This window comes from Oncorhynchus tshawytscha, linkage group LG06 (genome assembly GCF_018296145.1).
Source record: "Oncorhynchus tshawytscha isolate Ot180627B linkage group LG06, Otsh_v2.0, whole genome shotgun sequence".
NCBI lineage: Eukaryota > Metazoa > Chordata > Actinopteri > Salmoniformes > Salmonidae > Oncorhynchus > Oncorhynchus tshawytscha.
This window is the reverse complement of record NC_056434.1, coordinates 58,893,667-59,037,845: the sequence shown is the minus strand read 5'-3', so window position 1 is coordinate 59,037,845 and position 144,179 is coordinate 58,893,667. Positions and strand designations below refer to the sequence as shown.

Below are 144,179 nucleotides of genomic sequence, written 5' to 3'. Positions count from 1 at the left end.
TGGAGAGCCGTGAAAATATCTGTCCAGCGACACTTCCCATCCAACTTTACAGAAATTGAGAGAATCTGCAGAGAATGGGAGAATCTCCCCAAATACAGGTGTGCCAAGCTTGTAGCGTCATGCCCAATAAGACTCGAGGCTGTAATCACAACCAAAGGTGCTTTAAAAAAGTACTGAGTAAAGGGTCTGAATACATATGCTAATGTGATATCTTCACTTCTTCACTCTTCTCTCTTAACTCCTCTTTTTTATTCACTCTCTTATTCCTCCTCTTCCTCCCCAGCTAACAATGTTTTTGTAATGTTATGTTACCCAAATGTTTGAGTTTCCAGTTTTCCATTAGTTAGGGGAACATTCCATCTTTGTTAACAAAAACCTTCAGAGAATTTATTTTGCATTATTTGGTGTTAAAGTTAGGAGAACATTCCCTTAAGGTCAAGCAGAACTTATATATATATATATATATATATATATATATATATATATATATATATATATATATATATCTACATAGTTACAATGTTCTCAGAATATTTAGTGCCTTAAGAAAGTATTCACACCCCTTGACTTTTTCCACATTTTGCTTTGATACAAGATGGGATTCAAATTGATTTAATTCCATTTTTGTCCACAATCTACACAAAATCCTCTGTAATGTGAAAGTGGAAGATAAATTAAAAAATGTGCAAAACATTCCTACAAATACAGTATATCTTGATTACATAAGTTTTCAACACCCTGAGTCAATACATGTTAGAATCACCTTTGGCAGCGATTACAGCTGTGAGTCTTTCTGGGTAAGTCTCTAAGAGCTTCGCACACCTGGATTGTACAATATTTGCACATTATTCTTTTCAAAATTATTAAAGCTCTGTCAAATTGGTTGTTGAAAATTGCTAGAGATCCATTTTCAAGTCAGGCCATAGACGATTTAAGACGATTTAAGTCAAAAGTGTAACTAGGTCCACTCAGGAACAATCAACATCTTCAACTCCAGTGTGTAGTTGGCCTTATGTTTTAGGTTATTGTCCGGCTGAAAGGTGAATTTGTCTCCCGGTTAAAATCTAACCTGTCTGGTAAAAATAGTTATAAATTGCTGAGGTGTAGTCACTTTTGAGGACACAAGCTCAAGTACACAGTACAAATATTATCAAAAAATATGAAAATATGAAATATTTAATTATGTATTTCCTATTCAATTAAACTGTATGAATGAGGCTTAAAAGGATTTATATGCTTTCTAAATATGGTTTCCGGTGTTTCTTCTGACACATTGGTGTGGCTGGCTTCCAGGTTAAGCGGGCATTGTGTCAAGAAACAGTGCGGCATGGTGGGGGTCATGTGTCAGAGGACTCAGGGCTCTCGACCTTGTTTCCTCCGACACAATGGTGCAGCTGGCTTCTGGGTTAAGCGAGCAGTGTGGCAAGAAGCAGAGCGGCTTGGGGGGATCATGTTTTCAGGGGACGCACCGTTCTCGAACTTTGCCTCTCACGAGTCCGTACGGGAGTTGCAGCGATGGGACAAGACTGTAACTACCAATTGGATACCATGAAATTAGGGGGAAAAGGTCTATCGCTTAATGCAAGCTATTTGGTACCAGAACCACGCACGTCCCCTAAACATTAGACTTTACATCTAAGATGTTTAGAGTCTTTATGCAACGTGGATGTGAAGGGTTAGACGTGTTAGACAGCAGCCGGCTTTCTTCAGCTTCAGATCTGAATATCAAACAGAAGTTGTCATACCTACTGGAAGAGTCATATGCTTTACCTTCTTCATATATAGTACCTTATGTCATGTGGTATCTTGGTTGGCACTGATGAGAATAGCCAGTAGAATGTTCAGTATTGAACATTTTGTTCAAGGGTATCTGTCTGCTGGTTCCACACACTCTGTTTCTGCTTCTGACCTTGTGACACTTTCAAGCCACTGGCTTTATATCTTATCCCCCCTCACTTATCTTACTCCTTTATGTTGCAATGCTGGTGGCCTCTTGATCCATATCTACTCATCTCTTTTTCTCCAGGCTTTTTTTTAATCAAGCCTGACGTACTTATCCATCCATCTTTCCTTCCTACTGCAGCTTCCTTTCTGTTGCAATTCTAGCCTCTGACAATTTAAACTTCTTCCACATAAAAAATGCTACTTCTTCCAGCATAAAAAATGCAACTTTTAGATAGCTGCATGAGTCAAACACACAAGGAACTTTATACATTTTGTAGTTAGAGGTTCAAGCATTAAAGTTACAAGAAACTATGGCTTTTTCATTTTGTGACAAAACTTAAATTACCTCAAAATCAAATTTGGTGTTGATTGGTCAAGCTGATCCGGTGAAAAATATGTTTAAAGACCTGTATTGATTGACAGTTTGCTGTTCCAATCAGAGGGCAGAGTGTTTGTTTCACTAGTCGATGTTGCATGTTTTTTGCGAGGGCAATACTGCAGCTACTCTCTTTGGCTGTGTGGAGAGTTTAGTTTAGAAGGATCCCCATTAGCTACTGCACATGCAGCAGCTACTCTTCCTGGGGTCCACATAAAACGTACAAATGCATGACAAAGTACAGAACAGTTACTGTATATGGATGAACAATGACTGAGCGGCATAGGCAAGACGAAATAGATGGTATAAAATAGAGTATATACATATGGGATGAGTAATGCAAGACATGTAAACATCATTATTAAAGAGGCATTCATAAAGTGACTAGTGATCCATTTGTTAGAGTGGCCAATGATTTCAACACAGAGGCAGCAGTGATGGCTGTTTAACAGTCTGATGGCCTTGAGATAGAAGCTATTTTCCTGTGACATAGGGTGCTGTAGGTGTCCTGGAGTGCAGGTACTTTGCCCCCGGTGACGCATTGTGCAGACCACACCACCCTCTGGAGAGCCCTGTGGTTGTGGGTGGTGCAGTTGTCATACCAGGCGGTGATACAGCCCGACAGGATGCTCTCAATTGTGCAACTGTAAAAGCTTTTGAGGGTTTTAGATGACAAGCCAAATTTCCTCAGCCTCCTGAGTTCGAAGCGGCGCTGTTGCACCTTCTTCACCACACCTTCTTCACCAAACCTTCCACCTTCTCCTCTGCGGTCCCGTCGATGTGGATATGTGCGTGCTCCCTCTGCTGTCCACGATCAGCTCCTTTGTTTTGTCGACATTTGTCGACATTGACTAAGAGATTATTTTCCTGGCACCACACTCGTCATTGTTGGTGATCAAGCCTACTACTGTTGTGTCGTCTGTCAAATTGATGATCAAGTTGGAAGCGTACATGGCCACGCAGTCATGGGTGAACAGGGAGTACAGAAGGGGGCTGAACACGCACCCTTGTGGGGCCCCACTGTTGAAGATCTACCTTCACCACCTGGGGCGGCCGTCAGGAAGTCCAGGGCCCAATTGCACAGCGCGAAGTTGAGACCCAGGGCCTCAAGGTTAATGATGAGCTTGGATGGTACTATGGTGTTGAATGCTGAGCTGTAGTCAATGAACAGCATTCTTACATAGGTATTCCTCTTGTCCAGATGGGATAGGGCAGTGTGTAATGTGATGGCGATTGCATTGTCTGTGGACCTATTGGTACGGTATGCAAATTGCAGTGGCTCTAGGGTGACAGTTAAGGTGGAGGTGATATGATCCTTGACTAGTCTCTCAAAGCACTTCATGATGAGTGAAGTGCAGAAATGAGTGCTATGTGGCGATAGTCATTTAGATCAGTTACTTTCTTCTTGGGGACAGGAACAATAGTTGCCATCTTGAAGCATGTGGGGACAGCAGACTGGGATAGGGAGAGATTGAATATGTCCGTAAACACACCAGCCAGCTGGTCTGCGCATGCTCTGAGGACGCGGCTAGGGATGCCGTCTGGCCCGGCAGCCTTGCAAGGGTTAACACGTTTAAATGTCTTATTGTATTATCCTCAAAGCGGGCAAAGAAGGTGTTATGTTTGTCTGGAAGCAAGACGTCGGTGTCCGTGGCTGGTTTTCTCTTTGTAGTCTGGGATTGTCTGTAGACCCTGCCACATACGCCTCGTGTCTGAGCTGTTGAATTGCGACTCCACTTTGTACCTATACTGACATTTCGATTGTTTACTTGCCTTGCGGAGGGAATAACTACACTGTTTGTATTCGGCCATATTCCCAGTCTCCTTTGCATGGTTAAATGCAGTGGTTCATGCTTTCAGTTTTGTGTGAAATCTGCCATCTATCCACAGTTTCTGGTTAGGGTAGATTTTAATAGTCGCAGTGGGTACAACATCTCCTATACACTTCTTGATAAACTCAGTCACCGTATCAGTGTTTTCCTCTATGTTATTCTCAGATGCTACCCGGAACATATCCCAGTCCGCGTGATCAAAACAATCTTGAAGCGTGGATTCCGATTGGTCAGACTAGCGTTGAATAGTCCTTGTCATGGGTACATCCTGTTTGAGTTTCTGCCTATAGGAGGGGAGAAGCAAAATGGTGTCATGGTCAGATTTGCTGAAAGGAGGGTGGGGGAGGGCCTTGTATGCATCGCAGAAGTTAGAGTAGCAGGGATCCAGTGTTTTGCCAGCCCGGGTACTACAATCAATATGCTGATAGAATTTAGGTAGCCTTGTTCTCAAATTTTCTTTGTTAAAGTCCCCAGCTACAATAAATGCAGCCTCAGGACTTATGGTTTCCAGTTTGCATTAGAGTCCAGTGAAGTTCCTTGAGGACTGTTGTGGTATCGGCTTGAGGGGGGATATACACGGCTGTGACAATAACCGACGAGAATTATCTTGGGAGATAATACGTAGGCATTTGATTGTGAGGAATTCTAGGTCAGGTGAACAAAAGGACTTGAGTCATGAAACATACACCCCCGCCCTTCTTCTTCCCGAAGAGATGTTTATTTCTGTCAGCGCGACGCACAAAGAATCCCGGTGACTGTAACAACTCCGACAGCATATCCCCAGAGAGCCATGTTTCCATGAAACAGAGTATGTTACAATCCCTGATGCCTCTTTGGAAAGCAACGCTTGCCCTAATTTCGTCTAAATTGTTATCTAGAGACTGGACATTAGCGAGTAATATACTCGGAAGTGGTGGGTGGTGTGCACGCCTCCGAAGTCTGACCAGAATGCCGCTCAGTCTATCTATTCTGCGGCAACGTTGTTTTGGGTCAGCGTCTGGAATCAGTTTGAATGCCTTGGATGGTTCAAACAAAGGATCTGCTTCGGGAAAATCGTATTCCTGGTCGTAATGCTGGTAAGTTGACGTCGCTCTGATATCCAATAGTTCTTGCCGGCTAACACTTAAGATTTTCTGGGCTAACAATATAAGAAATTATATATAATAAAACAAAACACTGCCGTTTCCTAAGGACTAGAAGCGAGGCGACCCTCTCTACCTCTACCCATCTTCACAACAACTTTGTCAATATGAGTTGACCATGATAACTGACTATCCAATTTTACTCCTAGGAATTTAGCTTCTTCAACTTGTTCAGTGGTCACACCCTTTATACACAACTCCAGTTGAGGTTTAGGTCTAAGAGAATGCGTTGAATCAAATACAATGCTTAAGGTTTTAGATGTATTTAAGACCAGTTTATTGTTAATTACCCATTCTGACACTGACTGTAACTCCTTGCTAAGAGTCTCAGTGAGCTCACTGTCTCTGCACACTCTACACATCAGCACCTACAATCATCAGCATACATAGTCATTTTAGCTTCTTGTAATACAATTGTCAAACCATTTGTAAAAAATACAGAAGAATAACAACCCAAGGCAAATGCCCTGAGGGATACTGCACTGTACATATCTGATGTTAGAGAAGCTTCCATTGAAGAATACTCTCTGAGTTCTATTGGATAAGTAACTGAAACCATGTAATGACAGGTGATGTAAAGCCATGACAAGTTTTTAAAATAACAAATGATGATCAGTAACATCAAAGGCTGCACTGAAATATAACAATACAGCTCCAACTATCATCTTATTATCAATGTATTTTTCCAATCATCAGTCAACTGAATCAGTGCAGTACAAGTTGAGGTCTCTTCCCTATATGCATGCTGAAAGTCAGTCGTGAGCTTGTTCTTTGAAGAATGGCATTGTATTTGTTCAAAAAACATTTTCCCCATCAGTTTACTAAGAACAGACAGCAAACTGATTGGTCGGCTGTTACAGACAGGAAATGGTGCGTTACTATTTTTAGGTTGTGGAATTGCTTTAGCTTCCTTCCACTCCTGTGGACACACACACTCCTTTAGGCTTAGATTAAAGACATGGCAAATAGGGATGGCAATACGGTCTGCTACCATACTCAATAGTTTCCCATCTAGGTTGTCTATACCTGGTGGCTTTTTATTATTGATGGATAAAAATAGTTTTCCCACCTCTTCCGCACAAACTTGACCAACTTCAAAAGATCAATCCTTCTCTTTCATTATTAGATCTACAATACACAGATATGTTGGTTCACTGTTCAATGTTTTCATTTCACATCTCGGTTTGTCATTGAAATGATTGGCTATATCAATCATATCAACTTCAATGAACGATGAAGATTAATTGTATTTTCAGCCCATCATATAATTTAAGGTGCTCCAAGTTTTTTCCATGGTAATATGTAATTTCTCTTGTTTTGGTAATATAATTTCTTAAGCCACCAAATTTCAATATGTACAGTATGTCAACCAATCAGCTGAGCAGCCTGACTTGTTTGACACCTTTTTTGCATAATTTCTATGAACAAAACAATTTTCAATTCATCATCAATCCAGGGGGCTCACAGTAGTTCTCACGGTTAGTTTCTTAGCAAGTGCATGCTTGTCAAGAATAATTTTACAAATAGTCCCAAGTGCTGGAACTGAATTCCCCTCAAACACATCAGACCAACATATACATGTTTTACATCGTCAACAAAAGAGTCCTGAGAAAACATTTTGTATGATATCTGATAAATAATTGTAGGCCCTGCCTTTGCTACTTTGGCTGTCATTGTTATTGCCACAATGATATGGTCACTAGAGCCAATGGGAACTGATATTGCTTTGTAGCAAAGTTCTGCAGCATTAGTGAAGATATGATCAATACAAGTGGATGTCACAGATACAACACTGTTGGTATACATTCTAGTTCGGGGGTAGGCAACCCTGGTCCTGGAGTGCCGCAGCCACTTCATGTTTTTGATTTAACCGACCTGGAAGACCAGGTGTGTTGAATTTAGGCAATCACTGAACTGATCAATTAGCTCAATTGGTCAGGTGTGGTGCCAAGTGTGAACAGAATTCTGCAGTACCTGCGGCACTCCAGGAACAGTGTTTCCTACCCCTGCTTTAGTTGGTTGAGTGATAACCTGGGTCATGGTACATCATTAGTAACAGTAAGACGCTTCCTCTTGAGAGGACAACTAGATTATAAAACTCCAATGTTCAGGTCACCAAGAAAACACATTTCTTTGTTGGCATCAGAGACCTTATCTAACATTTACACACATTCTCCAGATACGGACCGTTTGCACTTGGTGACCTATAAGCAGCACTAAAAGGCTTGTGAAGCTGCAACCACAGAACTTGAATTTCATTTGTCATGAGATTCTCTTTGAGCTTTACAAGAATATAATCCACAGAGACTCTGTGCCACAAAATGAGTGACAAAACAGTCCAAAACCTGGCCAGATCATTCAAGTCCTGAGTCTAGGGTCCAAGTCAAGTCTCAAGTTATTTTATTTGATATCAAATTGGTGACTCGAGTCCAATTCATGTGACTCGAGTCCATAACTCTGGCTTGAACCCCCGGCATGGCTGCTTGAAACTATATTTGTCATTATCAGTCCTGACATTATACAACAACTGTTTATTAGCTCGATGCAATAGCCTTCTATGGTAGAATGTTCCGCTGTGAATAAGGACTATAGTATTCACCAAGATAAATAAAGAATTAATAGAGCACCATAGAAAAGCTTCTTTTTTTACCCCCAGCTTTTAATATGATCCCCTGATGGAACCTTCTTCTTCCACTCCCCTTTCTCTATCCGCAGGGGAAGTTGGATGCTCTGCGGGCTCTGTGTCGTCGAGGATATGATCAGGTGTCCCTGATGAGACCTCAGCCTGGAGACAAGGTGAGACTGTTACTATTCACACACAGGCACACACACACAGGAATCCCCCTATAGAGTCTGGTTCCTCTAAAGCGCTCTTCTGGGTCATTTGTGTGTGTTCCAGTGATCCTTTTCAATGAAGCATCTGCACTCTCTGTACCATAGAAATGGCAGGTGCTAGTGAAACAATCACAGTACTATACTATTAGTCACTTGTAGCTCCCATAGTACAGCTATCGGCCTCACACACACACACACTCACACACACACACACACTCACACACACACACAGATGGATGTTTCTATATAAACGATGTGAATAAGCTGCTGAAATCTGTCTCTTACTGACACACACATGTGCACACATACTTTCTGAATGAACCGCCAATAACACTCTTTCTGTCCTACACACACAAAGCTACTATTGTTCAAACACAGGGAGAGTTATGTACTGATACTGACTGGGAGTTGATGGAGTTTCCAGCTTTGTGTAGGAGTCCTCTGCTACTCTCCTGAGAGAAACTGCGAGCTCAGATACAGTAGTTTGCCTAAAAAGAGGTTTAAAAAAGGATCAGGCAGAGATGATGTCATTTAACATGACAGTGAGTACAGATAGTAGCCACCTTTCCAGTAGTCTCTGTTTCATTCACTGGGAAGAAAATATGTTTTGGGATGTGACAGGGTCAGGTTTACTTCATGACTGCTATTGTTTGTGTTATGTTGGTGTTATTGTTGTGCAAAGAAGGGGAGGGGAGAGACAGAGAGAGACCACCCGCCCTCTCTATCTCTCTTCCTTTTCAATGAGAATCTTCTTCACATTACTCCTCTCTTTCATCCTCTTTCGCTTCTTCTCCCTCTGTCTCTCTCTTTGTCTCTCTCCTTCTCTGTCCTCTCTCACTATCTCTATTTCCATCTTTCTCTCATTCTCCCTCTCAGTGCTCTTTGTTTTTATATCTCTGTACCCTTATCCTGTCTTTCACACCTTCTTGACTGGGTGAATGGGTTATGGTTAGAGGGGAGAGAGGTTAGAGGTGCCTTTAACAGAACCTTGGTGGTCTGATTTAACACCTTATTAAACAGTGAGGCCCTAGATTCGCACACTCACACATGCATACATGTGCACACATGCACAAACACACATCGATAGGTCCTAAAGTCACACACACAAAAACACAGAGCGAGAGGCCCTAAAGTCACACAGGGGACATTACACAGCCCATTGAGAAGGAGTCCCATTGTTGAGTTGAGAGGGGAAAAGAGAGTGTAGCAACAGTAGATTGATGTGGGCAGCCTGGTTGGTTCTGACTGCGGTGGTCTGGTCGTGAAAAGGGAAGCAGCAGAGCAGCAGACCTACACCAGAGACAGCATATGGACACAATGAGAACACAAGCTCATGAATATCAGAGAGAGAGAGGGAGGAGGGAATCCCCTCCATATGCTGCTGTAAACCAGCGTGGCGAGCCGGGTGTATTGTAACCAATGTGGTTTGGGGTAGGGGAGAGTTGTGTCTCAGGTGCTTATTGCCAACATTCTCTCACTGTAGAATTATATAGGTTTTTGCACTTTTCTCCAAACATCAAATTTCAAATTGTTTTTGACATCCGGGGTTGACTCCTGCTCAGCATTGTTCAGTTTCTCCAAACTTCAAATATCGAAGTTGCTCCAAACGTCAAATTTCTAAGTTAAAGGGGAAGTTCACCCAAAACCACTTCTGGCCACTTTATAACATTTGCCTGGCAGTACCCCAGACAGTTTTCAGGTCCATTGTTTAATATAAAAATGCACAATTTCCAAAAGTACTTCAAATGCATTCAAAACTATGTGTATTTATTGTTACATGAACAGCGATTGATGTATCGCCACTGAATTGCCAAATAAATGTTGTTATTTTTATGTAAAAAGTGTAAAAAAAACATAGTCCTACTTCATGCTAGTGCAAAGGCCTTCCATTTCATCTGTAATCTGGTAGATACTCTTCTTTGTGGTTCCTAGATTGATAATTACAGGAGGCAGGACGAAGGTGGGACAAAGGAGCATCTTACTATTGGTCTTCAAGCAAGGAAGTCAGAACGAAAGTTAAAGTAAACAATGAGATGGTAACGTGTCAAAAGTATATTTGCCGTTGCATATGTCAGACTCCACTCTGTGGTCTTGGAGTTACGGTCTAGCGGAAAGATAACAGAAGTGGATGCTGAGTTAGAATGAAGAAGCGCGCCAAGTAAATTTGGTGAAGACGAATGTTCTGGCTGGACAACAGTAGCATTTAAAAACTGGAACAAAAAGGAAATTGTCTAAAATTGGAGTGGAGGATACGTGTGTAAATGATAATGAATCGCTTCTTATTGGGATGCGTTGGTTGAATAATGATGCATATGTGGGAAACTCGTTTGAGTTATCGAAAATTGGGAAGTATGCGCTTGGAAAAGTGGAGTCTGTCAGCGTGACCCGGATTGGTTTTATTTGGATTAATTGTATTTCTGAAGAGCAGAGGAAGATTGCAGCGGGCCTCAAAAGAATCCGGACAACAGAAGTTTTGTGTTTTGAAATTCGGAGTAGAGCACCTGTCAAAGGAGTCATCTCAGGGGTGACGACGTATGTTCAGGTTGAATACCTGAAGAGAATACCTGGTGTGGTTGGTGCCCGGCCTCTGACCCGCTGGGTGAATGGAGAAAAAGAAGAAAGTCTGTCGGTCCTGTTGTTTTTTGATAAAGAGCAAATACCTACACATGTGAAGCTTGGTTATGTAAAATATGCTGTAAGAGCTTTCGTTCCCAAACCATTACAGTGTAAGAATTGTAAAGGATCTGGCCATGTTTCAAGTGTGTGCAGATGGACAGAGTGTATTGAAGAACGGTGTGTAGAAGGACGACAGTGTTGCAATTGTGGTGGGAATCATGATCCTGAGTTCCTGGAGGGCCCTTTAAGGGTGAAGGAAATTGTGGTGGGAATCATGATCCTGAGTTCCTGGAGGGCCCTTTAAGGGTGAAGGAAATTGTGGTGGGAATCATGATCCTGAGTTCCTGGAGGGCCCTTTAAGGGTGAAGGAAATTGTGGTGGGAATCATGATCCTGAGTTCCTGGAGGGCCCTTTAAGGGTGAAGGAAATTGTGGTGGGAATCATGATCCTGAAGGGCCCTTTAAGGGTGAAGGAAATTGTGGTGGGAATCATGATCCTGAGTTCCTGGAGGGCCCTTTAAGGGTGAAGGAAATTGTGGTGGGAATCATGATCCTGAGTTCCTGGAGGGCCCTTTAAGGGTGAAGGAAATTGTGGTGGGAATCATGATCCTGAGTTCCTGGAGGGCCCTTTAAGGGTGAAGGAAATTGTGGTGGGAATCATGATCCTGAGTTCCTGGAGGGCCCTTTAAGGGTGAAGGAAATTGTGGTGGGAATCATGATCCTGAGTTCCTGGAGGGCCCTTTAAGGGTGAAGGAAATTGTGGTGGCAAAAGTTATAGAGCGGTCAATCGAATCTCCTATGTGGAGGCGATTAAAAGAATTGAGAAAACAAGTGATGCTAGTGAAGATATGGTTGTGGATACACAACAGCCTGTAGTAAATGTTTGCTGCTAGACAAAATATATCCAGTGTGTTGAAAAAGTGGATTTTTTTTTTTGCGTTTTTTGCCACAGTTATAAACTGTACAGCACAAGTCTCAAAGAAGTCGAAGAAACTGGACATTATTGTGGCTGCGGCAGAATTATTTTTGAGACTCAAGGATTTTACATCTGAAGACTTGCAAAGGGGTACTGGCGACGGAAGACCAGCCCTCCCAGGTTCCCCTTGAGCCTGTGTAGGGATCAGATTTGTTTTAATTTTTAACAGAAAAGTTTATTTAGTTTATTATATATTTTTGGGTCGTTTTTTGGTAGTTCAGTTTTTGGGGGAATCCTGTTTCCATAGAAGAAGAAAAAGAAGAAGCGATGGTAACGTTAGCTAGTAGCTAGGCTAGCGGTTAGTCATCTCTGAAGTAAAGTAAGGTGAACAATGTTAGTAGTTGAGTAGCTAAGTCAAGTTGGACAATATTAAGTCCATTGTACCAGGGTGCGATAATGTTCTGGTCAGATACAAATATAGTACACTGCACATTTCCACTCTTTTCCTGTCCGCAATGGAGCTGTTTGTCAGGCATGGCTGCAGGGCCATCCGACATATTTCTCACATGCGCCGAATACAACGGGTGTACAGTGAAATGCTTACAGCGGTGTGTTGTAATAATTTCCTGCTTATGGTGTCGATATGACACCTGAAGTCATTCACCAGCTGCGGTTAATCATGTGATCACTTTGTGGCCACTAACTACAATGATGACCTGTTGAAACCGGATTCTGTTTCCACCGTCTTTCCACCATGGACAGGAAAGATCCAACCATTCAAGGTATGTTGCTAGCTAGCTAAGTTGCTAACACCTGTAGCTAGTCACCATAATGTCATTTATAACGTTATTTGTTTGCCATTCCCTGAAATAGTCTGTGATATTTTTAGCTTAGCTACTAACTTACTCTAACGTTATACTGTCCTTTTTTTTCTCTTACTCTCAAACCAGACCCTATTCCCACTTTATGTAGAAGTTTGATTTGGTTCAAAATAATAGCAGATTGACGACATCATGCTTGTGCACTCCATTTTATACCTGCCTCGGAGGGAATGGAAAGAGAGGGGTTGTTGGAACAGACATGAGGATAGGGCAATGAACTATACTGTCTCAGATTGCATCTTTGCTCAATATCTCACATCTTTGTATCCTTCGTACCATTTTCACACCCAAGGTTTCTCCACACATGCCTTCTCCAATACTTTTTCAGGAGAATGCAAGGAAAGAGTAATTAAGACTCATTTAAATGTTTTGTTAATTGTCACACATCCTTCAGGAGATCCGAGAAGCCGTGTCGAGTATTCCAAACAGGCCAAGAACTGGGTAGAGAAGCGAGTGTCTGGAGAGAAGAAATTCAACTTTAGAACCAGATTGGTCCTGCAGGCTGTCAAGCGGGAAGATAGACAAGTCATAAACAAAGACTTCAAAGTTAACACACCAGACTGACCTCCAAACATCTCCCTGGTTGAAAAACAACAACATGTCATGTAATCATTGGTGGCTGCGTGTAGTGTTACCACTATGTAGACCACCTAGAACATCACCATTCTCTACCTCAGGTTTATTCCTTCCGGTAAACCCATGGGCATGGAAATCAGAATGAATAGACTTGGAACCTCTAACCATGGCAATTTGACTGGTAATTAGGGGATAATGCCCGAAAAGCCGGTGTTTTGGAGGATATTTTGGGATGGGTGTTGTTAGGCCCGAGACCAAGCCAGTATATCCTCAAAACACCGGCTTCAAGGGTGTTATCACTTTTATACAACGGGTTAACAACATACTCAAATAATGATTGACATATTTGAATTAAAAACTTTATTTTGATTAATTTACTCATACCATTTCATCCTTCCATAAGATATAGTCCCGACACAAATCTAGGGATGCTACCCAAGCCGGCTGGTCCTTCGTTCTATCAAATCGGTTGCCAGAGACGCGACCCAGTCATTCAGTCTTTTTGTTCTGTATCTATGGATGCGACCCTGTCGTTCGTTCTCAATGTTCAATTGCCATACTGGCTGGCAACGATCTTATCCCTTGCTTGCTAGCTAGCCAATTACGGCTAACTTACACTTACATCAAAAACTGCAGCCAGAATAACAGCAAAGTAGCTGCATTTGCATTTGTTTAAGCTGTTTTCTAGTGACATTTATTTGGATACATCCATAACAATGAGCTAATGAGGCGCGATTACACCTGGCATAGAAAATATGCTCATTCATGAGGACACTGTTGTTCAGAGGAGCTAGACAACGACACAGCTAACACAATCACTTCAAACTGAATCTGGAAAGACTGCAAACTAGCTGCACTTGTTTAGTTTACCTGTTTTCAATGGACATTTCTTTGTATATATCCATAAAAATGATACCAACTGATTCATGATTTCGACTAGCTGAAAAACGTTGCCTGCCTGTCTGTCTGTCTCGTCCCTACACATTCATTACTATAGGACAGCTGGAGATCGAATTTGATTATTGAAACAATGTTGCAAATGTCGGAGAGAAAGAAGGCAAGATTTATACAAATCTCCACTGTTGAAAACTAAATATTAGTCTAAAAGAAATGTGAGATAATGTCTAGATACTTTTTATAGTGGAGATCAAGTTCATAAATTGCTTAGCTGGGCTGATGAGACAGTGGATTGCACAGTCAGATGGAACAGAGTAAATAGGCATTTTAAAGTCATAGATTTAGCCAGTGTTAACTTGTGGAATAGACACATCGGGAATGCCGTTTTAACCAATCAGGATTAGACCCACCCGTTGTATAAACTCGCAATGGCTGCCTGGTATTGTGATGCAATAATTTCCATGGTAACATTCAAATTATGCTAATTACATCAGCTTTGGCTCATACAATGGAATGTCTGTTGAGTGGTCTCAACAAATCACAGCACAGATTGATGGGTACACTTCCTGCTTTTACTTTATACTTTAACTTCCTGCTTTGCTCTTATGGGTACACTCCCCAGTCCACCCATTATGCCACCATTGTCTTGAATGGGAACAACCGTTATATTCAATAAGGGGATTCGATGCATCTGGCCTGGGCACCCAGGTAGTAGGATGACCACGTCCCAGATTGTGCGGGACAGTCCCGCATTTTAGGCCTTTGTAATTTCCTCAAACGTGTGATGCTCTCCATGATCATTAGTTGCTCATTCAACATATTTGCTGCTTCTTCATGCAAAACTGTTTAAAAGTCTCCCTTCCTTACTGTTTTACATTCTCTGAGGCAAACCAGAAATGTTTCATTGGCCAAATATTCCCAGATCTTCATAAAAGCCACACATGGTCTCTTGTTTCGCCATCACCAAATGTTGCGGGAGGTAGGCTATAGCCTACTTGTTGCGCTTCGTTCGCTGTAGTGGAAGCATTGGTGTCGTGTCAAGCTACCACTTCTCACAATGGTGCTTGTTTAATCAAGTTAGATCAAAGCTGAATCAATGTCTTGGAAGATCACATAATGATTCATTTGTATTTTACATAACAGAACCAAATATATTTGCATAGTATGACTTTACTGTTAATCCAAAAACATCACCTTTCTTATGAGATTTTAGGATGGTTAGCTGAATAGTCACATTTTTCTTCTCATGCGACCAAAACTGTGCCACTAGGCAGAATGTGCTTAGATTGAAACAAAATCCCAGAAGGCTATATAGTATTAACATCATCTGCTCTAATTTGCTCACAAAACAGTGACACAGAGAGAAAGAACAACTTGTCAGATAGTGCATTGAAGAATGATTCATTCCTGTCCTGACTTTTCCTAATACCATTGCAGATCTACATTAAAGCCCAAAAAAGACAGCCGTGGTGTCGCTCTTCATTTCTTGGTTCTTCCGTGGTACATATAACGACCGCTACAGATTTGGGCCGTGACCCGGATCAACATAGCCCTAGCAGAGTTAGTCAAACAACTGGGCCGTGAAATAGGAAATCAAGTTGCCACGAGTCTAGCAGGGGCTGATCCAAGCACTCCCCAGCCCATAGTACTAATACCTGATTGGTCAATGGTCAATCTAATTCTGAAGTCAGACATCAGAGAACCACCCCACTTCAGGGGTTATAGCACATACCGGTGCACAGTGACTGAATGGCAAGAACTTATGCAGGCTTACTTGAAAAAAAGGGATGCAGTATATAAGAACAGGGGCAAGAGATACAGGACTGACTAATGGGGCGGGCTAAAGACATATTCAGGATTGGGCTCCGTGGAAATCCTCTCGTTCACTTAAGCAGAGACCCTGAAGCTAAATACAATATCCTGAGGCAGCACTTTGGAGAGACAATCTAATCCTCAATTCCATTAGGATACTTCTATGAAACCTTACCAAGACAGTCAGAGAGCTGCTTGGATTATTTGGTCAGACTGAACAAAGCAGTTGACCTTTCCAGTGAGTGCTTGCAAAGACAGGGGGAAAGAGTCGATGATGCCCTCTAAATACAACTCTGCTGTTTTCAACCAGGATCTCAGCGATCACTGCCTCATTGCCTGCGTACGTTATGGGTCCGCGGTCAAACGACCACCCCTCATCTCTGTCAAACGCTCCCTTAAACACTTATGCGAGCATGCCTTTCTACCCAACCTGGCCCGGGTATCCTGGAAGGATATTGACCTCATCCAGTCAGTAGAGGATGCTTGGTTGTTCTTTAAAAGTGCTTTCCTTACCATCTTAAATAAGCATGCCCCTTTCAAAAAATGTATAACTAAGAACAGAAATAGCCCTTGGTTCACTCCAGACTTGACTGCCCTTGACCAGCACAAAAACACCCTGTGGCGTACTGCACTTGCATCGAATAGTCCCCGCGATATGCAACTTTTCAGGGAAGTCAGGAACCAATACACACAGTCAGTTAGGAAAGCAAAGGCTAGCTTTTTCAAACAGAAATTTCAATAAGCATTTCTCTACGGATGGCCATGCTTTCTACCTGGCTATCCCAACACCAGCTAACTGATCTGCACACCCCGCAGCAACTGGCCCAAGCCTCCCCCCACTTCTCCTTTACCCAAATCCAGACAGCTGATGTTCTGAAAGAGCTGCAAAATCTAGATCCCTACAAATCAACTGGGTTAGACAATCTGGACCCTCTCTTCCTAAAAATTATCCGCCATCATTGCAACCCCTATTACTAGTCTGTTCAACCTCTCTTTCATATCGTCTGAGATTCCTAAAGTTTGGAAAGCGATAGCGGTCATCCCCCTCTTCAAAGGGGGAGACACTCTTGACCCAAACTGTTACAGACCTATATCTATTCTACCCTGCCTTTATAAAGTCTTTGAAAGCCAAGTGAACAAACAGATCACCAACCATTTCGAATCCCACCGTACCTTCTCCGCTATGCAATCTAGTTTCCGAGCTGGTCACGGGTGCACCTCAGCCACGCTCAAGGTCCTAAACGATATCATAATCGCCATCTTCATCGACCTGGCCAAGTTTTTCGACTCTGTCAATCACCGTATTCTTATCGGCAGACTCAGCAACCTTGGTTTCTCTAATGACTGCCTCGCCTGGTTCACTAACTACTTCTCAGATAGAGTTCCGTGTGCCAAATCGGAGGGCCTGTTGTCCGGACCTCTGGCACAGGGTTAAATTCTCAGGCTGACTCTTTTCTCTGTATATATCAATTATGTCATTCTTCTGCGGGTGATTCTTTGATCCACCTCTACGCAGATGACAACATTCTGTATACAGTACATCTGGCCCTTCTTTGGACACTGTGTTAACAAACCTCCAAACGAGCTTCAACGCCATACAACACTCCTTCCGTGGCCTCCAACTGCTCTTAAACGCTAGTAAAACTAAATGTATGCTCTTCAAGACTGTAGACTGTAGACTGTAAACTCTCCTTCCAGACTCACATTAAGCATCTCCAATCCAAAGTTAAATCAAAAATGGCTTTCTATTTCGCAACAAAGCCTCCTTCACTCATGCTGCGTAAAACAAAACTGACTATCCTCGTAAATCTGACTATCCTACCGATCCTTGACTTCGGCGATGTAATTTGCAAAATAGCAAATAGACTGCATCCAATTGGCTATCACAGTGTCATCCGTTTTGTCACCAAAGCCCCATATACTACCTACCACTGCGAACAATATGCTCTCGTTGGCTGGTCCTCGCTACATATTCGACGCCAAACCCACTGGCTCCAGGTCATCTATAAGTCTTTGCTAGGTAAAGCTCCGCCTTATCTCAGCTCACTGGTCACCATAGGAACACCCCCCGTAGCACGCGCTCCAGCAGTTATATTTCACTGGTCATCCCCAAAGCCAACATCTCCTTTGGCCGCCTTTCTTTCCAGTTCTCTGCTGCCAATGACTGGAACGAATTGCAAAAATCGCTGAAGTTGGAGACTTATATCTCCCTCACTAACTTTAAGCGTCAGCTGTCAGAGCAGCTTACCGATCGCTGCAGCTGTACATAGCCCATCTATAAATAGCCCATCCAACCAACTACCTACCTAATCCCCATATTTGTTTTTGTTTTTCTGCTCTTTTACACACCTGTATTTCTACTTGCACATCCTCATCTGCACATCTATCACTCCAGTGTAAATTGATCAATTGTAATTAATTCGCCACTATTGGCCTATTTATTGCCTTACCTCCTTACTTCACTGCACACACTGTATACAGATATTTCTATTATGTTATTGACTGTATGTTTGTTTATCCCATGTGTAACTCTGTGTTGTTGTTTTTGTCGCACTGCTTTGCTTTAGCTTGGCCAGGTTGCAGTTGTAAACAAGAACTTGTTCTCAACTGGCCTACCTGGTTAAATAAAGGTGAAAGATAAAGATAAAAGGTGCAAGCCTTTTGAAAATTGGACCGTTGGAGATTTACAGGAAATGATTGACAGCCATCACAGAGACGAACAGTCAGCCAGACACAAGGCGCAGAGTACTTCCAAGGTAGAAGACGCGATGACCCCCAACGCTTGGTGTATGACTCAACAACAAGCTGTCGGTCATCATAATTCAGCCACACCCACTAACTAACAGTGATCAGGCTTCATTAAACAAAGTGATTTCTCTCTTGGAAAAGCATATAAAGACATTTTTTTAGTGTTGTTTGTAACTTATTTTTTTACTTATTTTGTACATAATGTTGCTGCTACCGAAAATAACTTCTGGACATCAGAACAGCGATTATTCACCTCGAATTGGAACAAAAGCTTTCATCGCCGGAACAATGAATTTAAGACATTTTGCAGGAGAATGTAAGGCTATCTGTCCACCAATTGAAGCTCAATCGAAGATGGGTGATGCAACAGGACAACGACCCAAAACACAAAAGTAAATCAACAACAGAAGATCAGATTTTATGACCAATTTATGCAGAAGTCCATGTAATTCACATACTTTTTCTTGCTACTGTTATTTACAATGACGGTCTACACCGGCCAAACCTTACCCGGACGACGCTGGGCAAATTGCGCACTGCCCAATGGGACTCCCAATCACAGCCGGTTGTGATACAGCCCGGGAATTTAACCAGGGTCTGTAATGACACCTCTAGCACTGAGATGCAGTGCCTTAGACCGCTGCACCACTCAGGAGCCCAAAGGACATCAATAAGAAAGACATTTGCTTGGGCCAAGAAACACGAGCAATGGACATTAGCCAGGTGGAAATCTGTCCTTTGGTCTGATGAATCCAAATTTGAGATTTTTGATTCCAACCGCCGTGTCTTTGTGAGATGCAGAATAGGTGAATGGATGATCTCCGCATGTGGTTCCCACTGTGAAGCATGGAGGAGGTGGTGTGATGGTGCTTTGCTAGTGACACTGTGATTTATTTAAAATTCAAGGCATACTTAACCAGCATGCCTACCACAGCATTCTGCAGCGATATGCCATCCCATCTGGTTTGAGCTTAGTGGGACTATCATTTGTTTTTCAACAGGACAATTACCCAACACACCTCCAGGCTGTGTATGGGCTATTTGACCAAGAAGGAGAGTGATGGAGTGATGCATCAGATTACCTGGCCTCCACAATCACCCGACCTCAACCCAATTGAGATGGTTTGGGATGAGTTGGACAACAAAGTGAAGGAAAAGCAGCCAACAAGTGCTCAGCATGTGTGGGAACTACTCCAAGACTGTTGGAAAAGCATTCCAGGTGAAGCTGGTTGAGAGAATACCAAGATTGTGCAAAGGGTGTCTACTTTGAAGAATCTAAAATTTCAAATATATTTTGATTTGTATAACACTTTTTGGTTACTACGTGATTCCATATGTATTATTTCAAAGTTTTGATGTCTTCACTATTATTCTACAATGTAGAAAATAATAAAAATAAAGAAAAACCCTTGAACGAGTAGGTCTTTTCAAACTTTTGACTGGTATTGTATATAAACATGTCTAGTTAGGCTACTTCAAAGTAGCCTTATCCATTTGATCCCCGATTAATTTAATTGGGGAATGATTTTATATAAAGACAACAAAGTATTTGGTTGTAATTAAACAATATTTTATATCAAGGGTAGCAACCATCCTCCAGGATAGCTACTGCGTGTGCAGGCATTTCGTCGAGCCTTGGACTAACCTCGTTGTAGCCTAAACATCAATTGCCCAACAGGACCTTGATAAGCAGACTTGGGTGTTTCAGGGCTGGATCAAAAGCCAGGCCTGCACACCCACCTCTCATTAATGGGATGCAACTGAAGCAAACACTGCTCGATTAAATCTTGTAGGCTGATATTTTCCAAATATAGTTTTTTCTCTCAATATGGAGTCCTCTCTCTCGCCACTTGACTTTGAACAACGTGATCTTGCAGTGACACTGCCTTCTTACAAGGGAATGACCGCAGCAGGTCTTCAAGGTATTGTTTGTTCTTAAAAAATTCTACATTTGCGCCAAATTTGCTCGCACCCTGTGTTCCATAACGTCATAGAAAATATTCATGTTGTTTCCAACTACCAATCAACAACTGCATATTGAAAGTTGAGATCATAGTTAAGATTGCCGAAAGCAGTGGTAAAGGAGTGAAATGTTAACTGAAGATACTGGTACTCACTACTCAGGCAAGTCATAACCTGCCTCTAGTGGGAAACAAACACAGCTCCATTACAACTCTCGGCATACCCAGCCTCTCAGTCCCTCTCTCACACACACCCACACACTTGTTTTTCTATCTTCATGGGGACCTAAAATGTATTTCCATTCAAAATCCTATTTTCCCTAACCCCAATTGTAACCCTAAACCTAGCCCCTAAACTAACCTTTGTCCTCGTGTGGATGTGGGAAATGTCCCCACGAAGGAGAATTTTCCTGAAACCTAACCCTAGCTTTAGGGTTAACTCCTAATTCTAATCGTAATCCTAGGCCCCTAAGGCCAAAATAGCCTTTGTCCTCGTGGGAAATGTCCCCACAAGGGAGAATTTTCCTTGTTTTACTATCCTTGTGGGGACTTTTAGGTCCCTGCGAGGATAGAACAAAACCCCACGCATCGCAGCGTTTCATGAGAGTGAGCTCTGAACTGACAGCTCTGCATGTCACCTCACATGACCTTAAAAGTATCCACTCACACACACACTTCACAGGCAACTGTATAAGATCCCTCCATCACACAACCAAGGATCCACTTACACACGCTATGCATATAGCGGAACAAGACCCTTATTCTGCAGATGTGATATCTCTATTTGGCCAGAGGTTCCTGTGAGTTTGGTGGAGAGAGAAGATGGGAGGTCCTGATTTGCGTTGCCTATTTAATAAACAAGGCCCTCTCCTCCCTCTTTCCTACTTTTCCCTATTTCCTCTCCTCTCCGCTGTGTGACAGGGCCATCAGGGGACAATGAAAGGGAATCTCTTCTGTCACAATTTGGCTTGTGGCCTTTCAACTTCCCATCTGGTTGGGTGACGCGCTTTCACAGAGGATGACATACACACACACACACACACACACACATTGTGGCAGAAACTGGTAACCTGCTGATGGCCATTCATGAGCCCATTAGAGTGAGAGTAATGTGGAGAGATGGGAGAGTGAGATGTGTGTGTTTGTCAGAGATGGGAGATTTTCATAATTGATCTGGATGCTTAGTGCTTTGTGTTATATTGTTGAGCTCGTTATCCCTGTGCCTTTTCTTGTTGTGCTTTTCGTAGTTGATGTGCTTTTTAACCGTGTGCTTTTGTCGTTTTTGTTGCACTTTTTGTCGTTGTGCCTTTTGTTGTTTTGATTTGTCATTAAGTTGTATGTCAATTTTTAAAAACATCCAATACCTATGTATGAATAAAACCCTGGAAGATGACTCAAAAACATACAGAGATGAGAAAATGCTTTGTCTTTTCACAGAAATGTGTGTTTGCATCTGAAATTGGCTCCCTAAATAACAATACAGAAATAAAAAAGTCATTGTCTTTTGATTTCTCCCCTCATTTCACCTCGAGATTTGAAGATGTATTCTGCCCAGTTAATGACGTGTGAAGGACTTGTAAAGGGGCTTTGTTGAGAGGGGGTGTGTGTGTGTGTGTGTGGCTCAGAGACGATGTGTTGCAGACTCTGGAAAGTTGTTTCCAGTTAAACGGCCCAGTTCTAAATTCTCTGCAACACTCGGACCACTTAGAGGAGTGGATTCTTTAACACTTGTTTTTATTAGCACCCTAATACCATTATTCTTAGTTTGCATTGATCCCCCCAATTTTCACCTATCTTGATGCAAACAGGACATATAGACATGCACATGTGTGTATGTGCGTGCTGGTTTACTTTGTCACCTTTTAATCAGAGGACTCTGCAGCCAAACAGTGATGTAACTAACTGTGGAAAAGGCGTCTGTGTTCTGAACCCCTGGTCTAACTTGGTTCCGTCTGTCTGTGTTGCAGGGTCGCTGTATCAACTTCACACGCGTAAAAAACAAGGAGTCCATTCGACCCCCTTCTGCCCGTCGCTCTCAAACCCTTCCCCCTCCTCCAGTTCAGAGACCTCTAGTCCAACCGTCCTCTCCTCCCCCACACTCCACTCCTCCCTCCGTCTGCATCCCTCCCTCCCGTGCCCCCCCGTCCAGCCGACTTCCCCCAGGTCCCCCTCCAGCCCGTGCACCCCCAGGCCCCCCTCCCTCTCGCCCGCCACCCAGGCCCTGAGGACAAGACAAACCCTTATTACGCCCTCACAGTAGTAACACCCCCCAAAAACACTCTCCTCACACCACCAAGAGCAAAGGTATTTATTTAATACACGGGTTCAGGCTTTGATCTCAAAGGTTTGTTGCTGGACAGCAAATATCATATTTTGGTGAATACCAAATCAACTACTGAGTTCACAGTAAATGCCTCTGGTCTTTAGGAGGTGCAGACAAATTCTGTTTCCTCAAAGTGTGTTGTCTTACGAACAGAAATCCAATTGTAATGGTATTGAATCGTACATGGATTGAATCGTAAATAGGTCAACTCGGCCACAGAAGGGATATTGTGAACCTTGACATTGGAGGTTTACAATATCCCTCTGCTGGCCGAGTTGACATATTTAAAGAAATGCCATTTGTTGGAGGAGAAAAAGTTTAATATCTTTGATAGGCTGATGAGGAATTAAATGTAACCTCAAACTTAAACTTTATAATGTTTGTCTGGAGGCCAGGCTAAAGGTCCCTCACTAGAGACTAAAATGATAATCTGCTTTGTGTTCATCTGTTAACAGTGAAAAACATTTTTGTCCATCATTAAAGCATTTTCTTTCCAATATTTGCGTCCAGCATTATTATTCTGTGTACCAAGTAAAAGAATTGTCCATATTTGTCTTTAAAAAAAAAAGTAAAATACACTACATTACCAAAGGTATGTGGACACCTGCTCATCTAACATCTCATTTCAATATCATGGGCATTAATATAGAGTTGGTTCCCCCTTTGCTGCTACAACAGCCTCCACTATTCTGGGAAGGCTATCCACTAGATGTTGGAACATTGCTGCGGGGACTTGCTTCCACTCAGCCACGAGCATTAGGCACTGATGTTGGGTGATAAGGCCTGGCTCGCAGTCGGCGTTCCAATCCAAAGGTGTTTGATGCGGTTGAGGTCAGGGCTCTGTGCAGACCATTCAAGTTCTTCCACACCGATCTCATCAAACCATTTCTGTATGGACCTCGCTTTGTGCACTGGGGCATTGTCATGCCGAAACAGGAAATGGCCTTCCCCAAACTGTTGCCACAAAGTTGGAAGCATAGAATCGTCTAGAATGTAATTTTATGCTGTAGCATTTCACTAGCCCGAACTACGAAAAACAGCCCCAGACCATTATTCCTCCTCCACCAAACTTTACAGTTAGCACAGTGCATTGGGTCAGGTAGCATTCTCCTGGCATCCACCAAACCCACTGCCAGATGGAGAAACGTGATTCATCACTCCAGAGAACGCCGGTGAGCTTTACACCACTACAGCCAACATTTGGCATTGCGCATGGTGATCTTTGGCTTGTGCCGGGCTGCTTGGCCATGGAAACCCATTTCATGAAGCTCCCGACTAACAGTTCTTGTGCTGACGTTGCTTCCAGAGGCAGTTTGGAAGTCAGTAGTGAGTGTTCTAACCGAGGACAGACCATTTTTACACGCTTCGCACTTCAGCGGTCCCGTTCTGTGAGCTTGTGTGGCCTACCACTTCGCAGCTGAGCCGTTGTTGCTCCTAGACGTTTCCACTTCACAATAACAGCACTTAGTTGACCAGGGCAGCTCTAGCAGGGCAGACATTTGACAAACTGACTTGTTGGGAAGGTGGCATCCTATGAAAGGATGCCACATTGAAAGTCACTTAGGTCTTCAGTATTCTATGGTCAATGTTTGTCTTTGGAGATTGCATGGCTGTGTGATCGATTTTATACACCTGTCAGCAACAGGTGTGGCTGAAATACCTGAATTCGCTCATTTGAAGGGGTGTATCTTTATACACCAGCCCTATATGCAAGTGACTTTCCCAGTCATGTTAACCAGTTGAGCTGATATGACGAGTATAATAAATAAGTTATGGTGCTGAAACCTAGACATATTTATTATTTTATGTTAATAAAATGTCATGTTTTTATCTTCGGTAAATGTGCTTTTAATTAAAAAGATTACACTTTCGGTTACGGCCCTCATTGGTAAATGTAGTTAATTTATCGTACTGTAAGGAAACTCTTGATGGATTATCAGAATGAGTTCATAATTACTCAGTGCTCCCAAATATCAAAAAGGCAATAAACAGTTTGTCTATTTATTCCCAGAATGGGCCAGAACATCTGCCTACCCCCTCAGAGAGGCCTGAGAACAGAGAGGCATGGGAAAGTCTCCTCTGAGAACCTCTGGTTTAGATAGATAATTACTCAAATGGTCATCAGTTCCGTGTGCAGCCCTACGACTAATTATGTAACAAGTGACGGCTTCACATGACTCGCGTGTCTGGTGACTCTTGGTCTGTACAAAACCCACTTCTTTCCCTAGCCCCCCCTCCCCTTACCCCCTGCTCTTTTCCTCCCTAGACCCTACCCCTAAAATATTTGAATTTACATGAATAATTTGCTGACCACAAGCCCAAAGACAAGAACTCAGGCTTCAAGTGATGACAGATCTCACACTCACCAACCCTTGTGCACACTCTTCATTATCTTGAAATCTGCTCAGGTTACAGAGGGCATTCTCTCATGAGACTTACATAGCACAGCTACTTGGGTCTGGGTGACGAGATTAGAAAGAGTGTGAGGGAAGGAAGGAGAGAGCGAGCAGGCCAGACTTCCTTTGCTCTGCTGTGTCAGAGGGGTTGGTCAGAACAATGAACAGTAGGAGTGTTGTAGTACTCTAGTCATCTCATGAATGGAGCCATTCTGTTGCTCTCCTGTTCACTGTTGCTTTAGTACGGCGTGAACAGGGCTCCCCCACAGCAATGACGGACTGCTTCATTCAAACACTACAGCCAAAGCCTCCCAAGGATAAACTCCCAGCCTCCCCAACCCTATAGCCAATTTCGTATGCCGCCTTGTAGAAGAAGCCATATTGCTGATGTTAATCAAATCTAAATGGAGAAGTGTCTGGGGCTAGTTGTTGATTTTGAATTTGGCAAAAACCCACTTCTGTTAACTACTTCCTTCATGCCAATCTTAAACAAAGAAAACTGTTTTAAGTCTGATGAATCAATAGTTTAATACATTCAAACAGTAATCCTAATTTCATGCGCTGGAATATGAATTTTAAAACCAACTCTTGATTATATTCGACCGCAATCTTGACCACCATCTAGCGGTCAAACAGAGCAATAACAAGTCATTCTTAATTTTCACACCATCAACAGTTTTTTACCATCCTTTAAAGTAGGGAACATAAATACATTTAAAAACAAGATGTTTATCCATCTTTACACATTTTAATTGAACACACCTATAAAGCTAAAGTTTCATGTGTATGCCTGATTGTATCTATTGATAAAAATGGGAATTAGGCAAGACCCCCCCAAAAGAGAAATCTACAGATCCATTTGAAGACCTTATCAAATCCTCTTCTCGTTCCTTCTCCCATTCTGTTTCTCGCAGACATACATGCCTGAGCAATAAAATGCACAGACTCATAGAATTAGCTTTAATTAGATTTCTATGCACAGACCCTCTTGGACAACAGGCAGAAGGACACACATTCAACCGTTGGGATGTAAACTTTTCAGGCCCTCCTCTTGTTCCTTTGCATCCTCTTCCCAGACTGCGCTCCCTTCTGGGCCCCTCTCACCATGCCTTTAAACTGGCCCTGCATCTTTGCTTTCTTCCTACACACACACAACAAAGGGTTATTAAGCTTTCGCCATTACAACTCTACTACAATGTTTATTAGTAGTTCATTGCTATGCGTTTACCTGTGGTTGAGCTGTGCTTTCCTCAGAGGGATGTAGGCATATGGATCAACCTTTCCTTTCCTCTTCACATCTCCTTTACCCTTCTGGAGAAAAAACAAGCACAAAAAACACACTTCAGCCTTGCGGAGATTCAACAAAGAGCTGACCAATAGTCCCCGCTTGAAATCAACCTAAACACACTGCCTGTGTGCATGTGTCACCTTGGCCTTGTAGTCTCCCCCTAGGTCTCTGCTCCCACCCAGAGGTCTGTGGATCCCCGAGCCTCCAGCTGAAAGAAAGAAAACTTGCATGAACGCATACACACAAGAGATGGCTGAGACCAGCAACCAGAACACACAGACAAAGAGAGACAGACTTATAGCCAGCTGTACCTTTGTATTTCAGCTGGGGTTCAATCTCCATGTCATCATCGTAGTGACCATCCCGGAATGTCCTCCTCTTAGTCTTTATCTAAGAGAGAAAGAGATGGGGGGGGGGTTCAGAGGTTTCAGAAGTTGTGTCAGCAGAGGTAGGACGTAACACATTTCAAATACTCTTGTTACTGTCAGAGTAGCTTTTACGAGTACTGGTACTCAAGTATTTTTTAGTCAGTAACAGTTATTCTACTTGAGTGGGATTTTTCAGTACTCTTTCCATTCTGGTGAATGGGGGAGCTTGTGAGTGAGGGAAAGAGTGTAAATGGGTGATTGAGTGAATATCAGCCAGTTCCATGACAGTAAAAAGTAACAGAGGGGTGAATGAGTGATTGATTACAATTGTTTATTTCTTGAGTCTGAATAATATTGAAGTCTGGCAACTTTGTTTATGTACTTTATTTTGTATAGATTTTTTAAATTATTTAGCTTTACATTTTAATAGATTTTTTTTTTTACATACAGATGTGCCTTGTTACAACTGATCAAACAAATTAGCCTAGTTCCTACTGTACATTAATTTAATATCTTCCTTTAATGCATGGAAAAGATAGTATAACAATTTTCAGGTAATCTTAACGAAATTAGCTAATTCTCAAGGTCAATCTTTAATAACTCAATTACTTTTACTCTGAGTACCTTTTAAATAAGCTACTTATTACGTTGTTTTTTTACACCAGTAATTTGACTTCTACTTGAGTAAAATTTCATTACCCTCTTAATTGTAAAGTCTGGTATGAGAACGATAGGGGCTATCTGCAAAAGCTGGGTGTCTATGGAAAGCTGAAATTCTTGGCTATTGAGCGGTGCCTTAAATCTTGGGTGTGATTTACAACCATATATTTTGGCATACAAATATATAAGGGGAGGCCGAGCCGATGACCTAATTTCAAGATGGCTACTACCTACATTCCGGTTAGCGTTGTAAAGCATAAACAAAATAAACACTGAATACGTTGATACACACCGACAGCCAGGACTCCACAGATCATGGGAATATATTATTTGTCTGCCTGTGACCTACAGTTATTGATCACCAGCCCCAAGAGTCAAAATGTTTATTTTGCTCAACGTTTTCACCAAACATCTTACAAGGTAAGCTTCGATTTGGTCTGTGTTTGACCTATAGCAACATGGGGTTATCAAATTAATCCTTAGGTTGGTAGGAACAAATCTAACATATTGACAATGTTATCTGAAGATGTATGACTTAATAGCAACATTGAATGTCCACCGAGTGACTATATCTTTGCGCATCAAAAATATGTTGCTTGCTTACACACTGTAGGCATCCATTACATAGGGGATTGGTTATGGCACATTGACAGTTTTGTAGCCAATGAGATAAGCTTTCCAGGGATATGCAGTTCACCTGGGTGGGACAAAGCAAGGCCTAGAACCTTTTATGCGTAATGCAAAATATTGCTACCTGGCTCAGAGACAAGACGCACAGAGCACGCTACATTAACAATTGTAAACAGACTGAAATTAAAGTGACATCGCTTTAGCATAAAAGATGGCTTCTCAAGGGGAGGGGGGAAAAAAACGTAAAAAATATTTGGACAACGAGGATTTCAACTTGGCCGATAGCTTTCCAGGAGGATTGGATCCCCTTTTAGAGTTATAAGTTGTCTGCATTTTGCGCTTTTGATTTAGTTTACATAGGCCTATGTAACAAGTCATTTCAATGTTATATAATTCCAAAGTAGTTATTGTCCATGTTTCATATTAGTTCACTGTATGCCGTTTCATCCTTGTAACTTTGGAGAGGCCACTAAACTCTCATGACCATTGTTTATTTGTGCTTCTATTTGCACTACTACCAGGTCCTCCACAAGACCAGGAAATAGTATAAGACTATTTCAACACTTTGTGGACATTGCTACAATAAAATAAGCTTTCATTCTCCACAAGCAGATGACCAAAGCAAAAAGGTCAAACCCCTCTTTCCCAGTTGGCCTTCCGAGAGCAGTTGGTGTTGGGAATGGCTGAATTGGGGGCCCAAATTAACCTCACAACTATCAACAAGACCCCCCCACTCAAGGTGAGTGCCACTATCCAACTCGCATGCCAAGAGACAAGTCACAACATGCACAAGCTATGGTGAAAGTGGAATCTAATCTACACTTTTGATGCAAAACAAAAGCCATTTGTAAATAGTTCAGCTTATTTCTATTCTTGCACCTTTTTTAGTGAAGGACACGTGTGTAACCAAGTTGATAAGACATTTTTATATATTGTTGTGTGTATATCTGTTGCTTTTATATGTTTCATTTTATTTTTAGAAACAGTTCGTTTGTATGTGGGGACAATACATTGGATATGTCTAGGCTAAATGTTTAGGCACTTTCGGGAGTTTGAAAAAGGAATATTCTGGCATACTATTGTTTGTACAGATGAACGTGGTACCTTCAAGTGTTTGGAAATTGCTCCCAAGGATGAACCAGACTTGTGGCGGTCTACAATATTTTGTGTGAAGTCTTTGCTAATTTCTTTTGATTTTCCCATGATGTCAAGCAAAGAGGCAGTGAGTTTGAAGGTAGGCCTTGAAATACATCCACAGGTACACCTCCAATTGACTCAAATGATGTCAATTAGCCTCTCAGAAGCTTCTAAAGCCATGACATCATTTTCTGGAATTTTCCAAGATGTTTAAAGGCAGTCAACTTAGTGTATGTTAACTTCTGACCCACTGGAATTGTGATAGTGAGTTATAAGTGAAATAATCTGTCTGTAAGCAATTGTTGGAAAAATGACTTGTGTCATGCACAAAGTAGATGTCCTAACCGACTTGCCAAAACAATAGTCCGTTAACAAGAAATTTGTAGAGTGGTCGAAAAACGAGTTTTAATGACTCCAACCTAAGTGTATGTAAACTTCCGACTTCAACTGTAACTCCTATCATTTCCTCATAATCTCCCAGATGTTTCTTTCCAAATATATACCAAAGTTTTTGCATGTCAGAATCATGTAATTACACATGAATAGCATGTACTTTTGGGTATGTCTATTTAGGCGGAAATCTACGTTTTGCCATTACATTAAATGAGGTTAAACTGTACTTCTACCTTAAGTAGAATATTCAGTACTCTTCCCACCCTTGTGTCAGTAATCTCAGCAGGCAACTTCTTACGCAATGATATTCATTTTGTGGCAAATCCTAACTTTATCCAACCTAATTAATGGCAATGGGAGACTTGGGCTGCGTTTGCATGGGCAGCCCAATTCTGACATGTTGCACAATTATCAAATGATTTGTCAAAAGACCAATTAAGTGGCAAAATATCGGAATTAGGCTCCCTGTGTAAATGCAGCCAGCCTAAGTGAAAATGTGGCTTGAGTGGACTTTAGGGTTGACGCATTTAACAGGTTGGGTTGTAATCCCTCCGATGAAGCCAGTTTCACGAGTGTTTGTGCGTATTGTCCCGATGCTACAACATGAAAGGAGCTTTATTCGGGACATGGGGAGGTCGTGTACCGCGTCTAGGAAAGGAAGTCGCTACAGTGAGCACAGATCCCATGGTAATGTGGAAAACAGTAGGCAACGCTGATGGATACTCACACTCTTGACTCCAGCCTCCTCCAGAATGTCTTTCATCTCTCCCTCATCATCTGTAAGGGAAGAGAGAAACATCATACTGAAATGTGAACAAAAAAGATGGATTCGTGGATTTATAAAGCCCTTTTCACATCATAATTTAGCTACACAGTAACCCAACCTGGACCGCAAAGAGAAAGCAGAAGCAGGTTATGATAGACTATTACTAGATGTAGAGATGGAGTAATGTGGGTGAAGGCAAAATACTAATTTCCATTTCCACAAACTGGAAGATAAAATATATATTTTATTTTAATTAGTTGTAGATGAAAATGTGGTTGAAGAGAAGTTCAGATCACTTCGCTCTCTCTCCTCCCATAACAAAGAGTGAGTTTGGGTGTCTGTGTGTGTCCTACTACCTTTAGTCTTGTCTCCCTCGTCATTGTCCTCTTTGATGATGAGTCTTCCGTCTGACGTGACCTTGAAGTTGTGCTGAACTTTTACCCTCTTCTTCATGTCTGGGTTGGTGGCTGAAACAAATTCCCAGGTCAATACATATACTCTCCATACAAAACAAATAATCTCCCTGTCTACCAAAAACCATGGGTCGTGATCCTTAAGCACCAAAAAGAAAACTGACATTAGCAGCAAGAAACTACATTGACTTGTCAAATAAGAACTACTCATTTTCATATCGCAAAATGTTCCTTCCCTCGATCAATTCTCTCTGTTGATCGGAGACAACTGAGTGGATGTTAGCAGTAGTTCTAGACGTTTCATCCTGATCTGATTGACCAAAGGGAAGGAAATACGCTCCCTGGAATGAAACACAGTTTCATAGTTTCAACACCACAAAGTTGAGTAAAGGCTCCATTACCCAAGACCCTCTGGGAGACAGTGGGATCCAGGAAGTTGAGTGGTTCGTCTCCCTGTCCCTCCTTCAGCCAGGCCCGCCCCTTCTGCTTTGTGGGCTTCTTCTGGGTCTTAGCGCCCTTAGGCCTTTCGTCATCTGACATATCAGAGTCCGACTCGGCCAAGATCTCCTCAATACTGAGGGAGGGAAGAGGACAGAAGAAGTGATGAAGAGAGAAAGTCACAAATCGAATGTTAAGATGTGTATTACGGAGTCAAGAGTAGTGTAGCGTGTGTATACCTCGCGCCCCTGACTTTTGGCTTGTCGTCCCCGCTGTCTGAGTCGTCGTGGTCTTCGTCCGCCAGTCTCGATCTCTTGGTTCTGGCCTCAGCCTTACGGATGTTCACCAACACCTTATGATGCTCCGCAGGCAGCTTGCTTTTCACCAACTCAAACCTACAAATCAAGTCAAATTTATTTATATAGCCCTTCTTACATACAACAGCTGATATCAAAGTGCTGTACAGAAACCCAGCCTAAAACCCCCAAACAGCAAGCAATGCAGGTGTAGAAGCACGGTGGCTAGGAAAACTCCCTAGAAAGGCCAAAACCTAGGAAGAAACCTAGAGAGGAACCAGGCTGAGGGGTGGCCAGTCCCCTTCACAATGTACATTGCCCTAAATGTACATATCGTCATGGATTTCACTTGTTTTTTAACTTGAATGTTTTATAACGTGCAGGTAACTGCAAAAATAATGGAAACACTTGAGTAAATGAGGGAACATAAAGTACACTGAACAAAAATATAAATGCAACAATTATACTGAGTTACAGTTCATATAAGGAAATCAGTCAATATAAATGAATTGGGCCCTAATCAATGTATTTCACATGATTTAATCAGCTTCTTGCTATGCCACACCTGTCAAGTGGATGGATTATACTGGCAAAGGAGAAATGCTCACTAAACAGGGATATAAACAAATTTGTGCACAACATTTTAGAGTAAAGTTTTTTGTGCGTAAGGAAAATTTCTGGGATCTTTTATTTCAACTCACGAAACATGGGACCAACACTCTACATGTTGCGTTTATATATATTTTTCAGTGTACACTATCGGTCAAAAGTTTTAGAACACCTACTCATTTAAGGGTTTTTATTTTTACTATTTTCTACATTATATAATAGTGAAGACATCAAAACTATGAAATAACACATATGTAGTAACCAAAAAAAAAAAAAGTGTTAAATACATTTTATTTTTGAGATTCGTCAAAGTAGCCACCCGTTGCCTTGATGACAGCTTAGCACTCTTGGCATTCTCCCAACCAGCTTCATGTGGTATGCATTTCAATTAACAGTTGTGCCTTGTTAAGTTAATTTGTGGAAATTCTTTCCTTCTTAATGCGTTTGACCCAATCAGTTGTGTTGTGACAAGGTGGGGAGGTATACAGAACATACAAGGTGGGGAGGTATACAGAACATACCTCTATTTGGTAAAAGGCCAAGTCCATATTATGGCAAGAACAGCTCAAATAAGCAAAGAGAAAACGACAGTCGATCATCACTTTAAGACATGAAGGTCAGTCAATACGGAACATTTCAAGAACTTTGAAAGTATCTTCAAGTGCTGTCGCAAAAACCATCAAGCACTATTTTTTTTAATATTTTTTTTATTTTACCTTTATTTAACCAGGTAGGCAAGTTGAGAACAAGTTCTCATTTACAATTGCGACCTGGCCAAGATAAAGCAAAGCAGTTCGACAGATACAACGACACAGAGTTACACATGGAGTAAAACAAACATACAGTCAATAATACAGTATAAACAAGTCTATATACAATGTGAGCAAATGAGGTGAGAAGGGAGGTAAAGGCAAAAAAGGCCATGGTGGCAAAGTAAATACAATATAGCAAGTAAAACACTGGAATGGTAGTTTTGCAATGGAAGAATGTGCAAAGTAGAAATAAAAATAATGGGGTGCAAAGGAGCAAAATAAATAAATTAATTAAAATTAAATACAGTTGGGAAAGAGGTAGTTGTTTGGGCTAAATTATAGGTGGGCTATGTACAGGTGCAGTAATCTGGGAGGGGTGGGACTATCAGGCCTTCATGGTTGAATTGCTGCAAAGAAACCACTACTAAAGGACACCAATAAGAAGAAGAGACTTGCTTGGGCCAAGAAACACAAGCAATGGACATTAGACCGGTAGAAATTTGTCCTTTGGTCTGGAGCCCAAATTGGAGATTTTGGGTGTGGGTGAACAGATCTCCGCATGTGTATTTCCCACCGTGAAGCATGGAGGAGGTGGTGTTATGGTGTGGGGTGCTTTGCTGGTGACACTGATTTATTTAGAATTTAAGGCACACTTAACCAGCATGGCTACCACAGCATTCTGCATCGATACGCCATCCCATCTGGTTTGGGCTTAGTGGGACTATCATTGGATTTTCAACAGGACAATGACCCAACACACCTCCATGCTTAGTATGGGCTATTTGACCAAGAAGGAGACTGATGGAGTGCTGATGTGTTATTTCATAGTTTTGATGTCTTCACTATTATTCTACAATGTACAAAATTGTAAAAAATAAACATTGAATGAGTAGGTGTTCTAAAACTTTTGACCGGTAGTATATGTTGAAAGCAGATACTTCCACACAGGTGTGGTTCCGGAGTTAAGCCCTTCCGGAGTTAAGTCTACATCCTTGGTTCGCGATATCTAGGTAACATATGGAATTGTTGTAAGATAGTCATACCATTGATCATTTAGCCATTTGAGTTGGGATTTTAGAACCCCTGTAGGTAGGTATAACATCCCCGACTAATGCTTAAAGTCATCTATAAAAATGTGGGGCAGGCCGGTATTTTGGCTACCATGGCAATGCCCCCATCCATAGGGCAAGCGTGGTCACAATGGTTTGATGAGCATGAAAACGATGTAAACCATATGCCCATGTAGTGTTGAACGGCGTACTGAAACTTCTGTACCTTTTCCAATACTGAACATGAAATACGTTTTCGGTACTAGAGTTTGCTGCTTCCGGTAATGTCAACTGTGTCTCACGGATCAAGTCAGTCTATCAGCGCAGCCGATGTCCCCCTTCTGTGCAGCATGAGTGGGGAGCTAACACTCTTGAATAATGTGACACGGCATGTAGAAACGGTTACAAAAACAATGCCTTTACAATGCAAGGTGGTACCGATAAGATTTCAGCTTGGCCGTCTAACCTTCCTTGCTAGCTTACAGTTGAAGCTAACGTCAATAAACTCCCCTCGTTCTTTGTGAAACGCCCGCAAAATATGCAAAGTGTATTGCCACAAACGTTATTAATTCACTTAAAATCAGTCCCTCTCGCACATCCCTCCCAAAGATGATCTACTGGCTCAGCGAACTGACTGTGTGTGTGTGTGTGAGAGAGAGAGGTCTCAGACGTACCCCCCTTGTGAATGACATCATTATTAGGGGTGTACCAAGTACCTTGGACAAAACACGTATCATACAGGATATGGAACATCTATGCCAATGTATGTACAATATCCACGTATGTCCCTGTCCATTACTGCCATGTGGGTATTGATAAAAACAGCTACAGCATGCCACTTCAACTCAGATCCACATAAGGCTAATCATCTAGCAAGCAAACTAGAGTGAAAAGTGTCAAATCAAATATGTTTCCTAAACTTACCCAAACTTCCTGATGAACTTGGTGAAAATGTTTTTCAGTTTCGTCCTGAAGTGTCTTCTAACGTCATCCTTGATGTTCCCAACACCCTCCATCTGAGAGAGACACACAACCATGTTCAAGCAAAGTTTTGCAAACCAACTTCAGCACCAACATAAGTGGTTTTCTGCTACACAGACCCAGAAACCCAACACAAACCGCACACAACCCTACCATCACAGTGACGTGTCCAGCCAGTGTCTTGGGGTCCATGACGAAGAGGATGACCTTGACGAAGCTGAGCGCTGCTTTCACAATCTCCCTGGTCCGAGATGTCAGCAGCAGGCACACGTTGTGTAGGAGGTGCTCCATCGATCCCATGTCTATAGAGTCTGACACGCACACACACACACACACACTTTGTAACAGCTGCGCCAGTGATGAAATCAGCTAGAGCAGGGCTGTCAAACTCATGCCACGGAGGGCCGAGTGTCTGCGATTTTCACTCCTCCCATGTACTAGATTGATCAACTAAGGTCACTGATGAATTAGGAAGTCCCCTCACCTGGTTGTCTACGTCTTAATTGGATACAAATTGAAAGGAAAGAATGAATGAAAACCAGCAGACACTCGACCCTCCATGAAACAAGTTTGAAAGCCCTGAACTAGAGGGACATAAACACACACCGTAAACAGTGTCAGTGTGAGGGGATTTACCTTTGTACTCAAAGACCAGTCTGGTGAGAGCCAGGACTGTACATGTGATCATCGTGACCGAGCCGGTCAGCCCCACGTAGACCAACAGTAGGTACTGCTCCAAGGCTTCTACAGAGGGACAGGGACAGAAAGACAGGGAGTAACTCTACGTGATAGTAAGAATCTAGAGGACATGTAAGCCTAACCAAACGCCTCTGGTCGAGTCCTTACCTTTGGCATCTCCACAGAACCTGATAAAAGCGTTTCCTATCTCCACCAGTAGAGCGTAGGCGTTCTTACGAGCTCCCACTGACACCTCCTTAGTACATATGATCACCTAGGAGAGTTAAAGAATAGTGTAAGTGTGTGAGTGCTAGCGTGAGTATGTGTGCGCGTGTGTGTATACCTCTGGTAGCAGAGCAGTGATGAAGTCTCTGTGTTCATCACTCAGCTGTTTCACAATGTGGATAAGACACTTTAGTCTGGGCTGAGAGAGGAAAAGGGAACGAGAGGGAGAGTTAGACAAAATTAAGCTGGTTGAGCCGTCCTTGCACTCAGTTAAGAGCGAGGACCACACACACAGTCTTACCCTCTTGGCGGGAGATGAAGCATTCTTCAGTGTCCCCAGCAGAACGTGTTTGAGCGTCTCTAGGTGAGAGAGAACGAAAGATCTACACTCCTCCCTCTCTCCACCGCACATCTCCTCCAATACGCGGTATGCCTTCTTCTGCATGTGTGGCTCCTTATTCTACACACCCAAAAATCAGAACGGGAAACATGTATGAGCTGTGGGGGGGGGAAATAAATCTGTTATTCAACTCCTGCTAATCTAAACAATATATTACGCACTTTTAAAAGTGACGTGTTTAGCATTTAAAATAATATGGCTGGTTTGGAAAACATCTCCACATCTTTGCGCAGTCAAAATGTCACGTGTCCTAACCTCCAGGTATGGCCTAATCAGCTCAAAGGTCTGACTCATTGTGACCTCATCTACACAGGGTGCCATGGCAACCATCAGGTCCATGACAGACAACCTGGGGGGAGACACAGATGTAAGATTCTGATTTAATTTAGTTAAATGTTAATAGGAATGTGGTCTTGGCATTGTACAGTAATGCAATTGGCAATTCAATTGTAATACAGAAATGCAATTTTATAATTCACCCCAAACACAACTAACTAAGCACATTCCTACCGTATGAACTCAGTGCTGTCTGGGCTGCTGAGTCTTTCTGTAGCTTTCGATAGGAAGGTACACACCATCTGAGAGGTAAAACATTACACCACCAGGAGGAGACAAAACGTACATTTTTGTTAGGCATTTTGTTTTGAGGCATGGAGGTGTGTGTCTAAATGAATGAGCATGAAAGAGGCTCTCAGTTTTTCCTAGATTCCATGAATCTTCTCTTCTCGCCTTCTCAAAACTCAGGGGAGGAGAAGTCAGAGGAGAGGAATTTTGGAACTTGTCCTCCATTGCGTTTTGAGAAGGAGGCGAGGAAATCAAAAGAAAAATTGTGATCGTTAAGGAGCCAGCGTGTGTACCTGTGGGTCTGTGACAGTCAGGTAGACTTTAATGGTGTCTAGGACAGCCATCCTGTAGGGGCCAATGTCTCCAGGAGCAGGCTGCTGGCTGAACACGTTGAACAGGATGGGCAGGAAGTTCTTAGCAAAACGGCCCACCTCCGCCTTCTCCTCTTCTACAGGGGGAACATAGCAGAGGAGCGTTTAGCAACTGACCTATGATAGTTCCCAGAACCTCCTCTATTACACACACACGCTATGTGTGTGTGCGTAATAGAGGAGGTTCTGGGAACTATCATCACATGATGAGAAACTTGAGCTAATGCCTAGGCTTTATGTTTGTGTGCGTGCGTGTACCGGTGTTACAGCTCTTGGTGATGAGTGTGCGTATGGCCTGGCAGATGGTCAGTCGTAGGTCAGGCCGTTCGTTGATGGCCATGCCCAGTGCCCTTGCTACACCTTTAAACGACACCAGCAGGTCCAAGGGCCCCACACAGAACCCGGGCAGCATGGTCCAGATCTGACGGGAGCAGAAACACACCAGTGAGTACGGTCCAGGAATGGACAGACTATCACAGAACACACCATATCACCGGGAGAAAACGAAACACCTTATCATGGTGCAGATGTGACAGGGACACACAACACCTGTGTCGGAACACCAAGAGGCCATACAAATTGTATTAAATGTTGTTTTTAAAGTGAGGCGAGCAAAAAAATAAAAAATTAGTCAAAACCTATGCAAGGAGAGAGACAACACTCAAGTCTGGTAGATATGTAAGGGATTAACACTGACACTGTCCTTTTTGAGGGGGGGGAATAATGGACGATGAGGAGCGGTTTATTCCACCCATAACAAGGTTGCCAAACAAAACTAAAGCACAAATTCACTGGTCGAATCGGTAAGTAAATTCATACCATTTCATCCTTCCACTAAAACCTGGTCATTCGTTCTATTGGTTAGATTGCTAGAGAAGCGGACTGGCCATTTGTTATTTTGGTAAAAGGTTTCTGGAGACGTGCACCAGTAGTTAATTATAATATTTGATTGCTACGCATTCTTGATTGCTACGCATTGAAAGCATTCTTTTTCATTGCCTCCTAGCTAGCCAATCACAGCTCACAAAGTCACGTCAAACAGTGCCGCTAGATTAACAGCATTGGCTTAAGCTGTTTTCTAGTGACATTTATGTGGATACATCCATAACAAGTAGACTATGCAGATGAGCGATTCCGGCTGGTACAGAAAAAGTTCCCGTTTCGCCAGGAGTCAGGACACTGTTCCTTACTGTTCATTGGCATTGCAAATCAAACACTAGGCTCGAAGCTAGGTAAATTGTTTGTTGCTAGAAAATCTGCCAATATGACAACCAAATTCAACTGAAAACAGCTGGTCAAACGTAAAAGCATGTTGGAGTATGAGAGCACGAGCGCCACTTGCGTCATGACTGCAACATAGTAAAAGAGGGACCAGAGAAAATCATGTTCAAAGCTCACTATCTTAAGGTCATCAGATGCTGTAAAAAATAAGTCTCTAGAAAAAAAAATATATTTTTTTACATTTATTTAAGTAGTCAGTTAAGAACAAATTCTTATTTACAATGACGGCCTAGCCCGGCCAAACCCCAACGACGCTGGCCAATTGTGCGCTGCCCTATGGGACTACCAATCACGGTCGGTTGTGATACAGCATGGAATCGAACCAGGGTCTGTAGTGAAACCTCTAGCACTGAGATGCAGTGTCTTAGACCACTGTGCCACTCGGGAGCCCAAATCAATGCTTTTTCGTTGTTGGACCTCCATTTCCAATGAAACACCCATCCATGAGCTACTTCCTATGGGCGTCATGCTATTAGCTTCACGACTGACATTTCGACCAGCGATGTCAGTCCCATGAGCATGCGGAGTCTGACAGCACAGTGGGTCGACGATGATTTCGTCCTGAGGAAAGCCGAACGCGCTGGTTCTCTTACCGCTGCTGCCAGTTCAATGGCATTTGAGATGTTTGAAACATGAACACACTCCAAGCTCCATTCGAACAACTGACTCAAAAAATAAGCTGATCAACTGTGTCTGCAGCAGACGTGATTCCCGGTGTCATGGCATTGAAACGCCTGCTCAACAAAACTGCCGACAGACCGTGGGGTTAAAACTCGCAAAAGTACTCTACCAGAGGCTGTGAACAAGCGATTCGGTGGCATTCTCTCTGAGCCTCTTTACTGTGTTGCCACCATGCTCGATGCTAGGTACAGGGACCGCTATTTCGATGCAGACAAGAAACAGGGTTTACATGAAATGTTAGACACAGCTGGACAAGATGGAAATGGACACAGTGACAGTGCGCACCGACGAAGAGGACCCACGACAAGAGGCCACGGACAGACAGAGCTGAAACGTCACTGCTTGACATGTATGATGAAATCCCCGTTGAGAATGAAACGACGGACAAACGAAAAACAAAACAGCACAGCAAGTAAGTGAAAGAAATAGGTTTTGATGATGTTTTACTGGTAATGGGGACATACGTACATGCCACCAAAATAACTTTTTGGTCAGTGTGTGTTTCAGCTATTTAACTGCAACCGAATGCTTAAAAAGGCCGCTACATTTTTAAATATCAGAATTGGTTTTTTTTGGCTAGGAACACATCGCATATCGGGCCAAAAATGTCATATCGGTGCATCCCTACTGCATGGTACAGTGATTTCGAACAGTAAAAAGGTGCCCATTGTTGGAACTACTTCAGAGATATATATTAACGCCCACTCTAGAATCCCTTTCTAGCCAATCAGAATGGAGTATTCAGCAATGCCGTGGTATAAATGACAGATATAAAACGGAACACCCTCACCGTATGGAGACCTAATCTAACAAGATTCTTACCTGCAGCTGCAGTGTCTTGTAGACTTTAGCCTCCAGTTTCTGTCCAGCCTTCTCCAGCTCCTCAGCTACAATACAGACAGGCACAGAAATGAGCGATGCATTGTTTACGCTTACACCCATGCACACACAAACCATTATTTACCTCTCTGTCGGAGTGTGGCAGCGAGCGGCAGGAGATATGATGTGTAGTAAGCCAGTTGCGTGTTCTTAACGTGATCCCGTATGACAGGGATCAACCAACTACGAGGGAACTCCAGATTGTCTCTGCCAACACACACACACACACAATTATTAATCTGGTCAACTCTGAAAAGACACAATACAAACTAACCTTAAAAAAAAAAACAATCTAATCCACTAACGTAATAAACAGCTAAAACTTAGTAACAAACAGTAATCACAGTAGCAGACATACTCCAGTCCAGTGATGTTGAGCGGTACAGCAGTCAGCAGTACTTCAGGTCCCATGCTCTCTACAGCGCCACCTACAGCCAGGTCCAGCTCACCACAGAACGGGAACCGGGGGGTGGAGCGCAGGTCCGCTAGAGACTGGAGAGACTGAGAGAAACAAAGTCCAAATGATTGTCCAGTTCTAGAACAAGTGGTAAGTAGTTGGGCATAACAAAGCCACTGTGTGTGTATTAACTTGGTCCTGTCGGGGAGCGTTACCTTGGTCATGACCGGGTGTGTGTGTTTCCCTGCTGCTCTGTAGAAGCAGCCCAGCAACTGCAGAACAAACGGCCAGGAGGCGTGGAAACGATACGACAGACCCTCCTCCACGATACTACAATACACAGAGGCAGCATAAAACTGGATATTAAAACATAAATATCTATATATAAACTCGTTAATTATGCCTCTAACTATGCCTATATTTTGATATAACAATTAAACTATTAGTGGGTCTTATGGTTGAAGTCTTATGTTTAGCCTAGGTATAACTTTACAAGCCCTGAATTTATTAAGATTATTCCTGACTGTTTGAAATAAGCTTTGTTGCATAATTAAAGGTATTTAGCAGAAAAAAGAACATGAATCTGCTATAAGTTTTAGGCCGTATCACCCACCCCTAGTGAGCGAGCGCACTATCCCTAGGTGAGTGTGTGTGAGTCTCACCGGAACATCTTGCAGACGTAGGAAGGGTTTCCAGAGGAAGCAGTGGGGCTGACGGGGCCAATCTCCTCCATGCGAGGAGCCACACACTCCGACAGCAGAGTCTACAGCACACGAGCACAGTTAGGGCCACTTAACAGGGTAGGTGTAAACAAAATGGTGAGCTTGAAGTATGTTACCTTGAGTGTATTGGTGGCAGCAGAGACGACCTGTGGGTGAGGTGACAGGAGGCAGGACATGGCTGTGGAGAAGAGACGAGGGAGATGACCCAGACTTAGAGATGACTGAACACTGAGGAGAGAGAGAGAGAGAGAACATTCAGTTACCGTAATTTCTGGACTATTAAGCGCACCTGAATATAAACCGCACCCACTGAATTATTTAAAAAATGTATTTTGTACATAAATAAGCCACACATGTCTATAAGCCACAAGTGCCTACCGGTACATTGAAACAAATGAACTTTACACAGCCTTTAAACGAAACATGGCTTGTAACGAAAATAAATAGGCTTTAACGAAACACGGCTTGTAACAAAAATTAAACAGTAGCCTACCAAGAAAGTCATTGGTCACTTTCTTCCTCCTCCTTTGCACTGAAACAACTGAAGTCATCTCCTTCGGTGTCGGAGTTGAATAGCCTCAGAATTGCTTCATCCGATGTTGGATCGTTTTCATTGTCGCTCTCGTCACTTTCATCCGGAGGCAAATTCCCTGCTGAACTGCCCTCAACAACACGCAGCAGTCCAGCCTTTCGAAACCCGTTGATGATAGTGGATTTTTTGACAATGCTCCACGCTGTCAGGACCCACTGGCAGACTTGACCATAAGTTGCTGTTCACATGCGGCCCGTTTTAGTGAAGGATTTCTCCCCACTTGCATTCCAAGCCTCCCACTGAACACGGATCACCACCTTAAATGCACAATTTACACTGAAGTCGAGTGGCTGCAAATACTTTGTTGTGCCCCCAGGAATCACAGCTGGAATTGAGTTTGTCCTGTTGATGGCTACTTTCACAGAATCTGTTATGTGGGCCCTCATGCTGCCCAACACGAGCAATGCCTTGTTCTTGTGAAAGAATCCTCCCGGTCGCTTGCCGTAATACTCCGTATGCCATTCATGCATTAGGCCTTCCGTCATCCATCTTTTCTTGTTGACTTTCATAACAATTCCTCTCGGAAATGTTTCTTTTGGCATCGTCATGCATTTAAAAATCAACATCGGTGGAAGCTTTTCTCCCGATGCCGTGCAGCTCAGAACACAGGTGAAGTGCGTTTTTTCATGCCCAGTTGTTTTCAGCGTGACGGATGATTCGCCTTTCCTGTTGACATTCAGAGTGAGAGGCAGGTCAAACGTCAGAGGAGCCTCATCCATATTTATGATGTCGTGCGGGCTGGTGGAATGCTCCGCTATCTTTGCATCAGTGAATTTGCGGAAGTTTGAAACTTTTTCCTCGTAGTCGGGAGGGAGCTGCTGACAGACTCGTCCGTACCCTGATGGACAGGCCTTTACGTCTCATAAATCTTAGACACCACGATGGTCCACCTCTAAAATCCTCAAACTTCATTGCGGTGACGATTGTTTTGGCTTTCAGTCTGATCTGCACAGTTGAAATACCTCGGCCGTCTGCTCTCTGTGTGTTGACCCAGTCTTCAAGCTCATTTTCTAGTTCAGGCCATCTGCTTTTCTTCCCTTTGAAAGCTTTTTTTTGTCTTTTTGCACTGAGTCAGTTCCTCACGCTGCTGTTTTCAACGTCTTATCATCGACTCATTAAGGCCAAGCTCACATGCAGCAGCTCTATTTCCTTTTCCAACAGCCAGATCGATCGCCTTCAACTTGAAAGCTGCATCATATGCATTTCTCTGTGTCTTTGCCACGATGAGGGTGACAAAATGACTACCGTAATCAGAATGATGGGAAGTTTGAGCGCGCTCGATTTACGTCACATTATGTGACAGTGCTCTGTTTTTTGGTGGCATGAATCTTGTGAAAGCGGGAAAAATCCATAAATTAGCCGCGTCATTGTATAAACCGCGAGGTTCAAAGCGTGGGAAAAAAGTAGCGGCCTATAGTCCGGAAATTAAGGTAACTAAAAATAAGATATTTTTACTGCTACAGGTGTAGTGTACCCTGGTGTAGTGTACCCTGGTGTAGTGTACCCTGGTGTAGTGTACCCTCCCGGGTGCAGTACCCTACCCAGCCAGGTGAACATGGGCTTTCTCCATTACAGCCAGCCAGGCTAGTAGAGGCTGCAAGTCATTCTCACTGGGCAGGTAGTCATACAGGGCCTGAAGAGAGAAAGAACATAACACAGCACCGTTAACCCATTTTCAGCCCAGGTTTACAGTGTAAAGGGGGTATGAATATGTGGTGGTGTTTTTGGATCCCAGGCTGTGACTTTAGCTTTGTGACCTTACCGTGATGATCTGAGCATTGAGTTCAGCAGACAGGGTAACAGGGTTGGGTTTCCCACTGAACAGCTTATGGAAGGCCTGCATGGCACATGCTGTCACCAACTAGAGAGAGAAAGCAGGGAGGTCAGTTTGGGAAGGTGAGGTGTATGTATGTATATATATATATGTGTGTTCTCACCACGTGGCTGAGGGTCATCACCCTGAGCAGAGTCTCACAGCAGGACTTGACGGCATTGAGAGGGAAGGTGACCATGAGGTCCTTCAGGAGACCCAGGACGTGCAGGGTGGTGGTGTCCTCCTTACTGCCTGAATAAAAAAAACAAATCCAGAGAAGCTTAATTAAAGGGTCATGTAGGGGCGATTTGAGTTCTCTAGCTTTGCTTCAGACCTTCCTAAAGACAGTGTTGCAGTAGCATAATCACAAGCCGCAAGCCCTGTCAATCAAAGCTTTGAGAGTACAGAGTTAAAACAACGGACCTCATAAATAAAATTAGATGTAAATCGTTGCCTCTGCATTCAAATAAAACCATGGACAAAAAAAATAAAAAAATCCCTAAAGGTTGGGGGTTGTACCTCCTGCCTGTTCAATCTCTTTGATGCAGAACTTGGCGGCCATCGCAGCAGCAGGGTGGTGGTTCGGGGCGTTGTCTGTAAACAGTAAGTCACTGCCTCTCAGGATGGAACACACACCATGCTGCGCTGCTTTACGGATCTGAGGTGGAGAGTGGAAACAATTGATTGCCAAATGATTGTGAATATAAGGTACTCTGTGTGTGTGCGCGGGCGTGCGTACCTTGGGCTTGCTGTGGACAGTGAAGCTGAGTAGACCGTAGTATGTCTGCAGAGTAGACGGGTAACTCCACACTGTAACATCCTGCTTCCGCAAAAGAGTGGAGAGGCACGACAGGATCTGGAGAAAGAAAACACACATTGAACATTTAAATAAAGTTATGTTAAAAGGTACCCGCCGGACGGACAGACACTCACCCATCTGAGTGCGGAGGCGGACTCTGAGCTGGCCAGGGTGGACATGACGTCCATCAGAGCTTTGGCCGTGTCAGAGAACTTACAAATCAACACTGGTGCTGGAACCCTGAGGGACACAACATACATATTCAAATCACTTAACAAATACTTAAAACACATAAACCACAGTCAGACCTAAGACAGTAGGAAGGTTTCCATTGACCCAGGTTTATTTGACAAAAGCATTGTCGCAAAAAATATAATTATGACGTGTAATGGAAATGGCAGATATAGGAGACATATTTTTAAAGAGGCCGGTAGACGTGCAGCCAAATTCTCCAAAATTTGGTGGCTCCGAGATTCTCGCGTAAAATACAGAGGTAGCCATTACTCCAATCGGTCAGAGTGAAAAACGAATTGTCCCGACTGATATATTATCGAATAGATATTAGAAAAACTGCTTGAGGATGGATTCTAAACAACGTTTGCCATGTTTCTGTCGATATTATGAAGCTAATTTGGAATATTTTTCGGCGTTGTGGTGACCGCAATTTCCGGACGATTTCTCAACCAAACGTAAAGAACAAATGGAGCTATTTCACCTACAAAAATAATCTTTTGGAAAAAATGAACTTTGGCTGTCTACCTGGGAGTCTCGTGAGTGAAAACATCCGAAGTCCATCAAAGGTAAACGATTTAATTTGATTGCTTTTCTGATTTCCGTGACAAGTTTGCCTGCAGCTAGCAAGGCATAATGCTATGCTAGGCTATGATAAACTTACACAAATGCTTGTCCAGCGTTGGCTGTAAAGCATATTTTGAAAATCTGAGATGACAGGGTGATTAACAAAAGGCTAAGCTGTGTTCCAATATATTTCACTTGTGATTTTCATGAATAGGAAGATTTATGTCCGTTGCGTTATGCTAATTAGTGTCAGATGATGATAACGGTCCCGTTCATGGGCTGGGCGTCACTACAGGTTAAATCACTGGACAAGTTTATGGAAACAGAGCTAGTGACCACAGTTAGCATGGGTGAGAGCTGTGACGAACTGTGGGACTAACCGTTTCATAACCAGGTTGAGGAGGTAGGCTACAGCCGCCAGAGACTCCCCTGAATCCACTGCCTCCAGGGTGGTCATCTGAAACCAGAGAGAGAGAGAGAAAGACACACACACCAAGTTTAGTCTGAAAACAAACTATTTTTCTCAATACCAGAGTATTGTCCACTGTACGTATGAATTCTGATCGACTTCAATGCAGGAGCATAATGCAACAGAGAATAACATTCATCTTAATATGCCTCCAGTTCGTACGCACGTGCAAGCATCCAACGCAATTACACCTTTGTAGGAGGGTCATTCATCTAGTGATATTGAAACTATGATAGACAGGCACAAGCAGTAATTAGGCCCTACTCACCAGAGCTGCAAAGTACTCTGTTTCCGTCTCCTTCCCTCCCTGAGATCGAATCACCTCAGTCACCGCAGCCAGCACTGCACATATCTATGGGACGAGACCGATACGAATAGTGAATATCTTTGGCAAGTAATTGGTTTAGACCCTATGCAGCGGAGAGGTTAACATATCAATACAACAGTGATACACCGTTGATGTCAGCTTCTGTTACATTTTCATTTCACCTTTATTTAACTAGGCAAGTCAGTTAAGAACAAATTCTTATTTACAATGACGGCCTACCCGGGCCAAACCCTGACATACAATGCATTCGGAAAGTATTTTCCCACATTTTTACGTTACAGCCTTATTCTAAAATTGATTAAATACATTTTTTTCCTCATCAATCTACACACAATACCCCATAATGACTAAGCGAAAACATGTTTAGAAATGTTTGAAGATGTATTAACAGAAATACCATATTTACATAAGCATTCACAGACTTTGCTATGAGACACAAAATTGAGCTCGGGTGCATCCTATTTCCATTGATCCTCCTTGAGATGTTTCTACAACTTGATTGGAGGCGACCTGTGATAAATTCAATTGATTGGACATGATTTAGAAAGGCTTAACTGTCTATATAAAGGTCCCACAGTTGACAGTGCATGTCAGAGCAAAAACCAAGTCATGAGATTGAAGGAATTGTCCGTAGAGCTCAAAGACAGGATTGTGTCTAGGCACAGATCTGGCGATGGGTAACAAAATATTTCTGAAGCATTGAAGGTCCCCAAGAACACAACGGCCTCCATTCTTAAATGGAATAAGTTTGGAAAACACCAGGACTCTTCCTAGAGCTGGCCGTCCGACCAAACTGAGCAATCGGGGGAGAAGGGCCTTGGTCAGGGAGGTGACCAAGAACCCGATGGTCTCTCTGACAGAGCTCTAGAGTTCCTGTGTAGAGATGGGAGAGCTTTCCAGAAGGACAATCATCTCTGCAGCACTCCACCAATCAGGACTTTATGGTAAAGTGACTAGACGGAAGCCACTCCTCAGTAAAAGGCACATGACAGCCGGCTTGGAAAAGGCAACCAAAGACTCTCAGACCATGAGAAACAAGAAAACCCTGAATGCCAAGCGTCACGTATGGAGGAAACCTGGCACCATCCCTACAGTGAAGCATGGTGGTGGCAGCATCATGCTGTGGGGATGTTTTTCAGAGGCAGGGACTGGGAGATTAGTCAGGATTGAGGGAAAGATGTATGGAGCAAAGTACAGAGAGATCCTTGATGCAAACCTGCTCCAGAGCCCCCAGACTGGGGTGAAGTTTCATCTTCCAACAGGAAAACAAACCTAAACACACAGCCAAGACAGCGCAGGAGTGGCTACGAGACAAGTCTCTCACTGCTGTGCAGTGACACTCCCCATCCAACCTGACAGAGCTTGAGAGGATCTGCAGAGAATATTAGGAGAAACTCTCCAAATACAGGTGTGTTAAGCTTGTAGCATCTTACCCAATAATACTTGAGGCTGTAATCTATGCCCAAGGTGCTTCAAAAAAGTAAGGGGTCTGAATACTTATGTAAATGTTATTTAATAAATTGCAAACATTTCTAAAAAAAGACTATTTTTGCATTGTCATTATGGGGTACTGTGTGTAGATTGATGGAACAAAAACAACTTAATAAATTTTTTAGAATGCTGTAATGTAACAAAATGTGGAAAAGTCAAAGGGTCTGAATACTTTCCAAATGCACCGTACGTACACGTACCAGGTCATTTAGAATAGTACAGTCCCCCAGAGTTACACACCTCTTTATGGGCAGCTGAGTTGGACTCCCAGAAGCGCTGCACCTTTCTGAAGGTGAGGTTAGAGCAGTCCGACAACCCGCTGAGGAAGGTCCCTGCGCTCCTCTCTGAAAGGGCCTGCTCTGCCGTCTCCTCCATACAGGCATCTCCCCGGTCACCCGCACCCCTCTCCAGGGTTCCTGCCTGCAGCTCGTTGTGCAGCTTGAGTGCATCAACTGTCAGGTCACTCTTCTCTGTAGAGCGAGAGAAGATATCAGTATCTAAGGGTCGTGTACTATTGACTGACATTAGGTCCTCTTAGTGAATGATGGTTTTAAAATCAGGTAATGCAATTACAAATTCAATCATTTTCTAATAAAGTGACAATGCCCAAGAAGTTGTGTTTGGAGGATATTATGGAACCGGTGTTGTATTCCATTAAATAGTGTATTGCACTAACAACTTTCTAGGTCAAGATGAGCCCAACCATAAAACCGTCCAAAGCCCGTGCCTAACGAGACAAACGAGTCACCAACATATTCAAATAATGATTGATGTATTTTAATTAAATTTATTTAGATGAATTTATTCATACTATTTCATTCTTGCACAAGATATTGTCCCAAAACAAATCTAGGGTTGCTACCCAAGCCGGCTGGTCGTTCTATTGGTTCGGTTGCCAGAGATGCGACCCAGTCGTTCAGTCCTTCTGTTCTGTATCTATGGACGAGACCCAGTCGTTCAGTCTTTCTGTTCTGTATCTATGGACGCGATCCTGTCGTTCTTTCCAAATGTTCCATTGCCATACTGGATTGCAACGTTCTTATCCCTTGCTTGATAGCCAACTACGGCCAACTTACAGTCACGTCAAACATTGCAGACAGAATAACAGTAGCTACATTTGTTTAAGCTGTTTTCTAGTGAAATTTATTTGAATACTTCCATAACAATGAGCTAACGAGGCGCGATTTCACCTGGCATAGAAACTGTGCTCTCTTGTCAGGGCACTGTTGTTTAGAGGAGATAGCCAACAACACTTCTTTTCATTTCACCTTTTTTCAATTTACATGTCTGTTTACATCCATAAACTATGCCAGCTGATTCATGATTTCGACTGGCTGAGAAACACTGCCTGCCTGCCTCCCTCTCGACCTGACTCCCGACCCCTAACGTTCATTACAATGGACAGTTGGAGATCGAATTTGAATATTTTAACCATGTTGCAAATGTCGGAGACAGACAGTAAGGTTTACAAATCCCTGCTGTTGAAAACTAAAAGTTAGTTTAAAATAAGTGTGCGATAATGTCTAGATGCTTTTTAAAGTGGAGATCAAGTTTATACCTTCCATGCCTATGCTAATGAGACAGTGGGTTGCGCAGACAGATGGAACAGAGTAAATAGGCTGATCAAAAAGAAAGGAGGACCAAGGCACTTCATATAATTTATTAAAACGCCTTTAGTATGACATGTTCAATAGAAACAAAGTTTTAAAAATCTGACGTGTTTCAGCTGCACGGCCTTCCCCAGGGACTACAAAAAAATAATACAATGGCATTGTATTTTCTTTTGTACTCCCTGATGAAGGCCATGCAGAGTCGGATTTTTAAAACTTTGTTTAATTATATGAAGAGTGCCTTGGTCCTCCTTTCTTTTTGATGACCAATTTACCCCTTTTACAAAAGAGCACCTTCTGTATACCAACATGTACTATTGTGTACCTTAGTAGCGCTTCCCTTCCTCTTTCTAAGAGTAAATAGGCTTTTTAATGTCATAGATTTAGCCGGTGGTAACTTGTGGAATAGACACCGGTTGGAATGCGCTTTTAACCTATCAGCATTCAGGATCAGACCCACCCGCTGTATAAAAGCAGTTCTGAGGCATGACGGATCACGTGGTTTATTGCTTAAATATAGACTGAAGGATGTACAATAGGTTGTTGTTTTGGGGTCGAATGTTTAGAAATATTCCATTAAATAGTGTATTGCACTAACAAAAAACTTTCTAGGTCAAGATGAGCCCAACCATAAAACCGTCCAAAGCCCGTAGCATAGGACTGTGTTAGTTAGAACTACTATGGTCGGCACTAGGCTAGTTGGAGCTAGCATGTGATTTGGCTCATATGTCAGCATAAGCTGTATTATTAACACAGCAATGAGAATGGACTCAAACGACACTGACAACTTTCCAGAAAGTTGGGTACGTTACAAAAGTTGAAAACAGCTAGCCTTTCTTTGTTTAGAAATTGTGTAATACAGACTGCTTGCTAACTTCGCTGAGTGGCTGACTTTCCACGTGTTGTCTCGTCTCAGGCCGAGCACGCTGCAAATGCTTACCCGAGGGGCGGCTGAAGAAACGGCTTTTGGCAGCCTGTCTGAATCGGCTCGTCTGGGGGTTCGAGTCGCTGCTGTGTCCCTTTTTCCATCGCTTCAGTTTCGATGCGGCCCCAGATTTTAATTTTCCAGATTTCACCATATTTTCAAATAATACAAACCACTCTGGCTCAGCAAAGCATTTGTCGCAAGTGGCTCTGTCGCTCTCCTGATGACGTAGCGGGGATGCGATCGCCCAAGTCTTCTTCTTCTTCTGGGGCTTTTACGTCAGACTACAACCCAAAAAGGTTTATTATTGCCACCAACTGGAAGGGGTTGAAAAAACTACGTATAAATAAAAACCCATACGTGACAGGAAAAACTACCTTAATCCACCCAAAATAAAACAATAAAAAACATCTTCAAATCTCCCTTCTCAGGCTCTATGACCTGAGAGGATGGTAAAGGCTTTTGACGTTACTCCATGCAACTCCTCAGCCGAGAAGTCTTTCAGTCCATGGAACAGTTCCGCCTCATCCACAATAATATCTATTTTCCTGGACTTCCTTTCCACCTTGACAGTGCAATTAATCACCACAGGCTAGATAAGGATCATATCACCTCCAACTTTACCTGACACCCTAGACCCACTTCAATTTACATACCGCCCTAATAGATCCACCGACGATGCAATGACCATCGCACTACACTCTGCCCTATCCCACCTGAACAAGAGGAATACCTATGTAAGAATGCTGTTCATTGACTACAGCTCAGCCTTCAAATCCATAGTACCCTCCAAGCTCATCATTAAGCTCAGGGACCTGGGTCTGAACCCCGTCCTGTGCAACTGGGTCCTGGACTTCCTGACGGGCCGCCCCAAGGTGGTGAAGATAGGAAACAACACCCCCACTAAGCTGATCCTCAACACAGGAGCCCAATAAGGGTGCATGCTCAGCCCCCTCCTGTACTCCCTGTTCACCCATGACTGTGTGGCCACGCACGCCTCCAACTCAATCATCAAGTTTGCAGACAAGACAGCCTACAGGGAAGAGGTGAGGGCCCTGGCGGAGTGGTGCCAGGAAAATAACCTCTCCCTCAACATCAACAAAACTAAGGAGCTGATCGTGGACTTCAGGAGACAGCATGCCCCCATCCACATCAACAGGCCGCAGTGGAGAAGATGAAAAGCTTCAAGTTCCTCAGCGTACACATCACTGAAAATCTCAAATGGGCCACCCACACAGACAGTGTGATGAAGAAGGTGCAACAGCGCCTCTTCAACCTCAGGAGGCTGAAGAAATTGCTGAGTGGTTATCGAAAGGGAAACCCTCAAACTTTTACAGATGCACCATTGAGAACATCCTGTTGGGCCTTGTCACCGCCTGGTACGGCAACTGCACTGCCCGCAGCCGCAGGGCTCTCCAGAGGGTGGTGCGGTCTGCCCAACGCATCACCGGGGGCACACTGCCTGCCCTCCAGGACACCTACAGCACCTGATGTCACAGGAAGACCAAAAAGATCATCAAGGACACCAACCACCCGAGCCACTGCCTGTTCACCCCGCTATCATCCAGAAGGCGAGGTCAGTATAGGTGCATCAAAGCTGGGACAGAGCGATTGAAAAGCAGCTTCTATCTCAAGACCATCAGATTGTTAAATAGCCATCACTAGCCGGCCTCCACCCAGTACCCTGCCTTGAACTTAGTCACTGTCATTACCGGCTACCACCCAGTTACTCAACCCTGCACCTTTGAGGCTGCTGCCCTATGTACATAGACATGGACACACTGGTCACTTTAATAATGTAACGCTTGTCTCTTTAATAATGTAATGCTTGTCACTTTAATAATGTTTACATACTGTTATACTAATTTAATATGTATATACTGAATTCTAGTCTATGCCATCCAATTCAACTATTGCTGTATACTAGGCCTTCCCCGACCCCAAAAAAATCTTGGTCGACCAAATGTCGTATGTTCTTTCGATCAATTGATTGGTCCAAATTTTTAAACGTCAATTTTCCATATAAAGACACACCAAATGTGTTTTAATAAGACAAATGCCTCAATAAGGCACCAGAGATCTAGATAACCAGAACAAAAAAATCTTAACCTGACCCAACTATGCCTCAGCGGTATTCGGCACTGCATCACAGTGCTTGAGGAGTCACTACAGACCCGGGTTTGAACCCAGGCTGTATCACAGCCGGCCATGACTGGGAGACCCATGAGGTGGCGCACAATTGGCCCAGCGTCGTCTGGGTTAGGGGAGGGTTTGGCCGTCCAGGATGTCCTTGACCCATCGTGCTCTAGTGAATCCTTGTGGCGGGCTCAGCACCTGCAAGCTGACCTCGGTTGCCAGTTGTACAGTGTTTCCTCCAACACATTGGTGTGGCTGGCTTCCGGGTTACAGGAGCAGTGTGTCAAGAAGCAGTGCGGCTTGGCAGGGTCGTGTTTCGGCGGACACAAGGCTCTCAACCTTAGCCTTTCTCGAGTCCGAGGGGAGTTGCAGTGATGGGACCAGACTGTAACTACCAACAGGATATCATGAAATTGGGCAGAAAAATGGGTAACAGTATGGGTAACCTCCTAAAAAACAAAAATATTATTCTCCTGCTTGCTTTCGCAGATTCTGCCATTACTCTCCTTAAGTTACCGGCAATAGGATACAACCTTTCTCATATGGAATGCTAATTTATCTTACCATTTCTACCGATTTGAGTGACAGTTATGGTTTTCATATGCAAATTTACGTGAAACAGTTTATTTCTTTTTTTATAACGTCTTCATATCTTAAAATCATTGACATGTAGTTCATCAAAATTCGATCCAAGTCTAAAGGAAAAGTACTATGTATCAACTATTAACTAGGTCCGGCCCGAATATGCTAGCAACCTTGCAACATTGTATAAAATATTCTGGGCCCTCAGAGTTTCCTGTGCTAGTGAGCTCAGGACAGAAACAGCTGTAGGCTATTTGCACAAAGGATCAGAAACCGTGCTTGATTTAGGCAGGAGCTCACTGGAGCTGAGAACCGGCACCTCAAATGTTTCACTGCTTGAGCTCCTGTTTCTCTTATAGAATATTAGCTAAAAAGTATTGTGGAGCTCCTGCACCTAAATATAAAAAGTACCAGCTCCCAAAATGAGTATCGGAACCTATTTCAGTCCAAGTCAAGCACTGATAAGAAGTAATCAGGTAGGCCTATTTTATGACGTTTCCATCAGAGCATTAGAATTTTCCCTTTCATGCTGAGTGGTTATCGAAAGGGAAAGAGCTGGAAAGATTTTTGATGGAAAGATTGGCCATGCAGCATTTATGGTGATGCGGCCACAGCAGAAGTCAGGGCATTCATACTTCTTGCGCTTTGCGGAGCAGTGCAGAGCTGTTATCAAGGAAGTGAGTTTGTGTTTCTACAGGATGTACCGCCCCCACCTACAGTCAACCAGTCATGTCAATGCGGAGCTATACAGGGCCCTATGCATTGTTACAACATTTGGGAGGCGCATTGCGATGCAGTATGGAGCTCAAGTCGGCCTCTGCATGACCCTGGAGGCTCTTATATAGCTTCACACCCTCCATATGGAGCCTCCGACCACATTTTTGGATCAAGCATAAATTGGCTTTTAGTCTAGGTGTCCGCAATGGATTAGTTCACTGAGATAAGCGCAAATATATACAGTATCAGTCAAACGTTTGGACACACCTACTCATTCAAGGGTTTTTCTTTATTTTTACTATTTTCGACATTGTAGAATAATACTGAAGACATCAAATATATGAAATAACACATATGGAATCATGTAGTAACCAAAAAAGTGTTTTCTTATTGCGTGGATTGATCACTTTAAGTGTGCACTTCCCCAGTGGCGTCAGAGTACTCTTGTTATACATCACCAATACCTGACTGCAGGGCTCTAGGTGACTGGCTTTTATGAGGTTTGCAGGGATAACATTAAAACTAGCACCACAATCTAGCTGAAATCTGACTGACGTTTTGTTGACCAGCATGGTTGCAAAGAGAGCTGCATTGGGGTCTGTGGTTTTCTCCTGCACAACGTTGATGCTCTCTGACTTTGGCCCTAGTGTGATGCAGAGAACATCCTCACCGCTCTCTGAGTCAGCTGACGCATTTTCCATTGCCAGGACTCTGTTTCTCTTGCTGGTCCCTGCACTTTTGCAAACCGTAGAGAAGTGATTGTTTTTTCCACAGGATTTACATTTTTGTCCATATGCAGGGCATTTTCCCTTTTTTCTCCAATGTGTCTGTCCATAGTATCTGCATTGTATAATGCTCTGTCCCTCTGTAGGGTCTCCTCTCCCTCCCGATCTTTCTTTCTGTGTTACTGCATGCACTGCTACAGGGCCCTGCACATTTTGGTCTTTAGCTCTCTGTCTGGACAGTTCTGCAGCTCTTCCAATCTGTAAGCATTTCTCTAAACTGAGATCAGTCTCTCTGAGTAAGAGCTCTCTTAAGTGTGGGTCACACGTGCCACACACAATCCTGTCGCTGATAAGAGAGTCTGTGATTACTCCAAAGTTGCAGGTGGCCACTAGAGTCCTCAATTCAGTGAGATATTTGTATAAACACCCCTACTCTTACGATAAGTGCCATGGGATCTTTAATGACCTCAGAGAGTCAGGCCACCCATTTAACGTCCCATCCGAAAGTGGTATGCAGGGTGGTATGCCAGCAGCATACCACCCTGTATACCACTGCTGGCTTGCTTCTGAAGCTAAGCAGGGTTGGTCCTGGTCAGTTCCTGGATGGGAGACCAGATGCTGCTGGAAGTGGTGTTGGAGGGCCACCACTTTCCTCTGGTCTAAAAAAATATCCCAATGCCCCAGGGCAGTGATTGGGGACACTGCCCTGTGTAGGGTGCTGTCTTTCAGATGGGAAGTTAAACGGGTGTCCTGACTCTCTGAGGTCATTAAAGATCCCATGGCACTTATCATAAGAGTAGGGGTGTTAACCCCGGTGTCCTGGCTAAATTCCCAATCTGGCCCTCAAACCGTCACCTAATAATCCCCAGTTTACAATTGGTTCATTAATCCCCCTCCTCTCCCCTGTAACTATTCCCCAGGTCTTTGCTGCAAATGAGAATGTGTTCTCAGTCAATTTACCTTGTAAAATAACAGATAAATAAATAAACACTCATCTTGGCCCTGACTTTGCATGAAAAAATTACATCTCTCAATTGTGTCATTTTTCTTGAGATCAGAAAATGCATCCAGTGCTGCAATTACTTCCTCAGCAATTACTTCCTCTTTTGTACTGCCCACACATAGGGTCTCACAAATCCCTCTGCCTTTTCCCCCAATGAGATAATACAGTAGCTTCACTTTGTAGTCCTCAGGTTTTTCTCTCATTGTAAGAGCAATGTACAAATTGAATTCCTCTTTCCATCTTTTCCAGGTCAGTGCTAAATTACCATCATCAAAGTCTATTTTTCCCGGAGGTTTCAGTGCATTTTCCATGCCGATTTATTTGTAAAATGGAACATTAGCTACTCACAAATCTGCTTGAATTCAATAACCAGCTAGCTTTTAGCATAGAGTCACTCACAATACCCAGCTAACGTTGACGTTCGGCGCGATGTCTAGCCTGTAAACGCGGAACTTTTTCAAACTGCCGCCTGGGATGTATTTTTCCTTTACATCGATGAGATCCAGGTTCTTTTGAGTAACGCTGTCACCATGTTTCAATATGCTTTGTGTTGTAGTCATGACAGACAAAGACATACAGTGGGGAGAACAAGTATTTGATACACTGACGATTTTGCAGGTTTTCCTACTTACAAAGCTTGTAGAGGTCTGTTATTTTTATCATAGGTACACTTCAACTGTGAGAGACGGAAACCAAAACAAAAATACAGAAAATCACATTGTAATTTAAGTACAAGTAATTTATTTGCATTTTATTGCATGACATAAGTATTTGATACATCCGAAAAGCAGAACTTAATATTTGGTACAGAAACCTTTGTTTGCAATTACAGAGATCATACATTTCCTGTAGTTCTTCACCAGGTTTGCACACACTGCAGCAGGGATTTTGGCCCACTCCTCCATACAGACCTTCTCCAGATCCTTCAGGTTTCGGGGCTGTCACTGGGCAATACGGACTTTCAGCTCCCTCCAAAGATTTTCTATTGGGTTCAGGTCTGGAGACTGGCTAGGCCACTCCAGGACCTTGAGATGCTTCTTACGGAACCACTCCTTAGTTGCCCTGGCTGTGTGTTTCGAGTCATTGTCATGCTGGAAGACCCAGCCACGACCCATCTTCAATGCTCTTACTGAGTGTTCTTGGGGTTGTACTCATCCTTCTTCTTCCTCCAAACACGGCGAGTGGAGTTTAGACCAAAAAGCTCTATTTTTGTCTCATCAGACCACATGACCTTCTACCATTCCTCCTCTGGATCATCCAGATGGTCATTGGCAAACTTCAGAGGGGCCTGGACATGCGCTGGCTTGAGCAGGGGGACCTTGCGTGCGCTGCAGGATTTTAATCCATGACGGCGTAGTGTGTTACTAATAGTTTTCTTTGAGACTATGGTCACAGCTCTCTTCAGGTCATTGACCAGGTCCTGCCGTGTAGTTCTGGGCTGATCCCTCACCTTCCTCATGATCATTGATGCCCCATGAGGTGAGATCTTGCATGGAGCCCCAGACTGAGGGTGATTGACCGTCATCTTGAACTTCTTCCATTTTCTAATAATTGCGCCAACAGTTGTTGCCTTCTCACCAAGCTGTTTGCCTATTGTCCTGTAGCCCATCCCAGCCTTGTGCAGGTTTACAATGTTATCCCTGATGTCCTTACACAGCTCTCTGGTCTTGGCCATTGTGGAGAGGTTGGAGTCTGTTAGATTGAGTGTGTGGACAGGTGTCTTTTATACAGGTAACGAGTTCAAACAGGTGGAGAACAGTGGAGAACAGGAGGTCTTCTTAAATAAAAACTAACAGGTCTGTGAGAGCCGGAATTCTTACTGGTTGGAAGGTGATCAAATACTTATGTCATGCAATAAAATGCAAACAAATTACTTAAAAATCATACAATGTGATTTTCTGGATTTTTGCTTTAGATTCCGTCTCTCACAGTTGAAGTGTACCTATGATAAAAAATTACACACCTCTACATGCTTTGTAAGTAGGAAAACCTGCAAAATTGGCAGTGTATCAAATACTTGTTCTCCCCACTGTATATATATATATATATATATATATATATATATATATATATATATATATATAATATAATATATATATATATATATATATATATATATATATATATATATATATATATATATAGTTAAGCAAACTTTACTAGGCATGTTGTCAACCAGCACATTAATAAAGTAAGTAACAACTGGTTTCTGTTTCCTGTATAACATCAATATTGCAACAAAGCCTACAAACATTTACAATAGCAAAATCACAAGAATGGCTTCAGATCAAAGTCTACGTTGAGACCGAAGGGAGCAAGGGTCTTTATATTAAAGACAAGTTCCAAGTAGTGTAACGAACTTCTTCTTCGTCTGATGATGAGTAGGAAGGATCGGACCAAAATGCAGCATGGTACGTGTCCATGTTAACTTTATTAAATCAGAACTTGAGAAAATACTAAATAACAAAGTCCTGGAAAGAAATGAAAATCGAAACAGTTCTGTATGGTGAAGACACAGACACAGAAAACAGCTACCCACCAACACCAGGTGGGAACAGGCTACCTAAGTATGGTTCTCAATCAGAGACAACGATTGACAGCTGCCTCTGATTGGGAACCATACCAGGCCAAACACATAGAACTATAACACACAGAACAAACATAGAATGCCCACCACAACTCACGCCCTGACCAAACTAAAATAGAGACATAAAAAAGGAACTAAGGTCAGGACGTGACAGCACCCCCCCCCCAAAAGGTGTGGACTCCGGCTGCAAAACCTAAACCCATAGGGGAGGGTCTGGGTGGGCATCTGTCCGCGGTGGCGGCTCTGGGTAAAACAAAGCGCAAATTATAAGTACGTATCTCGGAGCACCAGTAGGTGCAAAAACTCGACTTACCCAGTTGCGGCCCACTTTTTGGAAGAAAACCACTCGATTTCGTCTCTACGTTATATATTGGCATCGAACATGTCACCCTCCCCAGGACAGGGGGTGACCTCGACAACATATTGTTAAAACGAGAGGCTGCTTGGATCTTTAATTTAAAGACCCTTGCTCCCTTCGGTCTCAACGTAGACTTTGATCTGAAGCCATTCTTGTGATTTTGCTATTGTAAATGTTTGTAGGCTTATGTAGCCAAATTGTATCTATGATCGTACGCTATCCGTTTATGTTTTTTGTATGCTATATATTAATGAGAATTAACCAATGACATCAGGCCACACCTGGCCATGATTAGACACCTGCGTGTCTTTTGACACTGTATAAATGAGTCATCCCCGCAGTGTTTGTCATTATACCCTGATGAAGACAGCTTGTCTGTCGAAACGTTGGACATAAATATTTTTGCATCTGAGCCCCTAGAGTGTGCTGCTCTCCTTTATTTTTTTTAGATAGGTTTTCCTATCATAATTAGAGAGCTAGCTAACGTTACCTTCAGAATTACATTCCTACCACACCACCCTCGTAACGTGCGCGAGCTTTGCAAAATAAATGTACACATGTTATTCAATCGTTGCACCCACACTGCTAGCACGCATCAACTTGTCTGCGTAGCCAGGCGCTAAAATAGTTATTGGTTCTATTTGTGATGCTTAATGTGCTGCGAGTCCAGCCTCTCCCATCTCCTCATTGGTTTTTAGGAGTGTTAGGTTCTAAATATCAAAGTAAGAACTCGACGGACTCTATGAAAGCTTAAACCAAGTTTATTCACCCCAAAGGGTCGAACAGCTGAACAGACAAAGACACATTTCCACAATTTTGGGTGCAATCTCCTCCTTCTCTCTAAACACTCCATCTCTGTTGCTAGGCAGGAAATTAAGTGACGCAGGAAATAAACTTCTCCTTTAACGTGACCTGACCTGACCTCTGCCCCCTTCATCACTAATCCACGGCTCCCCACCCTTATCAGTGCCTGCCAACATGTGATAGTTTTCCCTGCACTCAGCACATTCCAAGCTTAATTCCTCCTACAGATAACCATTAACTTCTGGTGTAGACCCTAGACTATGGCACCCCTCATGTCTCTATTATAACTAATGATTAATAATATTTAAAATGTTAGTTTACTTTAATGTAGAAGTAAGATAGAAACTGGCTGACTCATGAAGTGCTAATTTAAAATGAGCAGACTGGTAAGGACTAACGCTATTTGGCTAGTAGGGATAACGTTAGCATGCTAGTTGGCTAGCAACCTTGCAACTGATTTGTAACAATATATTTGTAAAGTATTTGCATGTAAGTTGGCTGAAAATTAAATTGAAACCCGTATTCATGATGAGTGCAAACATTTTCTTTTAATTTGGTTATACTTTTGAAGTTACTTCTGTTGAAGTCTACATTATAGGGAATAGGCTGGCTTGCCGGGTCCTCCATATTACTTCACACCCCTCAAATGTTTTTCCGTTATGACTTCAGAATTCTGATCAGTTTTATATAATAACTCAAAAAATAGAAAAGTGAGGTGTATCTTTGCATTAGGACCTTTGATGCGTATTCTAATGCAAATCTATACTGTATGTTACATGTGGTTACGCTTATGCTACCTACGCTGGCAGAATCTCAATTGGTTTTACTCGCCACCTGCCTCCTCTCCTCCGTCCTCTCTCCTTTCCTCATTTTGAAAAATGTCAAAACTAATCAAGGAGAGACGGTGAGGAGAGGGAACATGGAAACAAATAGTCGCTCACTACGACCAAAGTCGCTCACTGCTGATATTATTACTATTCACTACTTCTATTGTCACTATCCCACTAAAGATTACTATACTGCTAATTGTAATACAATCACTACTACTAGCTTCAAATGTTCAATGATAGCAATTTAAACGTATAAACCTCTAACTACCATAAATACTTTTGAACAGCTAAAGGAAGACACACAATTTGTCATGAAAAATGACTGTTTCTAGTTATATTCTTCGGGTGAAGATAAAATGTAACTTTTTTATAATATTTAGCATCTGTACTTAAGGATGAATTTTCAATACAAACTAGGACAAACTACTTCAGTTTACATTTAGAATATTTATTAATAAATTCATTAACAAATATTCATACACTTTCCAGCATTTTCTCCATAATTGGTTCAAAAAATACAGTAGATGGAAATCAAATCTGCTATTTTCACCTTTATAAACCTGTATATTCACTTTTTCCTCAAATCGTTGACTTTTCATGAACCTTGTCACGTAAAATTTCAAATATTTGTATATGATGATCCAACAAGTATTGAAACAATACATACACTTTCGTTCATTAATCTGTCAATATTCTTCTCTCCCATTAGGTAAACATTAGACAATCGATAGGGTACAAATCGATTGGCTTTCAGTATAGATAGAGATCCAATAGAATATTTGTACCATCAGGCAGGACACTTTCCACAGTTCAAAGTTCCACAAGGACAAACTCACAAGGAATGATTTGTAGACAGACAGATTCATGGGAGAAATATCTCTTCTCCATATGCCATGATTCTCTTCCCGTTCATTATACAGTTTGTCAGTGCTTTGCCAAGCTATGCAGAATTTGTGTATTTTTACTCAGTAACAATGTGGGCTCATTAGGAAAATTCAAAAAGAGGATAAGAAATACAAAAGCAAACAAACTAATTACAACATTCTGTTGCAGCAACCAACATTCCATTGCAGCAACCAACAGTCCAGTGTCCTATTCACTAGGCACGAAATGGAAGAAAAGTCTTTCCACATTTCGGACCATCTGAACATGACCAATGAGAAATGTTGCAAAATGTTTTGTTACGTTTTCCTACGGTGTGCACTAATGAACATGACCCTGGTGTGCTTGAACTTCCAAAGGAGAGAAATAAGGCCTTGACCAACATTCTCCCATCCTTTTCTGCCTGCACTCTATCCCAGTCTTTCGCGACCCCTCTCTCTGTCCCCTTTTCATCTCAATCCTTTCCTCCTGCTCTCCCATCCATCCTTCTCCATTTCTTCTCAGTTTGGCATGAGTTTGGTAACTGGTAAGTAGTTGTTGACGATGACCTGGACCACAAAGTCTTTCTGTATCTTGGTGTCCTGGAGTCGAATCTTGTCTGTGAGCAGTTTACCGGCAAAGAACCAGCGTTGGTGGGCCACTTCGATGTCCTCCTGCCCCTCCAGGACTGTCTTCAGCTGGGAGATGGTGTCTGACATGGAGGCGCTTATACGGAGGTCCTTACCTGTGGAGGACAGAGACATTGGTCAAGTGACTTCTACAATCAAGGGTCTGTTCAAGAATGGGGAATGGTGTCAACTCTATTCATTATATTTCTACCTGCAACGTTTGAAACGTTGCCCTCACTGTATAAACCAGTTGCTCACTGCACTCAATCAGTTCACTGTTTGTAGGACATCAGAGCAAGTAAATCGACTCTAGACTAGAGCAGGGTTTCCCAAACTCGGTCTTGGGGCTCCCCTTGGATGCACGTTCTAGTTTTTGCCCTAGAACTACACAGCTGATTCAAATGATCAAAGCTTGATGATAAGTTGGTTATTTGAATCAGCTGAGTAGTGCTAGGAAGAAGGGGAAAAAAACATGCACACAGGGTTCCCAGGACAGAGTTTTTGAAAACCCTGGACTAGAGAGTTTGAGAGTCATACTGTGCAGAATCACTCATGCACAAATCACTATAATGTAATCAAGATGAGTGATTCTGTGCCTCGCCTTGCTTAATAAACAGATTCCCTTTAACACGCTGTCAAACAACAGGATGATAACTAGGCCTGAGGGATGACATTCACAATTATTAGTATTGAAATGACCCTCCAGATCTCAGTGAGAAATCCCCAGATGGAGCAACTCAATGGAAAAAGGGTAGGGTGTAGAGCTGGGACGATAAACGGAAAATGATCGACATCAACCACTTATCACAGGCATTTTGCTGATATTGTTCATTTGAAAGGAAATAAATGTGTTTATCGGGGTGATTGTTAATGGGCCACTTGATGGCTACAACCACCAAGATAGTAGTAGTATTGTAAAGGATAAGAAAAAAGAAAAAAACTGTGGTGGATATTAATGTTATAAACTTAACGTTTTATTTATCGTTTTCGCCTCAATTCATGCAATTTATCGCAATGTGAATTTTTGTCATATCGCCTGCTCTAGTATTGTGTCTCTTACCGCACGAGAGTCGAACTCGTAGCTGGAACTCCTCTTTGGAAAAGGCGGGAGGCTTTTTCGGCTCCTTTTGATCGGGAGCTTCGCTGTCATTGGTGCGTTCAGTGATGAGATTGGCGGGAGGGGTTAGAGTGTAAGCAGGAAGCTGGTAGCGGTTCCCCAGTTCATCATAACTCTCTGTCAGAGTACCTGAAGATGACAGATAAAGACACCACAAAAAAACTCAGTAGCAGGCTCGACTGAAGTCAACCAACAGCCCCTAGGGACCTCTAGACTAGGAGTGGCCAACCCTACCCCCGGAGATATCGTCCCCCACTGTCTCCTTACTGTCTATGTAGCTAAATACTTGAGATCCTCTCATGCTGGCCATGACTATTATATAACCACACATCACATCTGGGAGTATCCACACCGCTCTCGCACTTGAGTATATTACCTTGTTATTTACAGATGATCTCATTTTGCTCTTCTGTAGCTTTGTCAACTATGTGTTTTCTATACATGTTCGCACCTCTCCCTGTAGGCGTTACAGACACTCCCCACCCCCTGGCTGCAACCCTTTTAATTTAGTGTACCCTGCGCACACAACCCATGTGGAATTACGTGTCTGGCAGCGTTTGGAACAGAGATGCAAACTGGCGAGGGCCCAAAAATGTGACACTTTTTCTTTTTTGCACTGAAACATGCAAAGAAAATCTCTGCTAGGGGGAAATGCAGGTTTTAACTAATTAAACAACAAAGAATATGATCTACATGATCAGTCTCTGTGTGTAAAATAAAACGTGGTTAATGTGAATCTAAAAAATGTAAAGAAAGCAATCCAATGTTATTAGTTGCCTAGACTTTACTGCAAATGACACTCGAGTCTTGAGAGAAGAAAATACACTAATATTACAGTTAGCCATTAGCCATGACAGCCTTTATAATAGAACACTTATATATATATATAAATATTGCACTTGGGAATAAAACATCTTAAAGTAGAAATAGAAAGAAACAAACAGGCATAATTTTTTTGCTATATTATAGTGGCCATCGAGTGCACAAGGCTACATGTGTGAAAAAACAACGTTCACCGAGTAAAAAATATCTATAATCCCCCCCCCACACACACACACACACACACACACACACACACACACACACACACACACACACACACACACACACACACACACACACACACACACACACACACACACACACACACACACACACACACTATATCTTTGGGCTACACTACACATGATGTAAGAACGCTGAGTTCATCTCAGCCTATGCTACCCTTCAGTCCCTTGACCTTTAGCCCTGACTGAGAAATGGATCTCCCCAAAGAACACTGCTACTCCTGCTGCTCTTTCTTCATCTGACTATGTTTTCTCTCATAGTCCGAGAGCATCTGGTCATCATGGTGGTGGCACAGGTCTACTCATTTCTCCTATGTGGCGATGTTCTCTGAGGGTCATGCGCCGTCACAATCTTCGCTCTCGCTCTCCCACTACTCCCCTCTTCTATCCTATAATCTCTCCCTTCTGCTAAATCCTTCTCCCTAATCCTTCTCCCTTCTGTCTCCTGATTCTGCCTCTTCGACCCTACTCTCCTCCCTTTCCGCATCCTATGAATTGCACTGTCCCCTTTCCTCCCGGCCAGCTCGGCCCTCCCCTCCTGCTCCATGGCTGAGTGACTCATTGAGAGCTTACAGAACAGGGCTGTCGCAGCTGAGCAAAAATGGCGGTGAACTAAACTTCTGGAGTACCTGTCATCCTTTCACTCCCTCCTGTCTACCTTCTCTTCCTCTGTATCTGCTGCTAAAGCCACTTTCTACCACTCTAAATTTCAAGCTTCTGTCTCTAACCCTAGGAAACTATTTTCCACCTTCTTCTCCCTCCTTAATCCTCCCCCTCCATCTCTGTGGACGACTTTGTTAACTACTTTGTAAAAAAAGGTTGACGACGTCCACTACTCATTCGCTCCGCCTATTGAGTCCACTGGTCTCACTCACACAGAAAAACCCTACGCCTTGACCTCTTTCTACCCTCTCTCTCTAGATGGCATCCTGCGACTAGTGGTCTGGCCGCCCGACAACCTAACCGCTCGACCCCATCCCCTCCTCCCTTCTCCATCTCTGGAGACCTTCTCCTATTCCTCACTTCCCTCATCAACTCATCCCTGACCACTGGCTACATCCCCTCATCAAGAAACCAACACTATACTGACGTCAAAAACTATGGACCTGTATCCCTTCTTTCTTTTCTTTCCAAAACACTTGAGCGTGCTGTCTCTGATTAACTTTCTCGTCTCTCTCGGAACGATCTTCTTGACCCTAACCAGTCAGGACGGATCACTCAACTGAGGCTGCTCTTCTCTGTGTTACGGAGGCTGTCCGCAATGCCAAAGTCGACTCTTTCTCCTCTGTTCTCATCCTCCTACATCTATCCACTACCATTGACACCGTGAACAATCAAATCATTCTGTCCACCCTCTCCGGGCTGGGTGTCTCAGGCTCTGCACACTGTTTGATTGCATCCTACCGGGCAGACCACTCCTACCAGGTGATGTGGAGAGGATTGGTGTCTGCACCACATACTCTCACTACTGGTGTCCCCCAGGGCTCAGTTCTAGGCCCTCTTCTCACTATACACCAAGTCATTCAGCTACATCATATCCTCACGTGGTCTCTCCTATAATTGCTATGCGGATGGCACTCAACTACTTTTCACTCAACTACTCCCCCTTCTGACACGCAGGTGGCGACACGCATCTCTGCGTGCCTGGCATACATCTCTGCTTGGATGTCGGCAAACCACCTCAAGCTCAACCTCGACAAGACGGAACTGCTTTACCTCCCGTGGAAGACCTGGGCGTGACTAGGGCTGTGGCGGTCACGAAATTTCATCAGCCGGTGATTGTCAAGCAAATAACTGTCGGTCTCATGGTAATTTACCGTTAATTAACATAAACACATTTAGCATCTCCTGGCTTCCACACATAGGCTACAAGCCATTTTAAAAAGTCTAATAACAATCCATGTAATATAACCTACACCTTCACAATAAATCAATTATTTATTTTAGAGAGGTCTTAAAGAAGCATGATAAACTCAGCAAAAAAAGAAACATTCAGGGCCCTGTCTTTCAAAGATAATTCGTAAAAATCCAAATAACAGATCTTCATTGTCAAGGGTTAAAACACTGTTTTCCATGCTTGTTCAATGAGCCATAAACAATTAACATTGTTGAACATGCACTTGTGGAATGGTCGTAAAGACACTAACAGCTTACAGATGGTAGGCAATTAACGACCGTTCCACAGGTGCATGTTCATTAATTGTTTATATTTCATATTTCATTATATTTCAAGTTTCTCTTTTTGCTGAGTTTACTAAATAATACACAGGGAGGGAAAAAAGTATTTGATCCCCTGCTGATTTTGTACGTTTGCCCACTGACAAAGAAATTATCAGTCTATAATTTTTATGGTAGGTTTATTTGAATAGTGAGACAGAATAACAACAAAAAAATCCAGAAAAACACATGGCAAAAATGTTATAAATTGATTTTGCATTTTACTGACATATACTCCTGAGGTGCTGACTTGCTGCACCCTCGACAACTACTATGATTATTATTATTTGACCATGCTGGTCATTTATGAACATTTGAACATCTTGGCCATGTTCTGTTATAATTTCCACCCGGCACAGCCAGAAGAGGACTGGCCACCCCTCATAGCCTGGTTCCTCTCTAGGTTTCTTCCTAGGTTTTGGCCTTTCTAGGGAGTTTTTCCTAGCCACAGTGCTTCTACACCTGCATTGCTTGCTGTTTGTGGTTTTAGGCTGGGTTTCTGTACAGCACTTTGTGACATCAGCTGATGTAAGAAGGGCTATATAAATACATTTGTTTTGATTTGAATATCATTAAGTTTGCTGACGAAACAACAGCGGTAGGCCTGATCACCGACAACGATGGGACGGCCTATAAGGAGGTCAGAAAACTAGCATTGTGGTGCCAGGACAACAACCTCTCCCTCGATGTGAGCAAAACAAAGCAGCTGGTAGTGGACTACAGGAAAAGGCAGACCGAACAGGCCCCCCTTATCATTTACGTGGCTGTAGTGGAGCGGGTCGAGAGTTTCAAGTTCCTTGGTGACCACATCACCAACGAACTATCATGGTCCAAACATACCAAGACAGTGGTGAAGAGGGCACAACAAAACCTTTTCCCCCCCTCTGGAGACTGAAAAGATTTGGCATGGGTCCCCAGATCCTCAAAAGGTTCTACAGCTGCACCATCGAGAGCATCCTGACCGGTTGCATCCCCGCCTGGTATAGCAACTGCTCGGCATCTGACCATAAGGCACTACAGAGGGTAGTGCGAATGGCCCAGTACATCACTGGGGCCAAGCTTCCTGCATCCATGACCTATATAATAGGTAGTGTCAGAGGAAAGTCCATAAAATTGTTAGAGACTCCAGTCACCCAAGTCATAGACTGTTTTCTCTGCTACCGCAAGGCAAGTGGTACCGGAGCGCCAGGTCTATGACCAAAAGGCTCCTCAACAGCTTCTACCCCCAAGCCATAAGTGTCATGGCTGACTAGGTGTGTGGAGAGGAATCAGGCACAGAGAGCAGAGAGGTCCAGGGGAAAGATGCACTTTAATGCGGCACCAAAAGTAAATGCCCAAACACGCAGGGCGCAAAACACTGACCAACCAAAAACAACGGGTAACGCGGTCCAGAGCACAAACAACACCAACGACACAAACGTGAACATCAAAATAATCCCACACAACAAAGGGGTGGGTTCCACACATTTAAATAGGGAAGCAAATCAAGCACACACAAAATAGGAACAGGTGAAACTAATGGGACAAAACTAACCAAAAAGAAAAAGGGATCGGTGGTGGCTAGTAGGCCGGTGACGATGACCGCAGAGCACCACCCGAACAGGAGGGGGAGCCAACTTCGGCGGGAGTCGTGACACTAAGACTGCTGAACAATTAATAAAATTGCCACCAGACAATTTACATTGACCGCCCCACCCTTTTGTACACTGCTGCTACTCGCTGTTTATTATCTATGCATAGTCCCTTCACCCCACCTACATGTACAAATTACCTCAACTAACCTGTACCCCCGCACACTGACTCGGTACCGGTACCCCCTGTATATAGCCTCGTTATTGTTTTTCTTATTGTGTTACTTTTTATTATTACTTTTTATTATAATCTACTTGGTAAATATTTTCTTTACTCTTCTTGAACTGCACTGTTGGTTAAGGGTTTGTAAGTAAGCATTTCACAGTAAAGCCTACACTTGTTGTATTCGGCACATGTGACAAATAAAGTTATATTTGATAAACGGTCATGTGGAATTTGACTGCCTTCATGACTCGTGAGCGCCAGTGTGGCAGTAATATGGTTTTTACAGTTAGCAACACATTGAGACCTGCCAGCATGTTTGCTTTTTGCTCAAGGCCTATGATAGAATTTTCAATGAAACGGACTCGCTCTTTCGTGTTCTGCAGAACAAAGTGATGGATATGGGTTTCAGCGACACAAGGAAAGCACTGGTAAGGCAGCAACAAGACTGATCATTTATTTGAGCGATTCGAGCATGAAATACAATGAATTGGGCCTGGCAGAAAGCGAAACTCATAATAACCAGCGGGTCAGTGTAGAGAGAGGTGAATCTACTACACCATAATGGACAACATCAATCAATGTTTAGATGAGAGCCAGGTTTGACCACTTTGGTGAACTTCCTTTCCTTGGCTCAGTGGGCTGCAAAAAATGTGAAACCATGTCACAAAAGTTTGACACCAGCAAACGAGTGCCTGTCAAAATACTCAAAGTACTTTGATTTTGTTAGTCGGATTGTACAGCTCACAAATGGTACAAGACAAATCACCTGGACAGCTTCTCAGTTTTTTGTTCAGCATGACCCGACACGGCTTTCCCTGAGGCGATAAAGTTACTGTAGCTCCAGTGGCGACCATGTTCCTCACTATATCAGCCACAACAGCATTCGTTGAGAGGTCATTTTCTGCACTGAAACGGATAAAGACACACAGTCGAAACCGGACAATTCAAGGACGACTCTCATTCCTTGCCATCATGTATTTCGCATCGAGACCAAGAGACTATTAAAACTGAGGGCCAACAGGGAGGAGTTTTACAGTTCACTCACTGATGTCTTTACCCAGAAGGATAGATGGATGGAGTAAGTGCAAGTCGAGCAGACAGCCATGCAATCGAGCACACAGCCACGCAATCTCCATAGACAAACATTGGCAGTAGAATGGCCTTACTGAAGAGCTCAGTGCCTTTCAATGTGGCAGCGTTATAGTATGCCACCTTTCCAACAAGTCAGTTCCTAAAATTTCTGCCCTGCTAGAGCTGCCCCGGTCAACATGTAAGTGCTGTTATTGTGAAGTAGACACGTCTAGGAGCAACAACGGCTCAGCCACGAAGTGGTAGGCCACACAAGTTCACAGGACGGGACCGGCCAGTGTTGAAGCGTGCAGCATGTAAAAAATTGTCTGTCCTCGTTTGCAACACACTACCGAGTTTGAAACTGCCTCTGGAAGCAATGTCAGCACAAGAACTGTTCATTGGGATCTTCATGAAATGGGTTTCCATGGCCAAGCAGCGCACACAAGGCGAAGATCACCAATGCGCAATGCCAAGCATCGGCTGGAGTGGTGTAAAGCTTACCACCATTGGAGTCTAGAGCAGTGGAAATGCGTTCTCTGGAGGGATGAATCATGCTTCACCATCTGGCAGTCCGACGGACGAATCTTGGTTTGGCAGATGCCAAGATCACGCTACCTGCCCCAATGCATAGTGCCACTGTAAAGTTTGGTGGAGGGGGAATAATGGTCTGGAGCTGTTTTTCATGGTTCGGGCTAGGCCCCTTAGTTCCAGTGAAGGGAAATCTTAACACTACAGCATACAATGACATGCTAGAAGATTCTGTGCTTCTAACTTTGTGGCAACAGTTTGGGGAAGGCCCTTTCCTTTTTCACCATGACAAAGCGAGGTTCATACAGAAATGGTGTGTTGAGATCGGTGTGGAAGAACTTGACTGGTCTGCACAGAGCCCTGTCCTCAACCCCATTGAACACCTTTGGGATGAATTGGAATGCCAACTGCAAGCCAGGCCTAATCGCCTATCATTCATACCCAACCTCACTAATGCTCTTGTGGCTGAATGGAAACAAGTCCCCGTAGCAATGTTTCAACATCTACTGTAAATCAAATCAAATTTTATTGGTCACAGATGTTATTGAGGATGTAGCAAAATGCTCTTGTTTCTAGCTCCAACAGTGGAAAGTCTTCCCAGAAGAGTGGAGGCTGCTATAGCAGCAAATTGGGGACGAACTCCACATTAATGCCCATGATTTTGGAATGAGATGTTCGACAAGCAGGTGTCCACATATACTACATGACCGAAAGTGTCTCAATCAGTAGCGTGGACTACTAGGCCTTTTATGTGTGTAGCTGGGGCCTGCTGCTGTGTAGATTGAACCACTCTATCTCGCCTTTCTCAGGGGAAAAAAACACTTTGGGAGAAAGAAAAGTGTTCTAATTGTATAACATATTAAAATCCAATTTCTGGGGAAACACAGCTATCCGGTTGTTCAAGATGGAGAGAGGATGTTCTCAGCTTTCTGTAGGTCTACTTTTTATTTTGCAACTCTCAATTATGAGTTGAATAACAACTATTTTACAAAGATATTCGATATGGCTTTGAGATACGGAGTGAGCGAAATGAGCATTGGCCTCATTGGACGTAGGCTAGTTTTTCTGGACATGACATTTACTGTTAGATTAATACATGGCTACTATTAGTGGTTATTAACTTTAGAGTTAGTGATCTATCTAATGTGTTTTGAGTTTCCACTTACTCAGGTGGTGAATTAGCCCCAAAGAAATTAGCATATGCTATTAGAGCACATAAAGATGCAGACAAATTCATCTCTATTGACAAAAAAAGGGACAATTCTGGAGACATATTAATGGTAAAGTATAACAATAACACAATTGTCTATCCAAAATGCATGACAATCACTGGATTAGGTTGCACATTCAAATATTTTGAATCACAACAGGATACATAAAAGAAACACCTTTGGCATCGATTACAGCTGTGAGTCATCTTGGGTAAGCCTATAAGAGCTTTGCACACCTGGACTGTACAATATTTGCCCATAACTTTTTTGAAATTCTTCAAGCTATGTCAAGATGTCAGGGATCATGGCTAGACAGCCATTTTCAAGTCTTGCCATAGATTTTCAAACAGATTTAATTCAAAACATTAACTTGGCCACTCAGGAACACTCACTGTCGTCTTTGTTAGCAACTCCAGTGTAGATTTTGCCATGTGTTGTAGGTTATTGTCCTGCTGAAAGTGTATTTTGGAAAGCAGACTGAACCAGGTTTTGCTCTAGGAGTTTACCTGTGCTTAGCTCAATTCTGTTTCTTTTTATTCCAAAAAACTCCAGTGTCCTTGCCAATGGCAAGCATACCCATAACATGATGCAGCCACCACCATGCTTAAAATTAGTGGTAATAAGTGGTGTGTTGTGTTGAATTTGCCCCAAACATAATGATTTATATTCGGGACAAAAAGTCAGTTTCTTTGACAATTATTTAGCAGTATTACTTAAGTGCCTTGTTGCAAACATGATAAATGTTTTGGAATATTTGCATTCTGTACAGACTTCTTTCTTTTCACTCTGTCATTTAGGTTTGTATTGTGGAGTAACTACAATGTTGTTGAACCATCCTCAATTTTGTCATATCGCAACAATTAATCTGTGACACAAAATCTCAATTTAGTCCATTTTAAATTCAGGCTGTAAGACGACAAAATGTGGAAAAAGTAAAGGGATGTCAATACTTTCTGAAGGTACTGTAATGTATTGCATTCATGCCAAAAAAGTGTATTCCTTCGTTTTTTTGCAGTATTACTTTAGTGCCTTGTAAATAATGTAGGGTATGTAAACATTATATTAAGTAGCATTGTTTAAAGTGGCTAGTGATATATTTTACATCAATTCCCATCAATTCCCATTATTAAAGTGGCTGGAGTTGAGTCAGTGTGTTGGCAGCAGCCACTCAATGTTAGTGGTGGCTGTTTAACAGTCTGATGGCCTGCGTCCTCCGAAACACAACCCAACCAAGCCACACTGCTTTTTAACACAACGTGCATCCAACCCGGAAGCCAGCCGCACCAATGTGTCGGAGGAAACACTGTACACCTAGTCAGCATGCACTGCACCTGGCCCGCCACAGGAGTCGCTAGTGCGCGATGAGACAAAGATATCCCTACCGGCCAAACCCTCCCTAACCCAGATGATGCTAGGGCGGCCGGCTGCGACAGAGCCTGGGCTCGAACCCAGAGTCTCTGGTGGCCTTAGACCACTGCGCCACCCGGAAGGCCCCAATACATGCTTTTTTATAGCTTCAAACCAATTCTTCACAATGGAGGGGGAGTGTCTAGATGGAGGAGCAGTGGCTTGAAAACAGCACACCTTGTCAGTCATCTAGTGTATTAATAATTGGATGGAACATGTGAGCGTGTGTGTGTGTGTGTGTGTGTGTGGGCACATGCATGTATCTCACCATGTGGTAGTGTGATGCAGGCTCCGTCCACTATAGCCTGAGCCATTTCCAGGTCGTTAAGCTCTACGGCCACCGCTGCTGCTCGGAGCGCATCCCAAATCTCCTTCCTGCCGTCAAAGGCTGGGGCCGTGTCCCAAAACTCATCCCTCTTACACCTCAGCTGGCCCTCTGTCATAGGGTACTCATTCTTCCATTTAAGACACTCCTTCTTCAGTGGCTCGTTGCGTCCTGAAGGGAAATAAAGAGAAAGAAATACATACATTTGCTTCCCAAAGGTGAGGATATTTTACTCAGAGTTTTGATGTGCATGTACACTGCCATTCCTCTGAATGTCATGTCACAGCACTCATTACAAAGTGTAGCTTGCTAGCTGTCATTCCATCTATGGCATTGTCTATAGCATTATATCAAAACAGGTGCATTTCCAAATGCCAGAACTAGCCATTGTATAATGGTTTATTAGGGGGCATTTCTACATGCAGAAGTGGGGACATTCACAGTCTCTTCTCAGGTCTTTCGGTCTTAGACTCTATCAATTGATGAACAGAGTGAGAACCTGTAGGGAGAACAGAAGCAACCGAAGCAGAACCGTATAATCTGACAAGGTAAATAAGTGAATAGTCATAGACCTCCACATGACTTGATACTGCTGAAACACATCTCAAGGAGCGGTGTGTTTGTGTGTACCCCTCTGTAAGAATCTTTCTGCAAAGAGACTGCCTGATGCTGCCTGATGTTGGTCATAGTGCTGTATTCCTGTACTAGAAATTAAGGTCACTTTGAGAGAGAGAGTGGGAGAGAGAAAGAGAGAGAAAGAGAGAGAGAGCAATAGAAATCAAAGTGATTATTTATAGTGCAGTGTATTACCCACGGTCACACACATATACACACACACAAATGGACAACAGTGGATTACCGCAGTAATCAGGTGCCACATAACAGGATGTAGTGTCTGCTATCCCACAATGCATTGCTCTGAGAGATGGGTGTTGAGTGGAGACTGCCAGGTGACTGCAATGACCTCAATGGACCTCACATTTCAGATAACAACTGCATTCTGAAAAAAAACACCTTCATTGATTAAACAAATCCTTATTTCTTAGATCATGAACCAACAAAGATAGAACCACCCCATTGGATAGATACACGTTTACCCCCACTGTACACAGCAGTCGACGACAACTTACTGACTCAAGTGGCATCCTATTAAATAAATCACTGTGCATTTATCTAAGCTTACACAAACAAAGCACACACATACACGCACAGAGGCGTGACATGTGTGAGCACCCATGATAGCAGCTGCAGGGTGTTGCACAATGTCATTGTCAGGGTTGAATGCTAGCGTGTTAGCTGCCAAGTGTTAGCCTGTTACGAGCACTAATCCTCACTGCTCCTGTGGTGGGTTTAGGCTACTGAACAGAGAGAGAGAGAGAGGTGCAATGATTGTCTATCTATCTATTGACATGTCTTGGCCAATGAATTTATTGTTTGGTTCGTTGATTGATTGACTGACTGATATTTATCATCCTCTGAAAATAAATTCTTAGCCCTAGTTGATTCTGACCAACTCATTCTCTCATCCTTGGTCTTGGCATAAGAATAACACTATAGTTGAAACCTATTAAAGTCCTTTCCATGTAAAAGGACCCATTATCAAATTGGGTGTCAAATGAAATCTAAAAGTCTATATTTTGGAGACATATATACATTTCTCAACCATTTTCCATACTAAAAATTTGGAATAAGCAAAGGCTTTGATTTCTTGTCAAACAAACGGAAAATGGGTCTTAGAAAACATATACCAGAAAAAGTCTTAAAAGGTATGAGAAATTTAGATTCTTTGTCAATGATCTATCTACACAAAATACCCCAGAATGTCAAACTGGAGAGCCTTAAACCCAGACTTCGACCACACACCAAATCCAGTGATTAGCTTTGCAACGCTTGCAGTTAATCCCTGATTCCTTCCAAACTACTCATTGTTTAATTTGCGATTTCCAACTTGTTGTGTAATGTTTATGTCCAATGGCTGATGAGCACCAACATGTTTTATCTATAATTTCTCTTCATATGACAAGGATTGAAAGGTATTTGTCAGTAGATTGTGACCATGTTTCATGATGATGACTGCTTGTCTAGCTTGCTACCTAAGATTTTGAAATGAAAGTCCAATCAAAGCTACCGTAGATATGATGTGATTTGACAACATTTTATCTGTGGCCAATGATCTTTAGCTTTGGGCACTTCTGATGTAACTCTATGGCAGCACCTACTTTAATTTTTGAGTTCTCCCTGTAGATTTTGCTGTGACAGAGTGTCCCCATGAGTGACAGAACACTGAGCCAATCACGGCGCAACTAGAGAACATTACCATCCCCTAGGCTCCATATTTTCGGCTGGCTGACCAAACTTGATTGGAGTCCACCTCTCTTAAATTCAATTGATTGGACATGATTTGGAAAGGCACACACCTGTCTATATAACTTCCCACAGTTGACAGTGCATGTCAGAGCAAAAACCAAGCCATAAGGTCAAAGGAATTGTCCTTAATGCTCCAAGACAGGATTGTGCCGAGGCACAGATCTGGGGAAGGGTACCCCAAACTTTCTGCAGCATTGAAGGTCCCCAACAACACACTGGCCTCCATCATTCTTAAATGGAAAAAGTTTGGAAACACAAAGACTCTTCCTATAGCCGGCCACATTGAGCAATTGGGTAGAAGGGCCTTGGTCAAGGAGGTGACAAAGAACCCGATGGTCACTCTGACAGAGCTCCAGAGTTCCTCTGTGGAGATGGGAGAACCTTGCAGAAGGACAACCATCTCTGCAGCACTCCACCAATCAGGCCTTTACGGTAAAGTGGCCAGACGGAAGCCCCTCCTCAGTAAAAGGCACATGACAGCCCGCTTGGAGTTTGCCAAAAAGACACCTAAAGACTCTCAGACCATGAGAAACAAGATGCTCTGGTCTGATGAAACCAAGATTGTGTCCTGCTAAGCGTCACGTCTGGAGGAAACCTGGCACCATCCCTACAGTGAAGCATGGTGCTGGCAGCATCATGCTGTGGGCATGTTTTTCATTGGCAGGGACTGGGAGACTAGTCAGGATCGAGAGAAAGATGAACGGAGCAAAGTACAGGGAGATCCTTGATGAAAACCTGCTCCAGAGCGCTCAGGACCTCAGACTGGGGAGAAGGTTCCCCTTCCAACAGAACAAGGACCCTAAGCACACAGCCATGACAAGGCAGGCGTGGCTTCGGGACAAGTCGCTGAATGTCCTTGAGTGGCCCAGCCAGAGCCCAAACTTGAACCCGATCGAACATTTTCTGGAGAAAATAGCTGTGCAGCAACGCTCCCCATCCAACCTGACAGAGCATGAGAGAATCTGCAGAGAAGAATGGGAGAAACTCCTCAAATACAGGTGTGCCAAGCTTGAAGCGTCATACACAAGAAAAGTCAAGCCTGTAATCACTGCCAAAGGTGCTTCAACAAAATACAGAGTAAATGGTCTGAATAAAAAACACCAGTTTCAACGTCAACAGTGAAGAGGCGATTCCGGGACGCTGGCCTTCTGGGCAGAGTTGCAAAGAAAAAGCCATATCTCAGACTGGCCAATACAAATAAAAGATTAAGATGGGCAAAGAGCACAGACACTGGACAGAGGAACTCTGCCTATAAGGCCAGCATCCCAGAGTCGCCTCTTCACTGTTGACGTTGAGACTTATGTTTTGCTGGTACTATTTAATGAAGCTGCCAGTTGAGGACTTGTGAGGCGTCCGTTTCTCATACTAGACACTAATGTACTGGTCTATTTACTCAGTTGTGCACCAGGGCCTCCCACTCCTCTTTCTGTTCTGGTTAGAGCCAATTGAAACCATTTTAGAATAAGGCTGTAAAGTAACAAAATGTGGAAAAAATCAAGGGGTCTGAATACTTTTCGAATGCACTCTATATACAGTACCAGTCATAAGTTTGGACAAACCAACTCATTCACGGGTTTTTCTTTATTGTTAGTATTTTTAATAGTGAAGACATCAAAACTATGAAATAACACACACGGAATCATGTAATAACCAAAACAGTGTTAAATAATCAACATCGATTTGAGATTCTTCAAAGTAGCCACCCTTTGCCTTGATTACAGCTTTACACACTTGACATTCTCTCAAAGGAAAGAAATTCCACAAATTAACTTTTAACAAGGCACACCTGTTAATTGAAATGCATTCCAGCTGACTACCTCATGAAGCTGGTTGAGAGAATGCCAAGAATGTGCAAAGCTGTCATCAAGGCAAAGGGTGGCTAATTTGAAGAATCGAAAATATTACAAATATTTTGATTTGCTAAACACGTTTTTGCTTACTACATGATTCCATGTGTTATTTCATAGTTTTGTTGTCTTCACTATTATTCTATAATGTAGAATTTAAAAAAAAAAAACTTGAATGAGTAGGTGTGTCCAAACTTTTGACTGGTACTGTAAATCCAAACAATTGATGCTTGCCTCATACAGGCAGTGACCATAATGGACGATTAATGCTGGTCTCCAGCTTTAAATAGTGCACAACACATTAACAGTCAAACATCACTGGAAGGCATAATTCTTTGTATGCTGCAGGTTAGAGTTCACTATTATATAAATATTTGATACATGATTCTACAGGATATTCCCATAATAATTTGTCTAAGTGCCCTTATTTAAATTACACACTTCCTTCTCATATCCTTTCATAAATTTACCCTGTCCCCTTACCTATTCGCTGTTAAATAAATTCTTGAAAAGAGGTAGGTTATATTAACACAGGTCATACTACAGCTTATGAGAGATTTTACAACCTGATGCAACCTGATGACAAGTTGTTACTAATATCTAAAGACCACATCTTACACTTAACCTCTTCAACTTGACATGGTGAAAAGACAAAATACACAGACTTAACACTGTTCTGTTTCTGGCACTTGCAGCGCTAGAACATTGAGGCTCACTAACATAGTTATCCAACACTCCAACAATCCACAGTCCATCTCCATCAATACTCACTTTTCAGCACCACCTTGATGGGAGACTGTGAGGGGTGGTAGAGATGGTGATCCCTGGAGTTAGCGACTCCCATGTTCTTCTCTTTCTCTCTCCCAGAGACTTGATCTCTTAGTTCTAGAGACTTGTTGTTTAAATCAAACACGACACCGACTCAGCATCAGAGAAAACAGCCTTTCAGAGACTTCTACCAGCGAATGGAGCCAATGAAAACAAAGTACTTAGATTTGTCTAAGAAGGTCGTAGTGGTCAAGGGTACAATCCCACCACCTGGACTAGATTTCAATGCTTTGACTATCGATGATGACTACAGGTATCTGTGTGGAGTCAGAGCAAGGTTCGCTAGCTGTCACGACACTTCCCCAGTTCTTTACTAAGGAACCACACAGGATCAATAAATAGTCCGATGGAACATCTGGCAGCATATGTTATAAACAGCAACAGGAGCGGTATATGAGGGCATGTCCTATCCACATTGGCTAGTAAGGCAGCTAATCCTTTACACAACAGTGCTAATCCAATCAGCTATTTAGAGGAAGAGGTGGAAGAGATCAAGAATAACTTGAGTCAACACAGCAACCCCATTATAGACTTAAAACCCTGGTCAGACCATACTTACCTGCTGGGAATGTGATTGCACCTGTTAAGGAGAAGTTCAAGCAAGGTATAAACCATTGTACTGTTGTCTGTTTGGCCTGCTGGTTGCACCCATGCACACGTGACTCAGGCCCTTGGGGAAACAGTGTCTGCTCAATGGCATACATTATTATATTGTTTGGGGGTGGACAATTCTTGGTAGTATCTATTGCATAAGTCACCCGAGTCGTTCCTTGTCATTTCAACAAGTCATGACAGTCACCATCTCAGATTGTTATAAAATTGTTTCTGTCGTTAGAAACAGCATTCTGTTGAAATGTTATTTTATCTCAGAGAAGTTAAGCTAATTGATTGCACCCAAATTGGCCAATTTAATTGCTAGGTTTCAGATAATATTCAATAAAAATAGTACCCAACATCCAACTTGGACCAAACATGAGGAATCCAAAAGAATTGTCAAAAGCCATCCACGGACCCCCCACAGCCCATGTCTATCCCACCCCAAGAACCATTATATGAATCCAAGATGGCGTAGCAGTCAGACGTCTCTGTCCTGTCGTGTCCCTTGTATATATCATTTTACATGTTTTTCGGCGCATATCCTTTAAAATATTTTGCCAAACCTGTTAGGGTTGCGTCAATTCGAATCTGGTATCAGAACAAGTTATAACACTGAGTCACTGATTGTACTCTATGTACTTTTATTAGCTAAGCAATAAATGGCAAATGCAACTTTCGTATATACGGGCTCACTGTAATACCACAAAGGGCAGAACAGGGAACTGACAGGATGTACGTAAACAGCTGTTCTTATACTGTGATAGACATAGTTGGCCTATCACAGTAAAGGCTGAGCGTGGTTTAGACTTGCTCAGTCTATCGCAGGCGCTCAGGCTGGTCCCCGCCTCTTGGCGCTTCTTGGAGTCCTCCCTCCGTCGATGTATAGATTCTTACTGTTCTGGTATTACCTCCTAGTTATAACAGTTGCTCAGTTCCTGCTATTGTGTTGTTCAGTATTTTTCCATCTCAGTTAAACCTCGTGATGACCACCCCTCCCTTTACCTGATTAACCACAGCTTTGTAAGATACAGCAAGTCACACCATGTGCTCAATATTGTCACATACAAACACGAGGACAAAGCATCTGCCGGGTTGTTATCTACAGTTTTGCAACATGCAGCAGTCTCAGCATGTTGCTCAGTTTTTGACACACACACACACACACACAAACTGCTGTTCAAACAATTCAATCTTACGTGATATAGTAGTGGGTTACAGAGCATAGACATAAATCCTCACATGTTATACAAGCATATACCTTTGTTTTTAAGGTATCTGTAACCAACAGATGCATATCTGTATTCCCAGTCATGAATTAATGACTGGCCTAAATTAATTTATTTCAATTGACTGATTTCCTTATATGAAATGTAAAATCTTTGAAATTGTTGAATGTGGCATTTAGATTTTTGCTCAGTGTAGCTTAAACATCGTAAGAGTAACGTGCTGAAGAAAAACAAGATGTATGCCGCAGTTTAAACTGGGACGCCTGCTTCACAAGTCCCATTAATATGTTTGTAGGGTGCATTCATTTTGTGGATATTATGTTGTGTCCAGTATGAAGGAAGGAAGTTAACATTGGCTCACGAAACGACCTCTAACTACTGCTAACGAGCATGCTAGCCGATACCCATAGACTTCCAGTCATTGCACTAACGCTAGTTAGCAACTTCCTTCAAACTGCACACAGAGACATCTGACACTGGGGAAGTAGATAAGGGGCCTCATTGGTAAAATCACGAAGTATCCCTTTAAGGAGACGCACAGCATCAGAGCAGGCGGGCGTCCAGACCTAGGGCTCCTCTTTCTTTTGCAGGTGGTGCAGTGGAGCGGTTGTGGATGAGTACTGTGGTATGAAAACAGAGATAGTATGCCATCATACCCAGTAAGGATACAACCTGGGCAGCAGAGTTTGGCTCTGGGATCCGGTGGAATGCGTCAGTGTTGGAGCGGGGAATTGCCCTCGGCCAAAAGGCAAAATCCCACAAAGTCTATGGCAGTGGCGGAAAGAAAAAAAACGTGTTTTGCCAGTGCAGCGAACATGCTGTTGAGGCACTCATCATGGACCCTGGTGGTGGGCCCGTGAACAATGATGTCAGAGGTACATGGCCTCCTCTGGGTTCCCCGCAAAGACCGACATGATCTTTTGGAAGCAGCTGTGGGCCGGGGCTTAATCCTAACCGCCATGTCCTTGTAGCGGAAGACCCCTAAGTGGGTAAAGAACGCTGTGAGGTTGCGGCTAATATGTATCCCTCGCGAAGGTCCAGCTTGTTAAATACAGTGGCGCCATAGAACAGGGCAGAGCTATTCTGCAGTGGGCAGAGGGTATTTGTCTTGGATGATAGCCTTGTTTGCTGCTCTAAGGTCCACACAGGCATGCAGACCCCCCGATCAGGTTTGAGATCCAGGGAGATGCATCGATAGGCACGATGAGGTCTTCCTCTAGCTGGCACCGGAGCTCTGGGGTGGAGCATCTCTGTGTATTGTGTCTGAGCAAAGCGGTTTGTGCCAGTGAGAGTGAGTGAGTGGTTGGAGAGAGAGAGAAGTGTCTCCAAGAGTGTCTCCAAGAGAGTGTCCCGAACACACACTGTCCCTCTGCGCCTAGGCAGTGTAGCAGCAGTGCTTTTAGCCTAGCATCACTCATGTCCTGTAAGCCCAGCTTGTTAAAAAATGTATGTTTCAGAAGTTTGAATCCAAAGAGACCATGGAGCCGGGGGCTCACCTGACAGAGCAAAAATAGGAGGGGGTGGTGATAGGGGAAATTCAGCCATCCTTGTCGCCACATGTTAAGTGTGAAGAACAGACGCAAACACAAGTGTCAGAGTCAACCGCTTTTTTAAAATATATCATACAACTGAACAACACAGAACATAACATAACTCCAGGGTCAACAAATGTAACATTGCATGTAACTGTCCTACTGTACAGACATACTGTGTTTTGGGGTAGAAGACCGAGCATAGCACGTTAACCCCGTTACTCATTGGTAAACAAGTTCGAATGTTTTGTTAAGCTTGCTTTCAATTGCCTCTCCCTTGATTCCATGCTCCCGGTAGCAAGGGGAGTTATGGCTGATTTATGACATCGTTAAGCATTACCGTCACCCCCTTTTCAGTGATTTTTCTCAATGTTAATGTCAAGATGGGAAAACATGTTTTATGATTTTGAATGTGCTCCTTATGACAATGTTAAAAATAGATTAAAGCCAAAATCCACATTTGTTATCGTTTTAAGGAAATCTAATATCGCAAACATATCGCTCATCAAGCACCTCCCTTGTACTTGATGAGTTAAGTTCATTGATTAGTAAGGAACTCCCCACACGTGGTTGTCTAGGGCTTAATTGAAAGGAAAAACCCAAAAGCCTGCAGACGCTTGTCCCTCCATGGAATGAGTTTGACATGCCTAATGTACACCAGAGTCCCATTGTGGACGTGTCATAATACCCATAAAACCTAGCGGTCAAACCGCCATTCACTTTTCCACCATTCACTTTTCCCCATAGGAGATTTTAGAAACACCTAAAATAACAGCTGTGTTTTGTGTAGTTAGCCTGGTGTGACCTTTTGATAACTATGTTAATCTCTGACAAGGTGACTTAAATCAAAATAGTAATTAGCATCAAAGTAGACATGAAAGACTACAAATCCCTGCAAGTCATCTCTAGCTAACACCTTTGCTAACAGGTATTCTGTCAATTGAAAACTTGCACAGTTGACAGAATTGTCCATCTAAAGAAATGGTGCCAATGTATTCGTTACATTTAGCTGACATTAGGTAGTTAATCCCGAGATTCTGACCTTTTCCTTGATTCGGAAGTCTCATCCTGATCATCATGGCATTTGTAGTTCTTTATGATAGTAGCGCTTCGTGTTTTTTTTTTTTGGGGGGGGTAAATACAGGCAAATATATTGATAAGTCACCTTCTCCTAGAAAGATTTACACGGTTATCAAAACTAAACCCAGCCCTTAATTTAAGTGTTTTCTTTTTAAAAACCTATGGGAAAAGTGAATGGTGGAAAAAAATTATTGGAATAATTTCCATTTGACCTCTATGTCTTATGGGTAATATGACGACTCATACTGTGGTACAGTCTGAAAACATTATGAAACAGTTCATCCCCACATCATTACAAGTTATGGAGTGTGGTTGGCCTTTATTACACAAGCCCTGTGCCAGGACCAGGGTTGAAACATTTTGTAGGGTTGTTTCACTTAGGAGCAGCAAACGTTCCCCATCTCTTCCCTGTTGTCCTCCCAGTATTCACTCTCCTGCTCGTCTCCAAAACCTGGTCATGTGACATCAGTATATGTAGGGAGCAGGGGCCGCTGGGAGATGTAGTTCTGTGTGGACAGAGTCTGTGGGGTCAGTGGTCAGACAGACATCAGGTGTTTCCTCATTTTGTAGAAGTCTCAATTCAGTTATTTTGTATTTGGCTCAGACGGGCATCATGTCTTTTCTGAATGGATAGATGTCCCAGGTCAGGCCGTTCCCAATGGGGACATGTCCAGAGGGCAGGATGACTCGCGTCAGCCAATGACTGGAGAGAGAAGAGAGACAGACATTACCACAACTAAATACAATACTCAGTAATAGTGTTTTATTTCTGACCACAACAGTCACATAATGTGCGTGTTAAATATCTGTGCAGATCAATAGATTGTCACACAGCCTGGAGAGGAGAAGCATCTATCTAACCTTTTCTTCTCCACACCTAAGAAGACTTTCCAGTTGTTCAGTCTGCCATAGTTAAATGAGTTCTTGTACACCTGGGAGGAATAGGAGAACAGTTTGAATAGCTTGTGTCCGCCAACTGTAAGGCAAGATGTGTGTGTGTGTGTGTGTGTGTGTACGCGCGCATGCACCTTGCCACATTTCCGCATCCGTTTGGTCTCCTTGTTGTTGAGGTGCCTCTCTATGCTGGTCTCTCCTCGGGATATCAGCACTGCGTGCCAGATAGTCAGCCCCCCAAGAGATACAGCCACCACGCTAAAATGACCAGTCGCAGTTGTTGTTTTTTATTGCTAAACAGCCAATGACAACACACACACAGTACTGTGGGGCGGAGCTTCTAACACCATTGGGAAATAATGTGCTTTTAACTCGGAACTATTAAAATGTATTTTTTTAAAATATCACTGTGTAAAAACTAACTAAAATACAGTAATAATAACAGTAATCTTGTGAAGTACATCTCACCTGGTTAACACCCACATGTAAATGACACTCTTGTGGAACATCTCGTCTCTGAACGTTAAGGGAGGAGTCTGGAAGGTGCTCTGATTGACAACAGACAGAGGTCATACAAACACCTAAATAGGAAAACATATCCTAGTCGGGACCCAGGGTTGTGCTTAAGTCACCTGATTTAGGAGTATGCATAATACAAGATCAAAAACATCACCCTTTAAAAAGTCATTCAACCACCACCACTAAAGAACAAGAAAGTAACCAGGAGAGGCCAATGAAGTGAGAGGGGCAGTTTGTGTGTGTGTGTGTATGTGTGTGTACTACCTGCACAGGCGGTAAAGATGCCTATGAATTGCCCCTTCCCTGTCACCGGGACACCTGATTTGTCCATGTGTTTGAAGCGCTCTCAGGATAACGCAAAAACACACCCCCAGACCACCAAGAGTTAGACAAACAGAAGAAACACTTCAAGAGTTCAAATTGAACACAGAGACAGTTAAAGTAGACCATGACCCTCTCAATAATAGAAGCCCAGCAGACCCAGGTCTCCCTCAAAGAGTCTGTGTGTACCTCTATAGCACTATAAGCACTATAAGCATCCAGGAAAAGGTTCCGGCCACTGATGCTGCAGTAGACACAGCCCAGAGTCAAGGAGACACAGAAGCAGAAGAAGTAGCGCTGGTTAAAATGGCCGACACAGTTATTCAGCCACGCTGGGGGGAACCAGAGTTAAGGAGGAAACAAAAAACACTAACACCCATCCTCAAAAATACTGTGCAATAAATCTTAATTTTTGTGCCTAACAGACTTGCTTATAAAAGATGCAGCTATGGTAGACAATCTAAATGGTGTCAACCATCCCTGATAACGTGACACTACCAGTACACTACCAACCAATCTCTACTATCCAACTCCATTTAAAAGGATACGACAATGATGGTCCATTTTCAAAATGCACCTGTGAAGTAGAAGCTGTCATGTTAAAGTTAGACATCTACAACGCTACTATACCAGGGTTATGAGTTCTCATCGACTAGATAGATTTAGTATTACCGTCAGCTATTTAATTCCCCTAATGGTTATGATTGGGACATCCGATCCTAGATCTATGGTTAAGGGTAACCAAAGTTTGCCTTACGTGTTGCAGATGGCACAGTGGTGAGTTCTGGCTGGTTTGGGGATGATACACTTCTTACACATGGACACAAATGGAATGGAATTTTTCATCTGGAATAAACAACACAGAGATCTCTATTACGCCTGTGTGTGTGTGTGTGTCGGCAGTAAACTGCAGGGTGCACGTGACGCATCTAGTGCAGTAGTGCCTCCATACTCTCGCTTACAGCTTGCTGCCGCCAGCTAGCCCCCCGAATTGGGGAGCTTCATGCACAAGTCCCCCCTTATCGGTACAAAGCCTCTCCATGACCAAGACTGCTGTCGGACCTCCTAGTGGCAGCACACGTTAACTGGTTGTCTTGAAACTCAAGGCTAACCCGGCAAGGGATCTCTGAGCAGCAGTGGGAACCAGAAAGGAGTCTGTACAGGCCCTCCGCTGTGCGGACACGCCCTGGCAGCCATCAACCACTGCCCCACTGCCTTGTGGCTTAGTCTGGTACGACAAAGTCCAGGGGCGCACACCCGGAGAGAAAAGCAGCCTGCTGGTGGCGCGCGGTAGGCAGACACCGACAGACAGGGTACCAGGCAGCCTCCTGCAGTGGAAGATGCTGGTTATCCTGAGTTTCCTCCCTTGTCACTGGAATACACCTTCCCACAGGGAAGTAGTGCAGTTGGAGATTGCGTACCCTCAGCGACACTAACATAACCTCCTTTGCACAGGTATCCACTTCTGACCTTAGTGAAGGCATCAACCGGAAACTGGACTAAAGCCTGGCTGCATTGGGGTGTTTGATGACGGTGGACAGGGGTGAATGCACTGGGAGACCTTAATCAGACCCCTGCACGCAAGTGGCACAGGGCTATTATGGACGCCAGCAGTTGGGACTTCAGTGGCAGCTGCTCTCAACAGGACATGTGACTGTGCTGCCCTATTTAGGAGCCACTCTGCTCACCCCAACAGGGGAGAGGCCTAGAAAATGTGGCCTAAAAAGTGCCCACTCGCTTCTTCCTGGAAAGGTTACCCTCTGGATGGACAACATCAGCACATGTGGGACTAGCAATTAGGACCAGCCTCTTACTCAGTCTCACCAAAAACACTTGTCGGCATAAGTGAAAGACTCATGTCTCTCCATATCCTCCTAGCCAAGATGCGCTATGCCACTCTTCTCAGTGCATACGCAACAACGTTACCATCTAAAAATTAGGCAAATGACTGCTTCTACCAGTCACTAGATGAGGCCCTTTACCGCATCCCCAGGAATTACAAGCTTTTTTTGCTGGGTGACTTCAACGCTAGGGTAGGACAGAACAGGAATATGGAGCGGAGTGCTGGGTACGCGTTAGAGGTCAACCGATTAATCGGAAAGGCCGATAAACTAGGGCCGGTTTCAAGTTTTCATAACAATCGGAAATCGGTATTTTTGGACACCGATTTGGCCAAATAATAAAATAAAAAGATGTATTTAACTAGACAAGTCAGTTAAGAACACATTCTTATTTTCAATGAACAGTAGGTTAACTGCCTTGTTCAGGGGCAGAATGACGTATTTTTACCTTGTCAGCTCGGGGATTCAATCTTGCAACCTTACGGTTAACTAGTCTAACGCTCTAACCACCTGCCTTACAGTGCACTCCACAAGGACCCTGCCTGTTACGCGAATGCAGTAAGAACCCAAAGTAAGTTGCTAGCAAGCATTAAACTTATCTTACAAAAAAACAATCAATCATAATCACAAGTTACCTACACAGGGTTGATGATATTACTAGTTTATCTAGCGTGTCCTGCGTTGCATATAACCAATGCGGTGCACATTCGCGAAAAAAGGAGTGTTGTTGCTCCAATGTGTACCTAAACATAAACATCAATGCCTTTCTTACAATCAATAGACAAATATATATTTTGAAACCTGCATATTTAGTTAATATTGCCTGCTAACAAGAATGTCTTTTAACAAGGTAAATTGTTTCACTTTTCTTGCAACAGAGTCAGGGTATATGCAGCAGTTTGGGCAGCCTGGCTCGTTGCGAACTGTGTGAAGACTATTTCTTCCTAACGAAGACAGCCAATTTCGCCAAACAGGGGATGATTTAACTAAAGCTCATTTGCAAAAAAAGCACAATCGTTGCACGACTGTACCTAACCATAAACATCAATGCCTTTCTTAAAATCAATACACAGAAGTATATATTTTTAAACCTGCATATGTAGCTAAAAGAAATCCAGGTTAGCAGGCAATATTAACCAGGTGAAATTGTGTCACTTCTCTTGCGTTCATTGCACGCAGAGTCAGGGTATATGCAACAGTTTGGGCCGCCTGGCTCGTTGCGAACTAATTTGCCAGAATTTTATGTAATTATGATATAACAGGAAGGTTGTGCAATGTAACAGGAATATTTAGACTTATGGATGCCACCCGTTAGATAAAATACAGAACGGTTCCGTATTTCACCGAAAGAATAACCGTTTTGTTTTCGAAATGATAGTTTCCGGATTCAACCATATTAATGACCAAAGGCTCGTATTTCTGTGTGTTGTGATGTTATAATTAAGTCTATGATTTGATATAGCAGTCTGACTGAGCGATGGTAGGCAGCAGCAGGCTCGTAAGCATTCATTCAAACAGCACTTTAGTGCGTTTTGCCAGCAGCTCTTCGCAATGCTTCAAGCATTGAGCTGTTTATGACTTCTAGCCTATCAACTCCCGAGATTAGGCTGGTGTAACCGATGTGAAATGGCTAGCTATTTAGCAGGGTGTGCACTAATAGCGTTTCAAACGTCACTCGCTCTGAGACTTGGAGTAGTTGGTCCCCTTGCTCTGCATGGGTAACGCTGCTTCGAGGGTGGCTGTTGTCGATGTGTTCCTGGTTTGAGCCCAGGTAGGGGCGAGGAGAGGGACGGAAGCTATACTGTTACACTGGCAATACTAAAGTGCCTATAAGAACATCCAATAGTCAACGGTATATGAAATACAAATGGTATAGAGAGAAATAGTCCTAAAATTCCTATAATAACTACAACCGAAAACTTCTTACCTGGGAATATTGAAGACTTATGTTAAAAGGAACCACCAGATTTCATATGTTGTCATGTTCTGAGCAAGGAACCTAAACCTTAGCTTTTTTACATGGCACATACTGCACTTTTACTTTCTTCTCCAACACTTTCTTCTCCAACATTATTTAAACCAAATTGAACATTTTTCATTATTTATTTGAGGCTAAATTGATTTTATTGATTTATTATATTAAGTTAAAATAAGTGTTCATTCAGTAGTGTTGTAATTGTCATTATTATAAATGAATTACAAATATATATATGTATATATATATATATATATATATTTGTTTAAATCGGCCGATTAATCGGTATTGGCTTTTCTTGGGCCTCCAATAATCGGTATCGGCGTTGAAAAATCATAATCGGTCGACCTCTAGTACGCATGGTGTTGGCCAGGTCAATGAGAATGGCATGAGACTACTGACCATGTGCCGAGCATGATCTCATCATCACTAACACCCTGTTCCAGCAGAAAAACAATAGAAATCTATTGGACGCTTCAAAACACTGGCACCTGATCAACTACGTCATAGTAAGACGTCTTGATACCAATGACGTCCTGCTGATACGTGTCATGAGGGGTGAAGAATACTGGACAGATCACTGTATGATACTGGCTAAACTCCAGGTGAGAATACAGTGGCAATATCTGCAGCAACAGCCGGGGGTTATCCCTTCTGGCTATTGCCCGGCAAGGTCCTGGCCAAGGATACGCTGCCAGAATCACAATGCATCTTCCGAAAGAAAAGGAGCGCGGTTGACATGATATTCACGGCACGGCAACTCCAGCAGAAGTGCCATGACCATCAGGACCTTTTCATGGCCTTTGTCACCCTCTAAGGCCTTCGACACGGAGCCGGGAACAACTATGGGGCATACTAAAATTAGTCAACATCCTTTGCCAGTTCCATAGGAGGGCAGGAGTCAGTGCCCTTGGTAGTACACATTGGTGTGAGGCAAGGGTGCGTGCTGGCACCTGTACATCTTCCTCATATGTGTCACCCAGCTTCTCCACAAGGAGCTTGAGGACAGCAGCGGGGTTGCGGTGGACTTCAGGCTGGTGAAAACCTATTCAACATCAGGAGGCTCCAAGCAACCACCAAGGTTGACCGAGCAGGTTATTGAGCTGCAGTATGTTGATGACTGTGCTTGTGGCTCACACTCCGGAAGACCTTCAGTCCATCCTTGTAAAACAGCTGTGAAGGTCAACATTAGCTCAAGCAATTCCACATAGGATGCCTACAGTGCATACTGGGAATCAACTGGGGCTACCGTGTGCCCCACACAGAAGTACTTTCTAAGACCAAATGCAAGAGTAGGGACCCCACGGCCACCCAACACCAACTGCGCTGGCTCGGTCACGTCATTAGAATGTCTCGTGAGCGCTTGCCATGGAAGATCTTGAATGGCCAGCTACTTCTTGGCTGCCGGTCTGAAGCACTACAAGGACCAGCTGAAAGCGTCACGGAAGAAGTGCAACATCAAACCCACAGACCTGGTGGACGCTGCCGCCGACCGTTCCACCTGGCGGTAGCTCTGACAGAGCGGTGTACAGAGGCAGGAGGAGAGGAGCACAAAGAGACAGGAAAAAATAGCTCAGGAGACATGACAACCATGACTGCCCCCCTCCCTCCCAACACAGACTGCACATGCCCCACCTGCAATTAAGTTTGTGGATCTCAGATTGGACTCTACAGCCACCAAAGAATTCATTGTTAAGTCAGAAGTGGAAGTCATCATCGGATACGATGGATTACCGTAAGGCAAGTGTGTGTGTGTGTGTGTGTGTGTGTGTGTGTGTGTACCGTAGGGGGGTATCCTGGGGCAGTATTGGTAGCTTTATAATAGTGGAAGACGATCATGACAAGGTTCCAGTGTCCGTAACTCATGTGCCAGGCTATCCAGGATGGAGAGTACGTGTCGAAGATCACGGGCAGCATAACCACATAGACTACCAGCAGGATAGAAGTGGTCAGTATCACTAACAGACATACAAACACCTGGAAAAATAGAGAGGCGGTAAATGAGTGAGAAATTGTTTCATTAGCATGAACATCTGTGCAACTGACACACACACACACACACTTACCGCCCCGAACCTGCGGGTGAGTAGGTCCACCATCCATAAGATGGGTTCCATCAGTGAGTCCATGACGACGTCAGAGTTGGTGAGGGTGTTGTAATAGAGGGAGTCGACCATCAGTCTGAGGTAGGCCCATATCTGCCTCACACACAGCGGTAGTCTGCAGTTGTTGCCATTTCTGCAGTGCCACTGTCTGGCGCACACACACAACCACAGCCAGCGCTGCAGCAGGAAGGTGGGGCACAGCCGCATTCTTCTCCTGAAACACACACAGATGAATGTTTACCAGGGATTATTCTACCATTTTTCATGATGCTTAAATAAATAAAACACCTCTGTAAACTGAAGACATCCAGTGATTTTGGAACATTTACTGTTGCAAAGTGATATCCCATGTATAAATACAGTAAATAATACACACTTGTTGGATTCAAACTTCTAACTTGAAATATCTTACACTATTAGAACAGTGGATGGAAATCTACTGAGTGAGAAAGGGGAGTGCAGAAAGTTTACATTCTGTTAAAACATGTTATTGTTAAATCTCATTTATATTATGAAGAGAAGGGCAATGGTCTGGTTTCAGTCACAGACAGCCGTGAGTTAGGGAGGAGTGAGGAATTAGGGTCAAGGTCAGGTCAGATGAAGTGAGAACGAAGAGTCGCCACTAAAGTCCTGCCTAGCAACAGAGATGTATTGGCTGTCCAAATGTGCGAGGAGACTCAACCTAGAAGGAGAGTATAAATATATGTGCTTGTGTAAACATGTCTTTGTCTTACACAGCTGTTTGATCCAGTAGTTTAAAAAAAACTTGGTTTGAGCTTTGACTAGTTGTCCGTTAGTTTTTCACTCTGTCAGAACCTAACAGCTGTCGGCAGGATTCACCACGATTTATAGTCGAACTGCAGAGTCACCCTAGATCCACTTCAATTTGCTTACCGCGCCAATAGGTCCACAGACGATGCGAATCTTCATCACACGCACACTGCCCTATCCCATCTGGACAACAGGAATACCTATATAAGAACACTGTTCATTGACTACAGCTCAGCATTCAACACCATAGTACCCTCCAAGCTCATCATTAAGCTTGAGGCCCTGGGTCCGGACCGCCCCCAGGTGATGAAGGTAAGAATCGACACCACGTCGCTGATCCTCAACACTTGGGCCCCATAAGGGTGAGTACTCAGCCCCCTCCTGTACTCCCTGTTCACCCATGACTGTGTGGCCACGCACACCTCCAACTCAATCATCAAGTTTGCAGATGACACAACAGTAGTAGGCTTGATTAGCAACAACGACCAGACAGACTACAGGGAGGAGTTGAGGGCTCTGGGAGTGTGGTGTCAGGAAAACAACCTCACTCAATGTCAACAAAACAAAAGGAGATGATCGTGGACTTCAGGAAACAGCAGAGGAAGCACTCCCCTATCCACATTGACAAGACAGCAGTGGAGAAGGTGGAAAGTTTTAATTTCCTCAGTGTACACATCACTGACAAACTGAAATGGTCCACCTACACAGACAGTGTGGTGAAGGCGCAACAGTGCCTCTTCAACCCCAGGAGGCTGAAGAAATTTGGCTTGTCACCGAAAACCATCAAACTTTTACAGATGCACAATTGAGAGCATCCTAGCGGGCTATATCACCGCTTGATACGGCAACTGCACGGCCACGGACAAAGAAACAGGGAGGAAAGAACAATGACTTTATCGCAAGGTACAGAGCGTCAGAGCACTGTTTTAGGTGTGGGGCCGTTGGTCATTGGAAGAGTGAGTGTAACGGGGCATGAAACAGGTCAAATTTACGACAGGGAAAAGTATTACATTCAGCAGGGTAACAGGGGCAGAATCGACCAGGACCAGTAACAATACTCAGATAGTGATGGGTGGGGAAGCAATTTTGGGGTTGAAAGATGCGAAATGCCAGGGGAATGGATTCTAAAAAAGTTAGAATTGACACAGCCAAACACTCCATGCAAGCTCAGACAACCTTGGGGGGGGTTGCAATCTCGTGAGACACTTTATTCCGACTTATTCTGACATATGGTTTATAGAATTGACGAAAGGGAGGAGGGGGGTCACGAGAAATTAGAGTGGAGTTAATATTGTGAGTAATTGTTTGTTTTGAAAAAGCAATTGTGTCATGCGCCAGCTTTGGGGTTGCCAAACCTAAAATGACCTATTAAACTATTTGTTCATGAACACATGAAGGGCATTGTAGTGTGGTGGTTACGGAAAATCATGGTGGAAAGAGAGACCAGTCATATACGGGAGTAAATCGTTAGACTCAGTGGCAAGAAATGTCACCGGCTACATAAACATTGGGATGGATTAAAACAAACGATTAATGATTGGAGGGAGGACGTGTTATGTTTGTAATTAAAACTAGTTGATAATTAAGATTGAGCATAATACTAACAAAATGCACACTTTCTCTTCCAGGAGAAGATTGGCTGTCCTTATCTCTCTTTGAAATATTTCCCCGAGGCTGTTTCTTCACGGAGCAGTTAGCGAAATTCTGCAGTTTTTAATCAAATCTATTGGATAATTTATCAATTGTTTTAAGTAGGATTCGGAAAGGAGAGGAGAGAGCGCCAAGTGAGGGGAGGGTGCACTGCTCAAATCTATAGAGTCGAGGGAGGATTTCCTCCCAGGAAACCTAATCTTTTAGTGTCCTCTGAGAGGAAGGTGGAGAACCCACTAGATGGTAGCTTGGGCTAACCATGCTGAGGACATTGATAGTAGGGATTTTGTTTTACCATGTCATCAGAATCAAAATTTTAAAGTGCATGAATACATATGGCTTTCTGGGTGATACAGTACAATTAATTACGTACAAGGCTCAGTCTGCATCTCGTTTTGAAACCCGAGGAAGAAGGAGACTGGCATGGAGACTAGCATCACATTGGCTTAGAACAGATGGACGGTTCTTGCCCAAATCTCATTCTCATCAAGGTTGGTGTGAAATTATTAAACATGCATTTTCTCTCTTCCCTGTTCAAGTCAATATATTTTCTAGGTGACATGAGAGATCATTGTTCCACATGAGGGATTATTGGAAATTGAATGACTCCATATGTGGACGAGTTAGGGAGGAGTGAGGAATTCAGGTCAAATGAGATTTTCCCAATACCTGGAAAAGCGCACCTATTGGTAATTGGGTAAAAATAAAATAAAAGGCAGACACTGAAAATCCCTTTGAGCAAGGTGAAGTTATTAATTACACTTCGGAAGGTGTATCAGTACACCCAGTCACTACAAAGATACAGGATGGAAACCACTCAGGGATTCACCATGAGGCCAATGGTGACTTTAAAACAGTTACAGAGTTTAATGGCTGTGACAAGAAAAACTGAGGATGGATCAACATTGTAGTTACTCCACAATACTAACCTAAATTACAGAGTGAAAAGGAAGCATGCATCAAAAACATGCATCTTGTTTGCAAGGCACTAAAGAAAATTGGCTAATAAATTCACTTTGTGTCCTGAATACAAAGTGTTATGTTTGAGGCAAATCCAACACAACCGAGTACCTACCACTATATATTTTCAAGCATGGTGGTGGCTGCATCATGTTATGGGTATGCTGGTCATATGCAAGTAGTTTTTTTTATCAAAAGAAATGGAATAGAGTTAAGCTGACACGTGTATAAAAGCAATAAATTAGCACGTATATCCTACCAACGGGACATTAAAAACTGTAATATCTTATGTTTCACCGAGTCGTGGCTAAACGACGACATTAACATACAGCTGGCGGGTTATACACGCTTTCGGCAGGATAGAACAGCAGCCTCTGGTAAGAGAGTGGCGGCCTATGTATATTTGTAAACAGCTGGTGCACGATATATACGGAAGTCTCAAGGTTTTGCATCTCATGATACGCTGTAGACCACACGATCTACCTAGAAAGTTGTCATCTGTATTTTTCATAGCTGTCTACATACCACAGACCGGTGAGGGCACTAAAACCACACTCAATGAGCTGTATACCGCCATAAGCAAACAGGAAAACCCTCATCCAGATGCGGCGCTCCTAGTGGCCGTGGACTTTAATGCAGTTAAAACTGATTAAAGTTTCCCTAATTTCTATCAGCATGTTAAATGTGCAACCAGAGGGGGAAAAACAAAACTCGATACCACCTTTACTCCACACAGAGACGCGTACAAAGCTCTCCCTCCATTTGGCAAATCAGACCATAATTCTATCCTCCTGATTCCTGCTTAAAAGCTAAAATTAAAGTAGGATGCACCAGTGACTCGGTCTATGAAAATGTTTTTAAAATGTGGTCAGATGAAGCAGAAGCTAAACTACAGGACTGTTCTACTAGCACAGACTGGAATATGCTCCGGGATTCTTCCGATGACATTGAGTAGTACAGTCCCTGGCTTCATAAATAAGTGCACTGATGACGTCATCCCCACAGTGACTGCACGTACCAGACCCCAACCAGAAGCCATGGATTACAGGCAGCATTTGCACTAAGCTAAAGGGTAGAGCTGCCGCTTTCAAGGAGCGGCACTCTAACCCGGAAGCTTATAAGAAATCCCGCTATGCCCTCTGACAAACCAGCAAATCGTCAATACAGGACTAAGATCGAATCGTACAACACCGGCTCTGACGCTCATTGGATGCGGCAGGGCTTGCAAACTATTAGAGCACACGCTGACCAACTGGCAAGTGTCTTCACTGACATTTTTAAACCTCTCCCTGTCTGAGTCTCTAATACCAACATGTTTCAAGTAGACCACCATAGTTAACCTTAGGTAACCTGCCTAAATGTCTACTGTCCCGTAGCACTCACGTCTGTAGCCATGAAATGCTTTGAAAGGCTGGTCATGGCTTACATAAACACCATTATCCCAGAAACCCTAGACTCACTCAAATTTGCATACCGCCCCAACAGATGATGCAATCTCTATTGCACCCCACACTGCCCTTTCACACCTGGACAAAAGGCACACCTAAACTCAGCAAAAAAAAGTAAGGTCCCTTTTTCAGGACCCTGTCTTTCAAAGATAATTTGTAAAAATCCAAATAACTTCACAGATCTTCATTGTAAAGGGTTTAAACACTGTTTCCCATGCTTGTTCAATGAACCATAAACAATTAATGAACTTGCACCTGTGGAACGGTCGTTAAGACACTAACAGCTTACAGACGGTAGGCAATTTAAGTCACAGTTATGAAAACTTAGGACACTAAAGAGGTACTTCTACTGACTCTGAAAAACATCAAAAGAACATTGTCTCCACCCCTCAACCAGTATTCTACAAGAGCACAGACACAAGGGACAACAGACACCCCGGTCTCTACATTGCAAATGAGCTGAAGGCAGTCAATGACCTTGGACCACAGAAAGTATTTGCACTGGTGACAGACAATACTGTGCACGTGAAGGCTGCTTGGTCTAAAGTGGAGGAGTCCTACCCTCACATCACACCCATTGGCTGTGCTGCTCATGCATTGAATCTGCTCCTCAATGACATCATGTCACTGAAAACAATGGATACACTACAATAGAACCAAAGAAATGGTTAGGTATGTAAAGGGTCATCAAGTTATAGCAGCAATCTACCTCACCAAGCAAAGTGAGAAGAATAAGAGCACCACATTGAAGCTGCCCAGCATCACCCGTTGGGGTGGTGTTGTCATCATGTTTGACAGTCTCCTGGAGGGAAAGGAGTCTCTCCAAGAAATGGCCATATCACAGTCTGCCGATATGGACAGCGCCATCAGGAGGATCCTCCTGGATGATGTATTTTGGGAGAGAGCGGTAAGCAGCCTGAAACCTATAGCAGTAGCCATTGCACGGATTGAGAGAGACAATGCCATCCTGTCTGATATTCAGACTCTGCTTGCAGATATAAGAGAAGAAATCCTTACTGCCCTGCCCACTTCACGGTTGAGGAAACTGCAGTTCTGAAATACATCAAAAAACATCTATACTTCTGCCTGAAGCCCATACGCAGCGTACATGTTGGATCCCAAGTATGCTGTTAGAGCATCCGGACTGGTGCAGAGATCAACAAGGCCTATGGTGTCATCACTACCGTGTCTCGCCACCTTGGCCTGGATGAGGGCAAGGTTCTTGGCAGTCTGGCGAAGTACACTTCCAAGCAAGGACTTTGGGATGGAGATGCAATATGTTGGCACGACTGCCATATCTCATCAGCTACCTGGTGGAAGGGTCTTTGTAGATCTGAGGCTCTTACCCGTGTTGCTTCCATCATCCTACAAATCCCATCAACATCAGCAGCCTCAGAGTGCAACTGGTCCTTGTTTAAGAACACACACACAGGCTGAAAAATTGGTGGCCATTCTGGCACGTTTGAGGCTTTTTGAGCCTGACAACAAGCCATGCTCAACAAGGTTGGAAAGTGACAGTGAAGATGAGACCTCAGAGTCTGATGTTCAGGAGGTGGACATTGAGGAGGTCCAGGGAGAAGACTTGGAAGCCTGAGAGGAAGACAACCAAAGCTTTAGTTTATAGACTATCATTTTACAGATCTATGTTGAAAACATTTTTGGGAGATGCGATGGATCATTGGGGATCATTCAAATATTACCTTTCTTTTGTTGTTCAGTGAAATCACCACGTGAAGAGTAAACTCATTTAATTAAAGTTCAATTCGTAACTAAATAATTTTTTTAAGTATTATTTCTATTGGAAGGATTTAATCATTTTCAATTATGTCTACTTATGATAAGGTAAAAGGTTTATGTTTGTCTCCACATGATAAATATATCCAATGCAAAAAATATTACATTTAAATGGTATTCATTTGCATATATTTCCATTAATTCCAATACATTCTAGGCAAGTCTAGGTCCAAGAGGCTTCTGAACAGCTTCTACCCCAAGCCATAATATTCCTGAACATCTAATCAAATGGATATCCAGACTATTTGCATTGCCCCCCTCTTCTACGCTGCTGCTACTCTTATCAATGCCTAGTCACTTTAATAACTCTACCTACATGTACATATTACCTCTGCCTTGCCTGGTTCACCAACTACTTTGCAGACAGAGTTCAGTGTGTCAAATCGGAGGTCATGTTGTCCGGTCCTCTGGCAGTCTCTATGGGGGTACCACAGGGTTCAATTCTCGGGCCGACTCTTTTCTCTGTATATATCAATGATGTTTCTCTTGCTGCGGGCGATTCCCTGATCCACCTCTACGCAGACGACACCATTCTGTATACTTCTGACCCTTCCTTGGACACTGTGCTATCTAACCTCCAAACGAGCTTCAATGCCATACAACACTCCTTCCGTGGCCTCCAACTGCTATTAAACGCTAGTAAAACCAAATGCATGCTTTTCAACCGTTCGCTGCCTGCACCCGCACGTCCGACTAGCATCACCACCCTGGATGGTTCCAACCTAGAATATGTGGACATCTATAAGTACCTAGGTGTCTGGCTAGACTGCAAACTCTCCTTCCAGACTCATATCAAACATCTCCAATCCAAAATCAAATCTAGAGTCGGCTTTCTATTTCACAACAAAGCTTTCACACTCACGCCGCCAAACTTACCCTAGTAAAACTGACTATCCTACCGATGCTCGACTTCGGCGATGTCATCTACAAAATAGCTTCCAATACTCTACTCAGCAAACTGGATGCCGTTTATCACAGTTCCATCCGTTTTGTTACTAAAGCACCTTATCCCACCCATCACTGCGACCTGTATGCTCTAGTCGGCTGGCCCTCGCTACATGTTCGTTGCCAGACCCACTGGCTCCAGGTAATCTACAAGTCCATGCTAGGTAAAGCTCCGCCTTATCTCAGTTCACTGGTCAAGATGGCAACACCCACCCGTAGCAGGCGCTCCAGCAGGTGTATCTCACTGATCATCCCTAAAGCCAAAACCTAATTTGGCCGCCTTCACCTTCCAGTTCTCTGCTGCCTGTGACTGGAACGAATTGCAAAAATCTCTGAAGTTGGAGACTTTTATCTCCCTCACCAACTTTAAACATCTGCTATCTGAGCTGCTAACCGATCGCTGCAGCTGTACATAGTCCATCGGTAAATAGCCCACCCAATTTACCTACCTCATCCCCATACTGTTTTTATTTTTGCACACCAGTACCTCTACCTGCACATGTTCATCTGATCATTTATCACTCCAGTGAACTTCTTCGATATAGGGGGCGCTCTTAATTTTTGGATAAAAAAACGTTCCCGTTTTAAACAAGATATTTTGTCACGAAAAGATGCTCGACTACGCATATAATTGACAGCTTTGGAAAGAAAACACTGACGTTTCCAAAACGGCAAAGATATTATCTGTGAGTGCCACAGAACTGATGCTACAGGCGAAACCAAGATGAAATTTCAAACAGGAAATGCCCCAGATTCTGAAGGCGCTGTGTTCCAATGTCTCCTTATATGGCTGTGAATGCGGCAGGAATGAGCCTACACTTTCTGTCATTTCCCCAAGGTGTCTGCAGCATTGTGACGTATTTGTAGGCATATCATTGGAAGATTGACCATAAGAGACTACATTTACCAGGTGTCCGCTTGGTGTCCCCCGTCAAAATTATTGCGTAATCTCCAGCTGCGTGCAATTTTCCATTTGGTTCAGAGGAGAAACCAAACTGCCACGAATGATTTATCATCGAATAGATATGTGAAAAAAACCTTGAGGATTGATTCTAAACAATGTTTGCCATGTTTCTGTCGATATTATGGAGTTAATTTGGAAAAAAGTTAGTCGTTGTAATGACTGAATTTTCTGGGTTTTTTCTTAGCCAAATGTGATGAAAATAACGGAGCGATTTCTCCTACACAAATAATCTTTTTGGAAAAACTGAACATTTGCTATCTAACTGAGAGTCTCCTCATTGAAAACATCCGAAGTTCTTCAAAGGTAAATGATTTTATTTGAATGCTTTTCTTGTATTTGTGAAAATGTTGCCTGCTGAATGCTAGGCTTAATGCTATGCTAGCTATCAATACTCTTACACAAATGCTTGTGTAGCTATGGTTGAAAAGCATATTTTGAAAATCTGAGATGACAGTGTTGTTAACAAAAGGCTAAGCTTGCGAGCCAATATATTTATTTAATTTAATTTGCGATTTTCATGAATAGTTAACGTTGCGTTATGGTAATGAGCATGAGGCTATAATTACGCTCCCGGATACGGGATTGCTCGACGCTAGAGGTTAATCGGCTAAATTGTAATTATTCACTCCTATGGCCTATTTATTGCCTACCTCCTCATGCCTTTTGCACACAAAGTATATACATTCTTTTTTTCTACTATGTTATTGACTTGTTTATTGTTTACTCCATGTGTAACTGTGTTGTTGTCTGTTCACACTGCTATGCTTTATCTTGGCCAGGTCACAGTTGCAAATGAGAACTTGTTCTCAACTAGCCTACCTGGTTAAATAAAGGTGAAATAAAAAAATAAAAAATAAAAATTATATTATTATTTACTGCTGCTCTTTAATTATTTGTTATCTCTTAATTCTCCATTATCTTTAAACTGAATTGTTGGTTAAGGGCTTGTTAGTTAAGCATTTCACCTGTAGTATTCGGCACGTGACAAATAAAATTTGATTTCTAAAAACATGTTTTTACTTTGTCATTATAAAGGTCTTGTGTGTAAATGGGAGGGAGAAATGTATACATTTTGAATTCAGGCTGCAACAACAAAATAATGTGGAATAAGACAAGGTGTAGGAATACTTTCCGAAGGCACCGTATGTAGAAAAGATAATGGACCCATATTTTTTTTAATAACCTTTGAAAAGTAACAATCACCAAAATAAAAGCTAGATAGTCGGAGAATTGAAAATAGAGGTTGACCGATTAATCGGAATGGCCGATTAATTAGGGCCGATTTCAAGTTTTCGTAACAAATCGGTAATCTGCATTTTTGGACACCGATCATGGCCGATTACATTGCACTCCACGAGGAGACTGCATGGCAGGCTGACTACCTGTTATGAGAGTGCAGCAAGGAGCCAAGGTAAGGTGCTAGCTAGTATTAAACGCATCTTATAAAAAAACAATCAATCTTAACATAATCACTAGTTAACTACACATGGTTGATGATATTACTGGTTTATCTAGCTTGTCCTGCGTTGCATATAATCAATGCGGTGCCTGTTAATTTATCATTGAATCATAGCCTACTTCGCCAAACGGGTGATTTAACAAGCGCATTCGCGAAAAAAAGCACTGTCGTTGCACCAATGTGTACCTAACCATAAACAACAAAGCCTTCCTTAAACGCGCATATTTAGTTCATATTGGCTGCTAACATTAATTTCTTAAAGATCGGGACTTTTTTTTCAACGTTTTGTTAAAAATCGCGCAAAATTTCAACGTCCTGCTACTCATGCCAGGAATATAGTACATGCATATGATTAGTATGTGTGGATAGAAAACGCTCTGAAGTTTCTAAAACTAGTTAAATCATGTCTGTGACTATAACAGAACGTGTGGAGCAGGCAAAAGCCCAAGGAAAACTGTTCACCAATTTTTTTTATTTTTTATCCTTCCGCCAGTTGCCTGTATTGTCTATGGCAAGGGAAAATAGATAACGACCAGTTTACAATGCCTACCGCTTCCACACAATGTCGCCAGTACTGTCATTTGCTTTGAAGTTAATCCTTGGTGAGATGAGAAATGGGCACTTCCTGTCATCGAGTACACAGTTGGAAGTTTGGAGAGAGAAAAAAAATGGAGCATCATTTCAAGAATGGCTGTTATTGAATACAGATCGCCAAGTGATCAATTTGATCGATTATTAACGTGTACTAATACCTAAAGTTGGTTTACAAAAGTAGTTTGAAGTGTTTTGTCAAAGTTTATCGGCAACTTTTTTAATTTTAAAAAATGACGTTGCGTTTTGTAAAGCTGCTTTTTCCTGGATCAGACGGGCTTCATAAATGGACATTTTGGGTATACATGGACGGATTTAATCGAAAAAAAGACCCAATTGTGATGTTTATGGGACATATAGGAGTGCCAACAAAGAAGCTCGTCAAAGGTAATGAATGTTTAATATTTTATTCCTGCGTTTTGTGTAGCGCCGGCTACGCTAATTCCTTTGTTTACGTCTTTTTCCGGTATTGGGGGGGTGCATGCTATCAGATAATAGCTTCTCATGCTTTCGCCGAAAAGCATTTTAAAAATCTGACATGTTGGCTAGATTCACAACGAGTGTAGCTTTAATTGAGTACCCTGCATGTGTGTTTTAATGAAAGTTTGAGTTTTAGCAAGTACTATTAGCATTTGGCGTTGCGCATTTCCATTTCCTGTTGGCTAGGTGAGATACAGACGTCTCACCTTGCCCTAAGAGGTTTTAACTAGGGAAATTGTGTCACTTCTCTTACGTTCTGTGCAAAAGAGTCAGGGTATATGCAGCAGTTTGGGCCACCTGGCTCGTTGTATATTTAGAAATCCATGTTATTCAATTATTGCGTGCACCAACGAGCATCTGCGATGCAAAGGGCTAAAATAGAACTCCTATTTCTGACGCAGACTGCGCTGCAAGTCCTGCCTCTCTCATCTCCTCATTGGTTATACCCACGTGGATGATTGAAAGACAAACCTTTTTGCCGGTCGTCGTGGTAATCCGTCGTGGTTGGCCGTTTTATGTGTGGATTAATTGTCGGAGTAGAAGACCTTGTGCATTTCAGGTAAAATAACAACTCAATGTTTATATCCCAGAACAAATTAGCTGGCAACAGCAAGCTAGCTAAATAGGACAAATTAGCTAGCAAGTGCCAGCTAACTAGCTAAATTGCCATACATGTTTAATGCTTTTCGACCTGTCCCCAAATTAATGTCATTGGTTCAGAGTTTGTTTTGATATTTTAACCTGCGTGTCATGATCGCATTTGGTGTGGGGGGACCCAATACATTTATGCACGATAACGCACGCGCGCAGCCGGTTTGGATTCCGTGTAACAAAGACAGCCAACTTCGCCAAACGGAGGATGATTTAACAAAAGTGCATGTGAAAAAAGCACAATCGTTGCACAAATGTACATACCCATAAACATCAATGCCTTTCTTAAAATCAATACACAAAAGTATTTATATTTAAACCTGCATATTTAGTTAAAAGAAATTCATGTTAGCAGACAATATTAAATTAGGGAAATTGTGTGACTTCTCTTGCGTTCATTGCACGCAGAGTCCGAGTATATGCAACAGTTTGGGCCGCCTGGCTCGTTGCGAACTAATTTGCCAGAATTTTACGTAATTATGACATAACATTGAAGGTTGTGCAATGTAACAGGAATATTTAGACTTATGGATGCCACCCGTTAGATAATATACGGAACGGTTCCGTAATTCACTGAAAGAATAAACGTTTTATTTTCATAATGATAGTTTCCAGATTTCACCATATTAATGTCCTAAGGCTCGTATTTCTGTGTGTTATGATGTTATAATTAAGTCTATGATTTGATATTTGACAGAGCCGTCTGAGCGGTGGTAGGCAGCAGCAGGCTCATAAGCATTCATTCAAACAGCACTTTAGTGCGTTTTGCCAGCAGCTCTTCGCTGTTTATGACTTCAAGCCTATCAACTCACGAGATTAGGCTGGTGTAACCGATGTGAAATGGTTAGCTAGTTAGCGGGGAGCGCGGGTGGCTGTTGTCGATGTGTTCCTGGTTCGAGCACAGGTAGGGGTGAGGAGAAGGACGGAAGCCACACTGGCAATACTAAAGTGCCTATAAGAACATCCAAGAGTCAAAAGTATATGAAATACAAATCGTATATAGAGAAACAGTACTATAATTCCTATAATAACCTCAACCTAAAACTTCTTACCTGGGAATATTGAAGACTCATGTTAAAAGGAACCACCAGCTTTCATATGTTCTCATGTTCTGAGCAAGGAACTTAAACGTTAGCTTTTTTACATGGCACATATTTCACTTTTACTTTCTTCTCCAACACTTTGTTTTTGCATTATTTAAACCAAATTGAACATGTTTCATTATTTATTTGAGGCTAAATTGATTTGATTGATGTGTTATATTAAGTTAAAATAAAAGTGTTCATTCAGCATTGTTGTAATTGTCATTATTATAAATAAATACATTTTAAAAAAACACATAGTGGGGCAAAAAAAGTATTTAGTCAGCCACCAATTGTGCAAGTTCTCCCACATAAAAAGATGAGAGAGGCCTGTAATTTTCATCATAGGTACACTTCAACCATGACAGACAAAATGAGAAAAAGTAATCCAGAAAATCACGTTGTAGGATTTTTTATGAATTTATTTGCAAATTATGGTGGAAAATAAGTATTTGGTCACCTACAAACAAGCAAGATTTCTGGCTCTCACAGACCTGTAACTTCTTTTTAAGAGGCTCCTCTGTCCTCCACTTGTTACCTGTATTAATGGCACCTGTTTGAACTTGTTATCAGTATAAAAGACACCTGTCCACAACCTCAAACAGTCACGCTCCAAACTCCACTATGGCCAAGACCTATATAAGATCTATATAAGAATATAAGATCAGCGTCAACTCACCATCAGTACGACCAAGAATATGTTTTTCGCGATGCGGATCCTGTGTTCTGCCTTACAACCAGTGTAACCGAGTGGATCACATGCAGCGACCAAAAAAAAAAAACGACTCAGAAAAAGAGGGAAACGAAGCGGTCTTCTGGTCAGACTCCGGAGACGGGCACATCGTGCACCACTCCCTAGCATTCTACTTGCCAATGTCCAGTCTCTTGACAACAAGGTTGATGAAATCCGAGCAAGGGTAGCATTCCAGAGGGACATCAGAGACTGTAACGTTCTCTGCTTCACGGAAACATGGCTAACTGGAGAGACGCAATCCGGCGGTGCAGCCAGCGGGTTTCTCCACGCATCGCGCCGACAGAAACAAACATCTTTCTGGTAAGAAGACGGGCGGGGGCGTATGCCTTATGGCCAACGTGACATGGTGTGATGAAAGAAACATACAGGAACTCAAATCCTTCTGTTCACCTGATTTAGAATTCCTCACAATCAAATGTAGACCGCATTATCTACCAAGAGAATTCTCTTCGATTATAATCACAGCCGTATATATCCCCCAAGCAGACACATCGATGGCTCTGAACTAACTTTATTTAACTCTCTGCAAACTGGAAACGATTTATCCGGAGGCTGCATTCATTGTAGCTGGGGATTTTAACAAGGCTAATCTGAAAACAAGACTCCTAAATTTTATCAGCATATCGATTGCGCAACCAGGGGTGGAAAGACCCTGGATCATTGTTACTCAAACTTCCGCGACGCATATAAGGCCCTGCCCCGCCCCCTTTCGGAAAAGCTGACCACGACTCCATTTTGTTGATCCCTGCCTACAGACAGAAACTAAAACAAGAAGCTCCCACGCTGAGGTCTGTCCAACGCTGGTCCGACCAAGCTGACTCCACACTCCAAGACTGCTTCCATCACGTGGACTGGGAGATGTTTCAGTATTGCGTCAGACAACAACATTGACGAATACGCTGATACGGTGTGCGAGTTCATTAGAACGTGCGTTGAAGATGTCGTTCCCATAGCAACGATTAAAACATTCCCTAACCAGAAACCGTGGATTGATGGCAGCATTCGTGTGAAACTGAAGGCACGAACCACTGCTTTTATTCAGGGCAAGGTGTCTGGTAACATGACTGAATACAAACAGTGCAGCTATTCCTCCGCAAGGCTATCAAACAAGCTAAGCGCCAGTACAGAGACAAAGTAGAATCTCAATTCAACGGCTCAGACACAAGAGGCATGTGGCAGGGTCTACAGTCAATCACGGACTACAGGAAGAAACCCAGCCCAGTCACGGACCAGGATGTCTTGCTCCCAGGCAGACTAAATAACTTTTTGCCCGCTTTGAGGACAATACAGTGCCACTGACACGGCCTGCAACGGAAACATGCGGTCTCTCCTTCACTGCAGCCGAAGTGAGTAAGACATTTAAACGTGTTAACCCTCGCAAGGCTGCAGGCCCAGACGGCATCCCCAGCCGCGCCCTCAGAGCATGCGCAGACCAGCTGGCCGGTGTGTTTACGGACATATTCAATCAATCCCTATACCAGTCTGCTGTTCCCACATGCTTCAAGAGGGCCACCATTGTTCCTGTTCCCAAGAAAGCTAAGGTAACTGAGCTAAACGACTACCGCCCCGTAGCACTCACATCCGTCATCATGAAGTGCTTTGAGAGACTAGTCAAGGACCATATCACCTCCACCCTACCTGACACCCTTGACCCACTCCAATTTGCTTTACCGCCCAAATAGGTCCACAGACGATGCAATCTCAACCACACTGCACACTGCCCTAACCCATCTGGACAAGAGGAATACCTATGTGAGAATGCTGTTCATCGACTACAGCTCGGCATTCAACACCATAGTACCCTCCAAGCTCGTCATCAAGCTCGAGACCCTGGGTCTCGACCCCGCCCTGTGCAACTGGGTACTGGACTTCCTGACGGGCCGCCCCAGGTGGTGAGGGTAGGCAACAACATCTCCTCCCCGCTGATCCTCAACACTGGGGCCCCACAAGGGTGCGTTCTGAGCCCTCTCCTGTACTCCCTGTTCACCCACGACTGCGTGGCCATGCACGCTCCAACTCAATCATCAAGTTTGCGGACGACACAACAGTGGTAGGCTTGATTACCAACAACGACGAGACGGCCTACAGGGAGGAGGTGAGGGCCCTCGGAGTGTGGTGTCAGGAAAATAACCTCACACTCAACGTCAACAAAACTAAGGAGATGATTGTGGACTTCAGGAAACAGCAGAGGGAACACCCCCCCATCCACATCGATGGAACAGTAGTGGAGAGGGTAGGAAGTTTTAAGTTCCTCGGCATACACATCACAGACAAACTGAATTGGTCCACTCACACAGACAGCATCGTGAGGAAGGCGCAGCAGCGCCTCTTCAACCTCAGGAGGCTGAAGAAATTCGGCTTGTCACCAAAAGCACTCACAAACTTCTACAGATGCACAATCGAGAGCATCCTGGCGGGCTGTATCACCGCCTGGTATGGCAACTGCACCGCCCTCAACCGTAAGGCTCTCCAGAGGGTAGTGAGGTCTGCACAACGCATCACCGGGGGCAAACTACCTGCCCTCCAGGACACCTACACCACCCGATGCTACAGGAAGGCCATAAAGATCATCAAGGACATCAACCACCCGAGCCACTGCCTGTTCACCCCGCTGTCATCCAGAAGGCGAGGTCAGTACAGGTGCATCAAAGCTGGGACCGAGAGACTGAAAAACAGCTTCTATCTCAAGGCCATCAGACTGTTAAACAGCCACCACTAACATTGAGTGGCTACTGCCAACACACTGTCAATGACACTGACTCTACTCCAGCCACTTTAATCATGGGAATTGATGGGAAATGATGTAAATATATCACTAGCCACTTTAAACAATGCTACCTTATATAATGTTACTTACCCTACATTGTTCATCTCATATGCATACGTTGATACTGTACTCTATATCATCGACTGCATCCTTATGTAATACATGTATCACTAGCCACTTTAACTATGCCACTTGGTTTACATACTTATCTCATATGTATATACTGTACTCGATATCATCTACTGTATCTTGCCTATGCTGCTCTGTACCATCACTCATTCATATATCCTTATGTACATATTCTTTATCCCCTTACACTGTGTATAAGACAGTAGTTTTTTTGGAATTGTTAGTTAGATTACTTGCTCGTTATTACTGCATTGTCGGAACTAGAAGCACAAGCATTTCGCTACACTCGCATTAACATCTGCTAACCATGTGTATGTGACAAATAAAATTTGATTTGATTTGATTTGACCTGTCAAAGGACACCAGAAACAAAATTGTAGACCTGCACCAGGCTGGGAAGACTGAATCTGCAATAGGTAAGCAGCTTGGTTTGAAGAAATCAACTGTGGGAGCAATTATTAGGAAATGGAAGACATGCAAGACCACTGATAATCTCCCTCGATCTGGGGCTCCACGCAAGATCTCACCCCGTGGGGTCAAAATGATCACAAGAACGGTGAGCAAAAATCCCAGAACCAATGACCTGCAGAGAGCTGGGACCAAAGTAACAAAGCCTACCATCAGTAACACACTATGCCGCCAGGGACTCAGATCCTGCAGTGCCAGACGTGTCCGCCTGCTTAAGCCAGTACATGTCCAGGCCCGTCTGAAGTTTGCTAGAGAGCATTTGGATGATCCAGAAGAAGATTGGGAGAATGTCAGATGAAACCAAAATATAACTTTTTGGTAAAAACTCAACTCGTCGTGTTTGGAGGACAAAGAATGCTGAGTTGCATCCAAATAACGCAATACCTACTGTGAAGCATGGGGGTGGAAACATCATGCTTTGGGGCTGTTTTTCTGAAAAGGGACCAGGACGACTGATCCGTGTAAAGGAAAGAATGAATGGGGCCATGTTTTCACTCAAAATCTCACGATACCTCTTTCCATCAGCAAGGGCATTGAAAATGAAACGTGGCTGGGTCTTTCAGCATGACAATGATCCCAAACACACCGCCCGGGCAACGAAGGAGTGGCTTCGTAAGAAGCATTTCAAGGTCCTGGAGTGGCCTAGCCAGTCTCCAGATCTCAACCCCATAGAAAATCTTTGGAGGGAGTTGAAAGTCCATGTTGCCCAGTAACTGCCCCAAAACATCACTGCTCTAGAGGAGATCTGCATGGAGGAATGGGCCAAAATACCAGCAACAGCGTGTGAAAACCTTGTGAAGACTTACAGAAAACATTTGACCTCGGTCATTGCCAACAAAGGGTATATAACAAAGTATTGAGATAAACTTTTGTGATTGACCAAATACTTATTTTCCACCATAATTTGTAAATAAATTCATTAAAAAAATCCTACAATGTGATTTTCTGGATTTTTTTTCTCATTTTGTCTGTCATAGTTGAAGTGTACCTATGATGACAATTACAGGCCTCTCATCTTTTTAAGTGGGAGAACTTGCACAATTGGTGGCTGACTAAATACTTTTTTGCCCCACTGTATAAATAAAGAAATAAAAATATATATAAAAAATTTACAATTTAAAAAAATTACCAAAATAAAAACTAAATATGTATATTATAAAAAAAATAAAAAAAATCGGCCGATTAATCGGTATTTGCTTTTTTTTTGGTACTCCAATAATCGGTATCCGCGTTGAAAAATCATAATCGTTCGACCTCTAATTGAAAATTCCAAAAACAATGAATTTAGCAGTATTGATTTTGTTATGTTTAAAGAATACAGCATTAGCCATGACAAAATGCATAGAATTGCAAGATTTGTTTTATTTATCTCTTCCCTGCCAAGATGAGGGCCCTCTAAAATTCTGTCACATGGTCGTAACTAGTTAACACACCAACAAAGTCATAAACTCCACCTATTTCTAGAATTTCTCTTCTTAAAATCAGATTTCAAAACCTAAGCTTAAACCACACTGGTGACATTATGCTATACCCAAGCCATAAATCAAGACCAAAAAGCACATTTTTGTTTTAATGTGTTTAGATAGACAATTTTGACTTTGTGGCTGTGTTATCTAGTGGAAACCCGGCTGACGTCCGACCGAACCCCCTGCCACACCCACCACCGAAGCCCCTTTTTGATCTAGAAAAAAAAATCATGCGCACACACACAGGCCTGAACAATACACAGAGCTACAAAGACCACATGGTGTAAGCAATGGTTCCGCTTTTTAAGACCTACCTTTCTGGGCTCCGGACGATTATGGCATTGGGATCTATTCCAATTTCCCCCTGGGTCCCTGGGATTAACGGGATAGGGTGGATTTGCGACAGAGAAGTTTTGAGTCTGCCGGCCGTTCATCCTACCCGTAATTCCAGTTTAGGCTTAGATTATTCCTTTGACCTGGACTGTGTTTGCAGCATGAGTAGATGCGCTTCTTTTGGGATCAAAGCGAGAGAACATTTGTTATATTCTTTGCTATTAAGTGAGTTATTAGTCCAGTTATTGCTCATTTCTAGTCAGCAATGGGGGAGTGGTTGCTTCCTACAAGAGCACAAAACCTGTGCATTTCTAGCCTTTGAAAAGAGAGTCAGGTAAATATTTTTTTGCGGTCTTAAAAAGGGGCATTGTTGTATTTTGAGACATGCTTGAATGAGCTAAGTAAGCCAATAGGCAGAGGGTAGGATAATGTCTGATTCTCTAATGATGGTATGGAAATAATAATTAACTTTATTTTCGTAAGTGGTTTCCTGCGTCAAACACATTTCCAATCACCACCTTGTCTGAAGGACAAGGGAATAAAATGGTTAATGTGAAGCCCTGCATTTTTTTCAAAAATTCTCACGGGATGTAGGCCTACATTTTACACCACACATTGGCTGCTACTATAGGCTGAATGATATAACATTTTAACATGGAAATAGCCGTTCTGTGATGCATTTTCTCCATTGTTTTTAATGGTAGGCCACTCAGATAGGCCTACATTATGATCAAACGGCCACTGCGGGTACAGCCTCAGTATATACAATAAACCCGCGTCAGAAGTTGCACAGAATTTTCAATGTTCAAGTTTGCACTCAGTGGACCTGAAATTTGCTCAGTTCCCAAAACAATGAGGGAACATTACTCAAGTCACTGGCCCAATCCCAACTCAACCCCCCTAGACCCTACACACTTGAGGAGATCTGAGATAATTTGATCTAAGCAATATGGTAAAACATCCACCTAGCCTATTAGAGGGCAAATTGGAACTATTACCAAATTGATTACACCTGTGAAATCATTGCAGATCTCCACAAGTGTATAGGACGTTGGGCAGGGCTTGCCAACCCGGTTCCTGGAGAGTTACCGTCCTGTAGGTTCACACCAAACCCTAATAATTAACTGGTTGATGAGCTGAATAAGGTTAGTTACAACTGTGGAGCAAAAACCTACAGGAAGGTAGCTCTCCAGGAACAGGGTTGGAGAGCCCTCGGTAGGGTCTAGACCAGGATTGCCCAATAGGAAGCACACTGGCCAAACTGGTGGTTTTATTTGGCACCGAAGTTTAGTAAAAAAAAATATAAAAACAAATCTATACAATCTTCATCTGATTATGTCAAATACTATCTGTTTGGAATTCCTACGGTGAATTTGCTGTGTACAAAATATAAATAACTATGTTCTGGCACACCAACCATCTGCTCAAGAAAGAAATTATAATAATCGGCCCACAGCTGAATGTAATTGGGGACCCCTGTAGATTTGGGATTGGGCCACAAACTGCTAGGACTACTGCTTTATTTATTATATATATATATATATATATATATATATGACAACTCTACTCTTGCTCTTCTGCATTCCAATCAAGGGATATGAGCAGGGCGGAACACAATAGTGAGAGCGGCACAGCCCATAATGACAGCTTTGAAAGAATGGAGTTAGCTACATTGTTGGAATCCTATCCAGACCTTCTGTCTAGCACATTGTTGCGCATTTTCACCGCAACTTTCCATGAACATACCTCTGCCACTCACTGTCCATTCCCCCCATTTGTTATAAACCATCTGCCAGCGCAGTAGCAACTATCAAGCTTCAATGTTTTATGACACGACGGACAAAATGCTATTTTAAGATATTCAATCATATTGTTTGGCTATGAGTCATATACATTTAAGCTTTTCCTCAACCCTGCCGTCAGAGAACATCAGTTGAAAGGACCACAGGCACTTGACCAGTGTCGTGAGCTACCAGCAGCAAGCTTGAAGAGAGAGTAGCGCTGTATGCTGCTAGCTACCATGCACAAAGTAAAACATTCCATTTATATACTCACTTTCTTAGGATCGCATGTCACCCGTGAGAAATGTGTTATCTCTGGCCATGATACCAAGGTGAAGAAGGTTTAATTCATCCGGAAGCTAACAATTGAACGGAGACAATATTCTCTGTCGCGAGTTTAGCCCAGACGCTTCTCCTCTACGTTACAGACTCAGTGCTGAAAATTAGTAATTTTACTTCCGGGAGAGGCTATACGGACCAAAGGTGTGTACATAAATAATTGATATTGACATGGTGCCCTAATTGATGACTTATGTCGCACAGCGGCAGTCGAGACGAATAAATTCGATTGTCAGTCCTCCTGATTAGCCGTCCTGAAAAGTTGCTTCGTCGAAACCCGGAGCTGACAAGGTAAAAATCTGTCGTTCTGCCCCTGAACAAGGCAGTTAACCCACTTTTTAAACATCATTTTAGTTGTTTGAGAAGACAAAAATCACCAGGAAATCAGCTCAAAATTATTTTAATTTAAAAAGCTGTAACCAAGTAATCACACGCATATAGAGGCATGTGATTTTTATCCCAACGTAATCAAGGTTTAGTATATATATGTTTGGGATTCTTGCGGTCCATTTGCATCGTCCTAATGATTCATCCTGATGAGCCCTTCACAGCTAGACAAATTTCAAATTCTCGCTGAAGTGGCTAGAATTTGACATTTGTCTGCCAATGTCGGGACTTGTGAATTTTTATCGGAGTATTTAAAAAAAAAAATTTAAAAAAAATTAAATTAACATGTAGCTAGACAATGCTGTGCAGTCATTGTTTTGTGTTAATGGTTTGCCATTTTGATCAATTCCCCATTTACCTGTGACCAGTAGTAAATGTACCGTTAATCGCGTCATTTCGTTACATTCAGTTATGTTAATGCATAGATTAATTAGTCCTACAGTCATTTACCGTTCTCAGTGGAAACTTTTGCAGAGTTCACAACCTGTTACACTTGTGAGAAACAAGTTTTGGTTTATTTCATACCTTCATTTACAAATGTTTCATTGCATTTTGGTTGGAGCGCTCATCTGAGCAATGAGTATCTTTTCTGTCATCTTAATGTTAACAGAACGCTTGCGCCTGAGCACCTATAGAAGTAGACTAACTGGTCTGCTGCGTGCAAATTTAGGAAAGTGCCCATTTGGGGATGTTTGATTTCTGACTGTCTTATCTCCGTACCACTAATAAGCTGCGCTTCTAAGTAATTGTTTCTTCGCCTCACACAGTAAGTCAATGAAGTCCTTCATTTTTTTTTTATGACGATAGTTCCACATAGTATTTGCAAAATCTTTCCAACACTCTCCCCCTTGATAATAACCAGGCCTTGGTGTGAAAGAGCAAAATGTAATGCTCTGAGGATACCAATATCCAGTGGTAATGTCATAAAATACCTGAACACATTTCCCTTTGTGCGAAATCAGCTGTGTTTGTCCAGAGCTCACTGGTGCAGGAAACCGAGGGCCCGGAAAAGGCTAGTTGATACAACTTGCAACAGCTTCTGGATGGACCTTCATATATATAAACAGTCATTGGGCCGGAGCCAGTTGATTGATTTGATAGGCTACAATGCACTTCCTAGCTCAAGTCAAGACCGATAGAAAAGGAGGCAGGCCGATGGAGTAGAGCGACGAATGCGTTTGTCAGCTTTCTGTATTTTCACTTAGTTCACACTGGAAGTTATATGCCTGCTTCTACATTGGCCAGGGGTTTCCAACAGGTCGACCGCGTAGCTCACCTATGAGTAGTTCGCCAAACAATTCTGAAAGTACATGAAATTTTCACGTGTTCCACCGCAAACTGTCATACACAAATCTCACAAGTTGTCCCTATTAGGCACCGCAAGCGCCCAGCTAATATCTAATCAACATTGACATTATCCCACCCCTGGTTAGACACTATTGGCTTAAAAATCCAAACCTAACACAATATCTGCCAATTTCCAGCAATATTGCCCCTGTCTGTCTGTGTGGGGGGCACTTTTGTAAATCACTCCATGTGTAGCCAGTTGATGTGATAACCATCTTGTGAGTTTAAAAAAATACTTTCCCCAAAGCCTTCTCAACTTAATGTTAATTGCAAAGTAGGCTTACCTGGCAGAAGTGTATCATGAGTAAGTATATCATTTGTATCTACACTGAACAAAAATATAAACGCAACCATTTCAAAGATTTGACTGATTTATAGTTCATAAGAAATTCAGTCAATTTAAATTAATTAATTAGGCCATAATCTATGCATTTCACAAGACTGGGTATAAATATATCTTTTAAAAAATAGGCCTTCATGATCTCGTTACAGTATTTCTGTGCATTCAAATTGCCGTCGATAAAATGCAATTGTTGTCCGTAGTTTATGCCTGCCCATACCAAAACCCCACCGCCACCATGGGGCACTCTGTCAGGTCAAGATCCTGGTGTGGGCGACGAGCACGCAGATGATGCGCTTCCCTGAAACCGTTTGTGAAAAAATTCTTCGGTGGCGCAATTAAAGGGCCAGATGCGCAATTAAAAGGGGACTTGCACTCAATTTTAAATGTTAGTTTTCTTCTAGACCTAAAGAAATGTGTCTAAAGTATTGACATGGGCTCAGAACATCAAATTTTGTTTCTCTGATAACAATTGTCATTTTAAGAGTGAAAAATAAAGCTGATTTTGGGGGGAAAAGAAGATTTTATTAACCATTATTTTACCAGGTATATTGACAGAACAGTGTACTACTTTCTTGTACATTAAGGACCTTGTGAAGAGTTTCAGGGGAGAGGAGGAGAATGTGCCTATTTGAAAGCTAGAATTTTTTTTTTAGGTCAGGACATGTTTCATTTTTTAAAAAGCTCTCATGCTAGAACAGGTTGGAGACCCCTGGCACAGGCTCTCTTCATTCCATGCGCTCATTTCTTTAGCCGCCAATGGCTAACTGTGAATCAATGTGTACATATGACAGAGGCTGGTGCTCTGGCATTAGTGGAATTTTAACTTTTAGATTTTATCATTTTAATTCCAATTAGTATTATTAACCACGTGACAATGATTTTGAGAAACTAAAACATTATTAAAATGAAACTCTTCCATGAAAAATGCACATATGAAAATCATAACTGGCACGCAGATCGGTAAGTTGAAGGATAACTTGTCAACTTCCCCAAACTTGAAACTCATGTTCAGCCTTGGAATAGATTATTAGAGCACACATTTCTTTGTCATAGGCAAAATTACCAGGGGGGGATGGGTGGGACATGTCTATGTAGAATAGGTTCTGGGGGGTTGGTCAGGGGTACCCCATATAGCATATGAACATGTCATAAGCAATGGCAAAATGTGTGGAATTGTAGGACATTTGCATACACAGTCGACTTTTGGGGCAAAAAGGGTCCAACTCCTCCTCTTTCTCAATTTTCAAGCAGAAATGGGCTGTGCATTTAGTGGTTTATTGTTGTCATTTGGTCATGCGACTGACATTTGTTAGCTAAGCTAGCCAATGTAGCTAAACAGTAACTGTATGTGTTGTAGTATGTGTTGACATCATTTTTCAGGATTTGTTTTTGGACGGAAGCCGTAGAAAGCGGTAAGAAATGGCACTTCTGTAGCCAAATATCTTATTAATATATATATATATATATTTGTTTTTGCATTAAATTACCTAGTATGATGGTGCATTGATGAATTTTACAGTTTAAAGACAATGAGTTTTTGCCCAAAGTCAACCTTTAAAGTAGCTGTCCAGTGTTTCTAGATTTCTATGAAATATCACTTAAAATGAATTACATTGAGTGAAATAGTTTTCCTTCCCAATTTTTTTTTTTATTAAGCATGTTAAAAAGCAGCTTTTTTGTATTGGAAAGCTTTGGGCATACCCCAACAGAATGGTGTGGGCGTATCTCGGTCATTAACCTTTTGACCCGTACGATCACTTATTTGTGATCATTGTTGAGTGGTCCCTGCAGTGTTGTCTGAAAAGCATCTAAATAATGTTTTGTACTGATGAAAAATAAAATGTCTAAACTTTATTCCACAATTTCAAACTTCAACATCCAAGTATCACACGGAACACATCCACAGCCAATCTAAATACCAGGTTGCGCTGACAAAAAAACATAAGTTAGCGATCTAACGGCTACACTTGTTTGCAATGTACCACATCTCTGGTGAGCAAAAGGGAGAAATGTAAAATTGTTTAGAAAAGAGATATGTGTCAGCTAAACTAACAGCTAAATTCTTTGTGATGGCAGCCATGTTTGTTTGACAAGAGAACTCCCTAATCCCAGAACGCCATTCACTAAAAACACAAATAAACAAAGTCAAAGATGACTGCACCTGTTGCCCGAATAAGATCAATTTAGTCTGGCCACTTTTCACAATGTAACAAATCTTTGATGTGCTTGTTACAGATAACACAATAATCTGAGCACATGCCGTTTTTGACAAGGCAAATAAAATGTTATCGCCTCACAGATTATCACCTCAAATACAAGCCTACCTTTGCGCGAAAGCTAAACAGGGTTGCCAGATTTGGATGAAACCTTTTTAGTGGTTTGTGGGAGGGGGTGTATTTTTAATTTGTGGAATGTTTTCTAGTCCATGTGGGGTAGAAATGGGGGAAGGTATTGTGGGGGGATATCATAGGAAATATTACTATGATGGGGGTTTTATTAATAAATGGGGTGCAAATACTGGAAAAGTTCATAAGATGCATAAACCTCTGGAAAGGGGGTTCTGAGTTGCCAACTCTGAGTAACCATAGTTACAATCGAAGTCAGTCCTGACAGAAAAAATGTACTCTTGAAAGACACCGATTGCCATTGAGTGTAATGTCTCACTAATGAGGACCCCTTTTTTCCCAACCATTTTCTCCCAGGACCAATTCCCTGTCTTGCTGAGAGCGCTCCACTTAGTGAACAACGCTATCCCCTTCACAAAATTAGGAATGTCCTAGGCAGCTTGACCGGAGAATTTGGAAGTGTTTGTGCCTCACAAGTACTTGTTCATTGAGTCGTCTCTCATAGCTTGGAAGGGAAAGCTTGCATTCCGCCAATACAGCCCATCAAAGCACCACAAATTTGAAGTCAATTTATTTGTTCTATATGACCGTCTGACAGGATATGTACAGGACCTGATCATCTACACCGGCCCCACCACAGATATAAGGCATTTTGAGGGTCTCGGCATATCTGGATCAGTGATCTCTATGCTGCAGCCTTACTTCAAAGGGTTACACTATTTGTGGGCAACTGGTACAGTAGCCCTACCCTTTTCCAGTACCTTTTTTGAGGTAGAACACAGGGGCCATTCAAAAATACGAGTGAAATACTTGCACAGTGGAACCCTGATCACCTGCCAACGTGGCGAGTGAAATTGATATTTTACCCGCCAATTCCAAAATCTACCCGCATTTGGGGGTGGCAAGTGTTTAATTTTAGGCCCTGGATCAGTTGGTGTAGCACTTGCAAGGCACAGCTGAATATAAATTGAAATAATTTACACTTAAGGAATGCAAACTTCAGACTTCAACTGTATATGGGAGAGGTTGTGGAAGGTAGAGGAAGGACGAGCTAAAAACGAACCAAATAAAACTATGGTAAAATAGACTGTGTCCATAAAATATATATATATATATTATGCATAAGCTGGAAAGGCAGGCCTAAGTGTTGTTTGCTCAAATTTGGGGAGGGGTGGTAGGGTTGGAGAATAATAAAATAAATATATATATTTTTTAAAGATATGTACAGTTGAAGTCGGAAGTTTACATGCACTTAAGTTGGAGTCACTAAAACTAGTTTTTTTAACCACTCCACAAATTTTTTTGTCAACAAACTATAGTTTTGGCAAGTCGGTTAGGACATCTACTTTGTGCATGACACAAGTCATTTTTCCAACAATTGTTTACAGACCGATTATTTCACTTATTCACTCTATCACAATTCCAGAGAGTTTACATACACTAAGTTCACTGTGCCTTTAAACAGCTTGGAAAATTCCAGAAAAGGATGTCATGGCTTTAGAAGCTTCTGAGTGTCAATTGGAGGTGTAGCTGTGGATGTATTTCAAGGCCTACCTTCAAACTCACTGCCTCTTTGCTTGACATCATGGGAAAATCAAAAGAAATCAGCCAAGACCTCAGAAAAACAATTGTAGACCTCCACAAGTCTGGTTCATACTTGGGAGCAATTTCCAAATGCCTGAAGGTACCACGTCGATGTGTATAAACACCATGGGACCACGCAGCCATCATACCGCTCAGGAAGGAGACACATTCTGTCTCCTAGAGATGAACTTACTTTTGTGTGAAAATCAATCCCAGAACAATAGGAAAGGACCTTGTGAAGATGCTGGAGGAACCGGGTACAAAAGTATCTATAGCCACAGTAAAACGAGTCCTATATCGACATAACCTGAAAGGCCGCTCGGCAAGGAAGAAGCCACTGCTCCAAAACCCCCATAGAAAAGCCAGACTACGGTTTGCAATTGCACATGGTGACAAAGATCGTACTTTTGGAGAAATGTCGTCTGGTCTGATGAAACAGAAATGGAACTGTTTGGCCATAATGACCATCGTTATGTTTGGAGGAAAAGGGGGAGGCTTGCGAGCCGAAGAACACCATCCCAAACGTGAAGCACGGGGGTGGCAGCATCATGTTGTGGGGGTTCTTTGCTGCAAAAGGGACTGGTGCACTTCACAAAATAGATGGCATCATGAGGGAGGAAAATGTTGGTTATTTTGAAGCAACATCTCAAGACATTAATCAGGAAGTTGAAGCTTGGTCGCAAAAAACTAAATGCATGCTCTTCAACCGATCGCTACCTGCACCTACCAGCCTGTCCAACATCACTACTCTGGACGGCTCTGACTTAGAATACGTGGACAACTACAAATACTTAGGTGTCTGGTTAGACTGTAAACTCTCCTTCCAGACCCATATCAAACATCTCCAATCCAAAGTTAAATCTAGAATTGGCTTCCTATTTCGCAACAAAGCATCCTTCACTCATGCTGCCAAACATACCCTTGTAAAACTGACCATCCTACCAGTCCTCGACTTTGGCGATGTCATTTACAAAATAGCCTCCAATACCCTACTCAACAAATTGGATGCAGTCTATCACAGTGCAATCCGTTTTATCACCAAAGCCCCATATACTACCCACCATTGCGACCTGTACGCTCTCGTTGGCTGGCCCTCGCTTCATACTCGTCGCCAAACCCACTGGCTCCATGTCATCTACAAGACCCTGCTAGGTAAAGTCCCCCTTATCTCAGCTCGCTGGTCACCATAGCATCTCCCACCTGTAGCACACGCTCCAGCAGGTATATCTCTAGTCACCCCCAAAACCAATTCTTTCTTTGGCCGCCTCTCCTTCCAGTTCTCTGCTGCCAATGACTGGAACGAACTACAAAATCTCTGAAACTGGAAACACTTATCTCCCTCACTAGCTTTAAGCACCAACTGTCAGAGCAGCTCACAGATTACTGCACCTGTACATAGCCCACCTATAATTTAGCCCAAACAACTACCTCTTTCCCAACTGTATTTAATTTTTATTTATTTATTTATTTTGCTCCTTTGCACCCCATTATTTTTTATTTCTACTTTGCACATTCTTCCATTGCAAAACTACCATTCCAGTGTTTTACTTGCTATATTGTATTTACTTTGCCACCATGGCCTTTTTTTGCCTTTACCTCCCTTCTCACCTCATTTGCTCACATTGTATATAGACTTGTTTATACTGTATTATTGACTGTATGTTTGTTTTACTCCATGTGTAACTCTGTGTCGTTGTATCTGTCGAACTGCTTTGCTTTATCTTGGCCAGGTCGCAATTGTAAATGAGAACTTGTTCTCAACTTGCCTACCTGGTTAAATAAAGGTAAAATAAAAAATAAAAATGGGTCTTCCAAATGGACAATGTCCCCAAGCACACTTCCAAAGTTGTGGCAAAAAGGCTTCAGGACAACAAAGTCAAGGTATTGGAGTGACCATCACAAATCCCTGACCTCCAATAATATAGAACATTTGTGGGCAAAACTGAAAAAGCGTGAGTGCGCAAGGAGGCCAACAAACCTGACTCCGTTACACCAGCTGTTAGGAGGAATTGGCCAAAATTCAACCAAAATATTGTGGAAGGCTACTCGACACGTTTGACCCAAGTTAAGCAATTTAACGACAATGCTACTGAACACTCAATTAGTATATGTAAACTTCTGACCCACTAGGAATGTGATGAAAGATATAAAAGCTGAAATAAATCACTCTACGATTATTCTGACATTTCACATTCTTAAAACTGACCCAACTGACTCCCAACTGACCTAAGACAGAGAAATCTTTATAAGGATTAAATGTCAGGAACTGTCAGGACAAACTGAGTTTAAATGTATTTGGCTAAGGTGTATGTAAACTTCCGACTTCAACTGTACAATTATTGCATAAACTGTAGTCTTTAAAATTTGTGATTGACTTAGTGTTGTCTATTGCTGTTTTTGTGTAACATACTTTCAGATCACTGTGTACCTCGTCAGAATGCCTTCGGGAACCACCTTCTTGCACAGACTGGGAAGGATGTGGAGGTTTTTGACGAGGTAAAAATAATTGTCTGCTGTTCATTTAATTTTCTGGCCTTCTCCAAGAGATATGTAAGAAATGTATTTGTAATATGAAATATAATTTGCATTTAGTCCTGTTGTCAATCAATGTGAGACTGAACATCGACAAGGCGCAGGAGAAACAGAAGGAGAGCTACCGGGGGAGAATCAAGAAGGGGAAGTAAGAAGGGCAAGTACTTCGACATCTGGGCAAATTACTTGGGTTTGGAAGAAGGACGAAAGGAAGGCAAGACTTGGGGGAACCTAGCTGCTTTTTCGCTCCTAGCTGGAGTCACCATCTGTTAAGGTGAATATAAAACATCTCAGATAATTGTTTTAATTTGCACACAAAACAACCTGAAGCCAATTTTAGTTTCCCTATCAATTATATTTTTCTCTTTGTCTTCCTAGGGTTACCTTGGTGGAAGCTAACAACCTTCTCCAGTTGGACGGTCGACCACCGAAAGCCCTGATGTCCTGCACTTCAGTGAAGCCCATTAGACAAAGTATGTTAAGCTTTGGTTGACATTTGAGAAAGCAAAAAATTGTAGTTATGCTGAATGTACCTCTTCAATTTACCTTTCCAAATGACTTTAGGACCATCGACTGTCCGAGCACCCCAGGAGGTATCCCATCCACCAGAGCCAGTGAGTTCAGATCAGTCTGGTTCTCTGAGTCAGAAGGGTACCAGCCTGATGTCCTCCATTACCAACCACTCTCCAACTTTTCATTACATCTGCTACAGCTACTGTTGTTGTCATTATCTTCTAAGAAAGTATTCGTGCGCTATCATGCTGGGCACATATGTGCAATACACAGATTAACTAACTAAAAACACTCCGAACAAAGAGAGCGCAGCAGTGACTGGACTTTGTAGTCTCCCTCTTCAAGTCCCCCTTCTGAGACTGGCTGCCTGTCGTGAACAAGTGACAGGCAGAACCTCCCACCCACACAGCAACCACCTCCTTTATATTCCACACACCAAAATTCTGTATTTTAGTTTTTGATTGCCATGAGTGTACAAAAAAATCTGTGAAAAATATTAGTGCCACAACTGTACCAAAAGAATATCAATGTTTATGTATTAAAATCTGTAATATTGCCAGGTTGGTTTTCACAGCTGTTTCACAAGGTGTTAATTGTAAGGTATCCCTTGATGGTATTTATTAGTTCCACATTACTTATTGTTGTGTCCTAGGATCTACTATATATATATATATATATATATATATATATATATATATTCAACCACAAGGGTGTGCTAGTGAGATGTAAAAAAAATAAATCTATCATTCTAGAGGACTACATAAATAATATTATTTTGGTGTAGATGAGGGAAGGGCAGGTTAAGATATAAACATGACAGCCAGACAAGCTAGTGTATGAATCAAATGGATTTTCTTATGAATGGAGAGGAAATTAGCTGATTTTTGTTATCTGTAAGGGAAGTAACATTAATGTGTCAAGCAGATTAGTTAGAAGCTCTGAACCTCAACACTAGATGAGAAGAGTTCTTCTGTCCAGTGTCTGTGTTCTTTTGCCCATCTTAATCCTTTCTTTTAATGGCCAGTCTGAGATATGGCGCTTTCTTTGCAACTCTGCCTTGAAAGCCAGCATCCCGGAGTCACCTCTTCACTGTTGACATTGAGACTGGTGTTTGGCGGGTACTATTTAATAAAGCTGCCAGTTGAGACTGAAATTTAAAAATGTATAAAACCATAACTAGAGACTCAACGAATAGGGTACAACAAAGGGCTGCTGTTTTTATGAGTAAGTGCATGTCTGTTTTTCTTCAGCACTGTCAACACTTTGTGCATTTTATGGATTAAAGTGTTGAACATCCTCCATACTTTCACTCACACTACAACCAGCACTGTAGCTGCACTGAATGACTGAAGCAAAGTGGTCCAATAAGCTTGCTTTGTTATTTTTAGCAGCTTGTCTCTTTTTTTAAAATTGAGGAATGTTTCACTTTCCCTGGTCATAGGAGTGACAACATGAATTGGGGAATGAGGTAGAAATAATGCAGTCCGCCATCCGCTGGAAGACTGTATCCCCTTTTCTCAGCGGAGGGGCGGTCTCACCACTGCTCCCTCCCTCCCCTCAGACTGACCATCTGATGCAGGGCATCAGTCCAGTAAAATATATATATATATATACAGTGGGGCAAAAAGGTATTTAGTCAGCCACCAATTGTGCAAGTTCTCCTACTTAAAAAGATGAGAGGCCTGTAATTTTCATCATAGGTACACTTCAACTATGACAGACAAAATGAGGGGGGAAAAATCCAGAAAATCACATTGTAGGATTTTTAATGAATATATTTGCAAATTATGGTGGAAAATAAGTACAGTGCCTTGCGAAAGTATTCGGCCCCCTTGAACTTTGCGACCTTTTGCCACATTTCAGGCTTCAAACATAAAGATATAAAACTGTATTTTTTTGTGAAGAATCAACAAGTGGGACACAATCATGAAGTGGAACGACATTTATTGGATATTTCAAACTTTTTTTAACAAATCAAAAACTGAAAAATTGGGCGTGCAAAATTATTCAGCCCCTTTACTTTCAGTGCAGCAAACTCTCTCCAGAAGTTCAGTGAGGATCTCTGAATGATCCAATGTTGACCTAAATGACTAATGATGATAAATACAATCCACCTGTGTGTAATCAAGTCTCCGTATAAATGCACCTGCACTGTGATAGTCTCAGAGGTCCGTTAAAAGCGCAGAGAGCATCATGAAGAACAAGGAACACACCAGGCAGGTCCGAGATACTGTTGTGAAGAAGTTTAAAGCCGGATTTGGATACAAAAAGATTTCCCAAGCTTTAAACATCCCAAGGAGCACTGTGCAAGCGATAATATTGAAATGGAAGGAGTATCAGACCACTGCAAATCTACCAAGACCTGGCCGTCCCTCTAAACTTTCAGCTCATACAAGGAGAAGACTGATCAGAGATGCAGCCAAGAGGCCCATGATCACTCTGGGTGAACTGCAGAGATCTACAGCTGAGGTGGGAGACTCTGTCCATAGGACAACAATCAGTCGTATATTGTACAAATCTGGCCTTTATGGAAGAGTGGCAAGAAGAAAGCCATTTCTTAAAGATATTCATAAAAAGTGTTGTTTAAAGTTTGCCACAAGCCACCTGGGAGACACACCAAACATGTGGAAGAAGGTGCTCTGGTCAGATGAAACCAAAATTGAACTTTTTGGCAACAATGCAAAACGTTATGTTTGGCGTAAAAGCAACACAGCTCATCACCCTGAACACACCATCCCCACTGTCAAACATGGTGGTGGCAGCATCATGGTTTGGGCCTGCTTTTCTTCAGCAGGGACAGGGAAGATGGTTAAAATTGATGGGAAGATGGATGGAGCCAAATACAGGACCATTCTGGAAGAAAACCTGATGGAGTCTGCAAAAGACCTGAGACTGGGACGGAGATTTGTCTTCCAACAAGACAATGATCCAAAACATAAAGCAAAATCTACAATGGAATGGTTCAAAAATAAACATATCCAGGTGTTAGAATGGCCAAGTCAAAGTCCAGACCTGAATCCAATCGAGAATCTGTGGAAAGAACTGAAAACTGCTGTTCACAAATGCTCTCCATCCAACCTCACTGAGCTCGAGCTGTTTTGCAAGGAGGAATGGGAAAAATTTCAGTTTCTCGATGTGCAAAACTGATAGAGACATACCCCAAGCGACTTACAGCTGTAATCGCAGCAAAAGGTGGCACTACAAAGTATTAACTTAAGGGGGCTGAATAATTTTGCACGCCCAATTTTTCAGTTTTTGATTTGTTAAAAAAGTTTGAAATATCCAATAAATGTCGTTCCACTTCATGATTGTGTCCCACTTGTTGTTGATTCTTCACAAAAAAATACAGTTTTATATCTTTATGTTTGAAGCCTGAAATGTGGCAAAAGGTCGCAAAGTTCAAGGGGGCCGAATACTTTCGCAAGGCACTGTATTTGGTCAATAACAAAAGTTTATCTCAATACTTTGTTGTATACCCTTTGTTGGCAATGACAGAGGTCAAACATTTTCTGTAAGTCTTCACAAGTTTTTCACACGCTGTTGCTGGTATTTTGGCCCATTCCTCCATGCAGATCTCCTCTAGAGCAGTGATGTTTTGGGGCTGTTGCTGGGCAACACAGACTTTCAACTCCCTCTAAAGATGTTCTATGGGGTTGAGATCTGGAGACTGACTCTTACTTCTTATGAAGCCACTCCTTCGTTTCCCGGGCGGTGTGTTTGGGATCATTGTCATGCTGAAAGACCCAGCCACATGTCATCTTCAATGCCCTTGCTGATGGAAGGAGGTTTTCACTCAAAATCTCACGATACATGGCCCAATTCATTCTTTCCTTTACACGGATTAGTCGTCCTGGTCCCTTTGCAGAAAAACAGCACCAAAGCATGATGTTTCCACCCCCATGCTTCACAGTAGGTATGGTGTTCTTTGGATGCAACTCAGCATTCTTTGTCCTCCAAACACGACGAGTGTGTTCTCCCAATCTTCTTCCGGATCATCCAAATGCTCTCTAGCAAACTTCAGACGGGCCTGGACATGTACTAGCTTAAGCAGGGGGACACGTCTGGCACTGCAGGATTTGAGTCCCTGGCAGCGTAGTGTGTTACTGATGGTAGGCTTTGGTACGTTGGTCCCAGCTCTCTGCAGGTCATTCACTAGGTCCCCCCCGTGTGGTTCTGGGATTTTTGCTCACCGTTCTTGTGATCATTTTGACCCCACGGGGTGAGATCTTGCGTGGAGCCCCAGATCGAGGGAGATTATCAGTGGTCTTGTACGTCTTCCATTTCCTAATAATTGCTCCCTCAGTTGATTTCTTCAAATCAAGCTGCTTACCGATTGCAGATTCAGTCTTCCCAGCCTGGTGCAGGTCTACAATTTTGTTTCTGGTGTCCTTTGACAGCTCTTTGGTCTTGGCCATAGTGGAGTTTGGAGTGTGACTGTTTGAGGTTGTGGACAGGTGTCTTTTATAACAATAAACAAGTTCAAACAGGTGCCATTAATACAGGTAACGAGTGGAGGACAGAGGAGCCTCTTAAAGAAGAAGTTACAGGTCTGTGAGAACTTGAAATCTTGCTTGTTTGTAGGTGACCAAATACTTATTTTCCACAATTTGCAAATAAATTCATTAAAAATCCTACAACGTGATTTTCAAGATTTTTTTCTTCTCATTTTGTCTGTCATAGTTGAAGTGTACCTATGATGAAAATTACAGGCCTCTCATCTTTTTAAGTGGGAGAACTTGCACAATTGGTGGCTGACTAAATACTTTTTTGCCCTTCTGTATATATATCATGCTTACTCAGATGTGTCTCACAAGTAATACAACAAAATATCTCTTACCAGTGTAATCATGTACCTACATTTAAACAAATAATAGAACAGCATTGACAGGATAATTCAAGCTTTTCCAATATGCATATGGGCCTATAGCGTACAGCACAAACCTTATTGCTACAGAACTGTTTTTAATTGGTTGATGTTGCATAGGCTTACACTTAAGTCCTGTTAAAAAAATTCTGAGCAGTAGATCTCAGCTTGCATTTTGACTCAGAAAGTGATCCTTATTCAGAAAAGTTTGCTAACCACTAAACTCGACCGCCAGGTAACACGTTGGCCACGTTAGCTACTGCCAGTGACGTGATACTGGTAGCCTACAGTTTCCCAGTGGTAAGCTACCAATGGTGTATATTAACCTTGGATTGCTAATGCTATGTATTGGCCATTGAGAGACTTTGAAGCCACCGGTCGGACATATTGGCACTACCCAGTAGGAGCAGTTCTCCAAAGGAATGAATGGAATTCTCAGGACAAAATTGTGTATTCAAGTACTTTGTTGTTGTAGTGGGGACAGCAATATTAATCATCTCTAAAAATCATACTTTAAAGAAAATGTTTTTATACATTTGTTCATTTTATTTGTATGTTTATTTCACATAATATAATTTGAAAGTATGCATTAAGGCACTGTAATAGAATAATGTGGCAAAAACAAATGTAGACATTAACAAATGCATTCCCCCAAAAAAAAAAAAGAAAAATTTAGAAGCACAGAATCGGCTAGAACGTCATTATATGCTGTAGAGTTAAGATTTCCCTTCACTGGAACTAAGGGGCCTAGCCTGAACCATGAAACAGCCCCAGACCATTATTCCTCCTCTACCAAACTTTACAGTGGCACTATACATTTGGGCAGGTAGCGTTCTCCTGGCATCCTCCAAACCCAGATTCTTCCATCAGACTGCTAGATCATGAAACGTGAACCATCCCTCCAGAGAACGCATTTCCACTGCTACAGAGTCCAATGGCGGCGAGCTTTACACCACTCCAGCCAAAGCTTGGCATTGCGCATGGTGATCTTAGGCTTGAATGCTGCTGCTCGGCCATGGAAACACATTTCCCCTGAAGCTCCCGACAAACAGTTCTTGTGCTGACATTGCTTCCAGAGGCAGTTTGGAACTCAGTAGTGAGTGTTGCAACCGAGGACGGACAATTTTTACACACTACACGCTTATGCACTCACCAGTTCTGTTCTGTGAGCTTGTGTGGCCTGCCACTTCACGGCTGAGCCATTGTTGCTCCTAGACGTCTCCACTTACAGTTGACCGGGCCAGCTCTAGCAGGGCAGAAATTTGATGAACTTTTTGTATTTGGTATTTTATTCATATCCCCAGTAGCTGTTGCAAAAGCAGCAGAAAGCGTACTGTATTATATATATATATAGTGTGTTAACAACCGTTCCACAGGTGCATGTTCATTAATTGTTTATGGTTCATTGAACAAGCATGGGAAACAGTGTTTAAACCCTTTACAATGAAGATCTGTGAAGTTATTTGGATTTTTACTAATTATCTTTGAAAAACAGGGTCCTGAAAAATGAACGTTTCTTTTTTTGCTGAGTTTATATGTTTTGAACATGACAGTTTACAATCTAAGGTAACGCCAAGTCATTTAGTCTCCACAACTTGTTCAACAGCCACACCATTCATTACCGGATTCAGGTGAGGTCGAGAACTAGTACCAAATACAATGCTCTTAGTTTTAGAGATGTTCAGGACCAGTTTATTACTGGCCACCCATTCAGTGACTTCATTAACTGTGGCTGCTAATGTGAATCATCAGCATAAATGGATGGACACACATGCTATGTTTTAATGCCAGTGGCAGGTCATTGATAAAAAATAGAAAAGAGTAGTGGGCCTAGAGAGCTGCCCTGCGGTACACCATACTTTATGTTTGACATTAGAGAAACTTCCATGAAAGAAAACCCGTTGAGTTATATTAGATAGATTGCCATATCGTGGATTCAGAGCTGAGGTTGAAAATCCATAACACATACACTCCGTTCAAAAGTTTGGGGTCACTTAGAAATGTCCTTGTTTTTGAAAGAAAATCCCAAAAAATTGTCCATTAAAATAACATTGAATTGATCAGAAATACAGTGGAGACATTGTTAATGTTGTAAATAACTATTGTAGCTAGAACTGGCTGATTTGTAATGTAATATCTACATAGGCGTACAGAGGCCCATAATCAGCAACCATCCCTCCTGTGTTCCAATGGCATGTTGTGTTAGCTAATCCAAGTTTATCACTTTAAAAGGCTAATTGATCATTAGAGAACCCTTTTGCCTGTAATCGAACCCACAAATGCTGATGCTCCAGATACTCAACTAGTCTAAAGGCCAGTTTAATCAGCACAACAGTTTTCAGCTGTGCTAACATAATTGCAACATGTTTTTAATTATCAATTAGCCTTTTTAAATGATAAACTTGGAATAGCTAGCACAACATGCCAATGGAACACAGGAGTGATGGTTGCTGATAATGGGCCTCTGTAGCCTATGTAAATATTCCATAAAAAGTCATTTATAACATTAACAATGTCTACACTGTATTTCTGATCAATTTGATGTTATTTTAATGGACTTTTTTTTTCTTTTTTTCTTTCATAAACAAGGACATTTCTAAGTGACCCAAAACCTTTGAACAGTAGTGTACTTTATTTCAACAACAGGTTATGGTCAATAATATCAAAGGCTGTATTGACATCTAACAGTACGGCTCCCACAATCTGCTTATTATTAATTTCTTTCAATCAATCATCAATCATTTGTGTCAGTGCAGTACATGTTGAGTGCTCTTCTCTAAAGCATGCTGAAAGCCTGTTGTAAATTTGTTTTCAGAGATATAGCATTGTATTTGATCAAACACAATTTTTCCAACAGTTTGCTAAGAGCTGGCAGCAAGCTTATAGGTCTGCTATTAGAACCAGTAATGCCCGCTTTACCACTCGTGGGTAGCAGAATTATTTTGGCTTCCATCCAGGCCTGAGGACAAAGACTTTCCTCTGGGTTCAGATTAAACATTTGATAGAAAGGAGTGGCTATAGAGTCAGCTACCATCCTCAGAAGCTTTCCATCTATGTGGTCAATCCCAGGAGGTTTGTCATTATTTGATCGATAACAAGACTTTTTCCATTTCTCCCACACTAACTTTACAAAATTCAAATTTGCAATGCTTTTCTTTCATTATTAGTTTTTTTATGCAGGAATACAATTACTCACTGTTCGTTGTTGGCATTTCCTGCCTAAGTTTTCCCACTTTTCCAATTATTAAATAATCATTAAAATAATTGGCAAAATCAAATGGTTTTGTGATGAATAAGCCATGTCGATGACAGATGGAGTTGAATTTGTCTTTCTGCCCATAATTTCATTTAAAGTACTCAAGTTTTTTTCCATCATTCTTTATATCATTGATCTTGGCTTCATAATACCGTTTCTTCTTCTTTTTGTTAAATTTAGTCACATGATTTCAAATTTGCAGTAAGTAAGCAAGACAGATTTCCACATATTAGCCACTCCTTCTGCCCCATCTCTTTCAACCATACAGTTTTTCAATTCCTCATCAATCCATGGAGCTTTAACAATTCTAACAGTCAGTTTTTTTAAAGGGTGCATGTTTATCAATAATTGGAAGAAGCAATTTGATAAATTAATCAAGTGCAGCATCTGGATGCTCCTCATTAATCACATCAGACAAACAAATATTTTTTAACATCATCCACATAAGAGTCGGAGCAAAATCTTTTGTATGATCTCTTATACACTTTTAGGCCCAGCTGTTGGAACTTTGGCTTTCTTGAATATAGCCACTATATTGTGATCACTGCATTCAATGGGTACAGATTCAGCTTTAGAACAATGTTCTACAGTATTAGTAAAAATGTGATCAATACATGTGGATGATCTTGTTCCTGTAGTGTTTGTAAACATCCTGATATTGATTAATAACCTGAACCAGATTACAGGCACTGGTTACAGTAAGAAGCTTCCTCTTGAGCGGACAGCTTGATGAAAACCAGTCAATACTCAGGTCTCCAAGAAAGTAGACCTCTCTGTTTACATCACATACAGTGGCTTGTGAAAGTATTCACCCCCTTGGCATTTTTCCTATTTTGTTGCCTTACAACCTGGAATTAATTTTAAGATTTTTGGGTGGTTTGTGTCATCTGATTTACACAACATGCCTACCACTTTGAAGATACAAAATATTTTCTATAGTGAAATAAACAAGAAATAAGACCAAAAAACAGAACTTGAACGTGTATAACTATTCAGATCTTATTTACGGGCTTCATAGCAAAGGGGGTGAATACATATTCAAGTAATTTTTTCAATTTCACTTCACTAAGTTGGACTGTTTTGTGTATATCCATTACATGAAATCCAAATAAAAATTGATTTAAATTACAGGTTGTAATACAACAAAATAGGAAAAACGCCAAGTGGGATGAATACTTTTGCAAGGCACTGTATTCTATTTATTGTGGTGTTGAAGTCAGTATGTTTTGTTTATTGGTTGTTTGGTGCAAAAACCTGTTGGTGAAAAATGTTTTTTATATTTATTATTATTTTAATTTTACACCACACAACCAATAAACAAAACATGACGACTTCAACACCACATCGTATTTACAATGACGGCCTACCCCGGCCAAGCCCAGATGGCGCTGGGCCAATTGTGCGCCACCCAATCACGGCCGGATGTGATTCAGCTTAGATTCAAACCAAGGACTGTAGCACCTCTTGCACTGAAATACAGTGCCTTAGACCGTTGCGCCACTCAGGAGCCCTAAGAGCAGTTCGAACCTGGGCCATGGCAGTGGGAGCGCCGAATCCTAACCACTAGACTAGTGTTGCATATATTTAATATAATTATAAATATGGCATCAAAATGTTGAAAATATGATTTCCCCTAGCTGATCATGAAGTAATGAAACAGGCAGTGAGAGTGAGCTCGTCTGTGGCGGTTGGTGAACCCTCAATCTTCTTGCTGTGCCACAAACGCATGCTGAAGTAGCAAAGTCGATATCGAATTTTATAAACAAGGGTCGCCAGTAAATTTAGATCTGTCCCTAAGGAAGTTTTTCAAAAACCTCCAAATAACTTAGAATTTCCATTAATAAATCCTTCCAGGAAAACTTTCTGTGAACCATAGTAAAATGTTCAGAGAACATCCGACAACCAAAACAGTTACATTCCCAGAACATGCTAAATTTTCACTTACATTCTCAGAATGTTTAAAAAACATTCCGTTTTACCATTCAGGAAAATTCTGGCTTCATTCCCAGAACTAATGGGAAACCTGTCACGACTCCGACCGAAGGTGGCGCCCCTTCCCGTTCGGGGGGCGCTCGGCGGTCATCGTTGCCGGCCTACTAGCTGCCACTGATTCTTTTCTCCCCCTCCTTATGTGTTTATTGATTACACCTGTTTTGAGTTTGTTGTAATTAGTTGGGCTTTATTAGTCAGCCGGCCCGCCCGTTTCTTTGTGCGGGATTGATTATTATAACCCTGGTGTTTGATACAGACGAACGTGTTGGTGTATGTTCGTGTATAGTGCTGGAATGTTTTCGTCCCCCGTGTCTGGGGCATTTTGTTTGAGCACCCAGTGTTTAGTGGGGTGGCCGTGGTTCACCGTGTGTGCATTAAAAGAGCACTATATTGAACTCTCTGTTTTCCTGCGCCTGACTTCACCCTCACGACACCCAGTACCTTACAAAACCAAAAAATGTACGTTCCCACAACATCCAAGGAACCAAATGTGCTGACTGGGTTATTACAGTAACCCTATGAGTGGGGACCAACCAGGGTAGATTATGTAGAGTAAGAGAAGTCAAGCATGCTGACATACCGGTATAGCTAGAGTGGAATCCCCTTTTCAGCTTCATCACGGAAATACTGTATAAGAGACGTAGAGAAGGGAGAGAAATACAGTAAAACCAGTGGGAGAGAAAGGGGGATTTCCTAGGAAGAATAACAAACAAGGCAGAACCACCTAGCTGCTTACACCTGAGTATCTGTCAATATAACATGATGAGGAAGAAGGATTAATGTGGGTGTTCCGGTTATCATACGTGTCATGTTTCACTTACCGATAGTTTGTGTACACATTCATCTATATACTGTCTGTCACATTCATCTCTATATGACTGATCTGTTCCACTCGTTGACACTTGTACACACTACCCCTCGAGTGCCCTGTTTCATCCATGACATCATGGGTTTCGACATGCACATAGTGGAGACAATGTTCTTTTATAGGCTTCAGGCTTGTCTAAATTGGTCTAGATCACTGGTTCTCGAACCTGCTCCTGGAGACCCAAAGGGCTGCACCTTTTTGTTTTTGCCCTGGCACTATACAGCTAATTCAAATGATCAACCCATCATGAGGCTTAAATATATATGCACGTAACACTTTTCCATGGTTTTTTTATTTGTGGAAACATGTCATTTTTTTTCAATTTCACTTCACTAAATTGGACTATTTTGTGTATGTCCATTACATGAAATCCAAATAAAAATCCATTTAAATTACAGGTTGTAAAGCAACAAAATAGGAAAAACATAAAATACTTTAATACTTTTTTAAGGTACTGTACACTATGAAGCAGTTCACACATATTATTTAGATACTGACTGTTAGCACTTGGTGTTGCCCATAGCAGCACCCCAAATTAAAAGGCCTTAGTTGTGCCAAGTGTACCTGCAACTACAACATTTCAATAACACTTGACATAAGATCTTCTCTAAGCATTACAGGGATATGGCTCTGAATATATACAGCAACACCTCCCCCATAAGCTTTTCTGTCTCTTCTATAGATGTTATATCCTTGTATTGCTACTGCTGTATCATCAAGTTAATTATCTAAGTGAGTCTCAGAAATGGCTAATATATTAATGTTATCTGATGTTAGTAAGTTATTGATTTCATTAACATTATTTCTAAGTCTACATACATTAACATGGGCTATTTTCAGCCCTTTCCCAGGTAGCTTATCAGGGATAGACATATTACTGAAAAGAGCAAACAAAGCAAGAGAAAATATATATACATTCAGCAGTGTGTGTGTGTGTGTGTGTGTGTGTGTGTGTGTGTGTGTGTGTGTGTGTGTGTGTGTGTGTGTGTGTGAGTGTGTGTGTGTGTCCACTTTGATTAACTCCACTTTTCCCAGGGCATCCTCCACCATCTCCTTGACAACAAATAGATCTCCCAAACACACATCCATAAAACACACTCTACATCTTTAGCCCGTTTTGCTCCATTTTTTAATGCTACAGTTTATTTTTCTTCTATTCACCACCTGACTCAAACAGTGCTTCCATGGTCTTTCCTTCCTCTGCCTTGGGCCTCCACGAACAAGCTCACTTCCTCCCACACTCTACTCTCAGCTGCTCGACATACGTCATCCATTTGGGCAGCAGGCATGTTCATATAACCTTTCCTTCCAGTCCGCATGACTCTGACGCGTGTAGTTAACAGGCTTGTTTGGCATTGCAGCTGACAGTGCAGACGACTGCCTGACTGACTGATCTAAAAATCACCTTGCATCATAAATACCTACTCATTATTATTTGTCGATCAATCAGTCAGTCAGTCACCATTTACCCACAATGCATTATGGATTTGATGTGCCCTAATATGTCATTAACACGTGGCTGCATGGAGGTTGCTAAAATTATGTTGTGTTCATAACCAAGTGGGAAGTGGGAATTTACGACATACAACTGGGAAACATCGACTTGAACAGCGCTCCAACTTCTAATTACTAGTGGGAAACTCGTTATCATCCCTGAGCTCTGAGTGTACCTATGACCTCATGGAGCTGCTAGAGAAAGAGTGGGAGACGTTCGGGGGGGAAGAGTGGTCTAGATCTGGGCTACGGTGCTGGACTGCTGGGCCTACTGGCACTAAAGAAATGTGCAAGTCGGGCCCATTTCCAGGACTATAATAGTACCGTTATAAAATGGCTCACGCTGTCGAATGCACTGCTAGACTGTCAGGTGGAAGGACAAGACAATGAGACAATTATAGACGAAGAATAGGAGGAGGAGGACAAGAAGGTAAGGAAGGAAGAGGAAAAGTCAAAGGAGATGAAGAAGAATGAACAGAAAAAATAGGAGGGAGAGGATGGCAGCATATTGCCCAAGAGGCAAGCTCTGGACCCCTCCTAGCACCCAAAGCTGTCCTGCTGCCGTTTCTTCTCAGGTGACTGGACAATGATCCTAGCGCTGGTCCTCAAGGAAGATCCGTCCCCTAAATATGACGTAATCTGCACCTCGGGGACCATTTACAACACGGCGTACAACTCAGCTCTTCACAACACCCTCCAGACTGTTGGCCTCGGGGTGAATGGTCTACCTGGCCACCAAGGGCAACTACTTTGGGGTGGGTGCTGCACTTGTATACAGTTACTCACTTTGGCCCATTCATTTCACTGCAAGTTACAATACAAGGCACAAAGCAGTGGCACCCACACACACACACACACAGGATATGACTAAACAAAATAACCACATTACTTTAAGTCATGGAAAACATCATGTAGGAAAGGTGGAGAGAGTAGAACATGGAATGTAGAACCAGAGTTATGGTTTCAGAACTCCTTTGTGGGTAAAACGTTTGGGAGGACAAGGCAGTGTTTGATATGGAGAAACTGCGGAATGTGGGCCAGGGGCTACAGAGACATGTCGTAGTGATGCGCTTCAAAGCAGAGGATCACTGGTTTGAGCCCAGTATGGGGCAGTCGGGCAGTGAAGGAAGCTAAGCTGTTAGAAGTACACTGATTTAGAGCTAGGACGATAAGCCGAAAATAATTGACACAGACCATAGTCATCACTTATCGTAGGCATTTTGCTAATATCGTTCATTACCATAAGTAGCCTATACTAGAGAACTGTGTAGTTTTAAATGAAATACGTTTGTTAATATGGGCGATTGTTAATTGTACAATTGATGGCTACAACGATCAAGCTAGTGGTACTGTAGTAGTTTAAAGCTGCAATATGTCACTTTTTGGGCGACCTGACAAAATTCACATAGAAATGTGTTTTATAGATCTGCCATTCTCATTGAAAGCAAGTCTAAGAAGCAGTAGATATGTTCTATGTGTGCTATTGCTATGCGACCCGTTGTTAGATTTTGTTTCTGCGTCTTTTACTTTTGGTTTTGTACACCAGCTTCAAACAGCTGAAAATACAAAATTTTTGGTTATGGAAAATATACTTCACAGTGGTTTAGATAGTTCACTGATTCTCTATACCATACTTTCTTGCTTTGTCACATAAACTGAAATTAGGCAAACTATTAGAATTTTTGGAACCAGGCAATGGTGGATCGATATCTGCATGGTGCATCTTTTTAAAGGATAATAAATAAAGAAATGTGGTGCATGTCAGAAACGTATCCTTATCGCATCAATTCAGGCAATTTCTGAGCAACACCGATTTTTGTCCGTATGGCCCAGCTCTACACTGACCCCCATTACACTTGCACATAATTAAAATGACAGTATGAATGGTTGTTTGACAGATAATGAAGAGATATTCAGGACATATAAAAGATTTAAGACATACTGTAGGCTACATAGTCGAGCAAGCAGGTATGACAGTCTGGCTTACTACCTTTGTGGTAAAACCTTGTACTGTATGTCAAATACATGAGGTGCGCTTGATTAAGAAAATAAAGCAGATTAAGGAGGAGTTTGAGAAGCTTCACCAGTTGCTACCAGAGGAAAGAGAGGACCAGGATAGCTGCACTGATGGGGGGGAAAGAAGCAGAAGTCTGATGATAAAGAAGATTGCGGAGATTAGCAAAATGATATGTGATAATCCATCAATATGGAACCATTGTAACTTGCAAACTAGGCCTATAACAAGCATACCACAAGTGTTTCAAATGGTTTGTCTCAAATAAATTTAGCCTGTTTTTAACAGGACGTCTTTACACGTACAGTACATACTGTACAAGTGTCTGTGCAGCACTCAATGTGAACATGTGAAAGTGTTTTCAACTCAGTTTCCATTTGTTAAGTGTATGTTTGCGAAACTAAAAAGAAAAGCTGTTTGTATTCATGTTGGATCATGTGGACATAAAAGTGGTAGTTGAAGTAGGTGCAATATACGACTTAACATAAGATGCCATTTCATGTCTCCCTTCTTTCACTTCCTATATAGACCATTAGAATAGGACTGGTGCCAGTAACAGAAGTGCAGGAGAAAAGCGGAGAGGAGGTAAAGCAATAAAGGTCTTTACAGGGGGATTGATGGGTGGGGGGGAGGAAGGAAGGGAAATGGGCTCAGTGACCTTTGCAGGAGATTCCCCCAGTGTTCAAACGGCACCATGAAAGCCATGCTTGTTTCTGAAGTCCGCCGCAAAATGTCAATTGCAACTTATCCCACCTGCCCAAGGAAGGGGTCTGAAAGTGGAGTCTGGAGTCACTGTAGTGTAGCCCATCTATTCTACAGTGAAGCTCTATGTGGTCTCTGTGTCTCCTTCTAATGTCTGGGTCCTGCTGAGTAAATTCACCTTTTCAAATTTTAAGGCAGCAAAATGTGAAGGCTGTGCAAAGGGTGTGTAGACTTTCACTAGGCACTGTATAAGTGTCAAGATTGACACGCTTTACCCTAATATATTAATTTCACTTCCCATCTAGCACATAATGTTCTGTCCTCTGGTTATTTTGCATACAACCTTCCCACAACGTTCTGGGAATGGGGCAGGATAGGTTTTTGGCTTTGGAACATTCTCGGCAGTTTTAACAAAATTGACAAAATAAAAATAAAAATCTTGGTATTTCGTTACTTCAACAGAACGTTTCCTAAAAGTTAAAACATTATTACAATTAATTATATTTTTGGTAATGTTCTAAGAACGTTCTCCAACTGGTTTGACATTAGGAAGACATGTTCTCAGATAGTTCATAGAACATTAAGAAACAATGTTTAGATACTGCATAACAGCATAACATTTCCACCAGGTTTCCTCATTGTTGTACTTAAAGGAATGTTCTAAAATTGTTCCCAAGAACGTTAAGAAACAACGCTCTTCAGTGTTTGAATGTCAATACAACATTTCCTGCAGGTTTCCTCATGGTTCTTTTTAAAGTAATGTTCCCAGAACGTTTACAACTTTTACATAACAACCATAAGAGAACCTTAGTAACGTTCAAAGAACGTTCTAAGAATGTTATTGAAAAACATACATTCTGTTCTCAGCTACATCTAAAACGCTCTCTATCCTCTATCTTGTTAAGTGTGTTCAGGTGTGTTGGCCGCAGCTACTAATTTCTCTTCTTCTTCTCTGGTACAATGGCGTTTGCAACAATTGGATGTGCATTCTGCCACCTACTGTGCGAGGAGATAATAAAGATCCCCAAAAATAAATAACGTGGGGTAAAGAATATTCATACAGATGATCAAAAAGAAGGTTCAAGTAAACTAAATCAACCTGCATTTTCTGTTCAAATTCTAATCAGGTCCCTACACAGGCTCAGAAGGATCTTGTGAGGGAGGGATGTTTTCTGGTGACAGTCCTTGAAGCCCCAAAAACTTTTTCAGCTTAATATACAATGATGTCCAGCTTCTTAGACCTCTTGGACACTTGTGCAGTGCAATTAATAAAAGTGTCTATAAATGATACAAAATCCACATTCTTTACAATGAGTGTATCGAGATCTCGAAGCAGTGTGCTGATGCGTGTATCACTTTATCAGAAGAACGTCATCAATGGCGTCTGAGGCTTTGTTTGATCACATGATTTTTCAACCCGTGTGTTGCAAAAACAAGAAAACAGTGTCTGGTATGAAATAAGAGGGGAGCAATGTCATAAATACCTGAGCAGAACCTTTCAGGGGAGAGTTTTGGTTCCGCCCTGGAGGACAGGGAATGGTGAGCCGTTGGCTCTGTTGGTCGAATTCTGTGAAACTTTTGTGATGTGGTTTGGGAGAGGCGTTCAATGCTGTCAGAGACTCAGCATTGATGCCTTTTGATGGTTGTGTAGGTCTGGAAAGAGTATGGCTTACCAACTGTAAAGCCAATAAGCCTTTCGCTGTTCATACTGTAGCTTTAGTTTGTGTCTCTTATGTTAGGCAGGTAGGGTACAGTTACTTGGTCGAGTCCGCCCTAGCATCTGAGCTGCTACACAGGCAAAAGATTTATGGTTGCCTTGGTGGGCGGACTAGTTGGGCGGACTAGGACTAGTTTATTTTTCCAATGACTGCCAACCTCCAGGGTTGGCAATCATTGGGAGAGGCTATTTTGAATAGAACGCAGCATCCAGTCTTATGAATTCTTCTTTGTCGTCAGACTCCAGTCCCCCTGCAGACCAACGTTGTGAACTCGCACCCACTAATTGGCCACACCTGATCTGTTTGAATACACTAAAAGGAACAGCTTTGTATGATTTAAAACACATGGCATGCTAGCTCCTTCCTGGTGGCACAGTGGACTAATTCCATTGCTAAAAACAGAAGTTCATAGGTTCAAATCTCCCTGATACCATTACACACAAAAAAATGTCTTTGCATGATTAGTGCCTAAGCAAGTGTGTTTCTATCTGTGCTTAGAGTTCAACGCAGTTAATATAAGCTGGCAGTGTTATTGCAACATTTAGTGAAAGTTTTAAAGGATCAATTTCAATTGACCTATGGGGGCAGGGGGTGCGCATCCAAAATAGGGGAGGGTTATCCCCTCCAAAACTTGTGCATTTTTTCCCTGGTTTACAGTCTCTCTTTTGTAGGTTTTAATATATAATTTCTTCCATCCTAGCCAAATATCCTCCTCTGCTTGCATTCACCTCCCCTATATCGAGGTGTTTTGGTACTTCCCTTATGCACTACAATGCCTTGCAAAAGTATTCACCCCCTTGACGTTTTTCCTAATTTTGTTGCATTGCAACCTGTAATTTAAATTGATTTTTATTTGGATTTCATCAAATGGACATAAACAAAATAGTCCAAATTGGTAAAGTGAAATGAAAAAAATAACTTGCTTCAAAAATATTTTAAAATTACAAAACGTAAAAGTGGTGTGTGCATATGTATTCACCTCCTTTGCTATGAAGCCCCTAAATAAGATCTGGTGCAACCAATTACCTTCAGAAGTCACATAATTAGTTAAATAAAGTCCACCCGTGTGCAATCCAGGTGTCACATGATCTGTCACATGATCTCAGTATATATACACCTGTTCTGAAACACCCCAGAGTCTGCAACACAACTAAGCAAGCGGCACCACCATGCAAGCGGCATCATGAAGACCAAGGAGCTCTCCAAACAGGTCAGGGACAAAGTTGTGGAGAAATACAAATCAGAGCTGGGTTGTAAAATGTTTTTTTCTAAACTTTGAACATCCCAAGGAGCACCATTAAATCTATTATTAAAAAATTGAAAGAATATGGCACCACAACAAACCTGCCAAGAGAGGGCCACCCACCAAAACTCACAGACCAGGCAAGGAGGGCATTAATTAATCAAAAAGACCAAAGATAACCCTGCTAAAGCTGCAAAGCTCCACAGCAGAGATTGGAGTATCTGTCCATAGGACCACTTTAAGCCGTACACTCCAAAGAGCTGGGCTTTATGGAAGAGGGGCCAGAAAAAAATAAGCAAACATGTTTGGTGTTTGCCAAAAGGCATGTGGGAGACTCCCCAAACATATGGAAGAAGGTACTGGTCAGATGAGACTAAAACTGAGCTTTTTGGGCATCAAGGAAAACACTATGTCTGACGCAAACCCAACACCTCTAATCACTCCTAGATCACCATCCCCACAGTGAAGCGTGGTGGTGGCAGCATCATGCTGTGGGGATGTTTTTCATCGGCAGGGACTGAGAAACTGGTCAGAATTTAAGGAATGATAGATGGAGCTAAATACAGGGAAAGTCTTGAGGGAAACCTGTTTCAGTCTTCCAGAGATTTGAGACTGGGGCGGAGGTTCACCTTCCAGCAGAACAATGACCCTAAGCATACTGCTAAAGCAATACTCGAGTGGTTTAAGGGGAAACATTCAAATGTCTTGGAATGGCCTAGTCAAAGCCCAGACCTCAATCCAATTAAGAATATGTGTTATGACTTAAAGATTGCTGTACTCCAGCAGAACCCATCCAACTTGAATGAGCTGGAGCAGTTTTGCCTTGAAGAATGGGCAAAAATCCCAGTGGCTAGATGTGCCAAGCTTATAGAGACATATCCCAAGAGACCTGTAGGTGTAATTGCTGCAAAAGGTGGCTCTACAAAGTATTGACTTTGGGGGGGTGAATAGGTATGCATGCTCAAGTTCAGTTTTTTAGTCTTATTTCTTGTTTGTTTCATAATAAAAGTAGTTTTCATCTTCAAAGTGGTAGGCATGAGGGTGTAAATGAAATGATACAACCCCCAAAAAAAATCTATTTTAGTTCCAGGTTGTAAGGCAACAAAACAGGAAAAATGCCAAGGGGTGTGAATACCTTCACTGAACACTTTTCCACACGCTAACTTTGAGTATACCACAGGTCAATATAGTCTACCAGTCTACAGTCTAGCCTGCTCTCTATAGTGACAATAGTCAGATCTGCAATAGGCTAACTAGCAATATACCACACATAAAAACATTCAAACCTGAATCCATTTTCAATATGAATCGACAAGAACAAATAGGAATAGCTGATAGGCAGCAGAGAGGCCATGTGCGTCATTGCACATCAATCAGTGAAGACATGAAACACACAGCTCAAACAGCTCCCCTATTGATTTTGTTTAGGGACAATACAATTACCCTACCTATACTAGCCTACAACGCCACAGTACAATGAATAATTACATTATTGTTTTCAAATGAAAACAAAATTCTTCTCTAGGCTGCAGTGAAAATGTCATTTGAATAACACAGCAAAAGCCCTGTGATTTGAATGTTTCATTCGATTTGGATCAGTTGTGGGTCTATTCTCGACAGTTTATAAGGTCTAGAAAGGCACAGTAGCAGACCAGTCTGGCTGTATTTTAAATTCTGATGCTGAATCCACTGCAGCGGATGCTCCTCAGAGCAGGAAGGGGTGAACCATTCCCCTCAGTAAATTTCATTTTTTTTTAAATTGTAAAACATTAAAGTTATCCTTTTAAGATAAAACAATAATCCAAATATAACCACGTCACAAAATAATTGATTAAAACACTGTTTTGCAAAGAAGATCTACAGTAGCCTCAACACCACTCTGTAGGGTAGCACCATGGTGTACATTGACTTCAATACAAAACCTAGGAGGCTCATGGTTCTCACCCCCTTACATAGACTTACAAAATAATTATGACAACTTCCAGAGGATGTCCTCCAACCTATCAGAGCTCTTGCAGCATGAACTGACGTGTTGTCCACCAAATCAAAGGATCAGAGAATGTATCTAGAACTCAAAGCATAAGCTGCAGCTAGCTAGCTGGTGAGTAGTTGACTCAAAGATATAAAAACAATGGTTGAACGAATTAACAGGCAAGAGAGAAATAGAGAGAGAGAGAGAGTGTTATTTTTTTCAGTTTCACTTACTTTGCTAGAAAATGCAGTTGGCTGATTTAGCCTACTGAAACACTCTGCTCAAACAGAGGGATGCTATGTTAGCTAGCTGGCTCTGACTATCCAACACAACACTGGAAATCTTCCAAGTCAAGGTAAGCTTTTGGTTTTACAATTTTTTTGCCACAAGGGCCCGCCGATGTAACTGCTTACTGAATGTATACTGTAAAGTCACTGCATGATTGTAGCAGGTTTACTTAATTGATAATGCCCTAGAGGCCAGTGTTTGGAGGATATATTGGCACGGGTGTTGTTAGGCCCGAGACGAAGTCAAGGGCCGGCAAACTGTATCAATATATCCTCCAAACACCAGCTTTGAGGATATTATCACATTTATACAGTGGGTTAACAACATCCTCAAATAATGATTGACATATTTTCATTTAAAATGTTATTTTTATTAATTTATTCATACCATTTCATCCTTCCACAAGATATAGTCCCGACACACATCTAGGGTTGCTACCCAAGCATTCAATCTATCGGTTCGGTTGCTAGAGATGCGACCCAGTCGTTCAGTCTTTTTGTTCTGTATGTATGGACACAACCCAGTCATTTGTTCTAAATGTTCTATTGCCATACTGCCTGGCAACGTTCTTATCCCTTGCATGCTAGCTAGCAAATTACGGCTAATGTACAGTCAAGTCAAATATTCTGCAGCCAGAATAACAGCAAATTAGCTCCATTTGTTTATGCTGTTTTCAAGTGACATTTGTTTGGATACATCCATAACAATGAGCTAATGAGGCATGATTTCACCTGGCATAGAAAATGTGCTCACTTGTCAGGACACTGTTGTTCAGAGGAGCTAGCCAACAACACAGCTAACACAATCACTTCAAACTGAAGCTGGAAAGACTCCAAACTAGCTGCACTTCGTTTTGCTTTTACCTTTTTTCAATTGACATTTCATGCTGATTCATGATTTAGACTGACTGAGAAATGGTGCCTGCCTGCCTGTCTGCCTGTCTGTCTCGTCCTGACTCCCGACACGTTCATTACTATGGGATAGCTGGAGATCAAATTTCAATATTGAAACCATATTAATACAAATCTCCACTGTCAAAAACAAAATCTTAGTCTAAAAGAAATGTGAGATAATGTCTAGATGCTTTTTATAGTGGAGATCAAGTTATAAAATGCTTGGCTGGGCTGATGAGACAGTGGGTTGCGAGGGTCAGATGGAACAGAATAAATAGACACTTTAACGTCATAGATTTAGACGGTGGTAACTTGTGAAATAGACACTGGCTGGAATGTGGTTTTAGCATTCAGGATTAGACCCATTCATTGTATAATTATGTGTTAGTTCTATTAGCCTTGCTGACAATGACGTTACCTTAGGGGTGGCAGGTAGCCTAGTGGTTAGAGCATTGGTTAGAGCGTTGTTCCCCGTTAGGCCGTCATTGTAAATAAGAATTTGTTCTTATCAGTCTCTTGATTTAGTAGGCTATACCTGCACTGTATCTGCAAGCTGTTGGCTAGACCCCACGTGCCAATACCATGGACACATTCGCAGTACCTAAGCACTATTTGTAGTGACAAAACTATATACTGTAGGCCTAGAGTTGAAAAGGCGATGTAAAACCAATTAACTTCAGATCTGCTAGGTCGGATTTGAATGCACATCATGGTTCACCAGCAGCCCTAAACATCTGAAGAATAAACTACAGACTAGGGTTGAATATTTTCCCTATATTTTACAAATGTCCCATCCCGAGAATAATCACTTTTCTCCCAGGGTAACATGGTATTTCCCGCCCAAACCGGAAGTGTCATTCTGAAGTATATGAAGCATATAAATGTGTCTGGATTTAATTAGAGCTTTGATCGGCATGAAAACTAAAGTCTGATGCTACCTGAGCTTGATAAGCCTGACATTAGATACATTTTATGAGCCCAAGCCCTAAAATTCCCAAAGGATTGTGCCATTATCCAATACATAGCCATAGCCAAATACAGTAAAAACATATTTTATACAGGTACATTACCCATGACAGAAAAACATAAACGCCCATAGATGTATCTATGCTCTCTTGGGTAAGTAAATGACACAAGCACCAGTAAGCTAATCTTTTTGAGTGTGGACTCTATTATGGTATTGTGTTATACTGTATTATATGGACTAGAATTCCACACCTCTTTCAAACCACAAACCTGGGAGAGAACATGTGATGCTGGTACCGGACATGCGGCCTACAAAGTTAACAGCATACAAGACCCCCCCTTAAAAAAAAAATCCAGCAACTTATTCCAGTCTAGTTTTTCCCGGGACTTCAAGAGCTAAGGAGTGTTTTTTAAGGTGAGAGGCCAGCGGAGCGCAGGTGCATATTGCGCAAGATACTTTAAGTTAAAAGCATTTGCGTAGCACATCATCCATTAGCTAAATATGAGACTAATAACTGCATTGAATCATCTGAAATGATTACCTGAAAGAGGTAAGCTATACATTTGAAGTCGGAAGTTAACATACACTTAGGTTGGAGCCATTAACACTACGTTTTTCAACCACTTTGTGCATAACACAAGTCATTTTTCCAATAATTGTTTAGACAGATTACTTCACTTATAATTCACTGTATCACAATTCCAGTGGGTCAGAAGTTTACATACAGTAAGTTGACTGTGCCTTTAAACAACTTGGAAAATTATGTCATGGCTTTAGAAGCTTCTGATAGGCTAATTAACATCATTTGAGTCAATTGGAGGTGTACCTGTGGATGTATTTCAAGGCCTACCTTCAAATTCAGTGCATTCATTTGCTTGACATCATGGGAAAATCAAAATAAATCAGCCAAGAAAAACAATTGTAGACCTCCACAAGTCTGGTTCATCCTTGGGAGCAATTTCCAAATGCCTGAAGGTACCACGTTCATCTGTACAAACAATAGTATGCAAGCATAAACACCATGGGACCACGTAGCCGTCATACCGCTCAGGAAGGAGACACGTTCTGTCTCCTAGAGATGAACGTACTTTGGTGGGAATTGGGCAAATCAATCCCCGAACAACAGCAAAGGACCTTGTGAAGATGCTGGAGGAAACAGTTCCAAAAATATCTATATCGGGTTGGATGTGCGTTGTGTCAAGAAGCAGTGCGGCTAGGTTGGGTTGTATTTCGGAGGACGCATGGCTCTCGACCTTTGCCTTGTTACCTACCCACTAACATTGAGTGGCTGCTGCCATACATGTAAAAAATGTATCACTAGCCACTTTAAACAATGCCACTTAATATAATGTTTACATACCCTACATTACTCATCTCATATGTATATACTGTACTCTATACCAACTACTGCATCTTGCCATCTTTATGTAATACATGTATCCCTAGCCACTTTAAACAATGCCACTTAATATGATGTTTACATACCATATATTACTAATCTCATATGTATATACTGTACTCGATAGCATCTACTGCATCTTGCCTATGCCGTTCTGTACCATCACACATTCATATATCTTTATGTACATATTCTTCATCCCTTTACACGTGTGTGTATAAAGTAGCTGTTGTGAAATTGTTAGGTTAGATTACCAGTTGGAGATTACTGCATTGTCGGAACTCGAAGCACAAGCATTTTGCTACACTCGCATTAACATTTGCTAACCATGTGTATGTGACAAATAACATTTGATTTGATTTTGATTTCATGTAGAAAATAGTTGAAATAAAGAAAAACCCTGGAATGAGTAGGTGTGTCCACCTACTCACACGCTGTCTGTGTGGGTGAACCAATTCAGTTTGTCCGTGATGTGTACGCCGAGGAACTTAAAACTTTCTACCCTCTCCACCACTGTCCCGTCGATGTGGATAGGGGGGTGCTCCCTCTGCTGTTTCCTGAAGTCCATGATCATCTCTTTTGTTTTGTTGACGTTGAGTGTGAGGTTATTTTCCTGACACCACACTCCGAGGTCCCTCACCTCCTCCCTGTAGGCCGCCTCGTCGTTGTTGTTAGTGTCGTCTGCATACTTGATGATTGAGTTGGAGGCATGCATGGCCACACAGTCGTGGGGGAACAGGGAATACAGGAGAGGGCTCAGAACGCACCCTTGTGGGGCCCCAGGGTTGAGGATCAGCGGGGTGGAGATGTTGTTACCTACCCTCACCACCTGGGGGCGGCCCGTCAGGAAGTCCAGTACTCAGTTGCACCGGGGTCGAAACCCAGGGTCTCGAGCTTGATGACGAGTTTGGAGGGTACTATGGTGTTAAATGCTGAGCTGTAGTCGATGAACAGCATTCTCACATAGGTATTCCTCTTGTCCAGATGGGTTAGGGCAGTGTGCAGTGTGGTTGCGATTGCGTCATCTGTGGAAATATTGGGCGGTAAGCGAATTGGAGTGGGTCAAGGGTGTCAGGTAGGGTGGAGGTGATATGGTCCTTGACTAGTCTCTCAAAGCACTTCATGATGACGGAAGTGAGTGCTACAGGGCGGTAGTCGTTTAGCTCAGTTACCTTAGCTTTCTTGGGAACAGGAACAATGGTGGCCCTCTTGAAGCATGTGGGAATAGCAGACTGGGATAAGGATTGATTGAATATGTCCGTAAACACACCAGCCAGCTGGTCTGTGCATGCTCTGAGGACGCGGCTGGGGATGCCGTCTGGATGCCGCCTGCAGCCTTGCGAGGGTTAACACGTTTAAATGTTTTACTCACGTCGACTGCAATGAAGGAGAGTCCGCAGGTTTTGGTAGCGGGCCGTGTCAGTGGCACTGTATTTCTCAAAGCGAGCAAAGAAGTTGATTAGTC

General features: G+C 42.4%; 4 protein-coding genes and 1 long non-coding RNA gene across 10 annotated transcripts in view; 2 read left to right on the top strand and 3 right to left on the bottom strand.

Annotated features, from left to right (window-relative positions):
• LOC112252775 (anthrax toxin receptor 1) overlaps positions 1–23,355 on the top strand; it is a 57,242-nt gene extending 33,887 nt beyond the window's left edge. The window contains 2 exon segments of the mRNA XM_042323453.1: positions 8,010–8,090; positions 22,503–23,355. Coding sequence (XP_042179387.1) covers positions 8,010–8,090; positions 22,503–22,760 — 339 coding nt within the window. The 3' untranslated portion in view covers positions 22,761–23,355.
• Positions 23,356–25,763: 2,408 nt separating this feature from the next.
• Positions 25,764–50,296, bottom strand: rrp12 (ribosomal RNA processing 12 homolog). Its single transcript, XM_024424352.2, has 34 exons — positions 50,073–50,296; positions 47,763–47,992; positions 45,972–46,055; positions 45,615–45,691; positions 44,571–44,676; positions 44,377–44,493; positions 44,157–44,295; positions 43,762–43,889; positions 43,587–43,685; positions 43,366–43,457; positions 41,349–41,460; positions 41,173–41,273; positions 40,726–40,840; positions 40,472–40,614; positions 40,199–40,320; positions 40,057–40,121; positions 37,531–37,693; positions 37,195–37,349; positions 36,848–36,915; positions 36,593–36,686; positions 36,239–36,397; positions 36,056–36,136; positions 35,881–35,986; positions 35,671–35,778; positions 35,188–35,345; positions 34,978–35,069; positions 31,587–31,742; positions 31,311–31,483; positions 30,853–30,963; positions 30,458–30,507; positions 26,854–26,932; positions 26,683–26,750; positions 26,483–26,565; positions 25,764–26,395 (listed from the first exon to the last, which is right to left on the bottom strand). Exons 1-34 carry the CDS (start codon positions 50,209–50,211, stop codon positions 26,293–26,295), a joined length of 3,876 nt encoding a protein of 1,291 aa, XP_024280120.1. The 5' UTR covers positions 50,212–50,296; the 3' UTR covers positions 25,764–26,292.
• A 9,950-nt stretch (positions 50,297–60,246) lies between these two features.
• LOC112253399 (ubiquitin domain-containing protein 1-like) lies at positions 60,247–77,457 on the bottom strand. The gene is made up of 4 exons (XM_024425380.1): positions 77,015–77,457; positions 71,973–72,200; positions 62,350–62,535; positions 60,247–61,405 (listed from the first exon to the last, which is right to left on the bottom strand). Exons 1-4 carry the CDS (start codon positions 77,085–77,087, stop codon positions 61,182–61,184), a joined length of 711 nt encoding a protein of 236 aa, XP_024281148.1. The 5' UTR covers positions 77,088–77,457; the 3' UTR covers positions 60,247–61,181.
• Positions 77,458–80,486: 3,029 nt separating this feature from the next.
• LOC112252771 (palmitoyltransferase ZDHHC16A) lies at positions 80,487–111,697 on the bottom strand. Of its 6 annotated transcripts, XM_024424348.2 has the most exons (11): positions 109,929–110,086; positions 107,855–108,050; positions 89,123–89,375; positions 88,839–89,033; positions 83,998–84,086; positions 83,789–83,817; positions 83,430–83,572; positions 82,869–82,948; positions 82,535–82,658; positions 82,368–82,438; positions 80,487–82,209 (listed from the first exon to the last, which is right to left on the bottom strand). In XM_024424348.2, the coding sequence occupies exons 3-11, from the start codon at positions 89,366–89,368 to the stop codon at positions 82,107–82,109; spliced, it is 1,080 nt and encodes a 359-aa protein (XP_024280116.1). In that variant the 5' UTR covers positions 89,369–89,375; positions 107,855–108,050; positions 109,929–110,086; the 3' UTR covers positions 80,487–82,106. The 6 variants fall into 6 exon arrangements, with proteins under 6 accessions (XP_024280116.1, XP_024280115.1, XP_024280114.1 ...); XM_024424347.2 differs by lacking the exons at positions 107,855–108,050; positions 109,929–110,086 and adding an exon at positions 111,313–111,697; XM_024424346.2 differs by lacking the exon at positions 107,855–108,050 and having other exon boundaries at positions 109,929–110,084.
• LOC112252772 lies at positions 110,175–119,729 on the top strand. The gene is made up of 5 exons (XR_002953890.2): positions 110,175–110,284; positions 118,416–118,495; positions 118,592–118,805; positions 118,910–119,004; positions 119,096–119,729. It is a non-coding gene; the product is annotated as an uncharacterized LOC112252772 (long non-coding RNA).
• The last annotated feature ends 24,450 nt before the right edge of the window (positions 119,730–144,179 follow it).

Coding starts and splice junctions, on each gene's coding strand:
- rrp12 (XM_024424352.2), bottom strand. CDS start 50,211: ATGGTGAAATCTGGAAAATTAAAATCTGGGGCCGCATCGAAACTGAAG. Junction 36,137..36,238: donor CTTCATCTCCCGCCAAGAGG/GTAAGACTGTGT, acceptor TTCCTCTCTCAG/CCCAGACTAAAGTGTCTTAT. Junction 26,566..26,682: donor GGGGAGACTACAAGGCCAAG/GTGACACATGCA, acceptor TTTTTTCTCCAG/AAGGGTAAAGGAGATGTGAA.
- LOC112253399 (XM_024425380.1), bottom strand. CDS start 77,087: ATGGGAGTCGCTAACTCCAGGGATCACCATCTCTACCACCCCTCACAG. Junction 72,201..77,014: donor CATCAAGGTGGTGCTGAAAA/GTGAGTATTGAT, acceptor ATTTCCCTTCAG/GACGCAACGAGCCACTGAAG. Junction 62,536..71,972: donor CTGCATCACACTACCACATG/GTGAGATACATG, acceptor TGTCATCTTCAG/GTACTCTGACAGAGAGTTAT.
- LOC112252771 (XM_024424347.2), bottom strand. CDS start 89,368: ATGCGGCTGTGCCCCACCTTCCTGCTGCAGCGCTGGCTGTGGTTGTGT. Junction 82,659..82,868: donor TACATGTGGGTGTTAACCAG/GTGAGATGTACT, acceptor TGGTCATTTTAG/CGTGGTGGCTGTATCTCTTG. Junction 82,210..82,367: donor TTAGGTGTGGAGAAGAAAAG/GTTAGATAGATG, acceptor TTCTCTCTCCAG/TCATTGGCTGACGCGAGTCA.